Source organism: Myodes glareolus, chromosome 10 (assembly GCF_982192425.1).
Source record: "Myodes glareolus chromosome 10, mMyoGla1.1, whole genome shotgun sequence".
NCBI classification, from domain to species: Eukaryota; Metazoa; Chordata; class Mammalia; order Rodentia; family Cricetidae; genus Myodes; species Myodes glareolus.
In genome coordinates this window covers 14,406,528-14,545,838 of record NC_142035.1, presented here as the reverse complement: position 1 = coordinate 14,545,838, position 139,311 = coordinate 14,406,528, and the positions used below count along the sequence as shown (strand labels likewise).

At 46.1% G+C, this 139,311-nt stretch overlaps 10 protein-coding genes across 12 annotated transcripts; 4 read left to right on the top strand and 6 right to left on the bottom strand.

Moving 5' to 3' along the window:
• Positions 1–13,310: 13,310 nt before the first annotated feature.
• On the top strand, positions 13,311–18,072 carry Wfdc2 (WAP four-disulfide core domain 2). 2 transcript variants are annotated; one of them, XM_048441014.3, is made up of 5 exons: positions 13,314–13,469; positions 13,947–14,090; positions 14,730–14,834; positions 15,425–15,571; positions 17,897–18,072. In XM_048441014.3, exons 1-4 carry the CDS (start codon positions 13,391–13,393, stop codon positions 15,568–15,570), a joined length of 474 nt encoding a protein of 157 aa, XP_048296971.3. In that variant the 5' UTR covers positions 13,314–13,390; the 3' UTR covers position 15,571; positions 17,897–18,072. The 2 variants fall into 2 exon arrangements, with proteins under 2 accessions (XP_085553150.2, XP_048296971.3); XM_085697024.2 differs by lacking the exon at positions 13,947–14,090 and having other exon boundaries at positions 13,311–13,469.
• Positions 18,073–19,329: 1,257 nt separating this feature from the next.
• Positions 19,330–21,624, bottom strand: Spint3 (serine peptidase inhibitor, Kunitz type 3). The gene is made up of 2 exons (XM_048440852.3): positions 21,404–21,624; positions 19,330–19,614 (listed from the first exon to the last, which is right to left on the bottom strand). Exons 1-2 carry the CDS (start codon positions 21,477–21,479, stop codon positions 19,424–19,426), a joined length of 267 nt encoding a protein of 88 aa, XP_048296809.1. The 5' UTR covers positions 21,480–21,624; the 3' UTR covers positions 19,330–19,423.
• Positions 21,575–32,380, bottom strand: LOC125405075 (WAP four-disulfide core domain protein 6A). Its single transcript, XM_087911405.1, has 4 exons — positions 32,214–32,380; positions 31,038–31,169; positions 28,725–28,892; positions 21,575–21,708 (listed from the first exon to the last, which is right to left on the bottom strand). The coding sequence occupies exons 1-4, from the start codon at positions 32,332–32,334 to the stop codon at positions 21,575–21,577; spliced, it is 555 nt and encodes a 184-aa protein (XP_087767531.1). The 5' UTR covers positions 32,335–32,380.
• Positions 32,381–35,353: 2,973 nt separating this feature from the next.
• LOC125404850 (eppin-like) lies at positions 35,354–42,195 on the bottom strand. Its single transcript, XM_048441015.3, has 4 exons — positions 41,832–42,195; positions 40,058–40,189; positions 36,307–36,474; positions 35,354–35,661 (listed from the first exon to the last, which is right to left on the bottom strand). Exons 1-4 carry the CDS (start codon positions 41,920–41,922, stop codon positions 35,648–35,650), a joined length of 405 nt encoding a protein of 134 aa, XP_048296972.1. The 5' UTR covers positions 41,923–42,195; the 3' UTR covers positions 35,354–35,647.
• A 9,687-nt stretch (positions 42,196–51,882) lies between these two features.
• Positions 51,883–59,887, bottom strand: Wfdc8 (WAP four-disulfide core domain 8). The gene is made up of 6 exons (XM_087911404.1): positions 59,883–59,887; positions 59,687–59,796; positions 57,742–57,882; positions 55,788–55,955; positions 53,334–53,474; positions 51,883–52,022 (listed from the first exon to the last, which is right to left on the bottom strand). The coding sequence occupies exons 1-6, from the start codon at positions 59,885–59,887 to the stop codon at positions 51,883–51,885; spliced, it is 705 nt and encodes a 234-aa protein (XP_087767530.1).
• A 6,466-nt stretch (positions 59,888–66,353) lies between these two features.
• On the top strand, positions 66,354–70,289 carry LOC125404741 (WAP four-disulfide core domain protein 6A-like). The gene is made up of 3 exons (XM_087911403.1): positions 66,354–66,464; positions 67,488–67,616; positions 70,123–70,289. Exons 1-3 carry the CDS (start codon positions 66,374–66,376, stop codon positions 70,287–70,289), a joined length of 387 nt encoding a protein of 128 aa, XP_087767529.1. The 5' UTR covers positions 66,354–66,373.
• A 16,361-nt stretch (positions 70,290–86,650) lies between these two features.
• Wfdc9 (WAP four-disulfide core domain 9) lies at positions 86,651–88,639 on the bottom strand. 2 transcript variants are annotated; one of them, XM_085696259.1, is made up of 4 exons: positions 88,552–88,639; positions 88,464–88,466; positions 87,432–87,561; positions 86,651–86,763 (listed from the first exon to the last, which is right to left on the bottom strand). In XM_085696259.1, the coding sequence occupies exons 1-4, from the start codon at positions 88,637–88,639 to the stop codon at positions 86,733–86,735; spliced, it is 252 nt and encodes an 83-aa protein (XP_085552385.1). In that variant the 3' UTR covers positions 86,651–86,732. The 2 variants fall into 2 exon arrangements, with proteins under 2 accessions (XP_085552385.1, XP_048296811.1); XM_048440854.2 differs by lacking the exon at positions 88,464–88,466 and having other exon boundaries at positions 87,432–87,573.
• A 963-nt stretch (positions 88,640–89,602) lies between these two features.
• LOC125405077 (protein WFDC11) lies at positions 89,603–101,739 on the bottom strand. The gene is made up of 3 exons (XM_087911402.1): positions 101,606–101,739; positions 100,362–100,504; positions 89,603–89,623 (listed from the first exon to the last, which is right to left on the bottom strand). The coding sequence occupies exons 1-3, from the start codon at positions 101,691–101,693 to the stop codon at positions 89,603–89,605; spliced, it is 252 nt and encodes an 83-aa protein (XP_087767528.1). The 5' UTR covers positions 101,694–101,739.
• A 13,929-nt stretch (positions 101,740–115,668) lies between these two features.
• Positions 115,669–119,554, top strand: Wfdc13 (WAP four-disulfide core domain 13). Its single transcript, XM_085696257.2, has 4 exons — positions 115,669–115,852; positions 117,219–117,369; positions 118,607–118,675; positions 119,352–119,554. Exons 1-3 carry the CDS (start codon positions 115,765–115,767, stop codon positions 118,638–118,640), a joined length of 273 nt encoding a protein of 90 aa, XP_085552383.2. The 5' UTR covers positions 115,669–115,764; the 3' UTR covers positions 118,641–118,675; positions 119,352–119,554.
• Positions 119,555–129,650: 10,096 nt separating this feature from the next.
• On the top strand, positions 129,651–132,327 carry LOC146892749 (kunitz-type protease inhibitor 4-like). Its single transcript, XM_085696197.2, has 3 exons — positions 129,651–129,765; positions 131,268–131,448; positions 132,237–132,327. The coding sequence occupies exons 1-3, from the start codon at positions 129,651–129,653 to the stop codon at positions 132,325–132,327; spliced, it is 387 nt and encodes a 128-aa protein (XP_085552323.1).
• The last annotated feature ends 6,984 nt before the right edge of the window (positions 132,328–139,311 follow it).

The window sequence follows — 139,311 nt, the reverse complement described above, 5'->3', positions numbered from 1 at the left end:
ATGTGTATGAGTATGTGCATGAGGATGTGACCCACAAGATGAAGTTACAGTCCATTCTGACTTCTAAAGACAGGGTTTCTCTGCGTAAGTGCTCTGGTTGTCCTGAAACTCTCTCTGTAGACCAGGTTTTATTCTGGCCTTAAAATCTGAGATCTGTACATCACACCTAACATTGTGTGTGTGTGTGCGTGTGAGTGATTTATTGTGGAACTTCTATCACAGTTACTGGGATTCATGGGATTCCAATTTCTGTTTTCAAATCTACAGACGATGTTCATGAAGATGTGAGGCTAATTGCTGCTGCATAGAACAGTAAAAGACTGACTGGATTTCAAGGCAGCTATGTAGTCTGACAGCAGCTCAAGAAGGGGGTTCAGGGAGAGTTTGTAACCCTTGGTGAAGAGAGAGAAGTGTTGCAGTACCACTCTGTTGAAGGAGTGGTGGGCTGCATTCCCACAGCCCCGCTCACGGCTAGCTTTATCCAAAATAATTACACAGAAACTGTATTCTTTTAAACGCTGCCTAGCCCATTCATTTCAGCCTCTTATTGGCTAATTCTCACATCTTGCTTTAACCCATATTTAGTAATCTGTGTAGCACCACGAGGTGGTGACTTACTGGGAAAGATCCTAACCTGCATCTGTCTTGGAGAGGAGAGTCAAGGCAACTGCCTCACTGCCTTCTTCCTCCCAGCATTCCGTTCTGTTTACTCCACCTACCTAATTTTCTGTCCTATCAAAGGCCAAGGCAGTTTCTTTATTAACCAATGAAAGTAACACACAGACAGATGACTCTCCTCCATCAGAGAAGAGAGAGAGAGAGAGAGAGAGAGAGAAGAAAGCAAGCAAGCCTAGTCAGGCGGAGCTGGAGCCCCCACATGCAGTGCCAGTGGAAGCCCCCCACATACAGCCCTGGCCTGTGTTGGTGACTAAAAAGCCTCAGGCAAATTTTTTTTTTTTTTTTGTGTGTGTGTGTGTGAATTTTTACCCTAAATGTTGGGTGCCAAATAATAAAAACCCAGAGAAATAAATTGGGGTTCAATCCAAAAACCCAAAAAGCAGAGCAGCCAAGCCACTAGAGAAGTCTTACCTCTGTCAAGGCTGGGCAACTGTAAACTAAGCAGACTAAGCCACTGTAGAGTCTTATGGATGCCGGAGCTAAGGTTTTTATCCTGTTACCTTCAGGAGCTGGGCCCTGGAAGATAGATGTAACCTTTCTGCTCCTCTGAATTTCTTCTTGTCCTCACTCCACAGAGCAGACAAGAAGAGTCACCTGGAGGAGTTTGTCTAAAGGTTAAGAGAGAGAATCTGTAAAATGTGGCAGCCGGAGCAGGAACTGGACGCAGGAGAGTTGCTTTTAGAATGAGTTATTCCATCCAGTCATTCTACAAATATTGCTCAACTGGTTATGACCAGAATGTACCTGACACAGGTCTTCAGGAGATGACGGAGAACCGTAAACATTCCTGATGACCTACAGCCAAGATCGTGCAAGGGAGAGTTGACTCACAGGTGAATCCATAAATGTGCACTGTGGTCACTGGTGTTGACTGCCACAGAGGAGGGAAAAGCTGAGGGGGGGGAGTGGGTGCTGTTTCCCATGCAGCCCTCAGCCAAGGCCTCCAGAGCAGTGGTTCTTGTTAAGTTGAGAGCGTAGACCCCAGCCCCTCACTTCCATCCTGTCCCCCAGGCCTGAGAGTTGTATTGGTCTGGACTCCAAATCCCAGCATGCCAGGTCCTCCAGGGGTCAGGACCACTCCCACAGGGTATTTAAGTGAGCTCCCAAAGGAGAAACACGTTGTCTCCCCCCCTCCCATTGCATTAGTGGCCTTGAGAGCGCAGGAATCCCATTAAACCTGGATATTTTTTTTTAATCCGGCTGTTGTGATTTAGTTTGATTGGGATTTTTGCGTTGGCAGAGAGCTCGTGTTTGGAAAAATCCCTAACAGTTCTCAGCCCAGGGTTTGTGACCCCTTTGGGGTCAAATGACCCTTTCACAGGGGTCACGTGTCAGACATCCTGCACAGCAGGTATTTACAATACGATTCATAACAGCAGCAAAATGACAGTTATGAAGTAGCAACAAAAATAATTTTGTGGTTGTGGGTCACAACATGAGGAACCGTGTTAAAGGGTCACAGCGTTAGGGAGGTTGAGAACCCCTGCTCTAGAGGAAACGATGTTAGGCTGAGCCCAGAACACAGGGAAGACGAAAGCTTGTTTTCTGGTAAGACAGAGTTCCAGGCAGAGGCCCTGGGGGAATGCCAAAGAGGGGCATGCAGACCCGAAGAGCTGGAGATAGTAGCAAAGGAGAGAAGGCAGGAAACCAAACTTTAGAAGGAAACAGAAACCCAGCTAGGTGGAGTTTGGGAGCTCCTGTTAGGATTTAGGACTTTATTCTACAGGTGATAGCAGCCACTGGGAGATTCATGAGGCGAAGTGCTGTAACTGGTGACTACCCCCAGCTGTGGAGACCAGACTCTGAGGATGGAGGTCACCTTTCACTCTCCCCTGTCACCAAGTCCTATCCCTGCTCTTTGCTTTTTCTTTTCCTTTCCTCTTCTTTGTGATCTTTCCTTTTCATTTCTTTGAGACAGGGTCTCATGCGACTTCACCTTGCCCCGGTTAACCTCTCTATGCAGCTGAGGATGATCTTGAATTTCTGATCCTCCTGTCCCTACCTCCCTTTCCTTTCCTTTCCTTTCCTTTCCTTTCCTTTCCTTTCCTTTCCTTTCCTTTCCTTTCCTTTCCTTTCCTTTCCTTTCCTTTCCTTTCCTTTCCTTCCTCTCCTCTCCTCTCTTTCCCTCCCTCCCTTCCTTTCTTCCTTCCTTTCTTTTTCCCTAGGACCTAGAATATAACTGTCAACAAGACAAACTCTTGGCTCCATAGACCTTATATTGCACAGTGGGATACAGCCAAATAAACAAGCATGCAGAGTGCTCCTGTCTCCTCATTCAGTAAGAGCAGCTATGGGGGAGAACCAGAAGAACATAGACTGAAAAGCAGGGGAAGCTGTCATTTTAAACTGAATCATCAAAAAGTGTTTTACTAAGGATGTTGAACAAGTACTGACAGTTTCTGAGGTGGAGGAGGGGCCAAAGCTTTGGGCAGAAGGAAACCAAGAAGTCCAGAAGCACTGAGGCAGGAGTGAGCTGGCAGGGTTTGCTAGACAGTACTGGGAGGAGAAACAGCAGCAGCTGAGGCCAGAGGCTTGTGGGATGGCCACCGTAGGCTTTGGCTTTTACTGGTGGGAGCTGCTGGGGTGTGTGAGCCCAGGTGTGCTTCTAAAAGGATTCCTCTGACTGTGTGCATGTGTGTGGAGAAAGGCGGCACAGATGGAGAGGGGGCCGCTAGTTACTTTCTGGTTGCTGTGATAAAGTATGCCAACAAGAGCCACTTAAGGAAGAAAGAATTGTTTGGGCTCGCAGTTCCAGAGGGATAGAGTCGTGCGTGTGTGTGTGTGTGTGTGTGTGTGTGTGTGTGTGTGTGCGCGCGTGTGAGTGAATATGGGTGCGTGCAGTGGAGATGCAGGAGATGGGACAGGCCTGACAACAGACAGGAAAAGCTTGGCAGCACAAAGCTACCTGATCATGGGGTACAGGGACAGAAAGTGGACAAAGCTACAAACCCTCGAAACTCAATCCCAAATGGCGTACTTCCTCCATCAAGGTTCTGACTCAGATACATGAGTCCACATTTCTCATCCAAACCATCACAGTGGAGCAGGCCTGTGCACGCAATGTAACAGTACCAGACAGGGAGGTAGAAATAGTAAGAGATGAATTCTGGACACTTTTATTTATCTGAAGCCAGAGGAAGTGGCCTGTGATGGGTTAACAGACAGAGAGGAACATTTCATGAGACCCATGTTCCGTGAATCTCAGAAACTCACATCTTCTGTTCTACATGAGAAGCGGTTGCTCAGTTCTCTATCATTCCTATCTTGAGATCTGCAGAAGAATCTGAACTGGTCTGGTAACTACTGAGAGTGGCCATCGGGCCTTTGACCTGAATACCCAGGGAAACAGAGTTGTCGTTTACTGAGAAAACAGGCAGGTTAAAGTGGTAGGAACCAAGAACGTGGCTCAGAGGATTGGGGAGATGGTGCAGCGGTTACAGCACCTGCCCTGCTAGACTAAGGATGAGAGTTTGGGTTCCCCAGAACACACATAACTGTCAGGTGGACAGAAGGATCTACCTGTAATTCCAGCCTACAAAGGCAGAGATAAGGGATCCCCAGTCAAGCTGGCTAGGATGGCTAGCTGTACTTGTGAACTCCAGATCTAATTAAGAGACCCTGCCCCACTGAATAAAGTAGAAGAGAGACTGAGGATGATTTACACACACACACACACACACGTGTGCACACACATGTACATCCCACACACCTAACACACAAGCAAAAATGAATGCACACACATCACATATACATATCACATGCATACATAAAAATAAAAAAGACAAAAATAATGTGATTTTGGATAACGTTTATTTGGGGCTGACAGTGGGCATACAATGGCGTGGAGTTAAGGAGGGCACAGGGGCAGGTTATCAGCTAAGCTTTGGGTAAAAACAGCCTGCATGGCAGAGGACATAAGAGGAACGATAACAAGAGGGGCACGGAGGGAGTTTAGAAGGAAGACTGAGTAGGGAGAATCAATAGAGCTGCAGGGATTGTGGCCGCCTCGCCTGGAGGTGATTACATGGCATGTCACTGCTCAGCTTCCCAAAACTGTGAGAAAATGCCCGAGAGAATTAAAGGAAGAAAGGTGTTGTGGCTCATGGTTTCAGAGGTGGCTTCATTATTTCTGGGCCTGTGGTGAGGCAGAAGATCCTGGTGAAAAGGTGAGGTAGTTCAAAGTTGCTCACCCCAGGCAGCCGGGAGGTAAAGAGAGGGGTACAGGGCATTCAGGAACAAGATATGCCCTTCTAAAGCACGCTCCCTGGAACCTGCTTCCTCCAGCAATGCCCCACTTCCTAAAAGGCCATTCAGCTAGGAAACCACCCCGATGATGTCATGATCCTGTCACTTCTCAATTAATGCCACTTTTGGGGGACAAACTTTCAACACACGAGACTTTGAGCAACAGACAACAGTTGGTGGAGAGAGAGACAGAGAAGAGTTTCGCAGACTCAGAAGAGGGGTGAAGATACAAAGTGATATAGACTACACACTACACCACATGCCTGGCACACTGTTGGTGCTTCACGGGTATAGTTACAAGCTACTCTTCAGAGGTCCCTCCAGAAGACGGAGAGAAGGCTCAGCGGTCAAGAGCACTGACTGTTCTTCCAAAAGACCTGGGTTTGATTCCCAAGATCCACATGGTGGCTCACAACCATCCATAACTCCAATCACAGAGGATCTGAACACTCTCCTGGCCTCCTTGGGCATCTGGCACATACGTGGTAGGCAGACATATAAGCAGATAAAACACTAATACACATAAAAATAAAACAAGTAAACAAACAAAAATGGTGCCTCTAGGAAGGGTGTTATAGTTTTACTATTTGTGAGATAACAGACCCAGGGAAGGTGAGAGGGTTTCTGGACATTGTTGTGGAATATTATTTTAACTGGACAAAGATGCATTACATTTGTTTATACTGTGGGATATTTTAATATTTTGATAACCGTCCGTGTAAAGGCGTATCACATTGTTTATGTTGCATTTATTTAATTATGTAAAGATGTGTTGCATTTGTTTCACCTTGTCTGCCTAAGGCACCTGATTGGTCTAATAAAAAGCTGAATGGCCAATAGCTAGGCAGAGAAAGGGTAGGTGGGGCTGGCAAGCAGAGATAATAAATAGGAGGAGGAATCTCGGCTCCAGGAGGAAGAACGAGAGGAGGAGAGAATTAGGGAGATGCCCAGGGCCAGAAGCCAGGCAGATGCCAGCCAGACTCAAGAAGCAGGTAAAGTAAAATATACATAAAGAAGAAAAAAGGATAAAAGGCCCCAAGGTGAAAGGTAGATAAAGAGAAACAGATTACTTTAAAAGAGCTAGCCAGAAATGAGCCTAAACTAGGCCAAATATTCAAAAACTAATAATACGTCTCCTCGTCATGATTTGGGAGCTGGTTGCATGACCTAAAGAAAAAGCCTGCTACAGGAAGACACCATCAACAAACAGCAACAGCGGGTCTCCTGTCCTGCAGCAGCGGTGAGAGCCCCTGAGTCAATGAGAATCTTCAAGGCAAGGAGAGGGACAGAGTCCTGCTGCCACTTATTGGGTTTGTACTTGGTACCAAACTCCAAAAGTCTGGGGAGTTTTGTCCCCACGTGAGAGTCGAGCAAGGTAGAGCTCAGAGGGTGACTAACTTTTTTCATGGTGGCACAGCCAGGGATGGCAGAACTGGCATCTGTGATGGTTAAGACTGGGTGTCAGCTGGGAAGTTTCATCACCCAGGAAACAAACCTCTTGGTGAGTCTGTGAGATTGGTGAAATTAGGAAGACTGATGATAAATGTGGATGGAGCCATTTCATGGAGAGGTCCTGGACTGAACTCAAAGGAGAAAGTGGGCTGAGCTACAGCATCCGTCTCATGTGCTTCCCGGCAGAGGAGGCCAAGTGCCAGGCTGAGTGCCCAGAGGCTTCTTGCTCCCGCCACCGTGCCTTCCCCTCCGTGAAGGCAGTAGCCATCGACTTTGAGCCCAAATCAACTCTCTTTTCCTTGAATTACTATGGTTGGGCATTTTGTTAAAGCAACAAGTAGAGTAACTAATGCAGGATTCAAACTCAAGACCACGATTCAGACCCCGTCCTGTGAAAAAGAGGTTTCAGAGTCGCTTTTGGTTTGCTTTGGTTGTTTCTTGATTTTGTTGTTGCTGTTGCTGTTTTCTCTCTGTTTGGTTTTTCGAGACAGGGTTTCTCTGTGTAACTCTGACTGTCCTGGAACTCGCTCTATAGACCAGGCAGGCCTTGAACTCAGAGATCCTCCTGCCTCAGCCTCCCAAGTGTTGGCTAAAGCCATGCCTTTTAAAGCCCAGGAGATGCAGACAGAGAAGACAAGCAACTTCAAGTAGAGATGCTGTGCTTTGTGTGGACAAACTGTATTTTTGTAGAAAGGATTTATTTTGAGCTTTAGTGTATTTATGCTCTGAGGGCTCTATCTGTGAGCCTAAGAGGGAGGGAGACCGAGAAAAAGCCAGTAGCTGTAGAAACAAATGAGGCACTCAGTGTGGACCCTGGTACAGAGTGCCAGACGTCATTAGCTGCCAGCAACGGACAGCAAGTCCAGCCATCGTGGGCAGCGGAGGTGTGAAATGAAAGAGGATGCGCCTGAGAGCGGCCACGGGGTGCTCTCTGTGCCAGTTCCAAGGTCCTGTGCAAACAGGACTGCCTGCATGTGCTCTTTCCAACAGCCACAAGGACTGAGACTGTTGACCTCCTCCCTTTGCTTGCTGCCATCCAGGCTTCATGATCACCGCTAGGCCAGAGGCTCCTTGAGATCTGCATCAAGATATGGCCGGGCTCTTCTTTTCCGCATACCCTGACTAAGCATGTCCACTCTTTTCTCTGTCTTCCATGGGCGACATGGTCCTTATCATCCTGCAGTCTCCAAATTTCCCTACAAAGGAACCTCTGAGTCTTTGTTCTTCTTCCCCAGTCAAGCCCCCTCCTTTCCTTTGAACAGTGACTCAGAGATCTCTAGATCCGCATTCTCTGAATTGTAATTCCTCAAGCCACAGAAAAATCTTATTTTTTGCAGAGTCTGAGTTTGGGTGATGACTGGGAAACTTAGGAAAGTGCATAAAGATGCAGTGAAACCATTCTCCATTCCGAATAAAATCAGGAATGGGTTCTATGAACTAAAATAACACTAGCTGCCGTGACTGAGTCCTCAGAACTGAAGGGAAGAGTAAAAAGCACCCACCTTGGAAAGGAAAGGAAACCAGGAAGACTTGAGACTTTCCCAGGACACCTGTGGGGGAGCTCCATCTTCTGCTGTCCTTTGCTCAGACAGGAGTCTTCTGGGAGGATCTGATTGGCTACTCTCTGTCTCGGGTAGAGCAGGCACTTTGCTTGACAATTCTGCCTGCTATAGGAAGAGTATCCCCAAACCCAAATCAGTCTGCTTTATCAGAAAGAAGATAGACACCCAAACAAAATAGCCAATATGCCCAGTAAAAGAGGTTTCCATAAAATGAAAGAAAATTTATCAGAGTCCGAAAGTTCAGGAGGAAAGCCCCGATGTGCAGTCAAGGCAGCCTGTTTGCTCTGGGAGCTCCTTAAATCTTCACGTAAACTTGTTTGCAGTCTTTTTAGAGTGGGCATGTCTGCAGGTGGCTACCAGCCCCTCCCATTGTAAATCCTTCCTTCTTTCCTCTCTGCTCTATTTATATATCTCTTACAAATATATTTCACACTCATGGAGCCATGCCCCAAATTTTTAATGCATCATCTATTTTTTCTTTTAACATTTTATTTATTTGTGTATGAGTGGGACTTAGTGACAGGGCTGTGTACGGGCCTGTGTCACGGCCGGGTCAGGGGACTACTTTACGTGGTTGGTTCTCGCTCTGTCCTGTGGACTCTGGAACCCGATCTCAAGTTGTCCGGCTTACAAGGCAAGTGCTTTTACCCTCTGAGCCTTCTCAGAAGCCCGGTTAACTGACTAATTTTTCTTCTTTTTCTACTTCTTCCTCCTTTTCTCTCTACTTCTCCTCCCCCCTACTCCCCCCTCCATCACCTCTTCCTTCTCCTTTCTTTCACTGTGTAGCCCTGGCTCGCCTGGAATTCACTATGCAGAGCAGGTAGACTTCAAACTCAACAGAGATTTGCCTGCCTCTGTTTCCTAAACTCTGGGATTAAAAGCATGTCCCACAATGACATGCATTTTTTTTTAAATTTAGAAATATGTGTGGAATGGGGTGAGTGGGTATAATATTGAAATAACTGAAACCACTGGAGCAATGGATGGCCTGGGTTCCCCTCAGCAAGTCACTCTGCCTACTGAACCACAGTTTTCTCATCTGCAAAATGGGAGCGAGGCTTCTCAACCCACAATCTTACTAAGTAGATACAAGCTGCTTTCCAATGAGCTCTAGGGCACGCCTACCCCACAGGCCACAGATTTGAATGTGCTTAGGTCGTTGCTAGGAGGGGAGCAATGGGCAGTGGGGCACACAGGACAGCAAGGTGGTAGCTCTCTCATAAAAAGAAAGCGTGCCAGCTTAGCCAGCTTAGCCCTATGTCGTGGTGCCCTCCGTGTGGCACCTGGAACTCTGTTACGAGTGTATACTCTCAGGTTACACCCAGACCCATTCTGGGGTTGCTCTCCCAGAGCCCAGGTTGGCTTTAAACTTAAAAGTCTGATCCTTAGGCAGGCAAGAGCCACCATGCTCAGTCTGAGCAGCACTGAGGATTGAACCCAGAGCTTTCTATGTGTTAGGCAAACACTCTACTAACTGAGCTACAGCCCTAGTTCTCTAGCAGCTACATTGCAACGAGCCCTTCAGTGACTGTGGTGCAAACCCGGTTTTGAAGAGCTGCATTCTAGCTGATGATTGCTTTGTGAGTTGAAGGGCTCGCTGCCAGATCCTGCACTGTTTCTAAGAGAATTGAAAGGGTTATTTCTTTTATGTGAAATTCTCCACTTTTAAACATTGGTAACAGATTCAGAGTTTAGAAATGTACCGTGTGGGCTAATAATAGACGTGCGCCAGCTGGATCTGCCACCCCCCTGCTTTTCCTCTTCTCTTTAAACCTTTTACCAGTCCCACAAGATGCTACAGCGATGGCCATTTTGTGGGAGACATCGCAGCCCCTCAAGGTGAAGCTCTGCTCTGAGTCTCAGCCCAGAAGTTATTCACGCCGCACCTCACTTGTACTGGCGTTTGGTCCGAAAGCCGCTGCTCTTTTCCTCCGTATATAGAAGAGAAACTACAGGACAGCTTAGCTCAGAGTCGAGCACCAAAACAAAACTGAACATCTGACATCACCGACCTTGGGAACTTCCCCCCATTTTCTACCAGCCCCCGACTCCCCAAACCTCGCACTAATCCATATTCCAGAAGAGAGTGCCAGTCAACAAGGGAGCCCATGGCAGCCTTGGAGGGCTTGAGGCCTGACAACGCTCTAAGAATGCTAGGTAAGTTCTGGAAGACAGTTGCGTGCAGCAGCGCCCAAGGATAAATATCCAGTGGCCATCTGGTCTCCAGGCTAAACCAGCTGCTCCCCAAAGTGTCCTCTGTGTGCTGTGTGCGCTGGGTTTCAGGAGCCTGTCCAGGGCTGTGACCCCACCTAGCTCTCACCTTTCTTGCTGTTGACTTTCTCTGAGCTCAGAGTAAATAGCCCCGGCCCCTCCCAACAACGGCATGTCTCCAGTCCCTAGCCTGCAAAGCTAGAGGAGACGTTTTCAGCCACTTTTACCAATATCCTTCCCCAACTCAGCAACTGGATGCCTCCGAACCCTACCCAGCTGACCTCCCAGTTTTCATTGTTGCAAATACCTCTCCCCCTGGGCCTTAGAGAATCTTGGATAGCTGGAGCTAGAAGCATGCTTGCAGGTACTTCTTGTGCAACTTGGTCATTGTTTTGGCATTTGCTGCTCTGAATTCTGGAGTTTGATATACACAGCTGGTCTTAAGTATCTCTACGTCTCCCACAAATACCCAAACCCACACAAGTCCTCTGCATAAAGCAGTGACTCCCCACATCCTGATATTTTTCCTAGCAATATTTGTTTTAATTTTTATTAAAATGTAAAGAAATAACATATATTTTTATCATATTCTTTTCCTCCCCCAACTTTTTGTAGACCCATCCTCCCTCCCTACCCAACTTCATAGTCTGTCTTTCCCCTAAAATGAAAATCAAATGAAAAATCCAGTAATAAAAAAAATGCCAAGACAAAACAAAAAGTGCAAAAAAAAAATGAAGTCCATTTTATGTTGGACGGTTCTCCTGACAGGGGCCTGCTGGGAGTGCGGCTGATGAGCCCCGTGACAACTCAGTCAGAGAGAACTGACCTTTCCCAGCAGATATCAACTTCAAATAACTTCTTGGTTTGGGGAGGGACTTGATGCTCACTTCCCTTCTCAGTACAGGGATTTTGTCTGGTTTGAACCTGTGTAGGTCTTGTTTGTGCCGTCACGGAGTATGAGTTCATACGTGTAACATACGATACACATGTCTGCTATGTCTGGATGACACTGTTCCCTTGGCATCATATGCCATCTCTGGCTCTTACCACCTCTTAGTGGGGCTGTAGTGAGTACCAGTGTTCTCAGAGAGTTGTTATACTTCCTGAGGATGGCAAAAGAAAGATGCCAGAGAGCTGACCAAGAAAGTAACAAATACTGGGGCAAAGCTAGCAAGGAACCTAAGTTTAAACCTGCATGTGCTCAGAAACCTAGCTCAGTATGGCAGAATTCTGTCAGAAAGGTCCCGACCAGAAGCTTATCACTTCGCTGTGGTCTCTGAGAGGATGAGATTTGGGGTTCTCTGGGCAAGAAGCTCAGAGCTTCTTAGTAAAGGACTTACCGAACCGCTTCAAGACACCGAATCCCAGTAACTTACACCAGAAACCCCAAAGTGTGGAGAAGACCCAGCCTCTGGCAAAGATGTGTGGACAGGTTCGATGGGCTATCCTTTTAGAAAGATTAAAGTATTAAATAAAAACCCAGTGTGGTGTTTGCCTAGAACACATGCATATTCTGGTGTACTAACAGCCACCGCCACGTAAGTTACCGTACACCGTATTGTTTGGGGAATAACGAAAAGAAGCAATGATTAACACACACTCAGTTCAGGAACAGTTTTGGCACCAAGTATTTTCCTTCAGAGGTTGGTTGAAGCCAAGGATATGGGACCCAGGATCATAAAGGGTAGCATGTACTCAGCAGGCTCCTTCCTAACAGTGGGCATTTATCATCTGTGGGATATTCGTGGCTGTGTGTGTAGTAGTCATATGCCCGGCCCTGGGGTTCCTATGTCAATGTATGGACTCCATGTTTGTTCCAGGGTTGGACCATGGCATTCTTGTTCTCATTGAATGTGACTTTAATCATAATTCCTTTTCTCTCCCTGTTTGTAGCCCTGAGGACTGAACCTAGGGGCCTCACACATTCTAGGCAAGGGCTGTATCCACTGAGGTACAACCCTAGTCCCCAATCATCATTTTCACAGATGACAAGATGGCTCTTCAGAAGAGGGAAATGCTTCATCCAAGGTCCTTCCAATGGGAAGTGGTAGCGGTGGGCATCAAACCTAGTCTCTGCCACCCCTAGAACAGTGCTGGGCAGCCTGATTTTGATGATGGTAACTGAATACGGTCGCTCACACCTGGGTGGGTGCAGAGCTAAATCCAGCTGAGACATAAAAGATAGGAAAACCATTTGTTTCCTGCAGAGGCCAGGAGAAGAAGGGAGTAAACTCCAAAGTGATACTCTTGGCAACAAAGGAAGGTCAGGCGGGGGGGGGGGGGGGGGGGGGGGGGGGGGGTATTTTGGAGACACATATAGATCCACATGGAGAGGGTCTTAGGGAATCTCCACTCCTGCACATGCCCAGTTGGCACAGCTAAGATTTGCCTGCCTTAAAGGTACCTGCCATCTGCATCGTCATCGTCATCACTCCAGCAAATGCTTATGATGGAATGGAGGAAACATAGCCCGGAGGGAAAAAATGTGTATTCAAAATCTTCCCTGAACGTCTTTGCTTGGGAACTTAGGTTGGGGTCAAATCTCTGAATGCCCAGCCTGTGTGTCATAGGCAGTTGACCGTGGTAACTCTCTAGTCATAAGAAAAAGATGCCATAAGACTGAGATCCCCATTCTGCCCTAACGGAGTGTGGTAGGAAGAAGCAGAAATGTGTCTAAAAGGACTGGATATTGTCCGGGTGTTTCTCCTTCGTGGGCCTGCTCCCTGCCGGTCAGATGGGCTGCTTTGTTAACTACTCCCATTGACTGGCCTTCTACTAATCCCCGAACAGGGCTCTGCATTCTGATCCATTTGACCCCAAGTCTCAGCACTTAATCCCCAACATCAGTTGCCTCCCTGCAGCCTTTCCTTTTCTTCCTTATTCCTGGACTCCAGTCGTTCCAGAGAGCACCCCAGACTCTTTAAAAATGAGCCCAGGAGCCCTGGGCCTGGGCCCTCTGCTCCTGCTGCCCTGCCTTGCCCTCAGGCTTCGGAAAGGTAGGAAGAGAGGGAGGAGTGGACAAGTGTCCGGCTACAACTGGCTCGGAAGCTGTCTCGGTTCCTGGTTCCCACCAGAGCCAAGAGTGACACCTGATCCCGGGGGATTGTGAAATGGCTTGAGGTGGCAGGGCGCCCGCGCTGCCCGCTGTGCTTCCTACCCGCCTCCTGCACCCCTCGCTCGGCCCCGCCCCCGGCGCGAGCGGTTAAATCCCCCCCATCCAGGCTGCAGCTCACACCTGCACCATGCCTTCCTGTCGCCTGTGTTTGCCGGCTGCAGGCCTTCTTCTGGGGCTGCTACTGTCCACCCCCCTCTCAGGCGCTGGTAAGTGCAACCAGGAGTGCGGTGCCCAGAAGTAGAGGCTCTGGGGGGCGAAAGTGGGGAGGTCAATGAAATTTTGGGAACCCTGGGGCCTACAGTTAGTGATTCTTGAAGCGTAGGGTTCAGTGTACTGGCGGTGGGGAGACCCCTGAACGCTGAAAGTTAAAGGGGCGGAGGCTCCCCCTTAGCTGTAGGCGGAGACCCAGTGGAGCGGGAAGCTCCCGGGATGACCGAAGCTGGCTCAAGTCCTCAGGGGACTGGGGCTCTGAAGCCAAGCAACAAGGAGCCCCCAAGTATCAGAGACCCCCACCCCCACCCCGGCCCGGGAATGGGCCCCTCTGGGGTATTATGAGTACCTCTGGGTCCAGAGAATCAGAAGTCGGTGGGGTTGAAATGTGAGGATCTTGGAGCAGGGGGATGACTATCCCGGTGGACTGGGCTCGGTTCTCCCTGACAATTCTCTGCTCTCCCCATCCCCAGATGCGGGAGCAGAGAAACCGGGCGTGTGCCCCCAGCTCCAAGAGAGCACTGAGTGTGTGGAGGAGTGCTCCTCGGACAACCAGTGCTTCGACAGCCTCAAGTGCTGCCAGGCCGGCTGCAGCTTTATCTGTTCCCTGCCTAATGGTAACCCCTCAGCAATCTGGCAGAGACAAGGCGGGGCAGTCAAGTGCTGCGAGAGGCAGGGAGCGCACGGTTCTGGGAGGAAGGGCACCCGGGACCCAGGGACCCTCACCCCCTGGAAGGTCGAAGCGGTGGAAACCCGATCCTCCTGTGCCCTCCCTTGTCCGGCCTGGGGTGGATGCGGGCGGGAGAGGGGGAGGGGGACAAGGGCGTCACTGAGGTGCGGCCCAGGGGAGAGGTTCCCCCATTCCTGGTTGGGCTCGATTCTCTGGTGCATGACGGGCTTCCGGGCACGCACAGCGAGACTTTGTTCCGGGACCCGGGCGCAGTGGCTTCCTTGGCTGGAGACTGTGGGCAATCCCTGGGTGGCATCAGGTCTGGGACCCGAGCCCTGGGGACCTCTTGCCTCTGGAGTCCCTCCCTCAGGACCTTCCACTGTCTAGCCTGACTAGACGCCTCAGATTTCTCCCCGAGGGCGGGAAAGAACTTTGCCACACCCTACGTCTGTGGAAGTGAGCAGCCCAAAGAAATATTCTTGCACAAAGTCACACCGCCATCCTGTGGCTGGCAGAGGTTCCATTTCTTTCTTTGACACTTTCTGGCTTTCCCTCCTTTATCTTTAAAAACCGTCTCCACCCTTAGGACTGGCTGAGGAAGAGCTCTGGGATACTTCTTCATCAGTCAACCATACTTTTCTATCAGAGGAAGGTCAAGTCACCACGGCACCAGATGTAGCCATGGAAGAAGGTGTAGTATGGAATCTAAGCTTCTCATTTCCAAGAGAGAAAAGCTGAGGCTAGGAGGTGGGGGTGGGAGCAAGAGGGGAACACAAAGGTTTGTAGTTGCTGGCCTTGATCGTGGCCACCACTCCACCCCCTATTTTGCATTTACTATGTTCCCCAGGGATGCAGCAGAGTGTTTATACTTAGGAGTCCTAAGGCAAAGAAAGCAGCAAGGTGGAAAGTGGAGGGAATTACTTATTGTTATCAAGAAGTTTGATTTTTCAGGGTGGTGTGTGGGGGCGATAATTGTTTCTGTAAGAACCCCACAGTGTAGTGACAGGGATTCCATGTGACATCTAAAGACGGGGGCTAGGGAGATTTGGGTCCTCGGCCACAAGGGTAGAAAATGGCAGAGCTGTGTGACTCAGGTTGAGGTTCTGTGATTTCAAAACCATCTGAGAGCAGAAATAGGGGTCCAGGACCTCTGAGAGCAACTCAGGTTCCCACGAGCAACTCAGGTAGGCAGATCCAGGTGATCCAACTTCAGGGCAGTGTTCAACCGAACTTTGCTGATTGTCTACCTGGATTACCCCCCTTACTCCTCTGCCTACCCAGAAAAGCAGGGCTCCTGCCCCAGCGTGGACTTCCCCAAGCTCGGCATCTGTGAGGACCAGTGCCAAGTGGATAGCCAGTGTCCTGGCAACATGAAATGCTGCCGCAATGGTTGTGGGAAGATGACTTGTGCCACACCCAAATTCTGAGGTAGGTGGGAACAGGAGAGTTGGTTCAGAGATGCCCAGGTATGGGGTCCTTCCTTACAACGAGACCTCGCAAAACACAGTGATAATGAACCTGTCCATATGTTCACCTTCATTCTCTCAGCTAATATTTATCTATAGCGCGTGGATGATGTGTGAACAAATGAATCAGACACAGAGGCTGGGGAATGGGTTTTCCTGTCTAGTGTGCATGGAAAGAGATAAACAAGCTGATTTTGTAGTAGGTCACAGGGAGGTCCATGGCAGGGGACAAAGAGAACAGGAGGGAAATGTTCTTGGGGGAGGAGAGACAAGGGGCGTTACTGTAACTTTTACACGAGACAGTGGGTGAAGATCTCACCAAGGAGGTGTAAAAGGAGAGAAGGGACAGGAGAGTGTCCAGGCAGAGGTAGCAGCAATGTGAAGGCAAGAACATCACTGGGGCATTTAAGGAAGAACCCGGGAGGTTGGGTAGAAATAAGAAGGCAGGCCAAAAGGTCTGGGACAGACGATCTGAGGGCCTTAGAGGCCATTGTCTTGACCCAGAGTTGTGTCTTCAGAAAGAGACTTGCCCTGATGTTTTGAAAGGGCCCTCCTGTAATATGCCATGATGTGGCTAGAACGCTGAGGGCAGGAAAAGATTCACAGACTCGCTGGTGAATGGACATGGCAGTTGAGCCTGACCAGGAGGGAGGCAGGGGACAGAGGTGGCCAGTTCACCACTTCACGAAGAAGAATGGTGGGTTTTGCTGATGAGTGACGAACTTTTCTTTTGTTTAGCAGGAACTTGGGTAAGTCAGGAACTGAAAAGGGGTAGCTGTGTCCTAGGGGAGAGGACGATGTGGGGGGCAGGACAGGGAAGAGTGGATGGCCAGTGGGGGTGAGAAGGTGTTTCTCTGCATGGTGAGTGGGACACAGAGGAGGTGATCTCTGTTTACTCCAAAGGCTTCTCTTTGTGGACAAAGGCAGCTGAGGTCGTTAACTTCCGGTGCATTTATCAGTTGCGTCTGAGATGGGTTAAACATTCACTCTGAGCAAGCCATGACTAAATTCAGTACCTTTAGTGCTTCGGGCCCTGAAAGGAAGAGTTTGGGGAGTCACTTCCCTTTGTATGTGACTAAAAACAAAATACTATTCAGTTGGGGCTAAGAGGTGACTCAGCAGAGAACACTTGGTTTCTGGTGATAACCAGCTATAACCCCACTTTTAGGGGCTCTGGTGCCCTCTTCTGGCATTCAAGGGCATTGCACACACACAAGGTACACATAGATACATGCAGAAAACACACAAAACACTAATAAAAAACACAAAACACTAATATAGCATTATGTCACACTTTAAGTGTTAAAAGGGGAGAAACTGAGACAGAGACTTGGTTGGCCTGTTTGAGGTTCTGGGACAGAAAGAAGACCACTCCCTCCAGCTTGCAGTGCAGTGATTGAGACGGAAGAATTGATGACACAGCCTGTGCCATTAATCAGTGACCACTGCTGTGGGAAACATAAGGAAATGCCACCAAGGCTTGAGGGAGGGAGGATGGAGCAGGAGCAGGGGCTGACCTTGAGGTGGCACAAAAAGATTAGGCCATGATTCATGGTTTGGCAAGATGCAGGGTAGGATGCTATTCTAGGCAGAGGAAGCATGATGAACAAGAACTTGGATAAGCCATTGGATGCAACCACAGATCACTGGGGGGTATCTATTAGTATACACAGAAATAACCAAAGCCAGAGATGGGGAATGTGCCCAATGTCTCATGCTTGTCATTTCAAAGTATGCTTTTCAGAGGTTAGGAGGGAGCTGTGGTCTTCCTAGGACCCTGAACTGTGCTATGAGGCCAATGTTCTCCTTGAATGTCGACTGCATGGTGGGCATTGCAAGCAGGAAGACCAGATTTCTGTTCTGACCCTTAACCTAGCTTCTCCTGCTCCTCGACCACAATTATTTTCCTTACAGAATGGGGATAAATGTCACCTATTCAGCCAGTTCAGCTCAAGTTGATCTAAGGAATGAAGGCACAGTGAAACGTTTTAGTGGCCAAAGGAAGATTCAAAAGAGATAAATGTTTCTGGGTCTCCAGAGAGGCCATAGTGGTTAATTGGGATCATGGCTTACTCAGGGAGGTCCTGAAACAGGTTTGATTTGATGTATAAGAGACGGGTCTACAACCTGCTGGTAGATGCAGGCAGAGCTCCCAAGAAGGCGGTGCATCGCTGTGTGTGCAGTGTGGTAGAGGAAGGAGAAAGCTAGGTCGGGATTTAAACTGCTGACACTCGTGTTTAGTGGGACAGATGTTATTGTTGATGATGTCATGGCTTTCTTCCTTCAGCTTCAGTCACCACCAGCCTGAGGAATGGGATGAGGATGCTTCTGTCGGGCCGTGCATCTGGTGTCACTCCCAGGACCTCCCTTCTCTCTGGTCTTTGTGTTTCTTCCTGGACCGGCAAAAGCATCTCCCTTTTCTAACCAATAAAGAGCTCCCTTTCAGCAATGGAGACGCCACAACACCCGTTCTCTTCACTCTGCCTGTTTCCCCCGACTTGGTTTAGGTGGGTGGGAGCGTGTGGGACAACTGGGTCATCCAGGCTCAAAATCCAGGGAAAGATTAGTTCTGAAGTCATGAACAATGATTCAGGTATGTCTCTGGGGTGCTAGATTCAGGTATTCCTCTGGTGAATCCTTGCACCAATCCTGTGAGGTTCCTTATTCTCCAAGGATCATGGAGCCAACACAGCCTCTTAGGGATGGAGGAACACCTCTGAAATCAGTCAGATTCCCCCTGGGTGTGTTGCGCAGCTCTCTGCCAGACAGTGCCGGGAGACATGCCCATGGAGGCTTCCTGGCTGCTCAGAGTTCGGGACAGTCCGGGGTCTGCTGAGCAGGCCGTCAGTAAATGCGTGTGGCACAAGTCTGAGGGCCTGGATTCAGATCCTAGCACCCGTTTGTAAAAGGCCAGATGCAGCAGTATGCCTTTCACCCTACCACTGGGGTGGGGATGAGGTTGGAGACAGGTCAATTCCCAGATCTTTCTGGACAACCAGTCTAGCCAAATGCTAAGCATCAAGTTCAGAAGGAGACAGCTTGCAGGAATTGGCTCTCTCCTTCCACCATGTGGGTTCCAGGGATCGTATTCAGTTGGTCAGGCTTGGTGGCAAGCACCCTTACCCACTGAGCCATCTCTCTGCCCTCCTCCTACCCGCGTGGTTTAAAAAGAAGCCCTTGCCTAGCTTTGTGTCTCATCTCACCTTGAAATGAGAGAGCGGACAGGCTCGTCTTCCTCCTCTTCTTTCAGAGGAGGAAAGGAAAGGAAAACCAGAGGACCTGACACCAGGGACTGCCTGTTCTCTTCCCACGTGACAGAAAGACATCACTTGGCTTTAGCAGTAGATAAAAACTCACTCTTTTTTAAAATTAAAATTAATTAATTTAAAATTAAAATTAATTAATTTAAAATTAAATTTAAAATTAAAATTAAATTTAAAATTAAAAGTAGCCTTAAAATCTTCAGGGTTTTTTTCCCCCTCTCCATTTGCTATTTCTTCCTGTTTTTGCTATTTCTCCTGTGTGGAGATCGGTACAAACATCTCTTACATCATGGGTCATTTCCTTTTAGCTCCAACTGAGTCCTTATCCTCAGATGGGTGGAACAGCGATCCATACTAAGTTTTGAGTGGCACTTCTAAATTTTCCCAATGGACTTGTATTTTATAAGGAAAGATTTTTGTGCAGTTTCTGAGACAGAATTAACTTTAGGGAAATGTATTTAGAGGAATGCATTTTTTTTATTCACATACGAAAAGCCTTAGGGGACCCCTAGGGAGGTTGGCTTCATGGAGCGCTGTCCAGGCTTGACACATCAGGGACGTCTGCAGGCTAACCGGCACTGATTTCTGCTCAGAAAGTTGTTTTCGTTGCCTCCACAGCCTCCGTAGCTAAACCGCTCGCACTTGCCGGATTTGATGTTATAGTGCCATCGCAGTTTGGAGGCTCGGCACTCACCCTTTTCCATAGGAAGTTTGCATATCGCTGGTAAGGGCTTTCTGTGTACTTGAAGAAGAAGAGTGGTTAAGGGGGCCAAATCCATCACCACCCCTTTGCTACTCTCCCCTCTGCTGGCGGTTTCCAGGGCCACAAGGTGCAAGGCCGAGGCCCTCCATGGCAGCCACCTCTTCCCACCCGAACTTCTCCATCTCAACAGAAGCCTAGGTTTGCAGTTCTGCAAGCCGTGAAACTCCCTTGCCTGGGATTTCGACGTAAGCCCTGCCACCCACGCACCCACGACTGCGTGAGGCTGTAGAGACGTCACATCTCCAAGTCTCCAGTTGGTTGTCTGTGAGGCCAAGGAGCTGAGCCCTGGATCTCCTTCGCCCCCTCAGAATTGATTTGCTGCAGTCAGACCCTGCAGGTCTCTGCCTTCTATCTCACAGTCTGTTCCAGAATGGACGGACTGCAGGGGAAGGGTGGGCCTTGGGTCTGAGAGCCGGGTTTCAAGTCTGACACAGTCATTTGCTAGCTGGTAACCCTGAATGAAGGACCTGTCTCTTCTACACTGAGTTTCTTGACCATAAGCTGGAGTGTAATGTTCACATTTTGGGGCTCATTGAGAGGTTAAAGAGAAGTAATGAGGGCTGGGGGTGGGAGTGACACACACGTCTAATCCCAGCATTCAGGAGAGGCAGAGGCAGGGGAATCTCTATGGGTTGGAGGCCAGCCTGGTCTACATAGAGAGCTCCAGGCCAGACAGAGCTGTATAATGAGACCCATCTCAACAAAATACAAAAATAGGGAACAAAACCAAACAAAAACAGCCAATAAGAAGCACTGATAAGTCCAAAAACTAAAAAATAAACAAAAAACAAAAAACCAATCACTGGATAATGGTGAACTGTCCCTAAGCATCTTCTTCTTCCTAAGCGACAAGACCTAGCAACACAAACCTCACATACTCTGTAGCCCTAGTTCCCAGTGCAGGGATGCCTCTGAGGTCTCAGCAAACACCCAACAAAACCACAATAACCATGAGCTCCTCGTGCTAGAAGCTTCTTTGTATTTTTTACTATGTGAGATGTGTTTTGCAATTACTGTTTTATATGTGCATTCACATGTGTGTGTGTGGGTGGGTATATGTGTGTATGGGTGCATCTGTGTGTGTGTGTGTGTGTTTGTGTGAATGAGACACAACCATTGTTCTTATCTTCTAGAGGAAAAAAAAAAAACCCTGACATTCTAAGAGACCAGACAACACCTTTGAAGCTTAGATTTTTGTAGGTAGTAGGCCCAGCAACTGACCCCTGATGCGACTGACTTGGGGGGACCCAGAGTTTCTATATGCTAATAAGTGTTCCCCCACTGAGCTATATTCCAGCTCTGAATATTTGCAAAGGGAATCCTCCTGTTCACAAGAAGGTCTGAATACATCACATTCATGACCCTCCCTATCCACCTGCAGACTTTAAGGTGCAGCAGAGACAGTGGCCCAGGAAGGGGCCTGACCCTGTCAGGAAGACACATCAAAGCTGAGCATATACCTCCCCTTCTTGCTCTTACTTTGACCATCACAAGCCCAAACTTTCCTCTTCCAATGGCTCCTTCACTGTCTCTTGTGCTATGACATATGCTGTGTGCCTCCTCCCCCTACCCCTAGAATTTAAAGGCAGTGTCTTTGACTGGTGGCTGTAACTTCAGCTGCTAGGATGGTGCCTGGCACACAGCAAATACCTGACTACGCCTGCCAGACCTGAACTGGCTCCTGTCCTGCTGGTCGAGAAACAGACTCTGTCCTGCAGGGTCCCTACTTGGTTCCTGGTCTACGTTGAGGCCCCCATTTCATACCAACCTTTACTTGGTTCTGAGCAAAGCTCTTGGCAGAAGGCGAGGATCAGGAAAACCAAGAAGGAGACCTGGAGCCGCATGGTGTTTGCCGGCAGTGGCGCAGTCTGGAGCTGTCTTATTCAGGGAGAGAAAGGCCTAGGAGGAGGAGCTGACTCTGTGTCCTGCTCACCAACCCCTAACTGCTGCTGCATGCCAGGGCTGGCTGCTGCAGGAACAGAGAGTCCCAGCAAAGCACAGCCTCTCTCTCCTCCAGGACATATCTGATCTGAACTCCGAAGTCGATGTGCCACCATGTCGGTCCTGAAGCTCCTTCAACAGGAATGGGACAGCAGTTATTACCAGCGGTGTGCCTTTGCATTTCCAGCCACCTCACAAAACACACTGCACACACTGCTTGTCCGTGAAGTTTACACAGGGCCTGACTTGGGGGTCCTGACATCCAAGCTGGGTGTCAGCTTACCTTTCCTGTAACTCCGGCTCCAAGAAAATCCAATGCGTGTGGCCTCAATGGGCACCTGTACACGGGTGAACGACTCCCTCCACATACACATATGTTATTAAAAGGAAATAAATCCTTGGAAAGGACAAGCCTGAGTTTCTCTGACGTCCTGTCCAACATATGTTCTCTTCTTTTCAAATGTACTCCTGCTGTAATGCCACCAGTCACCCTGTGACACAGCTGATTGGGGTGGGGGTGGTGAAAGTCAAGCCTATGGGACCTCTCATCTTGGACTTTCAGTTTCCAATTGTCTGTCTGTCTGTCTATCTATTTATTATGTATACAGTGTTCTGCCTGTGTGTCTGCTTACAGGCCAGAAGAGGGCAGCAAATCTCATTATGGATGGTTGCTGGAAATCGAACTCAGGACCTCTGGAAGAGCAGCCAGTGCTCTTGGCCACCGAGCCACCTCTCCAGTCCGCCTCTCCACCCCCAGTTTCCAATTTTTTTTTTTTTGATTAAGCAAACCCCTTTTTAAAATAAGCCATCCAGTCTCAGGCAATTTGTTATAGCAACAGAAAACACACAGAAGCACTCCATTTCGCAAGAAGATTCAACTGCTAAGTTTCAGAGCCAGAACTGTGTCACCGACCTGTTCAGCCCCAGCGATTTGTGCCACTTGGTCGTTAAAGAGACATTTCTCAAGTCTCTCACGTTGTGTTGATCCTACTGCCAGGTGCTGCCTCCATCACAACAGGGTGCCCCAGCGAGTTATGGGAACAACACACGCGTGGTCAGAAGTCAGAACCTGTCATCTTGGTGGAGAAGGAGCAGATTCAGTGGATTTAAGAAGAATCACAAAAGTTCAGTATAAAAACAAGCTGTAGTTTATGTTTGCCATCCCAGTACTTAGAGTCAGGGCAGGAGGATTACAAGTTCAAGGTCACCCTTTACTAAATAGTGAGTTCAAGATCAGCCTGGGTCATATGAAACCCTGTCTAAAAAAATAGAAAAAGAATGAAAGTTTGTTTTTTAAAATCAATATAGTCTTTTGTTTAAAAAGGGTTGTTTTATTTAATTTATTTGTTTTCTTTTTGTTTGTTTATTTTTGTTTTGATTTCTTTGGGTTTTTTGTTTTGTTTTGTTTTGCTTTTTTCCTGACAGGGTTTCTCTGTGTAATCCTGGCTGTCCTGGAACTCACTCTGTAGATCAGGCTAGACTTGAGCTCAAAGATCTGCCTGCCCCTGCCTCCAAAGTGTTGGGGTCAAAGGTGTGAACCATCTCCTGGCTTATTTTTAGTTATGTGTGTATGCATGTGTTGAGGGGTATGTTCCTGTGAGTATGGGTGCCTGTGGAGGCTAGAGGCATTGGTCCCCCTGAGCTGGAGTTCCAGGTGGTTGTGAGCCTCTAACATGGGGGCTGGGAATTAAACTCAGGTCCTGGGTACGGGCTCTTAACTGTTGAGCCCCTCTTCAGCTCCTAAATTTGTGTATCCTTTCAGCAAAAATGCCTTTTAAGGTCTTTACTCATTTTTCCTTTCCTTTCCTTCCCTTCTTTATTTTTCTGTTCCTTGTTCCTTTTGTTTTGTGGTATGGAGGACTGAGCTCGGGGGCTTAGAAACTCTACCACCTAAGTTATTTTCTCAGCCCCATCTTTTGCCAACGTTCTTACTATATTAGTTGTGTGTTATTGACTTCTAGGAGTTCTTAATATACTATAATAGTTATTGCTGATAGGTGTTACTGTCTTGATTTATTTGTTTTGGGGTAGGGTCTCACTATGTGAACCAGGCTAGCCCAGAACTCAGAGCTCTGCGTACTTCTGTCTTCTGAGCACTGTAATCAAAAGCCTGTGTCGCTCTGCCTGACTATTGTCTTTATTATTGCTTTTTATTTAGTTAGTTTTTGAGGCAGGGTCTTTTTGTGTGGCCTTGACTGGCCTGGAACTTGCTCTGTATACCAGGCTGGTCTCCAACACACAGAGCTCTGTCTGCTTCTGCCTCACTAATCCTGAGATTAAAAGTCTGTGCCACCATACGTGGTTGTTCTATTTACTTTCTCTCAATGATTTTTAAGCCCATGAGGATCATTTTTTTTAATTAAATCATTTATTCTACATGTATGGGTCTCTTGCCTGCACATAGGTCTGTGCATCACATTCATGCCTGGTACCCGATGAGAACAGAAGAGGGAATGGATGCCCTGTAAGTAACTGGAGCTACAGAAAATTATGAGCTGCTAATATGGGTAATGAGAATTGAACCCAGGTCATCTGCAAGAGCAGCAAGTGCTCTTAACCACTGAGCCATCTCTCCAGCTCTTGTCTTTATTATTGGAGGGTAATTACTCCGATTTCAGCATTATTATTTAATAGCCTTTTTCTCCTTAATCACTTTGACTATATATTCTAATAATTTCTGGTATCTTTTTGTTTGTGATGAAAACTGAACTACTATTTCTTTCAGATATTTCCTTGTTTATCACAGCAAGGCATCTAAGTGTGAGTTTGTTTATACACAGTGGTTCATGATGCTTCATGGATCTTCCAATGAGTTTGTCATCAAAATTACTTCCTCCATCTATACATTTTTATCTGCACATTAGCCCACCTTTTTAACTGACTAGTTAATTGCAACAGTGTCTCTCTAGATAGTCCTGGCTGCTGTGGAACTCGCTCTGTAGACCAAGATGACTTCTAACTCACAGAGATCCACCTGTCTCTGCCTCCTGAGTGCTGGGATTAAAGGCGTGTGCCACTGCCACCCAGCCTAGATTCAGGGTTGCATTTATTTTGAGTAGGAGGTTCAAAGAAATAGGCAAGTCCCCTTAGATTTGAATCAAGTAGATCCAAGGTGGTCACACTTCTGACATGCCATGGTCTTTAGCACTGAATTAAAAATAACACTGATTATGTGTTCATTTCACCTAATACGGTGAAGTGTCTATCTAATCGACATAGACAATAAAGAAGAAGCCAGTGGCAAAAGGAAGGAAAACTGGGCACATTGTAAATACGGTGAATTGCTAGACAGCATTTAACAGGAAAGGCAGATACAAAGACTGGATCTTCAGAGCAAAATTAATAGGAAGAATCAGGCATGGGCTAACATATGAATGTGATGAATTAAGAGGGATGTGCTCTGCATTTGGTAAAACAAAGAACGTGATATTAGCGTAGGGTGTGACAGTCTGTCTCCAGCTTAAGCTACATAGTGAGACTCATAAAAGAGTCAAACCATAGCAGTGTCTGAGATGGGAGAGTCTGAGTGATCACCTGCATTGCTTGCTCATTTCCTCCTGGCCGCAAGGGAGGCTGGGAGAATAAAGATGCTGATTTCATACCTACTGTCTCTCAACAACAAACCCATGTTCTCTGCGTATCGGGAATGGGATTCTGCAGGCTACGTGCCCCTTCACTGACTTCTGGCATCCTTCAAATCTGTTCTTTTTCTTTTTATTTCCCCTTAGATACCATCTCGAGGTGGCCATGCCTTTCCGCCCCCAAACCATTAGAACCCTTAAAGGTCTGAATCCAGCCACAGCACATTCTAGAAGATAGAGGCCAGGTACACACATCTCACCCTCTGTTCTTTCACAAGTATCAGCTCCAGTTTTCCTTGGGTTCCTTCCATGAACTCAGAGATTCTTCCAATCAAATGATCCCTATGCTTACAAATCTAGAAGCAATAATGCCTCAGTTTCCCTCCCTTCCTCCTACTCTACAACAATCAGTGCAACTATAAACCCCATGTTTCAAGTGCCCACTTTTGTTCCTGGGTTGTTCATTTTCTATGTCTGTATTGTTGGTGTTCCACACACACTTTGCTCCTGCCTGCAGGCCATGGTACAAGCGTGAAGGTCAGAGAATGACCTTGAGAACTGGTCCTTGCCTTCCACCTTATTTGAGACAGGGATTCTGGACATTCACTGCTGTGGACAGAAGTTCAGCTGGCCCACATGCTTCCAGGAATTCTCCCGCTTTTGCCTCCCTTCTCCCTCTCGGAGCGCTGGGCATTTCAGACAAGTGCCTTTGTGCCTGGCGCTATTCCATATGTGTGGATCCTGGGGATTCTAAGAGAGCTATCGCTGTCTCCCAGCCCTGCTGTTTCTCTGTTCTTTACTGGATCTTGATTAATAAAGATTAAGAGTCTGGATTTTTCAGCCCTAACAGAAAAGGTGGTTTTAACTCCAAGGAAGATTCTTCAACTCCAGGAAAGAGAGTTAGATGCCAAATATTAAAATCAAAGTAACAAGTAGTCCCTAAAGGAACCTTTATTTTTTGTTTTATTTTGTTTCCCAAGACAGACCTTCTCTGTGTGACAGCTCTGGCACCATCATGCCAGCCCTAGCCACTCTTTCGGGCTAAGTTTTAGCTTATTTTGTTATGACGTGCTACTGTGTGATCTTGGAGAGCACATTTTTATTAGAACTTTCCATTTGTACACATGTAGACACAAAAGGAGTGCTTTGGTTAGTCTGGATGACCCTGTTTCCAAATTACCCAAGCTCCCTTATACATTTCTGCTTCTGGAGGCAGATCCAAGGGGAACATTAGGAGAGAAAGATGAGGGGTCCTTCATCCTGAAAACAACCAACCGTTGCTTCCCTGGGGGTGTCTACAGCAATGAGGAAGTAACACAGAGACATAGGGCCGTTCAGCACCACTGAGGTCCTTCGGTGCAGGAGTTCTCTGAGCACAGCCCCGAAAACTGCATGTTCATTCCTGAGCAGAACTAGGAACAGATCTTATCACCACAGGGCACACACTAGCCATTTCTAAGGTTCTCATTGGTGCAGGGGCAGGAACAGTTCGTTCTAGTCACTCACGTATGGCAAACCCAAGCGGGACTGAAGGATGTAAGATTGAGTCGCAGGCGCTTAGCGAATCTGGCGGGATTCCTTCAATGCCATGTTTTCCCAGAAGTGGAAAGCACTGTCTGATATCATCAGTCATTGCCCTTCCTGTTATGGAAGGAAATGCCCTGGGAAGGGACTCCCTCCGCCCTGCTCTGCCCCAGTTAGGGTGTACACTAGGATGCACTAGGGTGTTGCTATGGGCAACAATTTAAATTTGGGCCTTATTCTTTTTTCTGTGGTAATGCTTTTGTTGTGTGGAATGGATAGATGGTTGGTGCAAATGGATTTTTCTTTTTGATCCACTAGATCACAAAAATGACACAGAGACATATTAATTATGAAAGCTCAGTCTTAGCTTAGGCTTGTCCCATCAGCTCTTATAACTGAAGCTAACCCATGTCTTTTAATCTACAGTTTCCCACACATTCGTTTCCTCATCTCCATTATGCCCATCTTGGTTATTCCATGTCTGAATGGTGACTCCGCCTTTTTTTCCCAGAGTTCTCTTTGTCCAGAAGTCCCACCTATACTTTCTGCCTCGCTATTGGGTGTTTAGCTTTTTATTAAACCAATTCCAATGACACACCTTCATACAGTATAAAGGAATATTCCACAACAGGTTGGAAGTAGTCTGGGCATTTTGACTATATGAAATCTTTTTATTTATGAACTTAGATATTTTTCATATATATATATATATATATATATATATATATATGTTTTGTTTTTTAATTCTCCTCATAAATACTTCATGGCTTTTGGTGCATATATCTTTTAATTACCCTTTTGATGATTTGAAGAACTTTGGTTTTTTGCTTGTTTGTTTTGCTGTTACTGATGAAAACATGATTATTCTCTAAATTTCCCTCTTGTGGAACTTTATTGGTATACAGAATCACCACATATATTGCATATTCATTCTTTACTCTGAAACTTTAATAAATTTGTCTAACTGTGTGTGTGTGTGTGTGTGTGAAAGAGAGAGAGAGAGAGAGATCCTTAAGTTTTGTCTCTATATAGTAACATGCAAATGTGCATGCAGAGGGCTACAAACAGATGTGAGCATCAGATGTTAACAACTGCAGAAAAAAAGGCTGTGAGCATCTGCACACAAAAGACTGTGAACAGACATGAACATCTGCATACATAGGGGTGTGAACAGACGTGAACATCTTTATACAGAGAGCTATGAACAGATATGAACATCTGCATACAGAGGGCTGTGAACAGATGTGAACACCTGCAGACAACAGAGGAGTTATTCAGATTCTGAGACATCAGAACTCACAGGATCCTTTATTAGGAGGAACTAGAATCTTCATAGGAATAAATGAGAGTCCTGAAAGTTGAGGTCATAGGGTCTTACACTGAGAAGGGGTCAAAGGTTAAAGGACATTACTTTAGAAGAGGTACTGGGATGAGGGAAAGAGAATAAACAAATTCAGGGGTTCTGTTGTGGGAGCAGCCAGAGTCTTAGTGGCTAAAGCTTGGCCGCTGTCAGCCAATCTGAGCAACTGTTGGGCTCACAGAACCAAGTTTCAGATTAGGAGCCAAGACCTGGAGCTTCCTGCAGCTCAACCTTATGATATCCAGGAAGACATACCTGTAAGACACAAGGGTAAGGATGGAGATGCTTGGCTTCAGTCACCGTAGGAACCAGATCTTTCAGCAAATGGATGATTTTCACATTCTTGGACAAGCAGGGAAACCAGAAGTGATGGGTGTGCTGGGCTCAGATCGCACTTTCTAATTGATAGCACTTTATACCTGTTAACTCAGTGTGGTGACCATGGCAGCTCACATGTTTTTTCTCTGAGTTAGGTCGGGTGCTCCCTGCTCCTGTGTCCTTTCTTTTCCCACTGCTCCCCCAAGACTTGAAGGCTTCCCTTTGCCCACTGTCTCCCTCCCCTCCTCTCTTTCCCAGGTCCTTCCATTTGCACCTCCAGGACTGCCCAGGCCTTGGAAAGGACTGATGCTCAGATTGCTGTTTAACTTTAGTAAAAATGCAGACTGGGGACCGTTAGCACTTACGTTTCTTGCTGCAGACAACTCTGCAGATATGTTCACTTTGGAAGTTGTTAGGATTCCCTTGGCAGCCACCATAGATGAATTCGGTACAGACCTCAGTTTCTTTATTATACCACCAGCGTGGAAAGTAAGCCAAGCAGGGGCCAGAATCCTGTGGCAGACTGCACACGTCTGTGGGGAAATCATGGGAGACAGATATTTGGATGCCTGTCTCCTCAGGAACAACCCCACCGCCTTCCTCTGTCCACTGCTCTCTTTGTCTAGCTCAGAGCTATGCTTCCGGTTCCGTGGGAATCTGACCAGTCACTTCAGCCTCTTTGGTCTTCTTTTTCTCAGCTGCAGGGTGACAACACAAAGAATCGCCTTGCTTGTCGGGACACGACCGTCCCAGGAGCAGACATGGCCATTGTCTCTCCTCAGCGTCTGAACGATGACTGCTTGAAGACGTGGTCTCATAAACGGCAAGGATGGCCGTCTCTTTCCTCTCTGCCAGGAATGGCCACCATCTAAGTTAAAACATCTCCAGTCCTCTGGACGTCAGAGGAGCTGATGCACTGGCTCAGGACAGTTATCTTCCAACCCCAAAGTCTGTGTCCTCCCTCTCCACAGCTTCTCTCTTTTGCTACTCCTAACGCTCATCCTTTCGAATCATCCTTGAAAGTCAGCCTACTCCCCAGTCTCCGCGCCTTCACACCTGCTCAATGCCCGAGCTGCTCTGGCTAGCACGGCACACTCTATTCATTCTTCAGAACCCTTCCAGTAGCCTGGTAAGGTGGCATTTGCCTGACATCCTAGCACTTGGGAAGCTGAGGCAAGAGGATTGCAGTGATTTCAAGGCTGCCCTGAACTATACAGAAGACCATGTCTACAATATCTAAACACTACCAGCATCAATGCCTTTCTGATGTCTCCTGGGTCCATGCTTTATCTCTTGATTTTAATGCATCTATTTTATGTCTGTGGTGAAGATTTATTGTGGATTTATCCATATTTTCTGACTGCTGGAGAACTGAGTTCTTCGTGAGCAAATACTGTACCTTAGCCTGGTACAGCTGTTCTGAGCAGATCTTTGGCAAGAAATGGATGTTTCAGGAATGTTCTCAGAAATAAATAAACAAATGAAGGAAGGAAGGAAGGAAGGAAGGAAGAAAAGAAAGAAGGAAGAGAAGAAAGATCCCAAACTTAAGCACTTAATGAACAACTGATTTCACCACTGAAAAATACCATTACAATCACGCAAGTTTAGCTATTAAAGTGTTGGCCATGGGTCTTGGCCTTTGACACATGTTGACATTTCCTCTGGTGTGCAGCCCTCGTTCTGTTCTCATTGTGTAGGTAGAGGGTATGAGACTTGGAGAGGTGAAGTCAGTCCCTGATGGCACACACCAGAGAGGGAGTTAAGTGTAGATGAATCACCAGATATGGTGGTGTGTGCTTAGAACCCCAGACACCCAAAGGCTGAGGCAGGAAGATGTCAAGGTTGAGGTCAGCCTTAATTGCAGGATTCAGCAACCAGAACCTGAGTAGACCACAGTCGGGGGTTAGGATCACAGGGAGGATCACATCTGGATGTCCGAGTGCTCTCTGAACCCACCTCCCAGTATTTCCACGCCTGATCACATGCCTCCTAGCACAGGGTTTTCCCGTGAGCACTTGCTGGTGTCTGGAAGGCTACTCCTCCCTTGTTTGCCTGCACACTACCCGTCCTTCAGATTCCAAGTCCTTGTGGCTTCCCCAGGAAATGCTTTGGTGGCCTCATTGAGGAGCCCATCCTGGGTGTCACGAGCACCCGTAAATATTTGCTGGTTGATAAAATGGATGAGTAGTTTTGAGGGTCTTGTGTGGAACTCAAGGACGTGAGCAGAGAGAAAAAGAGTATAGGAGGCTAAGGCGATGAGGGGAGGCATCCTGGGTTTTATGTCAGCCCGAGGTGTGGACAAAGAAGCCCGGAACTCCCGACACCTGTCTCATGCTCATCCTACACTCAGATGCACCGTTGCTGCTTGATGAGACGTGGAGACTTGGAGAGCTACTTGGCATCTCAGAACAGCACCTGAGTGTAGCCAAGGGGTCACATGACCCAGTACCCAGCTGTATCTTAAGAAGAAATGAGGTTCAGAAAGGAAAAAGAACCTCCCTCAGATCCTTTACTCAAATAGATGCCAACTTTTTCAGGACAGGTCCCTGTGGCCCGTACCTACAAGATCTGCATGAGGCAGAAGATGCCATGGGGGTCTCGGTGAACACCAGCCCTCATGAAGGGGTGGGGAAACCTGAAAGCAGGGGACTAGGGGCAGCTCATGGTCGGAGAGGTACCTTGTCTGAGGTCTAAGCATTTCTTGCCACAGCTGAACATGCAGCATCTCTTCTTGTTGGGACAGTGTCTGTGCCTTGTGCATTCGTTTCTTTCTTCAGTTTCGCACTTTATTCTGACTCTGGGGCATGTTTCTGTAGGAGGAAAAGATGTGGTCCCTTGAGGAGTTGAAGGAGATATTGTTCTTCCTTCCTGGGTCTAGGGTACCACTGCAGAGCTGAGGAAGCCTGTTGGCTCCTCACCTGTCACTAGGAGAGGCAACCCTCAGGGGCTCAGGATTTTCACAGCACTGGCCCCATCGCCCCCTGCAGCGACTCAGCACCTAATCCCCAGAACCTTCTCCAGCCCTCTCTCCACCCCTACTAGATTCCTCAGAGAGGGACCTGCTCCATTGGCTCCTGTAGCTCAGTGTCTGCCTAGATTGTCATCCTGAAGGCTAATGGAACAAAGTTTGAAAAGCCTTGGTCAAGATGTCTGGGCTAAAAGAACAGTGATTACTACCGATAAAGACTTCCTGAACCCTTGGCCTTTGTCCTTCCTCCTCAGTACACAATTCTGAGTAAGCCCTGTCAGTGTCCCAGAGAGCGAGCAGAGGCATCCAGAGCATGGGAGGCTCTGTGGACTTGCGCAGGGTCACACACCTCTCGAGGAGTGGACCTGGAATTTGCTCCTGTCACACGTCCTCCTGATCACTCACTTTACCCACGACCTTCAAGTGCTCAGTGTGTTTTAGCTGGTAAGGATGAAATCTCCCTGCTTCACCATCTGAAGGGACCCTGGAGGCTGTTCTTCAGCACACAGGTAAGGTCCTGTGGATACAGGAAAGCTTTGGGGAGCTGCAGTGGGCAGGCGAGGAAGCTGCTGGGGTGGTGCTAGGGAGAGGCTCATCCTAAGTGGAAATTCTTTTGTCTATTTAATTCCCAATATCCTTTTAATGCACACCAGTCCTGGCACCTCTATGAAGAATGCCTTATAAAGGTGGGGAGTCAGCTGTCATAGACAGAGGCCCCTGTGTCACCCAGGGCACCTCTCCAGGATGATGGGGAAACAGTGACCCCAAACATCTCACTCCCACCAGGGTCTGGGACTGGGAAAACCCTCTCATCTGCAGTGTGTTTTGTTCTTTGACCCCATCAAACTACTTCTCTCCATATTAAGAACTGTACCCCAGTACTTACTCGTAAAGAACCCCTCCGCCAGCTCAGGTTCCTGGATGCCCCACAAGAAGATGAAGGGAACCAGGAATGGCAGAAGTTCCCAGAGTCTCATCTTAAGAAGCAGTTGTCTGGCTAGAGGCATTAATCTGGGTGGAACTGGTCAGTGGCTCCGGCTTCTGCTCTGAGGCTCTGTGCCCCAACTGTCAAGGAAGCAACTCTGGACACGAGCCAGTCATGTTCCCTCCCGGAGGCCATCCGTGGCCTAGCTGTACCCACAGTCACACTGTGGAGGAAAGGCCTCTGACTCTCTGGTCTGGGCCTCTGCAAACTGAGGTCTCTGGCTCTCTGGCCTACTAGGGAAAGGGGTGCACTTGCTTGGAGTCTTCTAGAATCTCTTAGCAAGGTTATGTGATTCCAGAACCTTCCTTTTCCAGGGGCAAATTGGCATTTGGGAATACCCTAGTCCTTTTTCTCTGTGATTCCTCTCTTCTTCAGGAACTAGCTCTTGTAGACCAGGCTGGGCTGGAACTCACAGAGATCCACCTACCTCTGCCTCCTGAATGCTGGGATTAAAGGCGTGCACCAGAGCCCAGCAATGCTTTCTTTCTCCTGCCTCCTTCCCCCTCATCCTCCCTTCTTTCTCCATTTACTCCTCTCTCCACCCATCTCTCTTTTGAGACAGGATCCCATCTATCCCTGGCTGGTCTCAAACCTGCTATGAAGTAGACGACTTCTGCCCCTTCTGTATCCACCCCCCCCCCAGTGCCGGGATTACAGACCTGCATCACCTCCCCAGTGCCGGGATTACAGACCTGCATCACCTCCCCAGTGCCGGGATTACAGACCTGCATCACCTCCCCAGTGCCGGGATTACAGACCTGCATCACCTCCCCAGTGCCGGGATTACAGACCTGCATCACCTCCCCAGTGCCGGGATTACAGACCTGCATCACCTCCCCAGTGCCGGGATTACAGACCTGCATCACCTCCCCCGGTTTATGTGGGACTGAGGCTGGGGGCTTCAGGCATGCTAGGCCAGCATTAAATCAGTCGAGCTACATCCTGCCTTGGCTACATCTTGTCTCCCTCTCTGGCCTAATTATCTGTGTTTTTGCCCTGTGTGTCCTTTTTCTCATTTTCAATGACTCTGCCCGAGTCTCTGTCCCCTTACCCTTCAACTCTCTTTGGTTTTTCTCTCTCTTGTTTTTGACCCACTTGTCTTCTTCTGCCACCATCCAAGAGTAAAGACTGTTAGGTGGGCACAAACCTAAGGTTCCTGGTGAGCATCTGGATAGGTGAGGGCGTCTTGAAGGCAGGAAAGTAGTGGCTCTGAGGGCCTGTGCCCCAAGAGCAGGTTAGCAGAGGCCATGGGAAGCAGTGGCTCAGAGTCAACTGCAGGGGGGACCAAGAGGCTCTCTGATAGTTCTGGAATATTCCCTCCACTCAGGTCTTGGAGCATTAGTGAGGGAGTGGACGCAGTGTGGACACATGTGAGCAGTGCAATGGGAGACTGAGGCAGGGATGCTGGCTGCAGCCAGCTCCACTTGACTCACCTAGGACTCCACCTGCAGCTGTAAGAGCTGTTTCCATGGCGTGCATCTCAAACACCTGTGGCCGAATTCCTCCAGGAAGGAATCAGCCTTTTGCAAATATGGAATTTATCTTCTCTCGTTAGTACGTTCACACGTCTGTGGGCCATATCTACTGGCTCCAAAGTGTTTTTATCACTCTAGCTGTAAACCTCATCCCACGAGCAATCACTCTCTAGCCTCCGATCCCTCCAGCCCCTCAGACTGTTTCCTGCTGTGTTTTTCTTTGCCCATGGTGGGGTTTCAGTCCAGGGCCTCACACCAACAAATGCCCTACCTCTGAGCTACATTCCTAATCGAGCCGTCTTTTTCCTTTTTTTTAATTTTTTTTATTTTTAAGAATTCACGCAAGCTTCTACTATCTTGCCTAGGCAAGATAACCTGTAATCCTCCTGCCTCTGCTTCCTGAGTATCTGTGAATACAGGCCTGAACCACCATGCCCAACTCCTATTCTAGATATTTCGTGTAAATGGAATTACACAGTTCTCTCTCTCTCTCTCTCTCTCTCTCTCTCTCTCTCTCTCTCTGTGTGTGTGTGTGTGTGTGTTCCTATGGACAATCTCTGATGTAGGATTTCCTCTTCTACCTTGTTTAAGGCAAGGTATCCTTGTTGCCCAGGCCCTGCCCCCACTCTGCATATTCTCCAGGACAGCTGATCCACAAGCTTCTGCGATTCCTCCATCTTCTGTGCCCATCTCAATGAAGAAGCACTGTAATTACAGGTATGTGCTACCCTGCCTGATTTTATATGGGTTCTGGGGATTTGAACTCAGGAACTCACGCCTGTGTGGCACGCTCTAAGCCACGTCCCCAGCCACCAGTGTATGCTCACCCACAGCAGAACACTGTGTTAGTTCCCCATTCTTGTGGTTGAATTGCATCCTGTCGTATGCCAAAGTTTCACTCTACTTTCTGACCCACAATTTTTTTTTTTTTGGATCCCTTGGAGCCTACTCAACTTGAATGTGGAACATTCTGGAATGTGGGTGCGGGGTTGAATGCCTCAGTCATCCAGGGACAATGGGGGACCACTGGACCAGTATCAGCACCCCTGTTACTGGAGACAGACGAGGAAAATTTGGAGGTATGTTTTATTGGTTCACATGACTCTCTAAAATATACCTAGTGGGAGTGTGTTACCATTCCCAGCAGCAACCAATTTAAAATACAGCAATTTAAAAAAAAATTAGATGGAAAAAAGTGTGCACTGGAACACGTTTGCTGTTGCAGGTTATTGGCTGGGAACCAAGTATGTTGAGGTGCGGCAGCAACAGTTCCTGCTGCCGTGTACACCCCCTCTCCCTGTGAATCACCTGCCACAGTCTCCATCTAGTGTTTCTTGGGGGAATTTCCCAAAGATGCCCCTTAACCCCTTCCTTTGTCCTAGAGTCACTACCCACTGACCTTAGACAGAGGAGAAAACAAAACAAAACAAAACAAGATCCCTTGGCTTCCCAGTTTTTAAGGATGTGGTGTCCACAAGCCCTTGAGTGATGTCACCAGAAGCTTTCCCATTTCCTCATTCTCCCCACACTGAAGATGTGTGAATTACCCAGTCTCAGAGGCACAGGGTGAAGCCAAATACTTTACTGAATAAAGTTGAGGGCTACACGGACATAAACAGGGAGTTTACGTGCCGGTAGAGCTGAGCAGTCGAGGCGCTGTTAGGGGATCCTAAGGGAAGGTATTATAATTAGGGACTGGAGATGGTGGGAGGGGAGGCATCCTGGGGTTCAATGTTGGGAAGACCTAACGCCTTGGAGCGCCTGGAGCAGTCACCAGAAACCATTCTGGAGGAGCCAGCAGGTATACAGAGCTTGGAGCAGAAGCCAAATCCTGATGTTTTTTTGCAGCATGTCCCCTATTCAGGGGGAAGAGCCTGTTGAGAACACAGATACAAGATAGAACTGAGAATCTTGGGCTCAGTTTACCTCTGGAGTCTGAGTCATGTCTCTACATCTTTCCAGGGGAGGGGATTCAAAGTGGGATTTGTCGATGGCAGTTGGGTGTAAGCAAAGTGCAAACATCTAGGGGTAAAAATATAACGAAACTTATTACTTTGTATGCGAACTCCAAAGCATATTAAAACCAGTCATTTTGTTCTTTCAAGGAAAAACGGACAGAATTGGATTGCTGGCAAAATGGGGTGAAGAAGTTGCTGGCCTGGGATGGTTCCCTGGCCAGCGTTCCCGGGTGGGGCTGGACACTGATCATTTTGCAGTTGGTCTTTGGAACCCTTCTACATCCCCTTCCACCCCCTAAATCCCTTTTTGTTTGCTAACTCCCCCATACCTTCCCATCTCCAGTTTCCAGAGGGCCGCAGTACCGTCCTGTCCTCCCCCAACCCTCCCCAGCTCCTGATTAGATCAACCCTCCCCAGATCCTGATCAGATCAACCCTCCCCAGATCCTGATCAGATCTAATTCTGCCAGGTCTGTGAAGGACCTAGCTGCTTTGGGACAGGCCAACCCACACCTCCCAGATGGCCCTGGCGGGGATGTTAGGTGGCGCCTCCAAGACTCACTTTTTTTTTGGCAGATGTTCTGGCACAGACTTTGAGATTGGAAGTTGTTGTTGTTTCCCTGGCAGCCGCCGTAGATGAAGAGTTGGCACGTGCTGTTTTCTTTATTATAAAACCAACGAGGGAAATAAGCCAAGCAGTAGCCCGAGTCCTTGGGAAGGCTGCAGATATCTGCAGAGAGAGCCCAGGGTTGAGAACTCAAGAGTATGCGACCCAAAACAGAACAATGCCATTCCTTTCCCTGAGAGCCACTGTGAAGCCGCTGTCTTCTCACACTCTAGGGGTTCAGCACCACACATACACTGCACCTGCTTGCTGGGAGACACGATGGTGAGTATCTACATCCCCAGAGGTCGGATCTTTGCTGGTGCTTATGGTTTGAACATGAAATGTCTCCCCACAAACTTACATTTTGAACACTTGTCATTTTGGGGGATGATAATTTGTGGGTGCATGCTGTGGGACCTGTTAGGAGGTGGAACCTGGCTGGAGGAAGTGGGTCACTAAGGGAGGGCTTTTCAAGGTTATAGCCAAAGCCCAGTTCCTAAGCCGGTTCCTAAGCCTAGCCCCCCTTCTCCACCACATGCTTCCGACACCACAAACTCCACTATGCTGTTTCCAAGGTGACATAAGAGGCCTTTTAAAGTCATGAACCAAAAGAAACCTTTTGTACATTAGTTGTTTCTGTTGGGTGTTTTGTCACAGCATGGTGAAAGAATTGCCTCACAGGTGACACCCTCCGTGCCCTAGTTTTGGGGATACTGAGAATAAACTGGAGACCTCATGCATGCTAGGCAAGTGCTGTATTATTGAACTGTGTCTTCGGCCTGTCGACACAATCAATTGAGGTGGTTGCATATTGGAACATGGAAGGAGTGAGTTTGGACAGAGATGCACACACAGGGAGGATACCGTGTGGACTTGAAAGTGGAGATCAGAATGATATACCTACAAGTCATGGGATGCCAAAAATTGCCACCAAGCCACCAGATATTAATAGAGATGTGTAATTAAGTTCTCACTCATGAGCCAGGGAGATATAGGCACTTAGTATGTAAGCCAGAGGACCTGAGTTCCATCCCACAGCCCATGAAAAAGTGGACGGAGAGAAAAGATGCCACGAAATGCTCTTCTGATCACCAGGGAGGAGGAGCGAATGGATTTGAAAACAAACTGATCATGTCAGGCCGTGTGTTAAGACCTCGGCTTCACGACAAGATTCTTCTGTCACGCACAAGGTCCTTCGTCTTCTGGCTCCTGTGCCTGGTTCTGGCCTCTTCTGTCGAGGGATCCTGTCGAGCCCCATGCTAAGGCGATTTTCAAGTCAGCACACCTTGCTCCATTGCGCCGCCATACAGCTGTACAACCGTCCGCACCATTGCTGCTAGCAGAATGCTTATTCTTTCTTCGGAAGTCTTTATCAAAAATCAGTTCCTCTGCGATGACTCTTAACTCCACGCCGTATCCCACCGCATGACAGCTGCCTGAGTCAAGCCCGCATTTCCCTATCTTGGTTTTGAAGCTTGTGTGTTCAGTTGTCATTCTTAAAAATGTCTCCAGTCTTGTTCCTGGGATTCCGAATTTCCAGTGCTCAGGGATTATGTCTGCTTTCCTTTGGGGGTTCTGATGCCCAGCAGGCGGGCTGGCATGGTACAGAGCTTTATGGAGCGTTAGAGGAGAAGGTGTACCCTGACCAGAACTGAGTAAATCATTCCTGCATACCTACCATTTGCTGGATGCTTTCAGAGACAGAAAAGACACGTGATCACTCCTGTTGAGTTCTCAAGCCAGGAAGATGAACCGTTTAAACTAATGGGCCTCAGGTGGCTCTCCCCTGTGTCTGGCATTGCTCTGAGAACTCTAAGGGAGCTAAAGAGTCGTTGGCATGAACCCTTTCATCATGTAAAGAAATGGAGGCACACAGAAAAAAAAATTATTTATTTGTTCAAGATTTTTAAAAAGACGCTAAAAACTGGATCTGAGATCCAATTTAGGAAGTCTGGAGTCAGACCCTGACATGTCACCTTGTCTGCCCACTCTACTATGCTGACGCATCCCACACTCCTCGGTACTTTCCAAATGCCACCCGCTCTTTCCTTCACTGCGCTGTCTCTGGTTGAATCCATCACTTCCCCTTTCTAGGAAGCCCTCCAGTCACCCTCCCACGCTCTGGAGGGTCACACATATTGGTCACGCCATTGCTTGCTTTTTCTTCGTCTTCCAGCTCTGGTTCTCAGGAATAAGATGATCTTTGAGCCTGTGGTTCTTGGGATTAAGATGAGAGTCTTTCTTCGAGCCCATCAGACTGGGACCATATGATCCGAACACACAAAAGGCCTTTCCAAGTGACTAGGGTCATGCTCACTCTGCCTCCCTGGGATCCCCCACCGAGGTCTTTGCAAGCCACTCCCTGGTGAGCCTCATCAGCCTCACTTTTACTGCTACTCTTTATTCTGCACTCAACTCTGAGTTTGTTTACCCCGAGGCTTTTTGTAGTAGCCCTGACAACACTGAACAAGTTGGGTGCTATTACAGACACTGTGGTCTGAGAACGATTATGTGTGTCCCCCTCAAGTCTTGGTCGACAGGGTTATGGTACCTTCAAGAGGTCTCTTGGAAGACTCCCAGATTAACTGGAACATGTCCTCCAAAATGATTGTAGAACCCTAAGCCCCTCTTGGTTTCCGTTGACTGTGTGCCCTTTCCCGCCCATTATCTCCTATGAGGTCTATGCTACTCCCTGCCGTGATGTGTGGTCCCAGCCTCAAAAACTGACTTAAATAAACCCCTTTTCTTCATAATTAACCTGTCTCGTACATTTTATTAACACAAAATGAACTGAAAAAGTGGGCATCTGAAACACTCTGTAACTATTTCTAAAGAAATGAAGACTCGACTTACAGTCCTCTCTCGGGGTTGCACGCGTCTCCCCGTTTCTCTCTCTCTCTCTCTCTCTCTCTCTCTCTCTCTCTCTCTCTCTCTCTCCCCCTTTCCCCCTTCCCCTTCATAGCCCCCTGAATAAATATTTCAATCTCACTCTAAAAAAAAAAAGTAAGAAAGAAATGAAGACTCTCTTTCGGATAGCCTTTTGGGAGTCCAGAGAGGTGGTAGAGCCAGAGTTGAAATTGCAGCTCTGGTCTGGAATGTCAAGGCATGTTTCCTAGTATGTAGTCCAATTTATATGGACAGAGAGGCAACTGATTAGCAGTCAAAAGTTAGGAAGATAAATCGCTTTGCTTGTCACTGATAATGTGAGCATATGTTAGGATGACAATGGCCAGGTGGGGACTCAGAAAATTATGGCAGTGAAAAATCATCCAGAAACAGTTTAGTCAGGCGGTGGTGGCGCACACCTTTAATCCCAGCACTCGGGAGGCAGAGGCAGGAGGATCTCTGAGAGTTCAAGACAAGCCTGTTCTACAAGAGCTAGTTCCAGGATAGGCTCCAAAGCTATAGAGAAACCCTGTCTTGAAAAACAAAAAACAAAACAAAACAAAAAAAAGAAAGAAAAAGAAATAGTTTGATTCAATCCCACTCATGCACCCATCATTTATTTGGGGAAAACCGAGGCTCTCACATTACCTGCTGGGATAAGAACATCACTGCCACACACCACATCAGGAACTGTAACAAATCTAAATCGCAAGACCCTAAATCCATCAACCTTACCTAAATACAACCCCTCAGTGAGCCGTGGCAATGGCAGCCCAGGTGGGCAGGAGAGGAGCCGTGGGTAGAAGGCTTGTGGTGTTACCTTGTTGGGGGTCTACACATTTCTTTCCGCAGTTGAAGACACAGCACTTCTCTTTCCTCTGGCAATCCCTGTCCCTGGAGCACAGGTCCCTTTCTTTGAGTTCGCAGCGCTCTCTGAATCGGGGACATCTCCCTAAGGAGGAGGCAGTCTTTGAGTCTTGGGGCTTTCAGTTTGCGGGGTTCAGGGAAGCATATGTTCAAGTTTGTTCACCCTGGAGGAATCCTTTCCCTCACTCGTGTTTCCCACACTACACCCCGAACCTCTTCAAACACCCCCACTCTCTCCCTTCTTCCCTCCGTCCTTGGTCTACCCCAAGCCGCGGGAGCAGACATTTTCAACCACTGGTGGTATTTAGACTGGATAATCACCTGTTGGCTGTGGAAACTGCCTTGTGCTTTGTAGGACCTTTAGCAACAACCTTGACTTCTAGGCACTAGACATCCGAAGCACCTCCTCCATATCCTAACAACTGGAACTGTCTCAAGACTCGGGGAAGGCCTCTCTGGGAGCGAAACCCCCTCGCCTAGAGCGCTACCTTAGGCTGTTCTAACTAGTCAGTCTTGCCGTAGCCTTGTTTGTAAGTTCCTCTGGAGGGCGACGTTGTACAGCGATTCCTCCGCAGCCACGGCTGGGTTTTGGAATTCTAACTCTACGGGGATGAATGTGTGGGGGAGAATAAACATGATCATAAATACACTGCATAAAATTTGCAATGGATTAACAAAAATATTACCTTAGAAAAATATTTGGTAAGTTGAATGCTGGTAGCCGTGTAATCCTGGGCAAATTATTTAAATCCTATGTCTTCTAGTTTCCTCATCTTTAAAGAGGGGAATTGGACAAAGAGCTACATGCAACTAAGGGATGCTGAGAGCAGGAGAAAAAGTCTTTCCCAGGGAAGAGCCCCCTAATTGCTTATCCAATACCAGTATTCAGCCCTGAAATCACATATAAACAAGAAACACTAAACAGACCCAGCATTGTGTATTTATTTATTTAGGCACATACACAGAAACACACACACTCAAACACACACACACCATAAACACCACACACACAGTGATATACATATAACAACAGAGATTAAAGAAAAAGAGACCATTATTTCGAAAGGCTGTGTGTAGGGGGAGGGTACATGAGAGGAATTGGAGGGAGGAGAAGGAAGAGGGAAAATGATACTGTATTTTAATGTTTAAAAACTATCTTTTTTAAATTAAAAGGATAAAATAGGGATGTTGCTAGGACTTACCCTCACGGAGCTGTGACGAGGATTAGTGAGACAGCAAATACAACAACTACTACATAACGACGGCAGAGCAGCTACCAGGCAAGACACTGCACTCTCCGCCCCGTGTCTTTGTCACAAAGCTTAGGGCCAAAATTCTCTTAAAATGAAGAAATCAAGTTTCAGAGAGCCTACATGAAATTTAAATATTTTTCTCAAGACCTCCTAGCTACCAGCATTCAACCCACCAATTCGGACCCTAGAGTTCCCGACAAAGGAACTTGAGAGCTGAGGGCTCTTTCCATAAATGCTGGATCCATGATTCTTCTCCCCAAAGAAGACACCTCTTCAAAGGCCCTTTAGGGAGTGTTTTCTCAGACCCTTGTCCCTGGAGTAACACAAAGGACACCACACGGAAGAGACCTTGTAAGTGTCTCCTTCCTCTCCCATGTCACGTCCAGGGAGAAGATACAGAAAGGCAATCGGAACCTGAGGAACTGATCCTGGTCTTCCCTTTCTCCCAGACAACAGCAGAAAACCAGTACTTACTGGGAAACAGCAAGTCAGTCAGGCCAGGTCCCTGGATATTTGCAAATAGGCCAAACAGCACGAGAATGCTCAGAAATCCAGAAAACTTCATTCTGGTGAGGGACTGGCCTGGCTGTTGGTTCTAGACCATGGAATTGTCTGGCTTCCTTAGCCCAGCTGACTCTCTCTCGAGTCTACCTCAGCTGTCAAGCTGGAGCAAAGCCAGTCACCTACTATCTTGCTGGGAACACCAAGTTCTTGAGATCATAAGTAGAGCTAATGACATTCACAGCCCACATCTATGGAGAAAGTCCACATCTTACTATGCCCTTGCTGCTTGGACTATATAGGGCTAGCCTTCTGACCAACCAGAGTAGTGAGAAAAGTGTGCTCTACACTGCCTATGCTACATTAAGAGGAAATGCCACCCTTAGGTCTTCATCTTGATAACTCAAAGTTGTGTGGAATGCCCTCTTTCCCATTCGTTTGATCCTTTCTAAGACATCTGTCCAATGAACACACCCTTCCATTTGTCTCTGACAGTCTCTATTGTCTTGGTATCTCTTCATGTTAGTATATAACATTTACTCCTGTGGGAAACCCATGGTCTCTGTGTTCCCTGCTCCTTCTCCGAAGGCCAGAGAGTAGGGAATTGTGGGGGAAATCAGGCTGATATCAGAGTCTTTTGATAGTGTTTGCCACAGTGTTGTTGAATGTTACAGACCATAGGGAGCCTCCACCACGTGACACAGAGTCTGTTGTCTGAGGAGACACTGAAATGAAAGACACCGATCTGAGAGACAGCAGCTGAATCAAGGTCAACAATACTGCAGAGCTGCTGAATTCTAAGTGTGCTGTCAGGAGAAGAAGGGTGCAAACCTGAGCTGCCCCCTCGTAAGGCATGCATGCATAGTACCAGCTCCCCCCCATAAGGCATGCATGCCTAGTACCAGCCGCCCCCCATAAGGCATGTATCCATAGTACCACCTGCCCCCTCATAAGGCATGCATAGTACCAGCCACCCCCCTCATAAGGCATGCATCCATGGTACCAGCCACCCCCCTCGTAAGGCATGCATGCATAGTACCAGCTGCCCCCTCATAAAGTATGCATCCATGGTACCAGCTGCCCCCCTTATAAGGCATGCATCCCTAGTACCAGCCGCCCGCCTCATAAGGCATGCATCCATGGTACAAGCTGCTCAACCCAGGCTGGAAGGGAGAGAGACACTGCGAAGGGCAGTGTTAACAATAGGGATTCTACTTTCTTTGGCTGGGTTGTCGACATATTGTGAAGATCACTGTCCTCAACTTGTTTCACATGATAGACAGCAGCCAGCCAGAGTACACAGTTTCATCATCAAATAATAATGTGATCATAAAATTTGGGATAACAGGTAGAACCCCCATGGTAATTTCATCTCAGCAACTTTATAATGCCACCTAAGAATGATCCTGCAAAAATGCTGAACAATAGATTTATTTTTGGTGCTGGGTGTCAAATCCAGGTCTGCACAGACTAGGAAACACTCCCCCATTGACCTAGTTCTCCAGTCTGGGAAACAGAATTTCCACTAAACAACCAAGATGTCTTAAGTCAGCCTGACCTTCTTATACTTCTGTATTCTCTCAAACTCAGCCAGAAAGAGTGAACTCCTTTTTTCTAGTTCCTAGGCAGGAAGGCCCTGAGGTATTTAATTTTGTAGACAGGAATGATGTAGCCCAGAGAAGGGAAGATCCTGGCAGATGTCATCCAATGTGAGACTGTGAGTGACAGAATTCCAGGGCACAAGTGTGTCTCCACCGGAGACCACTAGGGAATCTTCTCATGGTGATGTGGCTCTAATACTTCGTAGACTTGAAGGTAACAGCTAGAATACTAATCAATAGGGGATAAAAGTGATGTATGCCATAGAGGCAGGCTGAAAAACCACAGCCAACAAACTTCCCAGTGTCCCCAGGACCCCCAGCTAAGTCTGCTTTCTTCCTTCAACTCTCAGAAAAAAGTTAAACATGTCCTGGTTGTTCTACCACATTCTGTCTGATCTGTCTGAGTTGTATATTAACACACATAAGTGTCCTTTTCCAAGTAGATGATTTGAAATTTATGTCTCTGCGACCTAGGTTTGGATTCCTTCTAACTTAATTAATGGAACACGTTGGTTAGGACACACCTAGGTCCTTGCCTTTCGTTCCTTCTTCTACTCTCATTGAAGGCCATGGCCTTCATATACCTCTGTTCTAGGACACATCTTCTGCTCAGAAAGAGTGATCCAGGGAGGACCAAGACACACTGACCCATATCCAACAACTCATGCTGCTTCATCAGACCAGGACTTGGCATGGATGACTCCCTCCCTGCTTTGTTCCTAGTGCATCAAACTGAATTGTTAACGTGCACATCTGTTCTCCCAAATAGGCTCTGAGATCCAGTAGACAGGTCAATGTCTAGCCACTGGTCCTTAAAAAACATGAGGAGGTTCGGAATAAACTCTCAGTACATTTCTCTGTTTGACCAAGATAGGCAGGGCAACCGGTAGGCATGTAGGCAGACACACGGGTAGGTGGTGTCAGGCAGAGTGATAGACTGGAGGATTTGGATGAGTAGAAAAAGAGGAAAGGAACGTGGGGGTACCTGGATGCATGAGTGCACGGATTGCGGATGGTTGGATGGATGAACAGCTGGGCGAAGTAGGTTGAACAGAATATAAGGTTGGTCAGCTTTTTGTTGCTGTGGCAAAATATTTAGCATACTCAACTAAGAGGAGGGAAACCTGCGATTGTGAAATAACTCAGGATATAAAAGTCCCTGCTGCTAGACCCAATGACCTGAAGTTGAACCCCAGGAATCCACATGGTAGAAAAAAAAAAAGCTGACTCCTAAATATTGTCATCTGGACTACTTATGTATCTGTGCACACACACACACAAGCACATGCTCATGTACACACACATGCATACACGCACATACACACAGAATAAGGTCTTTGTATTTTTTTTAAAAAAAACACATTCTAAATAAGATATTTGTAATTAAAAGAAGGGAAATTTTGTTGTGACTGTTTCAGTCCATAGTTGATTGGACTCATTGGTCTGGGCCTGTCTGGAAGCAGACCATCATGGTGGGAAACACGTGGTGGAGCTAAGAAATCTGCCCACTTCCTTTTCATGGCAGCTGGGAAGCAGAAAGAAAAGGACAACAGCATCAGTATGTCCCTAAAGGACATAAGACTTAAGTCCAATACACTTATTCCTCCAACTAGATTCCCATCTCCTAAGGCTTCCAAATAGTGTCAAGTGAGCAAGGCTTCATTCAGCGTGCTCGCTTTGGGGGGACATTTAAGATCCAACACATAGTAGTTAGCAGTGGGATGGGCGGGGCTATGGATGGAGGGTGTCTGAATAGAAGGTTGACTAGTGGGGTGATGAGAGGATTGAGTAAGGCTGGATGCAGAAGTGATGACTAACTAAGTTGGCGGATGAGAGCAGAGAGGGGAAGCGAACCTGGGTAGAGGTGGGAGATTGGCCACGTGAGTAAGAGGATTGAGTGTTTAGTGGGCAGATGAGCTAGAAGCATGACTGTATGCGTCAGAACAGGAGCCAAAGTTGAAGATGAGCTGCGCTGTGAGCTACACAGTGAGGTGCTAGGAGAGTCCGAGCACCCGAAAGATGCAGGGCCTCACGTTCCTGCCTCCTGCTGCCAACCCTGTGGCTATGAAGACAGTCAGGTAGGGGTGGTTGTTTCATTACTCTTTACACTTTGCGGGGCCTGTCACCCAGTTCCCAAATAAATACACATGGAGGCTTATTGTTACTTAGGAAAGCCAGGCCTTAGCTTGGGTTAATGCTAGCCAGCTTTCTTAAACTTAAATTCTCCCATCTACCTTTTGTCTTTGGGCTGGTGTAGGAGGATCTTCTTTCTATGTGTTGCTTTCATTGGTCAAATAAAGAAACTTCCTTGGCTTTTTGATAGGGCAGAATTTAGATAGGTGGAGTAGACTGAACAGAATGCTGGGAGAAAGAAGCAGAGTCAGGCAGACGCCATGGCTCTCCTCTCTGAGATGGATGCTGGTTAGACTCATGCCAGTAAGCCATAGTCAAGTGGTGATACAGATTATTAGAAATGGGTTGAATCAAGATGTGAGAGTCAGCCAATAAGGGGCTGGAGACAATGAGCCAGGCAGTGTTTAAATGAATACAGTTTCCATGTATGTAGTATGAGGGCTGGCTTGTTGGGGTTTCTGTCCCACCCAGTACCCCAACAAGCCAGCAAGTCCCAAGGAAAAATCACGCACAAGACTTCATAAGGTTATAAACTGATTGGCCCATTAGGTCAGGCTACTTATTAGTTCTTATAACTTATCTTAACCCATTATTCTGATCTATGTTAGCCACATGGGCTCAGTACCTTTCTCGGTGTGACAGCTTACATGTTGCCTCTTCGGTGGTCAGTACAGGAATGCAGAGGAACCTCCCTGCTTCCCAGAATTCTCCTGTTCTCATTGCTCCACCCCTACTTCCTGTCTGGCTTTCCCGCCTATACTGCCTGCCTGGCCAATCAGCATTTTATTAAAATATGATTGACAGGATACAGACAATTCTCCCACTCCATTTCCCTCTTTTTTTTTTAAATATAGGAAAATACCCATAGTCCCTTTGTTGGGAATGTGGGCGTAGTATTTCAGACTACTTCCTGCTGGTTGGGGGCGCTGATAATCTTATGGGGACCTAAAGAAAATTTAGAGTTATAATCAAGTCCTGACTGAAGTATCCTGGGAGTCTTGATCATTTCAGGCTGCAGTCTTGAATCAGTTCTGGATGTAGAACTCTGTCATCTGGGCCATCTGTTCCTGTCAATTTCTCAGGTGGCCTCCCTTGGTCAAACTGGATTTTTCTTAACTCTGAATAAATCCAGAGCCTCTCATTTTCTGTGGAAACAAAAGCAGAATCTCTTCTCCAAAGTAACATACCTTTTGACTTCAATTTTGAAGCCAAGGTATTTTCAAAATACCTATCTTGGGTTAGTTCAGCAGCATTTATAAACAATAGTCTTTTAGCAGCTGTTGCTCCTTCCTCAGCATTCAAACAATTCAAAGAGAGCATAATAGCATACAGTATGAAGATTCTCTGTGCATTTTCCATCTTTATGTGGCTTTATTTTAACCTCTATTTCTTTTATTTTTACTTTTACTTTTTGAGACAGGATCTTTGTATATCTTTGTCCTGGAATAACACTGTAGACCAGGCTGTCTTTGAACTCACAGAGATCCTCCTGTCTCTGCCTCCCCAGTGCTGGGATTAAAGGTGTATGCTACCACACCTTGAACTCACAGAGATCTGTCTCTGCCTCCCAGGCATTGGGATTAAAGGCGTGTACTACCACACCTTGAGGTCACAGAGGTCAATCTCTACCTCTGTCCCTTGAAGTCACAGAGGTCAATATGCCTCTGCCTCCCAGGCATTGGGATTTAAGGTGTGTACCACCACACCCAACTATTCTCTTTCTTCCTTTTTTTTTACATTAAGAACTTTAACTTTTAGCCTGCATATATTTTTAACACACTGTAAAATATTTAGAGGTTTTCTTCCTCTTTGAATCTCTCTTTACTGTATATCTCTCTTTTTCTGACCACATGAGCCTTTAATTTACTAAGCAATATGGAGAGCAGTGGCTTTGACGGCTAAATCCTCGTGGCTGAGGTACCAGCCAGAGCTATGTTTACTGCCACAACTCTATGGCGTTTCAAGGTCCTTGCTAGCAAGCAAGCTGCAGCATTCTGCTCACAGATCACACTCAGTCAGACTGCCTGCCTGAAAGAGTCAGAGATTGCCCTGGCAGGACAGCCCAGAAAGCCGGCATTTTAAAACAGCGCAGCGTTTTTCCTGCTACGACTGAAAACCGAAAAGCATGCGTTCAGCTTTTCATCAATACCATTTAAGTGTTTCGGGGCAGGACCTCTTAAAGGAGCTACAAAGTTTTGCAGCTAAAGCTGAGTTAGGAAGCCTCTCTTAGATGAGAGCATTTGCTTGCCTCTAGCAAGCAGAACAGACCCGAGAAATTGCTGCCACCAAGAAACCATGCAATGCTGTTATTTTGTTCTAGAATTACTTCCCAAGCTGTCTCAAGCTTTATGTGGATACAGTTGTCCACACGTTGGCGCCATATGTAGTATGAGGGCTGGCTTGTTGGGGTTTCTGTCCCACCCAGTACCCCAACAAGCCAGCAAGTCCCAAGGAAAAATCACGCACAAGACTTCATAAGGTTATAAACTGATTGGCCCATTAGGTCAGGCTACTTATTAGTTCTTATAACTTATCTTAACCCATTATTCTGATCTATGTTAGCCACATGGGCTCAGTACCTTTCTCGGTGTGACAGCTTACATGTTGCCTCTTCGGTGGTCAGTACAGGAATGCAGAGGAACCTCCCTGCTTCCCAGAATTCTCCTGTTCTCATTGCTCCACCCCTACTTCCTGTCTGGCTTTCCCGCCTATACTGCCTGCCTGGCCAATCAGCATTTTATTAAAATATGATTGACAGGATACAGACAATTCTCCCACTCCACATGTAATTATTTCGGGTAAAGCTAGCCAGGCGGCCAGGAGCCGGGCAGGACGAAAAGCATCCTGCTCCCCTTTTACAACAGTGGGCTTTTTCCTCTTCTTACTTCTGTGTCTCTTACTTTCACTCCTACTCCATGGCCAGCTGGATGACTGGCAGCTGCCCCCAGCATTCTCCTCTCCTTTTCTCTTGCTTCTCTTCCTCCTCCCAGATTTCTCCTATTTATTCTCCCTGCCTGCCAGCCCTGCCTATCCTTTCTTCTGTTTTACTTTTGGCCGTTCAGATCTTTATTAGAACAGCCAGATGTTTTAGGTAGGCAAAGAAACACAGCTACACAGAGTTAAATAAATGTGACATAAAAGAATGCAACACATCTTTGCATCATTAAAGAAATATTCCCCAGCATAAAAAAAAACAATGCATCTTAAAACAATATTCTATAGCAGCAAGTCATCTGTGTAACTGATAGGCACTGCCATGTATGTCTAACTCAAGTCCAGACCCTGGGGACCCATGAGTTGGAGAAGTACCAGGGTCACTGGGGCAGGCACACTATGCATGGCAGAGACAAAGTCAGTGATTCCAGGGATACAGTCAGAGGAGCAGCAAGTGGAGTGTCACCAAGTGTGTGGGTGACTGTCTGCGCTTTGTTCCAAAGGTGACTCAAAAGATGAAAGGGTCTCTCTTGTCCATTAGGGTAATAATTCTTCCTGGTTGCTGTCCAGGCCGAGACTGGAAATCTGAATAAAAAAAAAAAAAGAATTCAGTCTTTTAAGCAAATTTTCTCTCTCTCCTTCTCTCTCTCTCTCTCTCTCTCTCTCTCTCTCTCTCTCTCTCTCTCTCCCTTCTCCTCCCCATTCTTGCTCTGTTTTTGCTTATTTTATGTTTTGAGACAAGACCTCACTATATATCTCCAGTTGGCCTGGATCTTGTCATGTAGACCAGGCTATCCCGGAACTCACAGAGATACGCCTGCCTCTGGCTCATGAGTGCTTGCTTGGATTAAAGGCATGCATCACCACACCCTGTTGAAGTAACATTTCTTATGTTAGTTTTGTTAGTGTTGGGACAAATGCCTGACAGAAACCCCAGAGTGGAGAGGCTTGTGCTGGTTCCCTGTTCAGAGTCTTTCATTCCATCAGAGCGTGGCAGAAGGGGTCAGTCTATGGCGGCCAGCGAGGGTAACAGAGACTGTTCACTGGGCAGGCCAGGAAGCAGAGATCAAGGCTAGAACCAAAAGCTGGGCTATTCCTGCCCACAGAAACCACTTCCACTGTGTCTCAAAACAGCGCCACCCAGTGCAGAACAAGTATTCAAGACAGGCCCTTGGCGGGTACTGGCTAATTTACGTCAAGTTGACATTTCTAGAGTCACTTGGGAAGAGAGTCTCACTGAGAAAATGCCTCCCTAAGGACGGCAAGCCTATAGGGCATTTTCTTAACTAGTGGTTGATGGGGAAGGGTCCAGCCTGCTGTGGGTGATGCCACACCCGGGCAGGTTTTCCTAGAGTATCTAAGAAAGCAGGCTGAGCAAGCCGTGGAAAGCAAGCCAGTAAGCAACACTCCTCCATGGCCACTGCTTCAGCTCCTGCCTCCAGGTTCCTTCACTGAGTTCCTGCCCTGACTTCTCTTTGATAATGGACTGCGATGTGGAACTGTAATAGAAGACCTTTCCTCCCTGACGGCTTTTGGTCTTGCTATTTTATCCTGGCCAAGGAAACAGACTAAGACAGGAGGTCATTTTCAGTTCAAACAATGATATCTGCAAATGAAGAGACAAGGGATAGCAGGTTTACGGCAGGGTTTACTCACCTCTGGATCCCGCTTCTTTATGTTTGACTTTCAGAAAGTGAGAAGGAAAGAAGAGACCATAGAAGAGCGTTTTAGACCCAAATTTCATGTGCTAAGTATTTGTTATGTCTTCCTTGGACCAAACCAGGACCGGCTAGCTGCCAGATTCTACATACTACATGGGTACCTATTTTCCATGGGCTTATTTTACATACAAGGGCGTGGATTAGATTTTAAGACATGGCATTGAAGAGATTGAAAGATAATTAGATAGATATATAGATAGATAGATAGATAGATAGATAGATAGATAGATAGATAGATAGACAGATAACTTTGTATAGGAACTTCAAAAAAAGAGAAAACTTTGAAACACTCCTATTTTTGGTTACATTTATGTATGTATGTATGTGTGATTGATTGACTGATTGATTGATTGATTGATTTTACTTTGCATGTGTGTCCCGTTGTGTGTGGGGGGTGGGGTGGTCAGAGGAGCTGGTTTCTCTTCCATCACATGGATCTCAGGGATCAGTCTCAGGTCTTCTTGGCAGCAGGCACCCTTACCCACTGAACTTTCTTTCCCCAGCCTGGTCTCTGTTTTGTTTTGCTTTGAAACAAGGTCTCCCTGGATTCCCAGTCTTCCTAGGTAGCCTGGAACTTGCAAGGCAGACCAGGCTGACTCAGCCTTGTATCAATACTCCTGCCTCAGACTTCTGAGCGTCAGGATGTGTGTGCCATAAAGCCCACCTGGAAGGTTCCTGTATGAGTCTTTTTTTAAAATATATTTATTTATTTAATTATTATGTATACAATATTCTGTCTGTGTGTATGCCTGCAGGCCAGAAGAGGGCACCAGACCTCATTACAGATGGTTGTGAGCCACCATGTGGTTGCTGGGAATTGAACTCAGGACCTTTGGAAGAGTAGGCAATGCTCTTGACCACTGAGCCATCTCTCCAGCCCTCCTGTATGAATCTTTTACTGCTCACTAGGATGTGGTCGTGTATTTCATGTATACGTGCCAGTGTGCACCTATGTGTACAGGGACATGTGTATACAGGTACGTGAGTGTGTAGGTACATCTATGTGTGCTGGTGCTTGTGTACATGCATGCACACATGTGTGGAGGCCAGGTGTTGTTCCCCAGGTATCATCTGTCTTGGTTTTGACACAGGGTCTCTCGTTGATCTGAAGCTCAGTGATTAGGCTAGCCAGTGATTCCCATAGATCCTTCTCTCTGTCTTCCCAGCTCTGGGATTATAAGCACATTCTTCCACACCCAAAAACTTTACATAGGTTCTGGGGATCAAGCTTAGGTCCTGATGCTTGCAGGGCAAGTTTGGTTCCCACCACCCACAGCAGGCAGCTTGCAATCATGTGAGACTCCAGTCACAGGGAATCTGACACCTCTGCTACATGCATGCACACACACACACACACACACATGCACACATAAAAACCCACTCTCACACATATTCACACATAAATAAAAGTAAAACTTAAATTAAATATATATTTAATTTATAACTATATAAATACATATACATTTATAATTTAATTTATAATTTGTAATTAAAAATATCTTTAAATCACAGCAAGCCTATCAGTATTGTCATAACTGACAACACCATTTGTAGTTGAACAAGATAGAAGCGGCAGCTTCATATTATGCTACTCATAATTCATATTCTGGCAATGGCACGTTTCCCACTTACTGTTCAGTGTTTGGCTTCCAGGCACTTGAGTCCACAGCGTGAGCAGCACTTCTTGTCCAGGGGACAGTCGCTGTCCCTCAAGCACTTGGGCTTGTCGATCTTCGAGCACATCATGGGCTTACTTGGGCAGAAACCTGTTTTGACTTCGTGAAGTAAAACAAGACACTTAACTTGAAATACTTGGAAATAGTCTGACGTAAGTTTGGAAAGCCAGGTAATGTTTTATTCTTTGTGTGTGTGTATGTGTGTGTGTCTGTGTGTATACATAGGTGTGCTTGTCTATGCAGGCGTGGGTGGAGGCCAGAGGTTGACATTATAATGTCTTTCTACAATCAACAAATTCTCTTTTTTCTTTAAATGGAGTCTCTCACTGAACCTGAACCTCCTCACGCAGTTCTATTGGCTGACCACTGAGCTTCTGGGATACCCTGTCTCCGCCTTTCAGCGCTGGGGTCACGACTTTGATGAGGGTTTGGGGGCTCCACAGTCAGGTTCTCATGCTTGAACAGGTCCCCTCAGTCCAGGTTTTATCCTCTTTCCTCTCTAGTTAACAAGAGGCAGTGTCAACCCTGAATAATGACCTGAAGAACAAGGAAGGCCTTGTGCAATTGTGTAAATGGATAGGACCTCCCCTCCTCACACAATAAATAGACTTGAGTTACACAGTCCCAGAGTGACAGTGGGGGAAGGAGTCTCAGAAGAACCCAGAACCCCCTTATCTTATCAACAAAGGGGATTGAAGACTACAGTGCTCCAAGCCTTGCAGAAAGGCAGGAAAGGTGAAGTCAGCCCAAGACACCGGCTCCTGCCATTCTGCTGTGCTATGACTTAACCACTCCTCAGGCTTAGAAGCCAGGGGCAGCATCTGCTTCGGAGGCATTTACATGCTTCCCTCCCACAGAATGCGGGTTTATAGGGGGAATGTACCCAATGGAGGGGTGTGTGTGTGTGTGTGTGTGTGTGTGTGTGTGTGTGCGCGTGCATGCGAGCGTGCACCCACATGCTCACACTTATCGCTGGACCATCAACTCACAGTCACTAAAGGATGAGGACTCAGAATAAATTTTTTTTGAGGGGGGAGGAAAAACAGAATAATTACACTCATGAGAGGTTTTGAAGAACGGTACAAGATCCAAAGGTCAAGAGATCAACATGAGAGCCCTGATGGGCTTTTTTTTTTCTAAGTCCCCTGAGATTTCTCAAGGATTAGGGCAAGAGGCATCTGAAATCCAAGGTACTTCTCCACCTCCCAGGCAGATGCTGGTGTAGTCCTCAGGAGGCCAAGGCAGGAGGATGGTTAAGTTTGAGCCTGGCTTGATTCTTTAGTGAGATCCAGGCCACCCCAGACTAGGTCGAGTTCGTTCTCTGAGGAACTTCCCTCCCCGTTCCACGGGGTACCATGGCATCCATGCATATGCCCAGTAGACCCTGGGAGGACGGCCGCCAGCCCTTACCTAGCCAGGCCCTGGCACAAACGAAGCCACACTTGGACTCACAGCACTTCTCCTTTTCCAGGCAGTCCATGTCGTTCTTGCAGGGGGGCGGGCACTCCATCCTCATTTGGAAAGGGAAGAGTGGGCACTGTCCCTTCTTCACTGCAAGGAGAGGCGAGGTGAGCTTGGCAGCACCCCAGCTCCCCACTGACCTTCAGCAAGCTCCTCCTCCTCCTTGGGGGGTCATACTTCCTATACCTTGCTTCAGCTTGCCCTGATCATCTTTAGTAGGCTGAGGAGGAACAAAAACATAGGGTGTCCCGTGCAATAGAGTGGGCTTAGTGTCTGAAGCCCCTGCCACAAAGCCCCAGTCCTGGGAAAGAGAGGAAGGGATGTAATATTGTCATAAAGCTGCCATCTTTAGATTTGCAATGCACACCATCACTTTGCCTCTGGCAGATGGAGTTCTTGCTGCAGTGGCTGTAAGGACATCCTCTCTCCTCCTTGTCGAGCTGTCAAGGGCTCCAGACATTGTGAGAAAGATTCCCTTTGGATTATAATGGTGAGACAAAACCCCATGCATCCCTCCCTGGGTAGCATAAAAGGACTCCATTCCTTCCTTTTTTTTTTCCTTCCTTCTTTCCTTTCTTTCTTTTTCTCAGGTCAGATTCAGACGTGAAATTTAAAAAAAAATTCTTCTTGCATCTGTTTTAGTTTTAGTGTTTTGAGACAAGGTCACATGTAGTGCAAGCTGGTCTTGAACTCACTGTGTAGTCAAGGCCAGTCTTGAACTCTTGTGTGTGTGTGTGTGTGCGCGCACACATGCTTTGGTGTTTTGCCTGCATGTACATGTCTGTGTGAGGATGTCAGATCTTGGAGTTACAGACAATTGTGAGCTGCCATGTGGATGCTGGGAACTGAACCTGGGTTTTCTGGAAGAGCAGTCAGTGTTCTTAACCACGGAACCAGCTCTCTAGTCTCCAGGCTCGAACTCTTAATCCTTCTTCCTCTACATCATAAATGCTAGGACTACAAGACACCATACCTGGCTCTGGCTCATGTATTTGACTCTCAAAGGTATTTTCTTCGAGTCCATGACTCCATGGTTCTTTATATCAGTGGTTCTCAACCTTCCTGATGCTGTGACCCTTTTATATAGTTTCTTATGTTGTGGTGGGTGACCCCCAACCATAAACTTATTTGGCTACTGCTTCGTAACTGTAATTTTGCTACTATTATGATATGTAATGTAATTACAGGATCTACAACTCCAAGGGGGTCATGACCTAGGGGTTGAAAACCTCTGCTGCTCTAGAGCCTTCTGGAAAGGGGAGCATATTCTCCTAGCTTCTTGGAGTCAGGTCATAAATTTGGTTTTGCTCTTCCAGGATTAAGAAGGCAAAGAAACTTGCAGCAGACAGAGGGGAGTAAGATTTTAATCCACATTATTTAATACATAAGCCCCACAGCACACTGGCTCCCAACGTTATTGGTCCTGACCATTGCACTGAGGAGCAAATCTGCAGAATTTACCTCTACCTCACTCTCCCAGGTCTACCAAGTCTACAGCTACTCCCTGGGGTTTTCTGATTCCTCAGGATGATGCTCAGCAGGTTGGTGTGATAAGACATCTTTCTCCAAAGAGTTAGACTTGAACTTCCACAGGCCAATGTTTATAAGCATGTTTTGTGTGTTGTCTCATTTTGGGGGGTAGGGGGAGACTTCAAGAATAGAGAAGTCATGGGTAGTCGGAGTGAAAACTTGAGAGCTGAAAAAGTAGTTTAAGCCCTGAGTAGGGGCCAAGGAGAGTTAGAGTGTTCGAGAGAGTGGTATGAAAACCACATTTGGGAAGAGAAAACCCGATGCAGGTGCCTGATTGCCCAAAAGAGGGGAAGGGGCTGGACTCCTGAGGTTACTCAATGCTACTTGGAAGCTAGAGAGCTTTGGAAGTGAGTCCAAGGAGCCTAGGTGTTTACCTGTAGACAATGGAAGACTAGGTGGGTGGGAGGCATTAAAATGGAGACCATTTGGAAAGTCACCTCTTCTGAATGGGAAGTGGCTTGGAACAGGAAGGACCATGCCTTCCCCTTGTCATTCTCTGAGCCCAAGACTTCCAAGTGTAAACTTGCCAAAGTGATTGGGGAGAAGGGGCAGCACACAGGAACACTTCAAGACCTGGCCTGGCTTCCGTAGGCCTCCTATCTACTTACTTTCCCTCATTTCCAGCCTCACAATTCTTACATCGTCTGTTTCTGCTCACGATAACTCCATCATGTAAATACTATTGACGTCTTCATTGTATATCTCAGCCAAAACTCACGAAGGCAAGCAGCTGGCTGAAGGCCTCTTCCAGCAAACGAAAGAGCCAGAGTTTGGATCTAAGGTAGGTTAGCTTCACAGCCTAAGGTTCTATAGCTAGACTGGTATAATGTTAGTTAAGCAAGGACCTCAGACTACTAGGGACATGGGTCTTACCAATTAACATGCAGGCGTTCTTGCAGTCCGTCTTGCTGAGGAAGTTGTTGGAATTCCCATGACATCCGCTGTATGTAAAGGGTCTGCAATAATGCTTCTCAGAGTCAAAATACCATCGAGTCAGGTTGTTATGGCAGTCCCCTGCGTCTGAGGGTAACATGCAGGGTTCTGAGGCGAGAAAGCAAAACAAGAATGTAAAGCGTGGGCATGGAAAGAGGAGGTCAGGATCCAGCCACAAGCCCTCATCATAATCCCTAATATTACTGCTCTTCATAGAAAGAGTCGGTGAAAAGAAGACATAGGTGGATGAAGGAGGTGGGCTCGGCGAGTTATGGCCTTTGCCGCCAACCCTGATGACCTGAGCTGATCTCCAGGGAGGAGCCGACTCCCCCAGGTTGTCTGTTGATTTCCACAAACGTGACATGGCAGCCTCCCCCAGAATAAAAACAAGCAAATGTAGCAGTAACAGTTTTTCTTTTAATCCTACTCTCAACTTAATTTTGTGTATATGTGTGTTCTGCTTTCTGGTATGTTTAGGTACCGTGTGTGCAGTAGCCCCTGAGGCCAGAAGAGGGAGACAGATCTCCTGGAATTGAACATTGCTTTCTCGGCAAGAGCAGCAAGAGTTTTCAACGAAATTTCCTTTTTATAAGACATAGGCATGATTCCTAACATCCACATGGGGCTCACAACTGTTCATCACTCCAGTTCCAGGGGATCTGATAACCTCTTCTGACCTCGGCAGGCACCAGGAAAACATGGTATATATACATACATGCAGGCAAGACAACCACACCCATGAAATATAAGCAAATCTTTCTAAAAAAGACGTGTTCTTGTCCTGGATCTTCTGAGCATTGCCAATTTCTCATAGAGTGCATTACAAAACCACACTGGAGCAGATCCACCTTCCTGAATGCCTTGAGCTCTGAGAGGGTGAGTTGTCCTCGTTCTAAATGCCCCCTTTAGAGATAAGAACCACTATTTAGAGATAAGAGCCATAGATGCTCAGTCACAGAATGAACCCGTTTTTGGACAATATCTAATGTAAGGCGAACCCTCACTTCTCTAGCCCTCCCTAAACTACCCAATCCAAGCCCAAATCCTCTGATAGACTCAAACAGATCTTTACGGAGATAGATGCCTCATAACTCAGTGATGAATGTGCTTCGTAACGGTCATGAGCAATAAACCCAACTTGTTCAACAAGTGTATTCATGGTAGTCTTAGGCCAAAAGAAGCAAAAGTTGATCTCATATGGCTTTGAGTTAAAAGAGAGCGTGGGTTATTAAACACTTCCACCCAGCAGGTACACAGGTCTCCTCTCTTCATGTCCCCTGTGTAATTTCAATTTTGAGCTATGGAGAGGCAATACTAAATATATACACATCTATTTTTCACTTTTGAGACAAGCCTCTCTGTATAGATCAGGCTGTTGTGGAATTCAAAGAGATCCACCTGCCTTTGCCTCCCAAGTGCAAATTAAAGGCATGTGCCACCACACCTGGCTCCTATCTTAATCTATCAATGAGATATTTGTAAAATTATGGAAGGAATGAATGAATCTCTAGTAAGTGTTTGGTCTCTGTGTGTTGGGGTTTCTAGGAAGTTCTTTTAAAGGTCAAATGGTCCAAAATGATCCCAGTATCTGGATTGATGAATGCTTCATTTCTCAAAAAAAATTAGCATGAAGTTTGACTTTTTACTAACAATAGCTTTAACTCGTGGTGGACATAGAAGAGGCACTAGTTACGGGTGAATGACTGAATGTCATAGAAAAGAAGCCTAGCATCAGTATTAACGACTTGGTATCCACTACACCTGGACTCCTGACTTGTACTTGAATGCAGAGAGTTAAATTACAGAATGAGAAAGGCTTAATCACTGGCGTACAGTCCTGCCATCTGAAAGGATTGTTTGGCTAGTTTTCTGCCTCCCGCCTGGATGCCAGTACCTTCATAAGGATCTATGCATACATTCCCACAGGAGAAAGGACAACACTTGAAATGTGCGTCACAGTTGAAGTCTGTTGTGCACGGGTTTGGAACCCTATTTCCGCATTCCAACTGCTTCCTGGGGCACTTGCCCACTTTCTCTGCAAGAAAGAAAGACCCAGCTTCACATCCTTGAGCACTCTGGCTCGTTTCCTCCCTGGCAAAGGTGAGCTGCGAAGATCTCAGCCCTTTGTCATCTACCCCGACTCTCAGTTCTTCCCTTGCTTGTACTCAGGGGCCACAGATTTCTCTCTCCACCCTTGGTTCCTTCCAGTGGAGCTGAACCAGGAGTTTGTGCTCAGGTAACTGAAGAAAAGCCATCTTGGAGTCCAAGACATGTAACTAGATGGAGACAAAGTCATCTGTCTTAAACGAACGAGTTATTGCCTTGTGACCTGATGACTCTAACGCTTGCGTTCCCTGCCTCCAGCGCCACAGTCTGCGGGGGGGGGGGGGTGCTCAGAGTAGAGGACACACACTGGAAAAAGGAGCCAGGGGTGCTGACTTCAGTCCCTGGCATCTTGTGTGAACTCAGGACCAGTCTGAGTTCAGTTGCAGGATTCTCTGAGTTAGTTAGAAATGGTGTGTGGAGCTACCACCATCAGACAGCTCTGGCCTGGCTAGCTTGGCTCCAACATTAACTAGACAAATAATATTTGAAAACACTTCTTATTGTCTGAGTCATAAGTTTCCCATCTATCAGATGAGAATGGTGATCCTTACCTTAGAATTTGTTTGTAAGTACTGAGTGGATGATGCCCATGACACACTCTGTGGCACTGGGTCAAATCCGGGCAGTTATGAGGTTGCTTCCTCCCTTTTAAGGGCAGGGCATGACTTCCTGACTTCGTGGTTTGTGGTGGCCAGAATTCTTAAGTTGTGACCCCAATGACCCTGTACTGTTGTGATTGGATCAAGCACTAACCTGGGCATGCTATGAGGAACTTTGTAGATGTAATTCAAGTCCTAAACTGGCTACCCTTAAGACACAGAGGTAATCTAACTGTGCCACACCCAACATACAGGATCTCTTAAAAGCAGAATTTTCTGTCTGGCAGAGACAGTAGAGATATTCAAACCGCAGGAAGGTTCCAACATGCAGCTTTGACCATGGCACAAGGCTAAGTGCCAGGAAGAGAGCGTGGCCTTTAGAAACTGGCATCACTATAGAAACAAGCACCCCAGACCTAAAACTGTAAGAAACTGATCGCACTACAAGTGATTCGTGAAGCAGACCCAGAGTCCTAGCTGAGAACAACAGCCCTGATTGGCTCTGTGCTCTCAGCCTGGTGAGACTCTGAAAACCCCGACGCCGCGTTTCAGATTTGTGGCCTTCAGATAGAGGTTCCGTGGCAGGAAAAGCTACTCAAGTGGTTCTCAAGGGCCTTTCACTTCCACACGTGTACCACAGAACCAGTGTCTGCCTGGCTTAAAGAGCACCCTGCACTCTGTTCCCTGGCTTGACCTTCAACACATCAACAACTCAGTTGGGAAACACCAATACTCCCCCAAACCCCAGATTCTGATCCATCTAGGATCTGGGCCAATTCTATTTCTTAAATCTCTTCCCACCTCCACCCCATCCCCTCTCTCTTTGCTGCTCCTTCCTCAGAGTAACATCTGGCCTCCTGCCATGGTTCGCCTCCACAATCAAGATGACATCCTCTCTGGTCCTCTCCTTTCAGACTCATGCCTAATTAAGTTTTAAAAACTTGAACACACACACACACAAAAAAAAACTTGAAGACACATATTAAGGAAATAATTTGGGGTAAACCGATGCAGGAAACCATAGAGCGATAAACAGAGATAGCTCTCTGAATCCAACCATTGTCAACCAACGCCAGCCTTCGCCTCATTCCAGCCCTCAGTCCCCGAGAGCACTTCCCAGGAAGAAGGACACACGTTTGATTTTGGCAGAGTACGATGCGGAAGTCTGCTCCAAGGAGAGGAAGAGAAGCAACACAAGAGCTCCACTCCTCCAGAAGCTGGTGGAGCCATGGAGGGCAAGACACCTGTGTGAGTAAAGAACAGGGGCCTGAGTTAGGCACATCTGGAGGGAAGCGCAGGCCAGGCAGAGAGGGTTCCCAGCCCCACTTACTTCATGGATGAGAAAACAGAGCCAGAAACGAGAAGGGATCTGTTGGGGTGTAGCGAGTGAGGTGGGCCCGGGACAGTCACCTCAGGATCTTCTGTGGCACCCCATACTCGGCCACAGGGCTGCAGCTGGGCCCTTTTGGTCACTTTCCCACAGCCTCACTCCTGGGTAAGAGGTCACACTTGAGTCATCACAGAGCTTTCTTTGGAATAGTTGCCAGGTGGCTTCCCATGCTCATGTCAGGGCCTTTGCTTTGTTCCGCTGATGACAGGAAGAAGTAGCATGAGGTTGTCTGGAGACCTGGGCAGGTAGTACAGCCTCTTGGTGCCTCTGAATGGCACAGGGACATGTACATAAACACGCATACAGATCCACACGCACAGATAAAACACACAGCCACACAGGAAAGACACACAGACACATGTCCCAAATGACCTTGGATTAACAAAGAGATTCTTCTCGCTCTTTCTCGCTCCATACAACTCTGGGATCTTATGATTCATGTAGACAATTTGACAAGCAGACAGTCCCCCTTTGAAGCTCCAGTTTCATCATGCTTCTTCATGTCTCATATGTATCTTTAAAATGTGTGTGTGTGTGTGTGTGTGTGTGTGTGTGTGTGTGTCAGGCACATGTGTGTCGGGGGGTGTCAAGCATATGTGCAGTTAGAGGACAATTTGGGGAGACTGTTCTCTCCTCCCACTGTGAGTTCTAGGGGCAGAACTTGGGTAAGTACCTTTACCCAATAAGCCAGCACCTCCTACAGGTGCTTTTTTTTCTCCAAGATGAAAAGACCCAGTGATGTGTGGCTTGCTCCAGGCAAACACATTCCAGAAACAGTGAGGAGGGGGAAGGGAAAAGGGAATGTTTTGATGCCTGAGGAGCTATACCCATGCCTTAGAGTGTCTTTCCTGGGCCTCCTGAAGCAACAATATGGCAATCTCCAAAAGCTGCTGCTTCCTTCTCTGCCTTTAAAAGAATTCTGATGGCCCCCAGCCCTACAAGTTTTATAATAGCACCCAGACTCTTCAGGAATGGGAATGTGGACTCCAAATCAGTAATTGTGATTTGGACCTTGTCCTTGGTCAGTTATACCTATAGCATAACTTAGATTTTCAGTTTTCAGTTGCTGAAAGACATTTGCTTATAAATGTTGCTAGATTAAATCAATCTATATATTTTAAAAATAGCCTGACTTCAAAATTTAAGTCAAATGATATGTGATATGCTACTTTGGGAGAGAGGTTCTGCTTTTATTTCCACAGGAAATGAGAGGTTATGGATTCATTTTGGGTTAAGAAAAATAAGGTTTGATCGAGGAAGTCCCCCTGAAAAATCTCTGATGGGAGTGGATGTCCCAGATGATGATTCAATATCTCAGAGCACCTCTGTTGTAGTTTCCTCTGAGTTCTACATCCAGAACAGTCTCACACAATACTCTAGTCAGGACTTGACCATAATCCTAAATTTTCTTTGGGTCTCCACAAGATTACCAGCACCCCCAATCAGTAGGAAGTAGCCTAGAAAACTATACCCACATTCCCCTCAAATGGATTATGGATGTTTGTCTTTGTTTAGTATGTTGGTTGCAAGTGATTATGAATAATGGTCAGGAAAAAAGGTAAAAAAGGAAATTAGATTCAGGGTTCTTGTTTTGAAAAGAAAAAAAGGGGGAAGCGCTGTGGGATAATGTTCTTGTATACTGTAAAGATTTGTCACTCATATTGGTTTAATAAAATACTGATTGTCCAGTTGCCAGGTAGGGTGTACAGGCGGGTGACCAGACTAGGAGAATTCTGGGAAGAGGAAAGGGTGAGTCTGCAGGCACCAGCCAGAAGCAGCAGAAGCAAGATGAAAATGCTGCACTGAGAAAAGGTTCTAAGCCATGTGGCTAAACGTAGATAAGAATTATGAGTTAAGTTGTAAGAGCTAGTTAATAATAAGCCTGAGCTAACAGGCCAAACTTGAAAATTAATATAAGCTTCTGTGTGTTTCTTTGGGACTGAACGGCTGCAGGACTGGGCAGGACAGAAATGTCCATCTACAGTTTCCTCATCCAGAAAACGTAAAAATGCAATTACCATGGCAGCCTTGTTGTTGTGAGAATGCAGATGAAACAGTGCAAAAATTTGATGCATCAATATAGAATCAGGATAGAATGGTAGAAAACTTGTGTTTGGAGTTGGACCTGAGTTTTCCCAGGCTCACCCTGTTACCAGCTGTGTGGTCTCAGCTCAGTCATGAATCTCCATTTTTCATTAAAACAGAATCAACAACATCTACCCATGACAGGAAAACTGGTCAGACATGGTGACCCGTGTGCCCTGACACACTGTCAGCAAATGTCATAAGTCCTGCCTCTCCTGTTAGCTCAAGTTCCCCAATCAGAGACTGCAGGACTCCATAGAAGACTGAAGACATATGCTTAAGCAATTCGTTTGGTTTAAAATTTGACCCATTTATTTCTACCAATCCAGTCTTGAGAATTAGTTGATCAGATTAGCCTGTAGCTAGTCATTATAAAGGAGAGTTCCCAGTTTAGGCATGATGGGAAAGCAGATCTATCTATAGTCTTTTCAAACCCATGTCTATCCCATGGAACATAGTTATAATACTATGAAATATATGTTACCATAAATATAAGGAATATGGATATATTAGAATTATGTTTTGTTTACTTAAGTAGTGATTCTCTGTGTGTTTTTTGTCAGGGTGGGAAAATTTGGCAATTTTACCACAGAATGAATCTGTTTTAATTGGAAGGGATTCATTTGCCAATATGCCGTCAGGGTGGGCAGGAAAGATAACTCAGTAGAGAGAGCACTGGGTGCTCCTCCAGAGGACCTGGCTTTGATTCCCTCCAGTCACGAAGCTGCTCGTAACCATCTATATCTCCAGTCCCAGGAGATTTGGACTCCTCTTCTGGCCTCTTCTGGTACCACCCATGCATGTAGTACACAGACATTCTTTCATGTAGGCAAAACACCCTTATACATAAAAAAGTAAAAATAAGTTTAAGGTAAATGCTCTGAGACCTGGCTTTGTCGAGGACAAGGAGACATGATTGAAGAGTTGCCCAGTTCCCTCTTGCAGAACTCGGGCAAACCAGAGCCGCAGACATAACTGGGATGGGTGTGGCTTAGGCAGCAGAGTACTTGACTAGCGTCATGAAGCCCTGGGTGGAATCCCCAGCCCCACATAAACCCGATGTGATGTCATTCCAACACTCTGGAGGTGAAGGCAGGAGGATCAGAAATCCAAGGCTACATAAAGAGATAGTCCAACCTGGGCTACATAAGACCCTGTCCCCCTCCCCCCAAATGAGGGGGAAACAACAATAATAATGAGAGATGAGAAGACCTCTTGGTCCTGGCCCTGTTATTAACTTACTGTTTCATATGGCCTGATTTTATTTCAATCCACTAATTAGAAAAATGGCTTTGAGAAGATTGTTTCTGTTGATGCCAGGGTCACATAGCCTACAGGCACAGAATGATCTGCCAGACAGCACACGTGCACATAAGGATTTAATGACATTTTGTACGGATTCTGTATTTCTTCCTGAAGTTAATGGACCTGCAATCTGTGGGGGATCTTCTTATAATTTTATTATTATTACAATTACAATTGGATGGGAGTGCCTGCCACAGCATGTAGGGGCATCAGAGGACAACTTTGCTTTTTCTCTTTCGCCTATATATGGGTTTGGGGGGATTAAGATCAGGTTGTGGGACTTGTGTGACAAAAGCCTTCTCCCTTTGAGCCATCTCACTGATACCTCTTCTTTCATGAATTAATTCTTAAAAACCATGTCTCAAGCCAGGTGTTGTGATGGTCACACTCAGGAGAGAGAGGCAGGCAGATCTTTGAGTTGGAGGCCAGTTTGGTCTACATAGTAAGTTCCAGGACAGTCAAGGCTACACAGTGAAACCCTGTCTCGAAAAACAAAACCAAACAAAGAAACAGAACAAAGCAATAACCAAAAAAACAAAAAAACAAAAAACAAAAAACAAAAACAAAAAAAAAAAACCATGTCTCTACTTCTCATTTGCCAGTTAGTTATGAGAAATTCCAGGTTCCAAACAAAAGGACAATTCAAAGTTCTTCCCCTGAGGATGTGGTTCGTGGAAACAAAGCAAAGACAAAATGGGTAAGAATCGCCCAGAACTGTCTCAAGGGGTAAAGGCTTGCCTGAGTAAATAGTTCAATCTCCAGAACCCACATTGGGGGTGGGAGTCAGGAATGTGGTACATATTGTAACCCCAGACCTTGAAAGGAAGAGACCAGGGATCCCGGGGCAGTCTGGCCAGTTAGTGTAGCCTACTTGGTGAGCTCCACATCAGAGAAAAACCCACTCAAAAATAAATAAATAAATAAATAAATAAATAAATAAATAAATAAATGTGGGTGTCATCTGAGGAACAACACCCAAGGTTGTCCTCTGACTTCCAACCTGTGCACACGCATGAACACACACACACACACACACACACACACACACACACACACACACACACGGTGTAGGGACTAGAGAAGAGAGAGAGTATAAAGGCTGAGGGTTTCAGGGTTTGTCTCACTCAGGGACGGCCTGCAGTAGGCCACTGTGATTTTAGCTGTCCAGCCTAGAATTAGGATTCCAAGTAAAAGAATGTGTCTGGAGTGCCACCAATACACTTACCTTTTAAGTCCTTCATACAGTTTCCATATATTATTGTCTTTTAACTTCTGGTGTTTGGGATAGTATTGTCCTCGTGCACGGTTTGAATTAGATGTAGTTCACCTTTCTCTTCCCCCTTTCTCTTCCTTAGTGTTCTCACTTCTCAGCATTTGCTTTCATCTTTAATGGTGACCTCACTCTTTTGGAGCATCTCACACATTACCCTTTTCTTTTTAAACTGGGCAAATGATGATTATGCATTTTATGGAGTAGAATGATATGTGAGGAGTGTACATTGTGGGACAATTCAAGATAGCACATCATTGGCTCAGGTATCATTGTTTGTAGTCAGAACATCAGATCTATTCCATTGGCAACTTGGAAACCTACAGCACGTATGAGTAACGGTGATCCCCATGAGGCACAAAGATCTTAAAACTGACTATACTTTCTTTGCCTGGTTTCTGTGGAAGACACACCTGGGGAAATGGAGTCCAAAGGTAGCAGGTAGAGCACTCACCATGGGGACCTAAGGTGAAGACTCCGGAACCCATGGGAAGTAGGAAGAATGCAAGCAACTGTAAGGCCAGTTCCAGTAAGACCAGTAAAAAGCAAATACCCTAGAGGCTGATGCAGAATACTTGGTACAGCAACAAACTGTGAGGAGACTACCTCAAGCACGATGGAAGAGGAAAACCAACTCTGGAGACTGCCTTCTGACCCATCCCCGGCTACACACACCTTACTGCATTACTCCATATAGAAGGCATATCCAGGGCAGGAGTTGGGCATCATGGCTCAGGGCTGTAATAACAGATATTCAGAAAACAGGAGGATTACAAATTCAAGGCCAGCTAGGTCAAGGTAGGGAGCTGGAGGGAAAGGAGACAGAGACTCAGGCAGAGTCATTGAAAAAGAGAAAAAGGACACACAGGGCAAAACCCACAGATAATTAGGCCAGAGAGGCAGACAAGATGCAGTCAAGGCAGGATGCAGCTTGATTGGTCTGGTGCTGTTGTAGCATGCCTGAAGCCCCCAGCCCCAGTCCCACGTAAACCGGGGGAGGTGATGCAGGTCTGTAATCCCGGCACTGGGGAGGTGATGCAGGTCTGTAATCCCGGCACTGGGGAGGTGATGCAGGTCTGTAATCCCGGCACTGGGGAGGTGATGCAGGTCTGTAATCCCGGCACTGGGGAGGTGGATACAGAAGGGGCAGAAGTCGTCTACTTCATAGCAAGTTTGAGACCAGCCAGGGATAGACGGGATCCTGTCTCAAAAGAGAGATGGGTGGAGAGAGGAGTAAATGGAGAAAGAAGGGAGGATGAGGGGGAAGGAGGCAGGAGAAAGAAAGCATTGCTGGGCTGTGGTGCACGCCTTTAATCCCAGCATTCAGGAGGCAGAGGTAGGCGGATCTCTGTGAGTTCGAGGCCAGCCTGGTCTACAAGAGCTAGTTCCTGAAGAAGAGAGGAATCACAGAGAAAAAGGACTAGGGTATTCCCAAACGCCAATTTGTCCCTGGAAAAGGAAGGTTCTGGAATCACATAACCTTGCTAAGAGATTCTAGGAGACCCCAAGCAAGTGCACCCCTTTCCCTAGTAGGCCAGAGAGTCAGAGATCTCAGTTTGCAGAGGCCCAGACCAGAGAGTCAGAGGCCTTTCCTCCACAGTGTGACTGTGGGGACAGCTAGGCCACGGATGGCCTCCGGGAGGGAGCATGACTGGCTCGTGTCCAGAGTTGCTTCCTTGACAGCTGGGGCACAGAGCCTCAGAGCAGAAGCCGGAGCCACTGACCAGTTCCACCCAGATTAATGCCTCTAGCCAGACAACTGCTTCTTAAGATGAGACTCTGGGAACTTCTGCCATTCCTGGTTCCCTTCATCTTCTTGTGGGGCATCCAGGAACCTGAGCTGGCAGAGGGGTTCTTTATGAGTAAGTACTGTTCTTAATATGGAGAGAAGTAGTTTGATGGGGTCAAAGAACAAAACACACTGCAGATGAGAGGGTTTTCCCAGTCCCAGACCCTGGTGGGAGTGAGATGTTTGGGGTCACTGTTTCCCCATCATCCTGGAGAGGTGCCCTGGCTGTGACAGCTGATTCCCCACCTTTATAAGGAATTCTTCATAGAGGTGCCAGGACCAGTGTACATTAAATGGACTTTGGAGATCAAATAGTCAAAGGGATCTCTATTTAAGGATGAGCCTCTCCCTAGCACCACCCCAGCAGCTTCCTCGCCTGCCCACTGCAGCTCCCCAAAGCTTTCCTGTATCCACAGGATCTTACCTGTGTGCTGAAGAACAGCCTCCAGGGTCCCTTCAGAAGGTGAAGCAGGGAGATTTCATCCTTATCAGCTAAAACACACTGAGCACTTGAAGGTTGTGGGTAAAGTGAGTGATCAGGAGGACGTGTGACAGGAGCAAATTCCAGGTCCACTCCTCAAGAACTGTGTGACCCTGCGCAAGTCCACAGAGCCTCCCATGCTCTGGATGCCTCTGCTCGCTCCTTGGGACACTTTAGCAATATTAATCACTGGAAGTCCTTTATCAGTAGTAATCACTGTTCTTTTAGTCCAGGCATCTTGACCAAGGCTTTTCAAACTTTGTTCCATTAGCCTTCAGGATGACAATCTAGGCAAACACTAAGCTACAGGGGCCAACGAAGGCCAAAGCCAAATGATCAGAATAGTCCCAAAGGAGCAAGTCCCTCTCTGGGGAATCTTGTAAGGGTGGAGAGAGAACTAGAGAAGGTTCTGGGGGATTAGTTGCTGAGTCACTGCAGGGGGCGATGGGGCCAGTGCTGTGAAAACCCTGAGTCCCTGAGGGTTGCCTCTCCTAGCGGCAGGTGAGGAGCCAACAGGCTTCCTCAGCTCTGCAATGACACTCTGGAACTAGGAAGGCGGAATAATATCTCCTTCAACTCCTCAAGGGACCACATTTTCTTCTTTTCCTATAGAAGCGTGCCCAAATTACAGAGCAACGTGTAACTATGAAGAAACAAAAGAGTGTTCAAGGCACAGACACTGTTCAAATAAGCAAAAGTGCTGCCTGTTTGGCTGTGGAAAAAAATGCATCGACCCCAACATAGGTAACTGTTCGGTTCGCTGAATTGCTTGTACCCTCCTATTTTGGTACTGCCATGCCTTCTGGGTCTCACTCCTGCCTTCCTATGCTGGTACTGCCATGCTTTCTGGGTCCCACTCCTGCCTTCCTATGCTGGTACTGCCATGTCTTCTGGGTAACCCCTCCTGCCTTCCAATGCTGGTACTGCCATGTCTGCTCCTGGACCACTGAGGGTTAGCGTTTGACCACAATTCTCACGGCGTCTGATTGGCGCAGATTTTGACAGTAATGGACAGAGAGAGACTGTCCTTGTCCATTTTTCTTCCATATCAGTATATGAAGGAAACAATATCACTTTTCTTTTTAAAGAGAGATTATTTTTATGTGAGTGAATGTTTTAGCTCAATGTATGTATGTATGCACATCAAATGCATACAGTGCCTCTGGAGGAAAGAAGAGGGCATCATAGCCCCTGGAACTGATGGTATAAATAGTTGTGAGCTGCCATGTGGGTAATGGGAACTGAACCCAGGTCTTCTGAAGGGGTAGTAAGTGATCTTAGTGAGCCATTTATCTAGACCTGGCCTTTTCATTTTGAACCTCAGTTAATCCTTTTATATGAGGCATATTGTTACTGAGTCATGTGACCCCTTAACTACACTCAGGTGCTGTTCTGAGATGCCAAGTAGCTACCAAAGTCTCATCAAACAGCAAAAACACGTCTGGCTGTTCATAAGTTGAGACAGGTGTCGGGTATTTGCCGGCTTGTTTGTCCAGCCCTCGGACTGACATAAAATCCAGGATGCCTCCCCTCATCGCCTTAGCCTCCTATACTCTTTTCTCTGCTCACGTCCTTGAGCTCCACGCAAGACCCTCAAAACTACTCACCCATTTTATCAATCAGCAAATATTTACGGGTGCTCGTGACACCCAGAATGGGCTCCTCAATGAGGCCACCAAAGCATTTCCTGGGGAAGCCATATAGGACTTGGAATCTGAAGGACAGGTAATGTGCAGGGAAACAAGGGAGGAGTAGCCTTCCAGACACCAGCAAGTGCTCACGGGAAAACCCTGTGCTAGGAGGCATGTGATCAGGCGTGGAAATACTGGGAGGTGGGTTCAGAGAGCACTCGGACATCCAGATGTGATCCTCCCTGTGATCCTAACCCCCGACTGTGGTCTACTCAGGTTCTGGTTGCTGAATCAGGCAATTAAGGCTGACCTCAACCTTGACATCTTCCTGCCTCAGTCTTTGGGTGTCTGGGGTTCTAAGCACACACCACCATATCTGGTGATTCATCTACACTTAACTCCCTCTCTGGTGTGTGCCATCAGGGACTGACTTCACCTCTCCAAGTCTCATACCCTCTACCTGCACAATGAGAACAGAACGAGGGCTGCACACCAGAGGAAATGTCAACATGTGTCAAAGGCCAAGGCCCATGGCCAACACTTTAATAGCTAAACTTGCGTGATTGTAATGGTATATTTCAGTGGTGAAATCAGTTGTTCATTAAATGCTTAAGTTTGGGATCTTTTCTTCCTTCCTTCCTTCCTTCCTTCCTTCCTTCCTTCCTTCCTTCCTTTGTTTATTTATTTCTGAGAACATTCCTGAAACATCCATTTCTTGCCAAAGATCTGCTTAGAACGGCTGTACCGGGCTAAGGTACAGTATTTGTTCACGAAGAACTCAGTTCTCCAGCAGTCAGAAAATATGGAAAAATCCACAATAAATCTTCATCGCAGACATAAAACAGATGCATTAAAATCAAGAGATAAAGCATGGACCCAGGAGACATCAGAAAGGCATTGATGCTGGGAGTGTTTAGATATTGCAGACACGGTCTTCTATATAGCTCAGGGCAACCTTGAAATCACTGCAATCCTCCTGCAGGAGGATTCCTTCCCAAGTGCTGGGATGTCAGGCAAATGCCACCATATCTGGCTACTGGAAGGGTTCTGAAGAATGAATAGAGTGTGCCGTGCTAGCCAGAGCAGCTCGGGCATTGAGCAGGTGTGAAGGCGCGGAGACTGGGGAGTAGGCTGACTTTCAAGGATGATTCGAAAGGATGAGCGTTAGGAGCAGCAAAAGAGAGAAGCTGTGGAGAGGGAGGACTTTGGGGTTGGAAGATAACTGTCCTGAGCCAGTGCATCAGCTCCTCTGACGTCCAGAGGACTGGAGATGTTTTAACTTAGATGGTGGCCATTCCTGGCAGAGAGGAAAGAGACGGCCATCCTTGCCGTTTATGAGACCAAGTCATCAAGCAGTCATTGTTCAGATGCTGAGGAGAGACAATGGCCATGTCTGCTCCTGGGACGGTCGTGTCCCAACAAGCAAAGTGGTTCTTTGTGTTGTCACCCTGCAGCTGAGAAAAAGAAGACCAAAGAGGCTGAAGTGACTGGTCAAATTCCCACAGAACCGGAAGCATAGCTCTGAGCTAGACAAAGAGAGCAGTGGACAGAGGAAGGCGGTGGGGTTGTTCCTGAGGAGACAGGCATCCAAATATCTGTCTCCCATGATTTCCCCACAGACGTGTGCAGTCTGCCCCAGGATTCTGGTCCCTGCTTGGCTTATTTTCCACGCTGGTGGTATAATAAAAAAACTGGGCTCTGTACCCAATTCATCTATGGTGGTTGCCAAGGGAACCTTAACAACTTCCAAAGTGAAAGTATCTGTACATCCATCTGTAAAAAATGACGTAAGTGCTAAAGGACCCCAACCTGCAATTTGAGCATCAGTCCTTTCCAAGGCCTGGGCAGTCCTGGAAGTGCAAATGGAAGGACCTGGAAAAGAGGGGATAAGAGGGAGGCAGTGGGCTAAGGGAAGCCTGCAAGTCTTGGGGGAGCAGTGGGAAAAGAAAGGACACAGGAGCAGGGAGCACCCGACCCAACTCAGAGGAGGAGCATGTGAGCTGCCATGGTCACCATCCTGAATTAACAAGTATAAAGTGGTATAAATTAGAAGGCAAATTACTCTGAGCTCAGCACACCCATCACTTCTGGTTTCCCTGCTAGCCCGAGGATGTGAAAATCATCCCATTCCCTTCCATTTGCTGAAAGATCTGGTTCCTATGGTGACTGAAGCCAAGCATCTCCATCCTTACCCTTGTGTCTTACAGATCTGTCTTCCTGGATATGATAAGGATGAACTGCAGGAAGCTCCAGGTCTTGGCAATTTGAGACTTCCTTCTGTGAGTCCAAGGATACTCTAGATTGGCTGACAGCGGCCAAGCCTTAGCCACTAAGACTCTGGCTGCTCCCACAACAGAACCGCAGAATTTGCTTATTCTCTTTCCCTCACCCCAGCGTCTCTTCAAACGTAATGTTCTTCAATCTTTCGACCCCTTCTCAGTGTAAGACCCTGTGACCTCAACTTTCAGGGCTCTCATTTATTCCTATGAAGACTCTAGTTCCTCCTAATAAAGGATCCTGTGAGTTCTAATGTCTCAGAATCTGAATAACTCCTCTGTTGTCTACAGGTGTTCACATCTATTCACAGCCCTTTGCATGCAGATGTTCACTTCTGTTCACAGCCTTCTATGTGCAGATGTTCATGTCTGTTCAGAGGACTCAATATGCTATCCCCATCTTGGTCCCCTGTATAAATTCTCAGATAACAATAGTGTTGTAAGGGGGCTGCTTGTTTGTCCTGGCCTCTCAGAACTGAAATAATCACACAGAAATCATATTATTTAAATCACTGCTTGGCCCATTAGCTCTAGCTTCTTATTGGTTAACTCTTACATATTAATTTAACCCATTTCTATTAATCTGTGTATCACCACATGGCTGTGGCTTACTGGCTAAAGTTCTGGCATCAGTCTCTTGCAGGGCTACATGGCTTCTCTCTGACTCTACTCTTCTTTCTCCCAGCATTCAATTCTGTCTTCCCTGCTTACCTAAGTTATGCCCTGCTATAGGTCCAAAGCAGTTTCTTTATTCATTAATGGTAATCACAGCATACAGAGGGAAATCCCACATCACGACAGATTATAAATCTTCTACTAACAGCAAAAAGAGAAGTGTGAAAATCATGACAATTGTGGAACAGGGGAAATGTATCTATCCTGCAATGCTAAAGGACTGAGAAAGAGAAGAGACAGCACTCCTAAAACTGGGGGCTCGTTTAAAAAATGCTTAGAAATATAGGAGAAAATATCTCAAGTAAGAATAGAGTTCACCATCTACTTTTTAAAGATTTAGTTTGTGTGTGTGTGTGTGTGTGTGTGTGTGTGTGTGTGTGCAGGTGCCTGCAAATGCCAGAAGTAGAGACCCCCTGGGGCTGGAGTCACAGTGATGTTGAGCCATCGGAAGTGGGTGCTGGCTATGACACTTGAGTCCTCCACAAGAGCAGCACATGCGTTCAACCCTGAGCCATCTCTGCGGTCCCTTCACTCTGCTCTTACCTGTGAAGAACTTCCAACCAAGCTTCCATTAGAACTGACTTTTGGAGTGTTTATGAGATGGTTGCTTGGGGGTGAAAGTCCTTGTCAGGGATAAAGGTGTTTGCTGTGACTGGCAGACGGTGTGTGTTCAATCCCTGTAATACCCACAAAGTGGGATGGGAAAATCAACGCCACAGCGTCATTTTCTGATGTCTACTTTTATTTACACTCTGTTACACACACTGTGTCTCTCTCTCACACACACAGTTACATACACATCATACACATAAACAGTAATAAAAATAGTGGCAGTTAATTTCATTAAAAAACATTTTTTTTCTGCCTGCAGGCACACCTCGCTGGTAAAGTCTAGCATTTTTGAGGGACTGGCTTCTGTCCCCAGCAACACACACACACACATACACGGTGTGTAAAATGGGGAAAATTGTTTCGTTTTTAAATATTTTTTTACATTGCTTCACTTAGTGGGGGCGTGTGCCATGGCCGATGTGTGGCAACACTCAGGAGTCAGCTCTTGCTGGCCCAGAAACTGAACCGGATGTTTCTGGGTTGGCAACCAGCACTTTTTACCTGCTGAGCTATCTGGCAGACTCTGAGAGTCTTGTTTTCTATTTCAAACGTGTTTTCTCACATTCCTAGAAACTTTCAGGCACGTGTTTTTCTGGCTCAATACGTTGAAAAGGTTGCCTCCTTCCACATCCCTCCAGAGTCAGGGATGTGAGCTCCAGAATCAAACCTCTAGCCTCGTGCCTCAATGTCAAAGGAGCTCGCACAGTATGCAATGGGATTAGTCCTTGCAGCTATTATTACGTCAGGAGCAACTTACTACACTAAACATATATCACTAATCCCCAACTAAATATGTTCCTAACTTAACTTCCTTCTGTGTGGATGCTCAAAATGCTGGCGTCTGTTCTAATGCACCTGACCCAGGAGAAGTGTGACGGCAGAGTGGAGGGGGACAGGTTGACTGACAGCAGTTAGAACCTCTTAGATAGCACCGTCATTTAACCACGAAAGCACAACAGCCAGGGTCCTTTCCAGAATCATTCAGTCTTCTCAAGGGAGGGCGCTGAGGCTGTGATGGACCAGCCTGCCTCCGTAGGTTTATGATTAAACTTCTGTTTCTCAAGGATTAGGCTATGCCCCACCTGTAACTTTAACTACAAATGGTTCTGTACTTCCTGTTCCAGGAAACAGTAACCATGTCTTTGTTGCATACAGTTGTTTATAACCATCTTGCAATCCCACCTCTCTTTCAAAAGGTTGCTATGACCACCCTGCAATCATGTCTTTGTTCAGGAGGCCATTATGACTAACTTGTTATGCTTATGTTCTGCCCCTATGACCCAACTTATTTTTCCCACCAAACCCCCATTTGGAAACCCCTTATCCATGAGCGATAAACATCTTATCTCCCCCATGTTCAACGCTGATCTCTTGAACCCCACCTTAGGGGGGAGGCAGCCCGTAAACATAAATTTAAAAAGCTTGCTTTAATTAACTGCCTGCTTTAATTCATTTAGCCATGATGATTTGGGACAGTGGTATTTCTCCTCAGATCTTTGGGGTTGACAGCTGGAGTCCTCTTCATGGTAAATCTGCATTTGAAGTTGCTTTCTGGGGTTGTAATAAAGATACAATTGCACAGTGTCTGCTAGAACCCCCAAATCAAATATTATGGGTGAGACAGGAGGAAGCAAAGAGGAACTGAAGAGGAACAGAGGAGGAAGTCAGGTGAAGGAAGAAATGGTACAAGACAGCATGGCAGTCTTGAAGCAGGGAATCAGTGTTGTCCCATGTGCCTCTTACCCATGAGTGGGGTCTAGGCCCCTTCACTGACGCTAGGTATGCTCTGCTCTGACCAATAAAACAAAACAAAAATGGTGTGTCATGTGACTTCCCAGGAAGATGGAGTTCTACTTCCTCTGAGTCCTGGGGGTGCCGGTGGGGGACTGGTGAGGAGCACCTGGGAGCAGGTGTCATGGGAGCACTCTAGTCATGGGAGACAGCTGCATTAGAGAGGCTCACAGGGGTGGGGGTAGGGCGCCTCTGATTGGCAGAGCTGGATAAGCTCCAAATGATGGACCATCAAGTAAGCGGCTCAGTGCCGTGGCTTCTCAGATCAGGTGAAAATCCCACGAAGAAAGTGCCACACGGACTCCACCAAATCACTAGAAAACTTAAAAGATACAAGCCGCTACTTCACACAAGACGGGAGGGACCCAGAAGCTGTCCTCCAGCTTCCAATAAAGATGTGTGAGTCTGCAACCCCTACATGCAAACTTACGAACAAACTTTCAAAGATTTAAAAAAAAAATATTCTTGTCTAATTGAAATGTTGTACATCTTAAAGACCTTATACATGTGTGCAATGTATTGCACATGTATATCGTCGGTAGGTTCTTATCGTCTCGCTATGGTGCGTGAGCAAGGGTGATGGGAATAACCTGTGCTTAGTCCTCGTTCTCTCATATTTGAGCTGATCCATTCCATGTTCTCTCCACGCTCCCTTCCTTCACCCCCCCAAACAGATCTTCCATCTCTACCCAAATTCTCTGATTTTTGTCCATGAGGTACAAATTCTAATTAGTTCTGCCCTTATGTGCCCCTGTATGGGGTCATCCACTGGGGCATGGGCAAACGACCAAAAGCCACTTACCACACTTAGAAAAGTGGCTCTTCCTCCCTTGGGAGCCATCAACTGTCATGAGCTTCTCAGCTGCGGGTGAGACATCAGGAGTCAGTCCCTGCTTCATGTTGGAATGTTTGAGTAGCTTGATCTTGTGCCGGTCTTGTGTGGGTAACCACGGGTACAGTGTGGGTAACCACGGGTACAGTGTGTTTGAGTGTGTAACAGTCATACAACCTCCCGAAGTTTGCCTTTTACAGCACACCCACAATCTACCCTGCCCCCCTCTACCACACTGCTCCCTGAGCCTTGGGTGTGGGGCTGGAGGTAAGGCAGGGGCTTGATAAAGACATTCTATCCATGGCTGAGCCCTGATTGCCACTTATTCTCGGCATTGTCAACAGTTGCGGGTTTCTGAATTTGATCACCACCCACTGCAAAAAGAAGCTTCTTCTAGTCAAGCTGAGAGCAGCACAAATCAATGGGTATAAACATGCATAGCTAGGGGACTGGAGAGATGTCTTCACAGTGAAGATCACTTGCTGCTCTTGAAGAGGACCTGTGCTCGGATCCCAGCAGCCACATAGCAGCTCAAGACCGTCTGCAACTCCAGTTCAAGGGCTCTGATGCCCTCTTCTGACCTGTGTGGGCACCAGGTACACACGTGGTGCACATACACACAACCATCCAAAACATTCACACACATAAGGTAAACATTACAAACTATTTTTTAATGTACTTTTAGAATATAGTTTGGCAGCTTGGTCAAGGAAGTTGGTTTATAATTTTCTTTTTTGTTGTTGTGTCTCCACTTGACTTTGGAGTTAGAGTAATACTGGATTTTAAAAAGAACCAGGTGGCAATCCTTCCTCACTAATGAATTGCTGTTTTATCTTCAGCTCGTTGGTTGTGCCTTAATCTACTACTATTTCAGCCAGCAATCGCAACTCTGCAGCTTTTCTGGCAGTGGCCTGGCCACTTAGGCCACAGCCTGGTAGGATTCTGTTCCTGCAGGCACTGGCTCTACCACTGCTTCTAAAGGTAGCTTTAACTAAATTAAATCTCTATCGTTCTATTTATAAGTAAGACTTGAGAGTCAAAAGCTGGAGTGAAAACCTGCTAGTTCAGAGAGGTTGAGTAACATCTAGCTAACCTTCTCTCCTTGCTGGCATCTCCAAAAGAACATATCCTTCTCCTCTGCCAAACAATAAATGTCGCTGCTCCAAATCTCTCCTTACTCTTTCTGCTCTCTCTCTCTCTCTCTCTCTCTCTCTCTCTCTCTCTTCCACAGGTTCCTGAAATCAAAGGACAAAGTATAATCAGTTCTCTTGTAGAATGAACAGTTGTAATGAACAATGAGTTATTACTTTCTTTTCAACTTCAACAATGCTATATATGTATCACATATAAGTGTGTGAGTATGTGTGTACATGGGAAAATACTCAACTTTATCCTGATTGAGATGGCTCTACCCTGGGACATTCTACCTACAGATGCCCAGGTCATTTAATTAGGGTTCCATGGCCTCATCAGGTCATCCTTGGAAAATGGTGCCTTCTTTGGTCTGCTTAGATCTGGTCTTCATGATACCCTGCTCTGGGAAAATCCTCAGTATTGTGCTTGGACATTACTCCCCATGGCAGGCCAGTCTGGCAGCTACATGGTCTCAGTCTTCTTGGGCTCTGACGCTGCACACCTGCCTGTACATCCTTTGGGTCATGTTGGGGTTCCACCGCATTTCCTGGGTCTTGCTCTCCCACATACCCCTCCTTCAGCTACCACATCCCTCCTCAGTTGTGAAGAACTTCCTAACCCTGACCAGACCTCAGCTTCTTCACTAGGCTGTTCTTCTACATGAGTATCTTCCTCACAGGACTAAGGAGCTCATCCTGTACCAGGCTGTCCCCCTGGCCCCCATCTCAGGTGCATGCTTTTCTCATTGTCCTCAGGACAACTTTCCCTTGGCACTGTTTCCTGCTCCTGCACTGAGCACTCTCTGGTTCTGCTCCGAGTGCCAGCCACCCTCCTACACAGATGCCCTCCGGCCTGTCCCAGGTCTGACTCCCACATTGGGCCCCCAGTGCCCTTCTCCTGGGGGCAAACATCTACCTTGATCTGCCCTATCTAATGGCGTTAGGGTTGACGAGTTCTGTATCTGAGGAGAATAAAAAGGCAGAAAGCCTTTTTTAGAACATGTGTAAAAAATGATGCTAAAATATTTGCTAAAGATTAATGTTCAACCTAACAAATGTATGAAGTGTTCACCCACTAGGCTATCACTGAGTCAAAAGAAAGAGCACCTTCCACACCCGAAACACATTGTTTCTTTCCAGGTCTCACATCCTCCCAAAGACTCTTAAATTAATATAATAACCTCCTTTGCTCTTTTCTTCATATTTTCAAAACTATGCTTCCCCATACACATATGTTGGTTTTTTGACAGATAGGGTTTCAGATAGTGTAACTCTGACTGTCCTGGAACTCACTCTGTAGACCAGGCTGGCCTTGAACTCACAAATATCTGCCCTCTTCTGCCTCCCGAGGGTTGGGATTAAAGATGTATGCTACCACCATGTTCGGCCAAACATATCTTTTTAATTATTATTATCATCTCCTTCTGTTCTGTGTAAACAGAGTCATTTGGAAAACACAATTTTGTTTCTGGGTGTGTGTGTGTGTGCGTACGTATGTGTGCACGTGTATATGTGTGTGTGTGTCATTTTTATTCCTGTGCCATGTATTGTACAGTTACCCACAAATCTCTATTCTGCCATCTAGATTGTCTACAATTCTTTTCACATGTGCATATGTGTGTTGTGTGCTGGCATCCATGTGTGTGTGCATGCTTGTATGTGCAAGTGAACATGTGTGAGAGTGTGTGCTTGTGGAGGCCAGAGGTTGGCCCTAGTGTTTTTTCAGTCATTTTCCACCTTATATAATGAACAGGGTATCTCAATCAAACCCAGAGCTTACCAATTCATCCATCAGCTCTGCCTCCTAAGCACTGGGGTCACAAGCAGGAGACCATGCCCCACCCAGCATGTGTCTGAGTGCTGGGAGTCCAAACCCCAGTCTTTACTCTTGTTCAGCAAGTACTTCACCATGGAACCATCCCCCAGTCCTGGGTTGCTTACATTTCTCAATACACAAAATTCTGTGAGCAGGTGTGTGTGTGTGTGTGTGTGTGTGTGTGTGTGTTCCACAGGTGGGGCTTCTTGAAGGTTAAATACCCGAGTCCAGGGTAGGTAGGTTGCACAGTTTTTCTGTCTTCAGCTTCTGGATGCCAAGCTGTCTCCCACAGGGTCTTAAGAGTTTGCTGCCTGCTGTTGATAGTTGAAGGTTCTGTTGCTCCATTTCTAGGGCATCTGTCAGGACTTCTTCATGTTTGCCATCCTTGTAAGAGAATCGACATAGCCCGGAGTGGTGGTGCACGCCTCTAGTCCCCACACTTGGAAAGCAGAGGTAGGCAGATCTCTGTAAATTTAAGGCCTGCTAAGTCTACATGGCAAGTTTTTAGCCAGCCATTGTCTACATAGAGAATCCTTGTCTCAAAAAAGTATACAAACAATAATTATGAACACAATTTGAATTTTTAATATTTATGTAGCTAAGTCTCTTCTTTTATCTCTATTAGCCATGGAGATATTTTCTCATAAAATTTCCTATTTAAATTTTTTCTTTCCTTCTCTGAATTTGTCCAACTTTTCCTTGCCAACTTCTGGATCTAGCCTTTTGGCAGTTGTAAGCATTATAAAAATTTCCAGCCAGGTGATGGTGGCACACTCATTTAATCCCCGCACTCGGCAGACAGAGGCAGGCAGATCTCTGTGTGTTCAAGACCAACCTGGTCTACAGAGAGAGTTACAGTACAGCCAGGGCTGCACAATGAAACCTTTCCTTGAAAAAAAGTTCCCACTATCAAGAGGAATCTCCCAAGATTTTTATTGGCTTATTCGATTTACATATTTACATTATTTATATATAATATTTTATAGTTTTTTTCAATGTTCTATATTTTTGGCATTGGATACCAAATCCAGGAACATATATAACAGCCAAGCTCTATACCACAGAAACACATCTCCAGCCTTGAACAACGTGGTTTTTTAAAATCCCTCTACCTTCTGTATCCCAGATTCTCAAATCTCTTTTCGCTACGTTTCTTCATCACTTTTAGCTTGTAATTATTCCTTTAGAGAGATTTGTTTGTGGCCCACCTTTCAGGGGTAGCTGATGCAAAGGCCTTGTTTGTTCTAACTCTCGAATATTTCCCACAGGGTGTCCTAAGCCAACTGAAGAGATGTTTGGAACAAACATTTTAGAAGTATTCTGCTGTCTCCAGGTTCCCACTACTATTCTGCCGAGAACACTTTTGTCAATCAACTAAGTTTGTCTTCGGTTTTGTTCTGTTGACACATGGATACATTATATCTCTAGGCATTGTATTTGGTGTTTTTAATGTATTTTTATCATTTTGCTTTCTCTTTCACCTCTGATATGGTATTAGCGTTCTCTTTAACCTATGTTCATTTCATGCTAAAGATATTGATTTTCACTGTTTTATTAAAATGCTTTTATTACTTGCAAAAATTATAGATATGCATATTGTATGTATCATATTGCTTTTCTGAACCCACATCAAGGTGCAAAAACCCACAGAAAGGAGGAGAACACTCCTGGTGGCCAGGTTTGTGCAGCAAGACCTTTGCCAGTTTAAAGCAACCAGCTGACCTCTGTCACCATGGAACTGAGAACTTTAATGTTTAATATCAAAAAATTTCAAGTACTTTTATTTGTTGGTCATTTGAATGCCTTGTTCTGAGACCCGCTTGCCATCCAACCTTCCTGTGCATAAATAAGAAACATAAAAAAGAGCAGTGCTTACTCGCTGGAGAGATGACTCAGCGGTGGAGGGCACTGGCTGCTCTCCCAGAGGACCCGGGGTTCAGTTCCCAGCATCCACATGGTGGCTCATGGCTGTCTGTAGCTCCAGTTCCAGGGGATATAGCACCTTCATACAGACATGCATGCAGGCAAGGCACTAATGAACATAGAACAAAAATAAATTAATCAAAAAAAAAAGAACAGTGCTTTAATTTTTACCAATCAATTGTTTTAGGCATTTTACTGCACTGTTAGGAAGTAATCACACCATCACAAACTTAGTTAAATTTATGAGCATTGCTGGTTGAGACAGTTTTCAAAATGTCCATACACTGATCTTTTTGTTGTTGTTACTGCAAAAATATACATTAAAATTGTTTGCTGATCAGTCCTGCCATAAATGGCCAATCAGGTAACTTGAGAGCACTGGTTCTCAGTTTTCCTGACACTGCAACCCTTTAGTACAGTTCCTCATGTTGTGGTGACCCCCCCCCCACCAACCACAAAATCGTTTTTGTTGCTACTTCATAACTGTAATTTTGCTATTGTTGCAAATCATAATGTAAATATCTTTGTTTTCCAGTGGTCTTAGGCGAACCCTGTGTGAGCCCAAGGGGATTACAGCCCATGTGTTGAGAGCCAGTACTTTAGACAGACCGAGACCGTTCCAGTCAGTAAGGCTAACATCAGATGGCCTGGGGGTCCCACCCACACCTTTGAATACTAATCTCCTGTAGCGAATAAGGCTCTGGAGCCAGGCAGCCACAGGTTCCTGATGTTCCCTAGTGCCCGGGAGGGGAAGCGAGAGCACTGTCCGCTAGCCCTTCCTTCAGTGACTTCTCTCTAATGGCCCAGCACAAAACAACGCATGACTTTTGCCTAGAGCAATTGCTTCAAGCTAACTCAGTGCAACTCTAAGGGTCTGGCCCCGGTCAATGCCCTTTCTGCCTGGTACACCTTCCTGATCCAATTCCTCATTAATTCTCCAATCTTAACCTTGCCTTGTGACGATGGACGTCATTTGGGAAGCTCAAATACTGCACTGTAGAGGGTTTTGGAGTAGGGTCTTGCTGAGTGGACTCGTATAGGCTCAACTACCAGTTTGTGCCAATTTATTCTCCTTTAGTGTTTTTGTTTGATTGCTTTTTTTTTTTTTATTTGTTTGCTTGTTTGTTTGAGACAGGGTTTCTTTGTGTAACAGCCCGGGCTATCCTGGAACTAGATCTGTAGACCAGGCTAGCTTCAAACTCAGAGATCCGCCTACCTCTGCCTCACTATATTATTTCTTAAGTGACTTTTTTATTGCTGTTTTATGTATGTAAATGTTTTGCCTGGATGTGGTGCACCATGTGCAAGCAGTGCTTAGGAGACCAGAGGAGGGAGCTGGATCCCTTGAAATTGGAGTTAGAGATGGCTGTGAGCCTCCACGTGCCTGCTGGGGATTGAACCTGGGTCTTCCGCAAGAGCAGCCAGTGCTCTTAACTGCTGAGTCATCTCTCCAACCTCCCCTTTTCTATCTTTAACCAAGTGCTTGAGCTGAGCAGATTTATAGGGACAGCAAGAATAAGGGGTTGTCAAACGGGATGCGTGGTTCACAGCTTGGCACCCAGCTTGTCATTCCGAGCAGGAGAAACGGGGTGTTCAAGCCTTTGATTCCGAGCAGGAGAAACAGGGTATTCGAGCCTTTGATTTAGGTTTTCCTGCTCCTCACCCACCCCTTCCCCAACCCCCTACTTATGTTTATGACTTTCACTCCACTGTACACCATTTCTGTCTCATCCTTTGGGGTAAAACAAAGCATGCCTTCTTCCAGAAGGCTACCATAATGCCACACCCCGCAGAACACCCCGTAAGCCAAGGAACGAGGTCCCTTCTTACCACACCCCTTTCTGACTCCTGTTTGAATCATGACTTTATCCTTCCTAGGACTATATATCAACAGTGACACCTAGTGACTCCTCCACTCAGGTAAAGTGCGTTTGGACACAATCTTCAAATTGTATGCTCTTGACAACCCTCTGAATGTTGTTTATTCTTTCTGTAGCATTTACTCACATTTGAAGAGACCCCTGTAAACCCCTAAACAGTCAAATGAACCATACTGACAAATCGGGTATTTTTTAAGAGGAGAACTTATATAGGATGACCAATGCCATCTTTCAGTTCTAAATCATTGATGTTGCCATCTTTAAGTAAGATTTTGCTTCCATGAACTAAGAAGCAGAAGTAGCTTGTGGGGGCCGACTAGAATCGAGAGCTTGAGATAACCTAAGGAAGGGGCACACCCAGATGTAGAGAATTCAGAATGCCAGTGTCCTCACTTGTCAAAAAGGCATCCCATGTGGAAGCAGTTTTCTCTGTTACATTATATCCATAAGCAGTGATAAATAGGTCGAGGGTTCTTGGTGAGCTCTAAAAGGTGGGAAGGTAGGGAAATCCAAACCAGGAGGCAGAAGCTGGGGACTGGGGAAGGGGTGGAGTCAGAGGAAGTAGTTAGGGAAGCAGACAGTCCTAGAACCATAGTCAAAAGGACGGTCTGTGTTCCTGGAACAGCTTATTGGGGAGGGGTGTAAGGCTGCTGCTGAAATAACTTCAGGATTCGGTAGGAAGAGGAAACATTGCTCTGGACACCCTCAACCCCATCCGCATCTGATTCACGAGGATGATCTAACAGGTGGTTGTGTTGTGGTCTTCTAAGACGTTCCACTAAGCTTGAGTTCTTGATGGTGACTTACGGTACAACCATGGGCATCACATTGCCGGTTTTACGACAGGACTTTGCACCTGCTAGAGGAGAGAGGGAGAGGCTGTTAGTAGTCAAATGTGTAGAGAAACAGACTTCCCTCAGCATAACAATCCCAAATCTGTTGCCCGTTCCTATGCTTTCCACCATGGCAGACTCTTAATGCTTGGGAACCATGAACCCAAACCTAAACTATGATTGTGTCTTCTCTGGCCCCCTCTAGTGTCTGCCTGCTATATACCCATCTTCTGAGACTGCCCCGTACTTTGGTTTATTTCATTTTAGATTATGGCTTCCACGGGGTATGTGTGGTTCTGGGGAGCTCCAGTAGAGCGTGTGAAACAAAACCCAGACCCTACAGCAGACCCTCTAAACACGCTGGAATGTTGGAAATATTTTTTAATTTTCTCTTTCCGTCTCCAGGAAGAAGCAGGTTGTTGGCAGTTTGCGGAGGCATGCGCACCGAGCTATGAGAGGATCCCGAGAAGAGGATGTTGGGAGTGCTCCTGGGAGCTCTGGTGTGCCGGTTTCGCATGCTTTCAGCTGCTTTCTGAACTTCTCAAACATGTAGTTAAGATGCGTATTTATCCTGAATTGGTGCTCTGGAGGGGATCCAGGCTCACTATTGGAACATCTTTCTGGTGTCACTCTCTGACTGGTCAGTTTTAACCTCTTCACAGGTCCACATGCCCTGAAAAACGACTGTCACCATTTGGTCTTTGCTTCCTGTCTTAATCTGCTTTGTCCCTGAGTTCCTCCATGACTGCTTCTGCATGGACACTTCACTGTTTTGGTTGCCTTTCAGTTTTTCCCCCCTTCTTTTCAAAGTCATGTTTTCAGGAGCACTCCAATTTATTTATTCTACACTTGGCGGCCGGTATGACGCAATCTGCAGAACTGCAGCTCATGTTGCACAAACATGTACACTTCTTTCTCTGTGTTGCGGATGCACTGGCGGCTGTGATGTCACCAAAGACATGCTGTTCAAATCATGTTCTTTGTTCTCTCCTAGTGCTGCAAATTTTCTAGCTTACACACACACACACACACACACACACACACACACACGAACAAAGGCAATTCTCTGAGCTTGAATTTTCTCAGGGGCAAAAAGCAGATAACTGTCAGGAGGCGCCCTATCAGCATCTTTATGGCCCTGGGGAGATGTGGCCAGAAAAGATGCCCAGGTGGCTTCTGGGAAGCTTCTAAACTCTAAAAGGTGAGAAAGGAAGTGTGTTAAACTGTATTTCTAAGTGTGGCCAGTTAAGCTAGAAGTTTGTAATCAATAAATGCAGAAAAATGGGAGGAAACGCGACAGCGCTGTGCTCCCTGAGTACTCCCTTTTGTTCCACGGAGGCTGTTTATGGTGGCCATGGCAACCGGGGCAAGCTGCGGAAGGAAAATGTGTGGTGTTTGATCTGCACTAGCATTTTCATCAGTGTAGCTAGCTAAAGGGTACTTTTCAGATCTGAAAATTACTTCTATTGTTGGGTCCACGGGGGATGACACAAAGATGGGGACAGACCACCAAAGTCTAATAAACCAGAAGCAATTTTTATTCCAGAAACCAGATTCCAGGAAAAATAAATAAATAAAATAAAAAAATCTCCATGGGGCACTAAAAGCTTACCAGCTAGCTGAGACCACAGTCAGGGATGGATTCTGTAAGGCTGTGGCAAAGGCCGGTTTCTGAACCCACCTTTTTTGACTAGGGGCACCAGGCATTAGGTCTGAACAAAGGCATTTTTACAATCTCGGGGTAAAAGTCAGATGCCTTACTTTACAAACTTCATTAACAGAGTTTTTCAGTTAAACTAATGTTTGTACTTAATTTATTATCTTCCTTGGTACTTCCAGGTCGTGTTGCTGAAGCCCTGTGCTCTCCCCTTAGATGCTGTCAGTTTCACACAGCAGGGAAAATGTGTAACCCAGAGGTCATATATCTATTGCCTAAAACTTAACTCAGCTCACATCTGTCTTTAATCAGGGATGGCCGGGGGTGTTAGGCTCCCAGTCTGCAGAGAGAGGTTTTGGCCTTGTGAACAGAGCTATGGGTTGTAAAGCGGAGTAACCCACTGTTAACAGTTAATCCTCAAGCTGCTGAGAAAGCTGCTGACAGTCTGTGCTCATTCTTCTAGGCTTACAACTTTATACTTCTTTATTTCTGTATTCTTGTTTCTGGAATCTTCATTTTTATAATTTTATTCTTGGACCCTTCATATCACCCTTCATAGTTAGGACAAGGGGGAATTTAAGGTTATATAGTACAAAATTCATGAGCTAATGAATTCCAAACCAAAGCCCAAGCAAATGGAGGTGCGTGTCCTTAATGCCATCCATATGAAGGGGATTTAATAGCTTTTTGTTAGGGTAGAACTGGGGCTAACTGAAGTTAGCACTTTCCCAAGTCAGCTATAGGAGAATTTAGGGCACCAGTCTCTTTATCATGAAGGACTAAGAATCAAACGAGCCCGGACGTGCCACCCCTATCTTAAAGGTCCAGAATGTGAACCATAGGAAGGACTCCTCTCCTCACAAAATGTCCTGCCAAGAAGAAGATAACTTCAGGGAGCTGGCTTCTACGTTCATCTCAGGGAATGAAGCGGAGATTAGACCGTGGGAACCAAGGCTATAGACTGTGTGACTAAATTCCCACCCGAGGACCCACAGAGTGGGAAAAGGTGACCAAAAATACCAGTACATGGGAAAAATTGTGCTCAGTAATCTATGCACTGCTAAATCTTGCCCCAAAAGAGAGTGCATATGGCTTCGCAAGAGATCTACTGTAAGAATCAGCCATTATACAAAAGGTGGTAGGCCCAGCGCCTTGCGACTGAGTTTATCTCCATCAGAACACATTTGTTCTGGTGGGCCAGCCTTCTGCTTTAATCAGCTGGAATCTCACTGAACAATTCTTGCAGACTGCAGCAACTGTGTACCAAATTACTCTTTTGCTAATATTGACCAACCAACATCTTTCTTCCTTTGCAGACCATAAAGGTAGGGAAAAGACCTGATTCTGAAGCAAAATACCCAGCCCCAAATGAGGACTTCCCTTCCCTTCCCTTCCCTTCCCTTCCCTTCCCTTCCCTTCCCTTCCCTTCCCTTCCCTTCCCTTCCCTTCCCTTCCCTTCCCTTCCCTGGTGCTTTTCACCCTTTGTTCCTTACTTTGTATCATGAAGAAACAGTCGCTGTCCCTCCAAAGGGCTCCAGGATCTCTCTCTTTTATTTCTTGTGCCCCTGAACCATTCATTGTCTTGCTTTGTCCCCCTGAGTTCTAAGGCACTAACCAGTACGCGACGAACCACATCAGTCTCTGCTGCACTATATTGCAAACTTCTCCTTGGGCTGTATGTAAAGTAGACAGAAGCAACAGTCTGACTCATGCATCTGAGGAGGACTGTCTTGAGCTGGGAGATGGCTCAATGGGTGAAGAGCTGGTGGTACCGGCCCGAGGACTAGAATTCAGATCCCAGCACCTGTGTAAATGCCTGGTGGGTATGGGAGCTGCCTGTAATGCCAGAGTTCAGGAGAAGCCATGGAGCAAGGTGTTGGTCCCTAGACTAACAGAGTCAGAGAGCTCTGGATTCAGTTAAGAGACTTTGCCTCAATGAACAAAGTAGAGAGTGGTTGAGGAAGACACGACATCAATGTAAAGCCTCCCTACAATACACATATGCATGCACAGAGCGCGCGCACACACACACACACACACACACACACACACACACACACACACACACCTTGTTCTCTGTTCCAGACAGAGGCATAAGGTTGAATGCATGGAAGGTGTCCTCTAATATTCTCATCCAGGTCAAATCACATCCAGACACAGTCCAGATAAGAAACACAGGCAGCAAAGCCCAGAACACATGGCTTGGGAGATGAGCATGGTTGCCCAGGTAAGACGGCAGGGCAGGAAGGAGACTAGGTGTGGGAGAAAGAGAAGCCCCTCCTGGGAGTTCTTGGTACCCATCTCAGATGACCCTCGGAAAAGTGCATTATGAATGTAAATTAACTTAATTTGCTTGTCATGTGAATTTGTTGTTGCTGCTGCTGATAACCTTGAACTTGCAATCTTTCCGCCTCACACTGCCGAGTGTGCACCATCATGCTTAGAAGTGCCATGGAATTTTTGTTAACCTCTTTGCTTTTTCGCTACAGTAATTAGTTAATACACAAACGACAGACTTGTGCCTGTGTCCATAATGGGATGGGAGCAACTGTTAAGACTGTTGGACTTTCTAAAAAGAGAGAACGCACATCTAAAAAAAAAAAAAAAAAAAGAGGAAGAACCACAGAACCTCAGGTTGATATGTCTATTTATTTGGAAAAAGCTCGAACTTTCTCTGAGCGAAGACATTAGGAGAGAGCAGAATGGCTTTCGGCTGGAGTGAGCGTCCCTACAGGGAAGCAGGCAGCATTCCTCCCAGTCGGTCACTCCCCAACCCACACCAGCGGTGGACCACATAGAGACTAGAGTTTCATCAGTGTTTTAAAAGGTTCTCTGAAAGAGAAAAATTAGATCGTTAGATATCAGTATCCCTAGGAATAAATTCATATCCAAACAAAAGCTTGGAGGCTCTGGAAAATGACAGAATTCTCTGTTACATCAGAAGTTGTCCTCCAAAATCAAGTTTCTGAGACACCAAGACAACTCAGCAGATAAGAGCACATGTCACCCAGCTTGACTACCCAAGTTCAATCCTGAGGACCTAGAAGGTAGACAGGAACCAGCTCTCACAAGCTGTCTTCCAACCTCTACACACGCATGGTGGCGTATGTGAGTGTATGTACACAAAATAAATAAACTTTAAAACAAATGAAAGCGATTTCCCCAAAATGGTTTGCTGACTGAGAAGATACAAGATCTTCTAGGGTCTGGCTGAGAAAAAGGAAGCAGTAGTGATCAGGTCTTTCAGACAAACGAGGGACACGTGAACTAGTAGGCAATGTCGTATGGGAAGCAAAGAAACTAAGAGAGAGTGGCAGGAAAAGCAAACCCCGACCCCAGTCAGAGTCTTGATTTCTTGGTGAAAGTAACCTGCATTTAGAGATAGGAGCTTTTTGCTCTATCTGATTGTTTCTGCGGCTTCTAAACAGTGGGTTGGATGGCACGCGAGGAGCAGAACTCAAGTGTGCCCGTGCCCTTGCCTTCTCACCCCAGCCACTCACTCATCGTCCAAGCAGATGTTTCCACAGTACGTCCAGCAGCACGTATGGTTCGGCCTCACACATCCATGCACCTTCGTGCACCTTTTCCCACAAAACCTTGTGGGAGGCTGTACCCAGCACTGGTCGATTTCTTTGATCTCACCTGGAATAGAGATGCTAGGGATTGCCAGGGTCTGCTTACTCACGATGGGCAGCAGACACCCTTTCAGATTTTCAGACCAAGCAAACCCTTCTGGAACTTGGATGCCCCATGCCAGGAAGAATCCAGGATAGAAGAGGTTGTCCTTCAAAATCCCCCCACTTCTAGTCAGACTCTCTCTAAGAGAGCATCCTTGTATGACAGGCATTCCTTCCTCCCAGCTGTTACCAGAACACTGTGGGATTCTGGGTCCTAAAGCTCAGACCAGGGGTGCCTTCCCAACATATACCACCTGACCAAGTTTATACTGACAAAACCCAACTTGCAGAATGGGAAAACTGAGCCAAAGACAGTAGGAACCTCACTTTCCACTCAGCCCAAGCGAGAGTCCAGTGGACCCAGCTCTGCCCCAGCTCTTTCTGCCAGAGAGCCCAGCAGGACGTGACTAATACCTCCACTGTGCTGGTCATCAGTGTCTCACCCAGCCAAAGCAGAGATTTTGAAATACGAGTGCAAAGAAAAACTTGGTTGTTAATACTTCCTTTACATGATTCAAACTGAACAGGTCTGATGAAAAATTGTGTTTCCTTGTGCTCTGTGTGATGTAGAAAGGTTTTGCTCTCTTTCCACAAACCTGGTAATGCTTTCGAGATGCAGATGGAGTTTAAAGGGACGCTAGATTGGAAGCATCCAGTGTAGTCTCCTGGGATGTCTCTGCTTAAGGATAGCTCTGATTTTTAAGGTTTCTGTAGTGTGTGTATGTGTGTGTGGTGTACGCATGTAGGTGAAGGCATGCGTGAGCCATGGCACACAAGGGGAGGCGAGAGGACAACTTTTGAGAGTTCTCTCCACCATAGGTTCCAGCAACTGAACTCGGGTTGTCAGTGCCTGACCTTCTGAAGAACGACTTTGAAATATGGGCCCGAAGTCAGCTACGACAGATATGCCAGGAGTGGACAGAGGTCATAGGATTACTGTTACCATATCTATCCTTGAGGTTTCCCAGAACGTGCAGAAACACCACAAACCCATAGATGGGCACAGTAAGGAGGAGAATCCGGAGCCTCATAGCAGACTTAGCGTCTACAGGAAGACAAATCTTCATCCACTGCTGCTAGAAGCAGAAAAGAAATGAAGGCAAACTGAGCAAGAAGGAGAAGGACACGCTGGGGGACGTGTTTGCTCTATGTCCTGCCCTTCCCATTCTGCTGGCCCCGACATGTACACCGACTCCCTCTCTAGCCGTCCATTTCCCTTGGGCTGCTTCCCATCCCGCACAACATGTGCCTTCTTTTGTGAAATCGCTTCTTTTCAGAATCCATTGCTTTCACTAAGGAAAATAATAAGTCCTTAGATTGTGTAATTCTTAGAGTACAAAATACAAGAGGAAACAGAGGAATATCAATAATTCTTCTACCTGATGACCACCAATACAGTTGTATACTTGTACATTATTCGTCACTCCCAATAACTCTCTGTGTAAGTTTTGTTGTGCAGTGTGACTTTATGATAGTCCTTGACTCCCATCTGCCAGAGTACCTTTTCCTTCAGAACTGTAACACTTTTGGGAAACCTTCCTCTGACCTGAACACTTGCAGTGGGGAAACCTTCTTCCCACCCCCTCACCCCACGCACCCCCACCCACCCCAACCCCCCCCCAGCAGAATTGTATCATTTGCAGTGAGGAAGCCTTTCCCCTCAGAGTGGTAACACTCACAGTCTCCCTCTCCAGCTTTGCCTCCTTCTTTTACTTACTCTTTTGTAATGTCATAAAAGTACACAATGTGGAAAAAAAAACAGCTAGACAGGAGTGCAGGTGACTGCTTCATCCACCTGAAGTTTACCTTTGACGTCTTGGATATATCGGTCTTGTCACCTCTTTTTCAGTTTGTTCACTGGAACAAAAGGCCACCACCACCCCTATCATGGGAATGGCTTTGACACTACTCAGGCAGCAGTTAGGCTAAGCCAACCACAAACAAAACTCAAGACCCTCACACTCCACCTTCCACAGGTGCTCGTGAGAATGTACTCACAGCTCTTCCGTCCAGACCTGGAACAGAGCACAGCAGAGGGGAACCCGGACGTTCAGGGGCCTAGAAGTTAGGGTGACTTTTGTGGTAGCGGAGTTTTAAGTTCAGCCCAGGAGTTACGTGTTGGCCACATCACAGACTCTTTCTCTGGCACCCTTCCACCAGAAAGCACCGCACCGCATCGACACAGATGGTGTCTGGGTGGGCGAGGGACATTGTGTGCCTGGTCTACAGCTCCAGTCTCAATCCAGAGTTCCTCAAGCACAGGGTGCAGTCTTTTCCTGAAGCATCTGAGTTCCCCCCACAGGAAGGGAGTCAAAGGCACCTGTCCGTGTTGGCTATGGTGGTGTTTTGAGGAATGATCTCACGCTGTAGCCCAGGCTTGCCCAGAACTCATGGCAATCCTCTTGCCCCTACCCCCAGAATGCGAGAATTACAGGGGTGTCATACCACATCCAGTTCTGTGACCCTGACCTTTATCATCGCATCCCACTCAGTATTGATTCCAAAGTTCAGGCTACCACAGATGCACTCCAGGGTTTACGTAGGTGAAGAAACTGTATTTTTATAAAAGCTAGTTGGCCATCTAGCAAATAAAGGCAGGGAACTGATCAAACCTAAAGTCGAGATCTTGTTACAGAGTTGTTGCTTGGTGGGTGGAGAGATTTGTTCACCAAATAGCAAAGAGAAACATGATAGGAACTGGAGAGATGGCACAGTGAATACGAGAGCTTGCTGGGCAACCATGGGACCCTAGTTCAGATGCCAGCATACACATTTTTAAAAGATCCTGAGAGTGCCTCACATGCCTGTAATTCCAGCACTGGGGCAGATGGGCAAAAGAGCCATTAGTTCTTGCTGGCCACCTAGCCAGGTTGAGAATGTCAATCTCCAGGTTCATTTAAAGCCCCTGTTTCAACGGGATAAGGTAGATAGTGACAGACCAGGGCACCCAAGGTTCTCCTCTGCCCCTCTACCTCCTCTCTCTCTCTCTCTCTCTCTCTCTGTCTCTCTCTGTCTCTCTCTCTCTCTCTCTCTCTCACACACACACACACACACACACAAAACAACAACAGCAACAACAACACACATGAAAAGGTCAAGCTCAAAGAGCAGGCTCCTCTCAAACATGGCCCAAAGGATTACTTTATGTAACAACAGATGTCTTTGTGTGAAGCTCTTTCTGTGTTCCCCTGGTGTTCTGAGCAGTGGGAAGTATGTGCTATGTCTCCACAGACTTGGTGACCTAGGAGGACAAGCCAGTACAAAGACAGAGGCCCGGGCTTGGAAACCCAAGTACAACAATGTGGGAACGCACTGAAGGGAAATTACAACTGTGTGAAGACTGTGGGAACACACTGAAGGGAAATCACAACAGTGTGAAGTGTATGGGAACATACTGAAGGGAAATCACAACAGTGTGAAGAGTGTGGGAACACAGTGAAGGGAGATCACAACAGTGTGAAGAGTGTGGGAACACAGTGAAGGGAAATCACAACAGTGTGAAGAGTGTGGGAACACAGTGAAGGGAAATCACAACAGTGTGAAGTGTGTGGGAACATAGTGAAGGGAAATTATAACAGTGTAAAGAGTGTGAGAACACACTTAAGGAAAATCATAACAGTGTGAAGAGTGTAGGAACACACTGAAGGAAAATTACAGTAATGTGAAGAGTGTGGGAACACACTGAAGGGAAATTACAGCAGTGTGAGGAGTGTAGGAACACACTGAAGGGAAATTACAACAATGTGAAGTGTGTGGGAACACAGGTGAAGGGAAATTATAACAGTGTAAAGAGTGTGGGAACACACTGAAGGAAAATCACAGCAGTGTGAAGAGTGTGGGAACACATTGAAGGGAAATCACAGCAGTGTGAAGAGTGTGGGAACACACTGAAGGGAAATTACAACTGTGTAGGAATGCACTGAAGGGAAATTACAGCAGCGTGAAAACACACCGAAGGGAAATTACAGCAGTGTGAAGAATGGGAAAACACACTGAAGGGAAATTACAGATGAGGAGGACAATGGTACCTGCTATGGTCTGTAGTTTGTTCCCTGAAGGTTCCTGTGCTGGAGAGGTGGTACCCAGAGCAGCAGTGGTAAGAGCGGTGTTACCTTTAAGAGGTGGGGCTTCATCAGAGATAGGTAGGTTCTCTGGTATGCAGAGAGAGAGAGAGAGAGAGAGAGAGAGAGAGAGAGAGAGAGAGAGAAGCACAAACATGGACATATTGGGGGCAGAGAATTCAGAAAGCAGTGGAAGGTAAGTGTTGAGAATGAATGGGATCAGCATACTCTATATATATAAAGTATGAACTTGTCAAAGGATAAAAAAAAGATGTTTAATTTTTTTTAAAAGCCAAGAACCCATGAAACAAAGTCAGAGCCTTCACAGTGCTGTGGTGGCCAAGCAATGATTTAATTAATATAGTTTTTGTGTGATTATTTTGGGTCTAAAGTAGCCAGGCAGCTGGGAACCAACAAGGTGCCCCCTTCTCCAACAGATTGGTACCCACGTGGCCAACTAAAATTCACTTAAAACCTGAGAGGGTTTGGAAAGGAATTCTAGACACTAAAAAACAAAGTTTAGCCACATTGTTTTTTTCCAACTGGGCTTTGCTTGAGGTGACATGCTGCGGCTCCTTTAAGAGAGGTCTTACTGATTCAGCAGTATCAGCTGCGTGGGTTTCAAAATGGCAGCTTCCCAGCCGTGGGCCATGCTGCTAACACACACTCTGACTCTTTAGAGAAATGGAATATTTGGATGGGATTTGTGAACAGACTTCTGTGGCTTGCTTGGTGGCAACGTGGACTGGCTGTGTGACTGGAAGTGGGGCAGTGCACATGACTCAGAGACGCAAGCAGCCACCTGGCTAGCTTAGTCAGTAGAGCATGAGACTCTTAATCCCAGGGTCGTGGGTTTGGACCCCACATTGGGCACCAGTTTGTTGGAGAAGGGGCCCACTTGTTTTTCCTGGCTGCTCAGATAGCTTAGACCTGAAATAATCACACAGGAACTATGTTAATTAAATCACTGCTTGGCCCATTAGCTCTAGCTTCTTGTTTGTTAACTCTTACATATTAATTTAACCCATCTCCATTAATCTGTGCGTCACCACAAGGTTGTGGCCTACCAGCAAAATTTCAGCAAGTCTATCTCTGGCGACAGCTCCATGACTTCTCACTGACTCCGCCCTTCTTTCTCCCAGCATTCCATTTGGTTTTCCCTGCCTACCTAAGTTCTGCCCTATCAACAGGCCAAGGCAGTTTCTTTATTCATTAACCAATAAAAGCAGCACATAGACAGAAGGACCTCCCACCCCAGCGTTGTAGATGGATCTAGGTGAGCAGAGTTACCACCTCGTCGGTCCTCCTCAGTCTCTGTGCAACCCTTCCAGTCTGGGGTATTTTGCAGAGCAGCATGAATTAGAACAAACACTTGACCATATGTGTGATTTAATTGGAAGCAGTGCAATTATGGAAGGGCATTTTGTGAAACTGTTACATGATTAAGTAAATGGCAGACAAGTTACAAAAATGACTGAGCCAAAATGTGACCCTGAAGTGCCTGGAGAACCGAAAGATAACACAGCAAAACAAGGGTCAGGGCTGGAGAGCCGGACCAGTGGTTATGAGCACTTGCTGCTTTTGCAGAGGACTCGGATTTGGTTCCGGCACCTGTATCAGGCGGTTCACAACTGCCTGCAGTTCTAATTCCAGGGGATCTTATGTCCTGGTTTCATGTGCAGTGCAAAGATATGACACAGACCAAATAAATTTTTAAAATGAGCCTATTTTCACTGGTGAGACTATAGTCTTCTTAATCATAATTTTCTCTTCTTTGTTCCATAAAATCTTTATAATAAAAAAAAAAACTAAAATAGATTAGGCAGTGGTGGCACATGCCTTTAATACCAGCACGGGTAGGGGCGTCCAGAAGCAGGCGGATCTCTGTGAGTCTGAGACCAGCCTGGTCTACAAAGCTAGTTCCAGGACAGCCAGAGCAACACAGCGAAACCCTGTCTCAAAAAACAAAAAAACAAAAACAAATTAAAATAAATTGTATATTTCCCTTCGTGTGTGTAGTGTATGCACGTGTGCACATATATATGTATGCTTGTGCGTGTGCATGTGGAAACTAGCGGTAGATTTCACAGTCTCTCCCCAAACTTAGCACTCAAAGTTTCTGCCCCAGGCAGCCCAGCAAGACCCAGCGAGCTGTCTGCTCTGCCAAGACTCCCAGTTCCGGTTTGTCGACATTGGCCTCCAGGCCAACTTTTACATGCAAACTCTTTACCCACTGAACCATCTCCTGGGCTCTAAATGATATATTTCACAATTATGGAAATTATCTTAGCAGAAAAAAAAAAAAGAACTGATACTGCGAAAGGAGGTATCTTCTGAGAAAAGTCTCATGGGACAGATCAGGAGACAAGAAAAGGGAAAGAGATAGGCTGTTGCTCTGCCCCGGCTTGGCCAGCATAGGAAGCAGTGAGCCCTCATCCCGCTGTGGGGAAGTCTGCCATCCAGCGGAGCTCTCAGCTCACCGACGGCTCTGCTCCAAGCCATGCTGTCCAGGGCTCCGCAACTTACCCTCGCCCTGCTGTTACTGTCATCACTAGCCCAGGGAGGGATCCGCCGAAAACGGACACAAAACGAAGGTAAGGTGGGTAACAGGCCAGGAGGGACGCTGAAGAGGCACCACTGCCTACCCTGCTCCTCCACAACACTGTCCGGGCTCCTGGTGATCACAGCTCTCCCCACTCTGGTTCCTAGAGCTAGACAAAGTGAAGAGGTGGAGAGTAAATCTGCATTTTCCCCCACTTCGTTCCAAAGATCCAGACGCCAAGGATCCCTACTGTGGCGAAAGGGGCCCCCAGGCTGAAAGTCCAAAGGACAAACAAGACAATTGTTTTTTTATTGATGCATATTTGGGAAGGGTAAACGTGCAGAGAGGCTCGTGGGGGGTTGAAGGGCATAAAAATGGGTCCAGATGCAGAAACAGACATCGAACATGAAAGAGGTAGGATGAAATTACCGTCTGAGGCAGGGGTGTCAGGAGAAGATTAACTGTGAAAGGGACGGGATACTGGAAAGATATAGCCAAGAAAGCAAAAAGAGGCCAGGGGTTGACTGGTCACCCTCATGAACCCTGCAAATTCTGTAGAGTAGAGGGGATCTGAGAAATGTCTCAGGTTTCTGTGGGCTGAGTAAGAAGATACATCCCACAGAGGTGATGTCATCAAAGCTCTGTCTGCCAGGAGAGACTGGTCCTGGATGCAGGTAAGAGGAAAACCAGGAGAGGAGAGCCGGAGGCTGACAGCTATGGAGGAGGTGCTGAGAGTAGCGTGGAGCATGGGATTTAGAAAACAACTCATCACCAGGACTTGGTGAGAGGCACCAAGACAGGCGCCTGGAAACCCCAGGCGTGTTGAGTGCGACCTTAACTTGTTGAAGGAACTTTAAGCCTGGGCGGGATTCTCTCTAGGCAACCATTCTACTCACCCTCCCATTCTTGTTCTTTTCAGTAGCACAAGATCTCCCTGCCATCGGGAAGTGTCAGAGGAGGCCAAAGCCGTATCTGTGTAAGCACCATTGTGAGTCTCACGAAGACTGCCAAGCTAATAACATATGCTGTTCCATGTGGTGTGGGAACGTCTGTGTGAACCTGTTGGACGACGGGGTGTGGGAAATGACCATCGCTCCCCCTAACGACATCTCTTGGATGGATCAGTCCTCCCCCAACTTTGAAGGAGATATGGCTTCACCCATACCCACCACACTGCCTGTCCCGGTTGACTCTGGTAAATAAATCAGAATAAATGATGTGGCATCTGTCCTCTTTACACTCACTGCTGGTAATCACTTAAACCCAGTGTCGTCCCTACGCGTGCCCTCCTCAGGTCCAATAGCTCTACTTCCTCTGTCTCTCTCTCTCTCTCTCTCTCTCTCTCTCTCTCTCTCTCGTTAGTAATTTGTCTCCAGTTTGTCCTTTGGACCTGTGCACCCACTCCAATTCCAAGAGGCTCTAGCACACAGCACACGGAATCAGACCTTCCACCAAAGCGGTCGTGTGCAGCATGTCCCAGTATTGAAGAGAACACGCCTTGCCTTGGAGTCAGAAAAACCCTTAAGCGCCACACAGGCAGAGATTAAAAACAAAACCAAGCAAAACTGGAGCAGAGAGTAGGAGGCTCCCTGAAGACGGTGTCCTCTCCTTAGCTCTGCCCACCCTTCCGAGATTAGCGTTCTACAATGGAGATAGTCATCCTGGGAAATCAGGTGATGTGACTGGGCCTGGGAAAGAGTGAGAGGGTCTCGTGTGGCTGGAGGAGGGTGTTTTCTCTGGGCACTTGTTGCTCAGTTCTCTCCATCTCCTGAACACAAACGTATTCTTTCACACCCGCACACCAGATCCTATCCCGTCTATCAATGGTGGGTATGGACGCACCAACAGTGGGGCCTAGCTTGGGATCTGAGACTTGAGTGACTTTATTAGCTAAATGCTCTCCACCAACCCCAAACCGCCCACTTTTTGACTCTTCTTTTGATCCAGAGGCATGTCAGAAAGAGGGACAGGAGGTTTGTGCTGGCACTGAAGAAATGACTTGGCACAAGGTAGCTAAGTGACTTGCCCTTAGGCTATTGGCAGTACACATTAATTACTAGGGGTGCAAACTCCTTCTTACTCTGTGCAATCAAGACTCTCCTGAAATGGTGCTTGTGCTAAATCCAAAATTCAGTCATTCCTGAATGCATTTGTTAGCTTGGCCTGGGGTTGACCTTGTCCTATGACAAGCCCAAAGAAAGTCATCCAGGCGGTCCAGGATCCTCAGGATATGGTGTCTCCCTTGTGTCCACTGTAGGTTTAAAGGCTCAGTGTTGGGGGTAGGGCACAGGTCAAAGACTCCCAAGCTAACTCCAAAATATTTCAATTATATTTTCTTTATTATAAGAAGCAAACTCATGGAACAGGAATGAGAAGTCCAACCTCAGGTGTGTTAATGCAGGAACCAGAAAGAGAGAGAGAGAGAGAGAGAGAGAGAGAGAGAGAGAGAAAGCCCCTGGGCAAGAGAGCGGTTTTCTCTGGGTACCCAAAAGGTCAAGCCCTAACCTGGTCCAACCTCTTAAAGGTCATTGGCTGACGGAAGTTCCCCATTACCTTCCCCTTTTATCTAAAGAAGACAGTTCCAAACCCAATACAAAACTATATACACTAGGAACAGATATCAAGTATAAAATTACAACCAACATAAACAATATTAAGCAAGGAACATATGATAAATGCTTTAATAAACATTCTCTCTTAAGGAGTCTAAGTCTTGCATTGGAAATGGCTTGGCTAAATCATAAGAGGATGGTAACTATGACTATTTAATCTTCAACCTCACTGAAGGCCTGAGAAGAGAGATAATATTACTTGACTAGGTGGGAAATTCAATCAAGCAGCTTCCAAAATGTGCAGTATATGACAGAGATAACTAGCTACCTGAGCAATCACCCAAAGTCTCATTTGCAATGTTGGGAGCAACCAAGTTTGGCTAAGGCCTAATCATTTTCAGAGGCAGGAAAATTTTTAGAACCATCTTACCCTGTCTTGGCAGGGTTTGGCAGTCCTTTTCCTTGTGTCTTTCTTATCCAGTCTGGACACCATGTACTTTGTCAGTGGTCGAGGCATGGGCAGTTCCTTGCCCAAAGGCCAGTTGTGCCAAAAAGAAAACAATCTCCAAGTGGAGGTGTCTTTGGTACTCAACATTCTCTCGAGAATAGATCAGTGCTATCAGAAGCACTTGTGTGACACATCAACAGAACCCTAAGTAATTTAAATGCTATGTTCTACAGTTCCTTAAAGCAGTTGAAGATTGCCTATCTGTGTAGAATACAATCTCTATGTATCTAAAGGACCTAATTAATCTGACTATATGTATAAAAAACATGAATAACTATTGACCTAATGTGGGGCGCTGCTCGCCTCCCCCAAATGGCTCCCCGACCGCGCCTTAAACATGGCGCTGGCTCTTAGCCTTTCTAACGGCCACCTTGGAGTAAACAACTCCTTATTTGGCATCGGATCACAGCTCCTCTGTGGAGTGACTCTGCATCATACTCTGACGAGTGTCTGCAGTTGCCAGGGAGCCTATGAGCTATGCCCACGTGGCTAACAATTATTGGAGAACAGAGGCTTATAAGCTGCTTATGCGGAGGGTTCGGGGAAGAAGACGCCATTACCCCTAAGCTGTAACTGAGATCCTGCAATAAAGCCGCTTGCTGGAAGATTCTTGGTGTCGCGTCAGTCCTTGCTGGTCGAGGTCGGGCGTGACAACCTATAATACTAATACCTGCATAACTTAAAGACTAAGACTTCATATCAGAATATTAAATAATCTTTAAATAACTGTGCAGTAAATGAGGACAATGACCTCAAAATGTAAACAATGTATCCGTATCTTGATCAGAGGTGGGAATATATATAATACAATATGATAAATATATTCTAAAAACTGCATCAATGCACAAAATGTCTTAAAGGTAGAAACATGTATGCATACAATCTAACAAAATAATTTTGCATAGGTGTACAAATATTATAAACAGAAATAACAAATAGAATTTGAACTTGTGTCAATATACAAGAAACTATACCAGTGTAAATTGTCCATAAATAGTGGCTCACAAGTATTTATTTTATTACTCACTATTATTATTAGTGTGAGGAAGTTCACACTAAGTTACCTATTATCCCATTCAATATTCCCTCTTTTTTTTTTCAAGGAGATCTCCAGGCCTACATAATTTTCACCCCAACCCTCTACCCTGTACAAGTAATAATCAGCCCCTAAATGGTGTCCTCAACCCTAAGGACAAACTGTGGGCACCAGGTGTTGGGCGTAAGGGCACAGGTCAAAGAATCCCAAGATAACTCCAAAAGATTCCAGTTATATTTTCTTTATTATAAGGGGCAAACTCACAAAACAGGAACGAGAAATTCAACTTCAGGTGTGTAACACGGGAACCAGAAAGAGAGAGAGAGCCCTGGGCGAGCCAGCGGGTTTTCTCTGACCAAAAGTTCACACCCTAACCTGGTCCAACTTCTTTTTTTTTTTTACTTTTTTTTTTTTCTGGTCCAACTTCTTAAAGGTCATTGACTGCTGGAGGTTTCCCATCAGCTCAGTCTGAAGTTGCTGGCCTTGGGGCAGAGTGTCTAGCATGCCATGCTGGGAGACTATAGGAAGTGTCTGTACAGGGCATTGGGAAGCCTAGGTCTACAGTGCTGGCCTAATAATTAGGCCTATGCAGGTCACCCTGGTCCTGGGAGCTGCCTGGGACCTGCCACCACTGGGAATGCTAGCACTGAGGGACATCTCCAGCTGTTGATGAAAGCTTCCTTGTAAACATCCCCACATTAGTTAGAGACCTATCATCGGCCAGGTACACATACATTTGTTTTCTTTGTTTAGTGCAACATAAAGAATGACTTCCATATACCTAAACAAATTATGAAAGACCCACTCTTTAAGAAACAAAGGGCTCACTTGCCAACTCCTCACATTAAAATGGTACCTGAGAAAGTTCACAGGAGTAGCTTGTATATTCTAAGCTACATAAGATGGCAAAATTTCTACAGTTAGGAATTGTAAGAAGTACAGCCAAGAGTAGGAGAGGAGCCTGGTGTGGTGGGGCACACCTTTAATCCCAGCGCTCGGGAGGCAGAGACAGGCAGATCTCTGTGAGTTCGAGGACAGCTTGGTATACAAAGAGTAGGAACAACTTTGAACAAAGAAGGGATTTGATGGGAATGGAGAGGAAGTAAGAGATGGCACGAAGCAGGCTTTGATCAAAGAACATGACATATGGCATGAAACTGTGAAAGAATAAATAGTCTTTAAAACAAGCTATTCAGGGCAAAATAGAAAGAATGATGTGAAGGAAAGAAACATGGAAGCCCAGTTGTTAGCAAACAGTTTATTTTTCAAGTATGTTTGCTTTTCTACCCACCAATAAACACAGTATTTCCAAAAGTAACCACTGAAGTCTCTAAATGGCTGTTAGATCTCATGAGACTGGGTCACGGAGAAGTTAGGGTCATTTCTTTCTTTCAAAAAATATCTGTAAAAGAAGAAGTTTAGGTTCTCACGTGCATGTCCTTCCTTCTTCTTTCTCCCTCCCTCCCTTCCTCCCTCCCTCCATCTCTCTCCCTCCCTTTTTCTCTCTCCCTCACTCTGTGTGTGTGTGTGTGTGTACTGTGTCTTTGTGTCTGCCTGCTTGTGTGTTTATCTGTGTGTCTGGATGTGCCTTTGTATATGTGTCTGTATACATGGTGAGTATGTATGTGTCTGTGGTTCTGTATGTGTGAATGTGTGTATGTACATGTCTCTGTGTGTGGGCTTGGTATAAGTGTTTATCTGTGTGTATGTATCCATATGTGCATGTCTACATAAGTCTGTGTGTGTGTGAATGTTTCTAGGTCTCTATCTGTATATAATTAATTGTCTGTCTTTATGTGTGTTATCTATACAAGTCTACGGGAGGGATATATGGATGTGTCTACATATGTCTGTGCATGTCTGGGTTTATCTAGGTATGTTTGTATATGTGGCTGTGTCTGTCTCTCTGTGTGTATGAGTGAGTGCCTGTCTGTGTGTGGTCCTTGTGTGGGCCTCAGATTTGGACAACTTTGGTCTTCTGTTGAGGAGTAACAGTCTGAGGCAGAGGGTGGTATCAGTGAGAACAATACCCTACACGCACATCTGCAACTCACCCCATTTTCTACACAGATGTTGCCGCAGTAGGTCCAGCAGCATGTGTGATTTCTGTATATACACTTGAAAGTTCTAGAACACTTCTTGGCACAGTTGTTAGCTTTTGGCTGTCCCCAGCATTCCTCGAGTAGCAGCTCTTTCTCTGAAATGGAAACGAAATGACAAGAGGTGAACAGAGCCCCAGAGGCAAGCATGGTAAGACAAGCCCTTTCTGAGGTCGGAGGTATCTCCCAGAGTGCCAGCCTCATATTCCTGTCAAGGTGTCTGTCTTCTGTGTTCCCCTAGTAATGTCATCGCCTTGGCCCTGACCTCATAGACTCTCCACTGAATTCATTACCTCAGCTCCCACAGATTACTAGATTCTGATTGCTCCCAGCATCCATGTACCCGTCTATAAAATATAGATTGATTTAACAAGAGATTTGAAAGTCTGAGATGTCTACTCGCTTCATTACATGTCTCGGGTAGACAGAGAGAATATGAACAAGCTTTCTGGTTTTGTTTTTGTTTTGAGATGGGCTTTCATGTAGCCTAGGCTATTACTGAACTCACGTAAAGCTGAACTCCAAACCCCTGCTTCCGCCTCCTAATTGCTGGGATCACAAGCGTGATCAGCCATGCCTGGCTTGAACCAGGTTTCTCTAGACCCCTTCCTTGCTGGCTGTTCCATAACACACACGTGGAGGTCAGATGACAGCTTTGTGGGGTCGCTTCCCTCCTTCTGTGTTTCTGTGGGTTCCCAGGTTCAAACTCGGGTCCTCAGGCTTTCCTGGCAAGCACTTTACCCGATGAACCACTTGCTGGCCTCTCTCCAAATTCTTCTCTCTCAATCCCTTTTCTCCATCCCCTCCACTGATTCTCTTCTCAATGGACCCGTAGCTTCGCTCAACTAAGGACCTTGGCGCCTTCTCACATTCTAAAAGAGGTATATACTTTAAGGTTTCTTTAACAAATATCCGTTTCATTCTCATGACAGGAATTGGAGAACTTCTGTAGGAATGGAGGAAGGGAGCTCAGTATTGGCTCTTGCGCCTCAGAGGCACTGGGACGTATCCTGTCTCCACTGCTCGTGGTCTATGTGTGAATGTTGCTGCCTGAGAGTGATCCCAGCTGGAGGATTGCTTAGGTTCTCCAACAGCTGATCTGGAAAGATTGAACCTGAATCAAAATGCCAGACACAACACCCACTCCCTGGTCCGGAAGTGAGCCCATCCCCTGCCTCACAAGTATCCTCACTACCTACGAGAGTACGGCTTCTTTCTCCCTCCTAGTGCGGTCAGCAGCAGCAGCATGCAAAGAAACACCACAGACGGGAGCAGGGGCGGCTTCATGGTGCTGACAGAAGTGTCTGGGGACGCTTTTTTTTTTCCTTCCCAGGAGCTGCTGGAGATCAAACATATAAGTTGGGAAATAAAGGTGTGAACCAAGGGGAAGCACCTAGGTTTTTAAATATCCAATCTCCTAGTTAGAAGCCCCGCCCTCCACCAGACAGCATCTGACCTCCAGCTTGGCCAAATGATAGCCATCTGGGGCCTCATCTTTTCCCTCTGCTGAAGAAATATTTTTCATATGTTCTTCCTTCCCTTGATTAAAAGAAAATTCAAACTATCACTTGAAACTTACAAAAGCTAAATATGAAATCTTACAAAATTTAAATATAAAAAATCACAAAAAGGGAAATAAAATCTATCTACTGGTTCCACTACACTGATGATATGCTATTCTCATTTATATGGACAAATGCATAGGAACTGTTTTGACAAAATTTTAATTATGTGACGTTCTTTCTATTCCTTCTTACTTTATTTCTAATTTTTAATTAGCCTACAAAGTAACAAATTTCATTCTTTAGAAAATACTCTCTAATTATTTTTATTTTTAAATGTCATATACGTGTGCCACATTTTCATCATTTACATTCCTCTTCCTTTCCCTCCTTCTGATCCATCCCATGTCCCTTCACCTCACTCTCCCCCAAATTCGTGGCTTCTTTTTCTTTAATTATTATTGTTACATACACATATATAAATAAATAATATATAAATACAACTGCTAGGTTCATTTTTGCTGTTGCTCACATGTGTATGTGTTTAGGGATGACCTCTTGAGGTTGGATGACTTACGGGGGGTGGGGTGGGTGAAAGACCCTGGGAGTTGGGAGACTCTCACTCAAGTCTCGGGATAACACGACCCCCCCCCCAAGTACTCACAAGAGACCGTCCTTGCTGCAATCCCACAAGGTTTATTGACAGGAATCAGCGTGCTGGGGCCGAGACTCATATCCCACGCAGGGGTAGAGTAGTTTAACCCTGAGTAGCTGGGAGAAGGGGTATTTAGGGGAAGAAACCACAACCCAAAGGGAGTAGAGAGGGCATCATTGGAAAATTCTGAAAATACCAGTGATAATCACAAGGGGGTAACTCCCTGTTTCTCAAGATTATTCTCAAGATTATAATCTAACTTTATGGTCAGCTAGTTCCTGGAACAGAGTCACTGAACCGGCTAACTTAGATTTTTGGCTCTACTCTTCCTGGTCCTTCAGGGGCTCATCCCCAGAGAAGGCTGGTCCTCCCACCCTTACCAGCCATTAATTGCCTATAGCTCTTCATCTGGGGGTGGGTCTTGTGAGAGTCCCCTTTCCCACACTGGCATGCCAGTTGGCGTAGTCACTGCGCCACTTTGTTTAGACTACCGCACTGTTGAGATTTCATGGGCGCAGCCCTCCTGTCATGTATAGAGGACACTGTCTGACAGCAGGCACCGCCCTGGGCCTCAGCTTCTACAGTTTGTTTAAATGGACCCCAGTGCTTCTCTCTCATCTCCCCCATCTCATTCGTGTCCATGTGACCGGAGAATTCTTCTTTGCATTTTTATGTCTCGTGTGTTCTATTATCTTCCCATTCCTCTTCCTTAGAGCCCTTTGTGGGGGTGGGCTAGGAGGAGACGAGGGAAGGGAAACTGAGGCCAAGATGTATAATAAATAAATCAATAAATTAATTTTTTGAAAAAGAACCTCCTTTCCCTGCTCAAGGCCGCTCTTCTATTTTTATGACCTACCCACATTTATTCCCACATAAATAAAAATTAGAATCTGGGCCAGAGAGGTGGGTCAGTAGTTAGAAGTACTTCCTTTTCTCCCAGAGGACCCAGGTTCCATTCCCAGCACCTACAATAGATAGTTCACAACTACCTATCTCTAGGGGATCCAACACCCTCTTCTGGCATCAGTGGGTGCCTGTACCCACACTCCATATGCACAAAGACACACACGCATACACATACACTTAAAAATAAACTCTTTAAAACAAATTAGATGTTGGCATTCGAATATGAGAAGGAACATATGGTGTTTGCCTTTCTGAGTCTGGTATATATAGCTCGGTATAATAATTTTCAGATCCACCCATTTCCTGAAATTCATATAGTTTCATCTTTGTGTGGTTGAATAAAATTCCACTGTGTGTATGCACCACCTTCTCAGCATCTGTTCATCTGTCGATCGGCATCTAGACTGAGTCTCATTTTCTTGCTGTGACGAGGCCACTGATGGACACGAATGTACAGGCATCTCTGGGATGGGTAAAAGTCCAGGTGACAGAGCTGAGTTATACAGCAGCTCTAATTTTAGTCTTTTGAGAATCGCCACGTCGGTTCCCATGGTGGCTGCCCAGGGTTACGCTCCCACCAGCAGTTTGGTTTCCATGGTGGCTGCCCAGGGTTACGCTCCCACCAGCAGTCCGGTTCCCATGGTGGCTGCCCAGGGTTACGCTCCCACCAGCAGTCCGGTTCCCATGGTGGCTGCCCAGGGTTACGCTCCCACCAGCAGTCCGGTTCCCATGGTGGCTGCCCAGGGTTACGCTCCCACCAGCAGTGAGTGAGGTTCCTCTTTCCCCACTCCTCCCTGGCGCTAGTCATTTGTATCTGAGTCTTAGTCATTCTGACTGGGGGAGTTGAACTCTCCAAGCAGTTTTAATTGGCTCTTCCCTATTATTATCTTAGTCATTCCCTATCATGACTAAGGATATCAAACACTTAAAAATACTTACTGACTCCCACTGTTAGGAATCCCACAAGAGGACCATGCTGCACAATTGTTACATATGTGTAGAGGGCCTAGGTCGGTCCCATGTAGGTTCTCCGGTTGTCAGTTCCGACTCTGTGAGTTCCCATGAGTTCGGGTTAGTTGATTATGTGGGTTTTCTTGTGATGTCCTTGACCCCTCTGGTTCCTACAATCCTTTCTCCCTCTCACTGTCTCTGACTCTTTTACGGCCTTTGGGGACCCTATTCCTCATACTGGGTCCCCTTATCCAGCATTAGTACAAGGGCAGGTGCTTAGTTTTGCTACAAGTTGCTACGCCACATTTTGTTGATATCCATGAGAGGCCTGCCCTTTTCTGAACAGAAGTGGATTGTGAAGGAGGGGAGGGGATGGGAGAGGAGGAGCGAGGGAAAACTGATGTAAAATAAACAAGTAGGAGAAAAAATTACTTATTGGCTGTGTATGTTTTTTCCTCTGAGAATTACCTGCTTGGTTCATCGGCCTATTCATTGACAGGCAAGGGATTTGGGGTGTTTAATTTTATAGATACTGATGTATTCTAGATATTAGCTCATTCTTTCACCCTATAAGCTATCTGTTCCCCTAGCTAACAGTTTTCTTTGGCTTTCAGAAATGTTGCAACTTTGTAAAAGACTGCTTCCAAATAAAAATATTGAGGGTGATGGAGATTATCCACCCAACTTCAACCTCCAGCCTCCATATATACCCATGTGCACATGCATACTGACAAACATCACATACAGACACCATGTTCAGGCTCATACACACTCATGCACAAAAGCGCAAGGAGACAAAACTTCATTTTAAAAGGAAAACTGCTGGCAGTCACGTGGGGAAGAGGTGCTGGGGTCCGCAAGGAGACACAGTAGATGACAACTATGAAGAAGGACGACCCACCAGGTGAGTCACTGTCTAAATGGCGGTAAACTCACAAACAGGGTGTATGGGCCAACTGACTACGGATGCGATTGATTCTGCCTGTAATTCTCCTGTGTGATACCATGATCTCTTCCCACAGCTGTTGGCAGTGTGCTCCTCGTCTACTGAGCACTGGTGATCCTGTAAACTGACAGAAGGATGACGTCGTCCTTTGCTGTATATGCCTGATGAATGAAACAGGCCCCTACAGTTTAGTCTTTGTTCCGCGTGCTGGTGAGAGATTTAGAAGCCTGTTTTCCGTCATTTGCTAGTTGGCAAGACAATTAAGGGCAAGTTAGCTAGACTGAGGGTCTCTGTGCACAGATAGCAAGCTAGACTTTTCACAGATTTACCCAAGAACAGAATTGCAGATGTCTGGTTTGTTACATCAAGGTCTTTCAGACACAGAGGGACCTGGATCACTTTCTCTAGCCAGGCCTGACTGATAACAGAGACCGTGAATATTCCGTATTAAGTTCCTTAGCAAGCAATGCTCGGCACACATTTCTAACCTCAGTTTATGGCACAAAATTCAGGGGTCAGTTAACTGTTTATGTTAAAGTCCTAAAATTTATATGGGTAACAGAAACACAATTAACCAAGTTCAGAGAGAAACAACCTTACGTGAGAAAAGTTTCACAGATAGCCAGGGTCACAGAAGCTGGTCTGGCCTCATAGCCTTGAATAACAAGGTTACAGGCTTCCCTCCTTGTACTCTGGGGCAACATACAGGATAAGAAAATGTATCTTTATGCTTGGGACTCTTTTCAATGCCAGCCCTTGTCAAAGAATGCTGAAACACCCAAGTGCTCTTTACTCCCCCCGCCCCCCGCCCTTGTGTTGCCATGGTAAATGGCTCTGCTCCTTATCATTTACATACAAGAAATGCATTATGATTCTAAGAAATAGCTTTGTAACTTCTTTACTGCCTAGAGTTTCTTGTTAAATGTGCATATAAGCTGTGTGAGTGCAAATTTTCTTTGCAATAAAGAACATGGCTGAAAACCATACCAGAGCTGCAGTTAGGAGCACTGCTACTCTTCCAGAGAACCCAGGTTGGGTTCCCAGTGTTCACATGGCAGCTCACAACCATTGGTGATTCCAGTTCCAGTGGACTTGGGTTCTTGTGGCTCCACAGGCACCGCATACACATGGTACACAGACACACATGCAGGCTGAATACTCACATACATAAAAATAATAACTCTCAAAAAAAATAAAACTTCAAGGTACATGCCAGGTAGTGGTGGCACACACCTCTAATCCCAGAACTCAGTAGACAGAGGCAGGCAGATCTCTGTGAGTTCGAGGCCAACCTAGTTTACAGAGTGAGTTCTAAGGCAGCCAGGGCTACATAGTGAGATCATGTCTCAAAATACAAAGAGCAAGGTACAGTTTTGTGTATGTATGGAAATGTCACAAAGAAAAAGTCAATTTGATTTATTGATCTCATTTCTAAATACTTCAGTGAGGGTCTTCTAACAAAAGATCAACTATATTACATGACATATTTACCAACCTGATTGAGTTTGATGTTGATAAAATAAACTAATATTTCATCTACCTTGAATATTCTGTTTCACTGGGACACCCAGAAATACTACTGTTTCTCAGCCTGTGAGTCGCAACCCCTTTACCATTCTGCATATCAGATTTTTACATTATGATTCATAACAGTAGCAAAATTACAGTTACAAAGTAGCAATGAAGATAATTTTATGATTGTGGGTCACCACAACATGAATAACTATGCTAAAGGGTCACAACATTGGGTAGAGAACCACCGGTTTAAGCAAACCCCAAATCACAGTCTCTACAGGCTCAGCCCAGGACCTTGCTCCCTACCTACCTCTGAAGATGTCTCAGCTACAAGCGCTGATAATCATTTGGCTGGCGGAGCTTTCTCTGCAGTTCCAGGGACAGTGGAACCTCTGCACACAGGGTGAGTAATGAGAGGAACAAACGTTGGCGATTTGGACTTTGATCATGCTTCGAATTGGGTCAGATCGATCTCAGATCTTAAGGTGGGTACGCGCAGGACCTTGTGCCTGGTTCCTGCTTTTATTTTTGCTACAGGTAGCCTAGATCAAGCTGACTCCTTCCACAGCACACTCAGAAGCCTGGACGACTGTGGGAGTGGGAGGAAGGTCTGTACATCACAGTAGCCCCGTGTGACGCCTTTGCAGAGTGCCACCCACCTTTCTCCTCGTTTCTCCATTGATAGCATCATCTTGACAGTGTCCTGTGGGCTCTATGCTAGGGGGAACATGACTCATCCAAGAGGGGTTAGAAATCAGGATCACCACATAAATGTCACACCTAGACTTGGCAGTTGGAGGGATGACTCAGGGATTGATAGCATTTATGGCTTGTAATGTTGTATTTATTGTTACTGTTTTTCTGAGGCTGTGATAAAACACCATGACCCAAAGCAGTTTATGGAAGAAATAGTTTGTTTTGACTTGTGGGTTCAGAGGGATAAGAGTCCATAGCAGGAAGGCATGGGCACAAGAGGCAGGCATTGTGGGAGGACCAAGAAGCTGAAAGGTCACATCCTCAGCCACAATCCTGAAGCAGAAAAAGATAACTGGAAGTAGGATGAGGCTATGAACTCTAAAAGTCCGCTGTCCTGAGTGGCAATATACTTTCTTCAGCTCAGCGAGGCCACAGCTCCCATAACATCCCCAAACAACACCAACAACTGGGGACCAAGGCTTCAAACACATGAGCCTGTGAAGTACGCTCTCATCCAAAGCACCACAGTGCTCTTGCAGAGGACCCAGGTTTGGTTCCCAGCACCCACAATGCAGCTCCGAACCACCTGCAGCTCGGGTGCAAGGGGATCTGATGTTTACCTGTGTTTATATGCACCACCTATGTGCAGTGCTCATGGAGGCCAGAGGAGGGCGTCTGATCCCCCCCGGAGGAGCTGGAGTTAAAGGCAATTGTGAGTCACCTGCTATGGGTGCTGGGAACTGAACTCAGGTCCTCTAGAAGAGCGGTGAATGTGTTCTGAGACACCTCTCTTAAGTCTATGAATATTTTCAATGTAATGCATGTTGTAAATATTTTCTATGACTCTAGATGTATTTTACCGTTTGGGTTTTTGTTGTTGTTTTGTTTTTTTGTAGACAAATCTTGCTGTGTAGTCCCGGGTGGCGCCAGGCTCACAATTCACCTGCCTCCACTTCCTGGATAGCAGATGTGTGCCACCAAACCCAGCTTTTATTGCATTTCTTTTCCATTTTATTTGTGTTTATTTTATGGGGGGGGTCTTGGCTGGATGCATGTCTGCGCACCACTTGCATGCCTGGTGCCTATGGAGACCAGAAGAAGGTACCTGATTCTGTGGGACTTGAGTTACATATGATTGTGAGCTACCATGTAGGTGCTGAGAATCAAACTAGGATTCTCTAGGAGAGCAACCAGGGCCCTTACCGGCTGAGCCACCTCTCCAGCCCTTCTCTGCACATCTCACTGGGATCTGGGCAGCATCTCTCTTTGCACTGGAGATAGTAGCCCCTTATCAGGCTTGGTATTGTCAAGCATTTCCTCCCACTCTGTGGGTTACTTCTTTACACTGTGGCTTCCTTTGCTGGACAAGGGCTTCTGAGTTTGTCAACCCAGAGCCACCCTGTGTGAGCTCACCTTCAGCAACTTCAGCATGAATCACCCACCTTCCCCCTTGGTGTTCTTCTGGGTCAAAAAAAAGACAATGAGACCAGCAGAGGAGGGCTGAGAAGAGTGGGCACGTTCAGCCAATGGAATGCACTGCAGTCCTTGACGGCAGCCAGCCCAACCCAGACCTTGCTACCTCCAGATGAGTGATGAACAGGAGGTGCCACACATGGAGAGAAATGAGAGACACTAGAGAAAACCCCCACTTTGAGTCCTGTTAGTTACACACACACACACACACATACACACACACACACACACACACACACACACCCCTCAGGTTTGCCACCTGACTTCCTGAATTCATTATCCTCATTATGAATATTTTTTATTTGAGACGGAGTATCACTCTATAGCCTTTGCTAGTAGACCAGGCTGGGCTCAGATTCACAAAGATCTGCGTGCCTCTACCGCACCCGTGTTGGGGTTAAAAGTGTGCACCACCACACCCAACGTTCACTGCCCTCGTTATAAACCGACTTCAACCTCAATTCCAAAAGATTGGGACGTGCTGGTAGGTGTGAACAAGTATGGGAAATCGGGCTTGGGCTTACAGCGGGTTCCAAGTGAGGAATGTTCTCAGACTGTGAGAACATGGGCAGTTCCCCCTGGGAGGACTGGCTGTGTGAGCAAAACCCGCAGGCTGGCAGTGCCCCTTGGGCCACAGTGAAAGAGAAGAAAGAGGAAAACCCAAGTCTGGAAAGAGCAGGATGCCTGTGAGGGATGCCCTGGGCTCCCGGTGGGTGCCCGCAGTGGGAGTCCAAGAGCCCAGTGCCTGCCATCGGTTCTGCTCCATTTGACAGGAGTGGAGAGTTCAGACTGTAGCGTGGGTGGTATTCCTGCTGGAGTCCTTTTGCCCGTGGCTTGAGATGAGTTTGGGTTCAGGAAGCACAGCTAACCTTCCTGCTCACAGGAGCTGCCTGCAAAGATTCTCATATGCTATGTGGTGGCAGTGGCGTAGACCAAGGCCGGGTTCTCTCTCCTGGGCCTGTCTTTTCTGACAGGAAGCGGGAAGCCTTTTCAAGCTTAAAGCTCAGATCACAGGACTGGGTACCCACAGGACTGGGTACATTGCAGGAGTTTCCTCTGTGCCGTACACCAAGCCTTAGCACTAGGTCCCAGGGCAGGGCGGTCATAGGTTGGGATGGCCCAGAGTTAGCACAGTACTATTTGCAGAACTGGGTGTTCAGAGAAATACCACTTTTTTTTTGAGGCAGGGTTTCTCTGTAGCTTTGGAGCCTGTCCTGGAAGAAGCTCTTGTAGACCAGGCTAGCCTCGAACTCACAGAGATCCACCTGCCTCTGCCTCCCGAGTGCTGGGATTAAAGCAGTGTACAGAATGATTATCCCACAGCAATCCCCCCTTCTAGTGCTGGGATTAGGATCACTGCCTGGCTCTGTTTCTCTTTTAGACTGGATCATTCTCAAGTAGCCCAGGGTGGCCTTGAGCTAACAAAGATCAGTCTACCTTTGCCTCCCAAGTGCAGGGATTAAAGGTGTATGCCACCACTGCCTGGCCTCTATGGCTAAGTGATGACTTAGTTCCGCACTCTGATCTTCAGGAAAGCTTTATTTGTTAAATCACAAACAAAATATCACCACAGTCGAAGGTGAGGATTAGGTGGTGAGGGAGCCCATAGAGGACTCTCAGAACCCCAGGTGAGCCAATAAAAGATTTCTAAGAGAAAGATCCTTTCTTTTTATTATTATTAATAAAGACCCTTTCAGGAGATACCTTAAGAGAGGATGGACTTTATCTTTCAATACAACATGGGAGGGACAGTAAGAGAGCTATAGAAGTAGAATTTTGTATTCTTTTGAAGCTGAATCTATATCCTTCGAAACTAGATTATCTGGAGTGTTCATTATACCCAAATGGGAACTACTGAGAAAATAACTTTAAAATATGCAAAAAAAAGAAATGAGGGGACCACAGTGATACAATGCAAAGTACCAAACACATGCAAAAGAAGTCATTGTTTAAGTTATCAAATAATGAAAGATAGGACACAACAGAAGCCCTTCTTATAGTAGCCACTTCACATAGAAAGATTAAATTGGTCAGCCCTTGGGAGACAGAGAAAGGCAGGTCCTGAGGTTAAGGCCAGCCTAGGATACACAGGGAAACCCTGTCTCAAAAAAAAAAGAAAGAAAGGAAGAAAGAAAGAAAGAAAGAAAGAAAGAAAGAAAGAAAGAAAGAAAGACAACTATCTCCTGTCTAAAAGAAACTACTTCGGGGGCTACAGAGATGGCTCAGTGGTTAAGAGCACTAACTGCTCTTGCAGAGGACCCAGGTTTGATTCCTTACACCCATATCAGCTGGTAACCTTCTGTGACTCCAGTTCCTGGGGATCCTATGCCCTCTTCTGACCGCCATGGGTATTGCAGGCAAACACTCCACGCAAATAAATAAATAAATAAATAAATAAATAAATCGAACAAAATAAGAGACAAAAGAAACTACTTTAGCTCTAAAGACTGAAATTCCAAAGAATGGAAACAGTAAAAAGAAATTGCACTCATAAGTGGATAGTAGCTGTACAATTAAGGATAACTATGCTACAATCCACAGCCCCAGAGAGACTAGGTAACAAAAAAGAGTTCAAGGAGGAGACGCCCAGACCTCCCTGGGAAGGAAAAATAAAAGAGATTTTGTGAGTGGATGGCGGGCAGGTAGGATGCGAACATGAGAGATCAAGGTCAGGGGTCAGAGAGGGAGAGTGCTGAAGGGGACTGTTGGAAAGGGGGGACATTTCGGTGCCAGGTAAAAACCTGGGGCAAGGGAATCTCCCAGGAATATGCAAGGATGACCCTAACTAAGACTCTTAGCAATGGCAGATACATAGCCTGAACCGGCCATCTCCTGTGACCAGGGAATACTTCAAGTGGAGGAATTAGGAAACCAACCCAACTGTATAACCTTCGACCTATAAGTTTGTCCTGCCTGTGGGATGTGCTGGGGTAGGGTGGCCTAGAGATTGAGGGAGTGGCCAACCAATGACTGGTCTAGCCTAATATCCATGCCAGGAGAGTGAGCCCATCCCTGACACTGCCTGGAGTACCAGGACCCACAGACTGGATCAGCGAGAAACCCAGGATAGAAACAAACACTACTGGGGTGGGAGGACTCAGTGTAATTATACCTAATTATATTCTGCTGTACCCACAGAGTGGCACCCAGCCCAATTATCATCAGAGAGGCTTCATCCAGCAACTGATGGAAACAGATGCAGACCCACAGCCAAACCTTAGGCAGAGCTCAGGGAATCCTGCAGAAGAGGGGGCAAAGGATTGTAGGAGCCAGAAGGGTTCCCAGAATCAACTAACTTGGACTCACAGGTCTCACTGAACCAAGAATCGGGGAACCTGCATGGAACTGACCTAGGCCATTTGGCATATATGTTACAGTTGTGTAGCTTGTTCCTCTTGTGGGACTCCTAACAGTGGGAACAGGGGCTGCTTCTGACTCTTCTACTGGCCTTTAGAACCCTACTCCTCATACTGGGTCTCCTTGCCCTTTGGTGACCATGGGAGACCTGTCCTTTCCTAAGCAGAAACAGAAGAGGAGTGGACTGGGGGGGGGATGGGGAAAAAGGAAGGGTGGGGGGAAGGAGTGGGAGGAAAGGAGGGAAGACAGAAGCTTCCTTTTAGAGAGAGAGATGGAAAGGAAGGGACTCAGGATGGAAGCTGAAGATCAGCTTGCCTCGGCAGATGGTGGGGGGAGTGGGCGTGGCTTGTCTCTTAAAGGGACAGGATAGATCATTACATTCCCATCTCTTTTTTATAATAGAAAGGCAGGAGGTTAGGCACAACAATTTAAAGGAATTGGGGTGGCAGATTTCCAAGACTGCTTCCTGCTTATTTGTGGGCATCATCTTAAGAGGGACCCTGAGAAAGCTGGGTGCTGGTCACATTCTGGGGTAGCTGGTCTCTTTGTTCCTGTCCAGTGTTTGTGCTATGGAAATGTCTGGTGTCTCTTATATCTGTTTAAGGTATTGGCAGAACCGAGGACAAAGTTAAGTTTAGGAAAAAAAATTTAGAACCAGGGAATTGAGAGGGGTGTATCTGACCTGTTTAAGGTGGATCCTTCAATTCAGCTCCCTGGAACTCACAAGAATTCTTTGGGTTTGTGAAAACAGACGTTTTCATTTTATTTAAACAATTACATTGGTGCCATCAGACTCAGTAGGCCCTCCTGCACCCCTGCCAGGGTCAAGATCCAGAACCGGGTATTTTTTCCACAACAACCACGTGTTCCATCTGCATGAGCGCTGACCTCTACACACACCAGCAGCTTCGGTGGTGAGCTGTCCCCTTCCAGCCCCAACCAAAGCCTTCACGGCTACAGCTGAGCCCTTTGTGCTTTCCATAGCTAAAAAACGTGACCAGACAACTGGGGTCAGTCCTCCCACGCTAGCACTGCACACGCTGTACAGTGTATTTGACTGGAGGCCCAAGGTCCCTCGGATTTTTCTTTCTCCTTTTTTCTCTTCTTTTTCTTTTTTTCTTTGGACCGCTAATCAGTGGTCCCCATGAGAGACTGCTCGGAGCAGACTCTAGCCCCTCTGGCTTCCGAGTCACCCGGACTGAAGTCCGTCAGACTTTAACACCCAGCCTGTAGACAGAGGGCGCTCTTCTACAAGCCCTGTGGTGTTCACTGCTGTTTCACACCCCACCTATAGAGGGGAGATGTCTCCCTATAAGCCTTGTATTGTCGTGGGTTTCCACATTTTCAGTTATGGTATAAAACGGCACTCCACCGGTGTCCCAATGGCTTCGTTGGCTCCACTTTTCCTCAAAATGTCCCGGCCACTGGTACTGCTGTCAACAAGATTGGTCGGATCCACGAAGTAGCTGTTTTGAATTTCAGTCTTTTGCTCCCCACCACGGCTTGTGGCATGGTGGCTCGGCAACAGGGTGGATCACACCTCTAGGCCTCTCTTCCAAACAACATGTGATCGCTGCCATTTTGACTGAGGCCAGGTGACCTTACCACCATCTTAACTGAGATCAGGAGACTCCACTGCCATCTTAAATGAGAGCCAGGTCAGGTGACCAAATTCTGCCATCTTTACTGAAGTATACCCTGCCTGGTCCCCTGGTTTACTTATGTTTTTGTCTCTAAATTCCTCTTGTTGACCCTGTTGCATGTGTGTTTTGCACAGTGGCATGCCTTTGGTAGGGCCCACCAAGAGCATCCACTTTGCCCAATTTCTGTTCACTGCGTCTGTGTATACAGGTAACTTAAATGCACCTGTGTTTACTGTTAAATGTTATAATTGTCTGTTCATTGCATCTCATTTCAGACTACAAAAACAATAAGTCTCATGTTTTAAACTAGTATAAACTTTTAAGTATCTTACAAAAATACTTTATATTTAATCCAACCCTGTTTTACCTGTTAAGTTGAGAGCCAGTACAGTTGAACTTGGACCCAGCTCTCCAGGCAGATTTTATACTGTAGCTGTACCTGATAAACAGCCCTCAACTGCTCAGAGATCTGGGAAATATGGCATTTAAATATTTAATTATTAAAAGACCTTTCATAACAAAAAGAGACAGGTTGGCTCCTAGCAGCAGCACTCTATTTCCTTCAAAGAAGACAGAAGACAAATGGGCACAAAACAACGTCCATCTGCACTTTGATTCAACTGCCAAGTGCTGACCACTGGGCAAAACTGCCTTTCATCTAAACTGAAGATCACCAGACAGTGAACAGAATCGCTGGAATCGACAACCTAGCTGCTCAGGTCAAGGTAGGCTTGTCTTCTTACAGTCCACACTAAGATTGAAGCAGAAACACAATGCTCTTAGTTTATGTAGAAAAACAATGGGATTAATTTGACGTAAATTGATGAAATGTTATATTTGTATTCGGAATGAAAGCCAATTCTCTAAGCCCTGAAAAGAGGTCTTTATGAGAAAGCTAAAACAGGCTATGCCAAACAGGGAAACTTAGGAAGTTTCCAGAGCAAATCAGACAACAAGCGAGAACACACACCATCATTTCTATCTAGTCATGCACTGCGGGGAAGGGGACCTGGTCAGCACTCAGAGAGCTAAGAAGGCCATTGAGTTTGAAGAGACCAGCCACAGGGAGAATATACTAAAAAAAAATTATAAGCAATGGAAAAATATGGTAGACTAATTAGTTAAAGATACAAACAAACAAACAAACAAAAAAACTATTTCTTCCCCATTAGCAACAAACAAAAGGAGATAGCTAAGTCATCCAGATATAATCCAGAAAGTCAGTTTAAGAACTCAAGCCTCAGTGGATAAATATAAAATATAACAAGGACATACAACACCTCCATGGGGAAAGATTTAAGAAAACAAACCAAAGACTAGGTTGGTAGATGTGTGCCTGGCATACACAATGCACTGGGTTCCATGCTTACCCACACACACAGTCTCACAGAGAGAGAGAGAGAGACAGAGACAGAGAAAGAGAGACAGAGAGACAGAGAAAGAGAGACAAACACAGAGACAGAGAGAGACAGAGAGAGAGAGAGAATTAAGTTCCATGTGAAGAGAATGAAGACAGCAAATCTGGGACCAGGACCTGCCCCTGTAGTGGGCAGGGCTAGGAGGTGTAGGAGATGGTTGGGTCCTACAGGCTCCACTTGACTGTAACAGACAAAAGGCCATCCCAGCAGCCTGTTTCCCTCTCTTCTCCTCACGGCAGGGTCTGGGCAAACCCAGCCATCCTCAGCCAGGACTTACCACCCGTCCTTCCAGCACCATGACACCTGTGTCACCTGTCCAGCTCCTGCTGGTGCTCAGCCTAGCACCCCAGCTGGTGTCTGGAAGTCCCAAGCAATACTTTCTGAGTAGGTGCTGGGCTTGGGTTCCAGGGGAGGGAAGGGGTTCGCTCCGGTGGAAAAGAGAATGTCTCAGGGAAGACATGTAGAAAAGTTTGCAGTGAACAGAATTGTGCCACGTTCAAGGGTCCAAACTTTATAGTCTGACAAGTCAGGCTAGAATCTCTGCTCTGCTTCCTTATTGCCTGACTCCAAACCCTCCATATAAATGGGTTTGGGCTTTTCAAATGTAACCTAATAATATAAATAATGATGTAGAGACAGGAGGAGGGAGAAATGAACTGGTACATTCTCCATGGAGCACTCTTATTAGACCACGAGACTTCCCACAAAATATTAGTTACAAGAAATGTCAGCCTCATCCTCCTGATTAATTTCACTGTCCCTGGCTCCAATGGGGATGTTTGGTCCCACTTTACAAGCTTCAAGACAGACAGGAAAATGAAGTAGGTAGAAATCAAGATCCAGTTTGCGTAATGTTGGTCTTGGAGGATATGTGGGGAGGAAGGAAAGAGGAACCTTGCATTTTATTTCATTTTTGTTACATAAAATCCAGAGGCACTGCACTATCACCAGTGACTAGTATCCACAGACGAGTATAGATGAGAGTCTGTCTCATTGGCCACTGCTGCCCAGTTTAACCTGACCAGGGCAATAATGATTGTGGGCCACTACATGGTAGGAAGAATGCTATTATCATGTGTGCATTCTTCTATATTTGGGGCTCAGGAAAATGATATGACTGATAACTCATTTTTGGGGGGAGTCTCAGTTCTGTGTGCAGGGCTTCTGGGAGGAAAAGGAGAAGCCCAATCTTGACATCCCATTCTGAAATTCCTACCCATCTCATCACGGAAAAGGCCACTTTGAGAACTCGACTGAATTGGGTCCCAGTTCTCTGATCCAGCACTTGCAGTTTGTTGGGTTCATGAATACACCAAACTTAACTTCTGTTTAGTCTTCCTCCATACAATCAGCCTATGTTTGGTTGACTCTAGGCTAAATCGTTAAGTAGAGGTTGAAAGACTTTCTCAAGTCCACACAATAAGTTCTTATGGATTAGGTGTCCAATACCACTTTTGTTCTGCTTTGTTTTGGCTTGCCACACATACATACACATTCATATCCTTGAAATGGACCCTACCCGGGTCTATAGGGACCGTGCATCTGATCTGCAGGGATCGTGAATGTACAATGAGTTCAGAGTTCCTCCAAATAGTCTTGAATCATATATCCATCCCTAATTCACTGAACAGAACTCAGAGGAAGACAGGAGCTAGAGGCAAAGCTGGCTTCCATCCCTGGAGAGCACACGGGAGAAACGGGGTGGCTGCCGCCTGTTCTTTCCACCACTCTTGCCTATTCTCCATTCCAGAGTACATCTTGGAACCTCCACCCTGCCGAGCCGAACCTGAAGACTGCAACACCTTTTGTACGCAGCAGGAGGAATGTCCAGAAAATCTCCAGTGCTGTTCTGCCTACTGTGGGATAGTCTGCTCCTCAAACAAAGCCCCACTGCCGAACACGTAAGGGTCTCCCTCCCAGCCCAAGCACCAGAGCTGCCGGCAGAGGCCAACAGCAGCGCCTCTGGTCCATGGCTGCGATGTCTCTTCCTCCTTTTTCCTTTAGTCTCATTATTGTCATTATTGCTGTATTGCCAACATTATCTCTGTCTTTTCCAAGGAGGAGTTCCACAAAACTTCTAATTAAGAGAGATTCCTCAAATTCCACAAGCCTTCTCCCCTGCCCCTGCCTCTCTGAACATACTCGCAATTGCCTCTACCTCTCTTCTGAACGAACCCCTTTCCCAGACTCTGCCTTCATCCCAGTACCTGTCTGGAATGATGTATCTGGGCATACACATGGCACCAAATCCCCAAAACAAATGTGTTCAGTTTTTGTTTCCCCTCCTTTCAGCAGACACTGTCCCTTGTTCCTCCATGTTCTCAGGCTCGGGAGGTCAGCGCCAGGAGGGCTATGGTTGACGGACTAGGCATGCGCATCAGCCTGAGTCTTCCAAAGGGAAGGGTTCTGGGGTGGAGAAAAGACTCCAGGGTGCTGATGAGACACCGTGGCCCCTCTCATACAGGCACGCCCGATGCCTTCGCTAAGAGAGCTCCTCTTTTCTTCTTCCTTTCTTTTTTTCTTCATGAGCAGATGAAGGTCCTACTTATCTCACAGGAAGAATCAGTGACCCACAGCGAGAGATTTAACCACTCAATGTCTTCAGAGAGGGTCCAAATGCCTCGCCCTTTGCTGTGTTCCCCACCCTGAGCAAACACCCAGCTGCATCTACTTATGTGCAGAGTGGTAGTGTAGATCTGGAATCAAATACCTGGGAGCCTGTCCTGGATCTACCATGTCTTAACCGGGTGATCTCAAATTAATTAGCCCCCCCCCCCGAATAAACTTTCCTCTCGTTAAGACAAGGATGATGACAATGGCACTAAAATCAAAACCACAAGTTATCTGGAAGCCGTCACTCGCCTCATAATTAATGCTCCATCCATTTGACTGGTCCCCTGACCAGTTCTCGCTGCAGAGACTAACCCGTGCAATTAAATGCCACACCTTTCAACGTTTAACGTTAGGCTACAAAGGCACAAAAAAGATGAACTGGGGTCGTTTAGTTCCCCCTCCTCCTCTGCTGCAGCAGAGCTCAGCTTCACGGTCTACTTTCAAGTGGGACTGATAGGAAGCAGGAATTACAGCGTTGAGAACAGACTGGCTGCCAATAGAGGTGCAAATATTTCTCTTCTACAGGTACAAGAGACTCAAGACTACTCCGGGCGCTTGACATTTGAGCCATGCTCGCCAGCGCACTGCATACGGGTAAGGTTCTCCTGGCTCCTTGTGGGAAACCTCCTCTTCCTCTCCCCGCATTCCCCCAAACCACCAGCATTCTCACTAGGCCAGAACAGCCTCCTTGGCGGTCAGATTGCTCCCCCATTCTTCACTTCACCAGGTCCATCTTTGAACTCGTTCCCTGGGGGCAGACGATGGTCTACAACAGAAAGAAGCAGAGCCGTGGCCTAAGGGGACTGCAGGACCCTCAGACCTAAGGCTTTGCCAAGGAACAGGCTGTTCCAGCCTTCCCTGGGCAAGCACCATGGGCAAGAGGTCAGACTTCACGCTCTGTGAGTCATTGGTTAACTCACCGTGCCTCTCTGGGACAATTAACCTGCTCATGCGAAAGAGAAAGAGGCTCCCTGTGCCTTAGGATGGTGTGAGGATGAGACAAGGTTGCACAGATGGAAGGACACGGTCACCGAGGAGACCCTGCAAAGATGAGAACACACATGATGCCACTCTGACCAGGTTCTAGGTATTTGCTCTTTGAAAAGGTAGAAAGGGGGTCACCTTTATCATTTGACTGAGATTACAAAAAGTAGTAAATAAAATTCTGGTAAACAAAGTTCCCTGTCCCTCTATCACCAAAATAAAAATGGTGTTTATCATTTGGTGCATTTTGTTAAGAGCATTCCTTTTTTTTTTTCTCATAATGTAGGAGCTGTGCTAAGGAAAATGCTCAGTAGTTAAGATTGCTTGCTGCTCTGTCGTGAGAACCCGGATTTGGATCCCAGTATCTCGCAAACATCTGTTAACTCCAGCTCTAAGGGATCCAACATCCTCTTCTGGCCTCCTCGGACACCTGCACACACATGGGTACATGCATGCATATGTGTGTGCAAGCACACAAACATATAACAATAAAATGGATTTTTAAGAATTAAATGTACAAGTGTATGATCTGTTGGTGGTAGGATGTTCCCAGAGTTTTCAAATAAGAACAGTGGCATCTCAGCTCCAAGTGCTCTCACTGATCACGTACAGAGAGAATGTTATGTGAACGCAGGTAAGGTTAGCACAGCAGAGCAAGTGCGATAGCGCCGCCTTGACCCTTTCACAGCCCCTGCCAAGCCCAGCACTTCCTACTACACCAGGAGCATCACCCTGGCCATCAGCCAGCAGAGCAGCCTTCTAGATAATCCCAGGCTGTGCAGCAGAAAGACGTGGGAATAGAGTAAGAATCTCTGTACACTCTTGGGAATCAGTCCAGCTCGGCTCTGCTGATGTAGTTATGTTGGGCAATTCCCAATCCCCAGAGACATGGAGATGAAGAGCAATTAACTCTAGGGTGGATTATGAAGATCAAATGAGATGATGCGTGCAAACCCCTCACGAGGATGCTGGCAGAGTTCAAGGATGTTATTACTTGTGTCTAGTCAATCCGTTACTCAGAATTCTTGTTTTATAAAGAAATCACGGGAGGCCGGTGGGCATGAGTCTGCAAATTCAGTCTTGCCAAGACTGATGAACAAGCATGACAACCTGAGTTTTATCCCCCAGATCCTCCATGGTGGAAGAAAAGAACTAAGTCCCACAAGTTGTCATCTGACCTCCATGTGTACACTGTGGCGTGCGCGCACGCGCACACACACACACACACACACTAAATATTCATGTAAAGGGTACATTCCAATATAAATGTTTAGTGGGTTGGTTGGTTAGTTTATTGTTAATTTCTCTAGTTTCTGTCTGAATTAACTCAAGTCGATGAACGCAAGCTAAGTGTTCTCTAATACTTGAGAGGGAGCAGGATGCAGTCATGATAGTCCTTGCACCTTTGAAAGATAAGGTGATGAAAGTCACAGTGAAGAGATTGGCTGACTGAACAGCGATCTCAGTGTCTGTCCTAAGCTTCCAAGGAACTCTGTGCCCCTGCAGAGCCCCTCCAAATGACACAAGTCTGAAAGTGTTCGGTCACCTAGGCCCACGGGTTCTTGTTTCTATCTGTTGCACACCCTCTAAGTGAACTTTGTCCCAACTCCAACCCTATACCTTTCTTTTAAGAACCTTTCTGATCCAGCTGTCTCCCTGGTAACCCCTAACCCAGAGCAAGAAGGACTGTTCAGGAAAACCTGAAGCCTTCTTTTACTACCAGAAGTCAATCAGACATGGTTCAAATTGCCCTGAGTGAGCCTGGAAGGTCTTTCACATTCAAAACACAGCAATCACTGTTAGATACTCAAGTTTAATCTATAACGCTCTTAGGCACTAAATATGGACATCTGTGCTGTTTATAATAAAAAAGTAGCCCCAAGTTCTGCCTAGTGTTTGGCTGTGGGTCTCCGCATCTGCTCCCATCAGTTGTGGGTGAAGCCTCTCTGATGATGATTGGGCTAGCCTCATCTATGAGCTGGCAGAGCATCATTAGGAATCATTTCATTGACTCTTTTGGCGGGCCATTTGTGTTTGGTTCTATTCCAGGTCTCTGGTTCTTGGCCATCCAGGCAGTGTCAAGCATGGGCTCACTCTCATGGTGTGGGCCTCAAGTTGGACCAGTCCTTGGCTGGCTATCCCAACAAGTTCTGTACTACCATTACTCCCAGAACGTCTTGCATGCAGGATAGATTGTAGGTCAGAGTTCTGTGGCCAGCTAGGTTGATGTCCTGTCCCACCACTAGAAGCCTTGCCTGGCTACAGAAGATGACCAGTTCAGGCTCCATATCCCCCATTACTAGGAGTCTTCGCGAAGCTCTGGAAACCCTGCAGAAGAAGGGGAGCAAGGACTGTAGGAGGAAGAGGAACTGTGGATACCACAAGAACATGGCCCACAGAATCAACTGAGCAGGGCTCATAGTGACTCACAGGGACCAAAGTGACAATCAGGGTGCCTGTATGGGTCTCAGCTTCGTCTTCTGCAGATGCGTTATGGTTGTGTAACTTGGTGTTCTTGTGGGACACCTAACAGTGGGAGTGGAGATGACTCTTTTGCCTGCTCTTGAGACCCCTTTCTTCCTACTGGATTGCCTTGCCCAGCCTTGATAAGAGGGCATGTGCTTAGTCTTATTGTAAATTTTTCTGCCAGGTTTGACTGATATCCCCCAGGAGGCCAGCTCTTTTCTGAAAGGAAACAAAGGAGGAGTGGATCTGGGGAAAAGGGGATTGGTGGGAGGGACTGGGAATAGTGGAGGGAGAGAATACTGCAGTCAGGAGGTCATATATGAGAAAATAATCAATTAATTAATAATAAAAATCAACCCAAAATAAATAAAATAAAAGAGCCAATGAGCTTCTCCATCACTGGGCATTTCAGGTGGTCAGTAACCACAAGAGGCTAGCAGCTGCTTTAGCATAGCTACCAAAAACAGACATCACATCATCCATCATGGAACATACTGCTTTAAGCCGTATGAGTTGGATGTCTCCTTTTTATTATTACTATTCATTGATTTGAGGGAGAGGGTATGTGTTTATTTGGTTGGTTTTGTGCTCACTATGTAGACCAGGCTAGTCTTGAACTCATAAAAATCCACCTGCCTCTGCCTCCTAACTGCTGCAATTAGAGGTATCTACCACTATGCCCAGCTCTGCTACCTATTTAATGATGGCTAATTATAGATCATGAGGCAAAGATTTCTATACTTTGGTATTGGAAAAGACTTCTATACTTTGGTATTTTTACATTTAGTGGATTAGTGCTTAGTTCTGATTTGTGCAGGACATAAAATTCCAATATTTTCTCTTAAACAGTTTGAAAGGATTTGGATGCATGTCTGCCTTCTGATGAGTGTGAAGACTGAAGATCCACAGTCATCAAAATCAGTAAAGATCATGCCTAGAAAGACAGACTGGTAAGGGTATTGGCTCACTGGGTAAGAGATCGTGCTATGCACGCAAGAGGATCTGGGTTCGAATCCTCAATGCCCATGTGAAAACTGAGCATGACTGTGTGTACTTAGAAGTCCAGTGTGGGACAGACAGATCCTGGGAGTTCATGGGCCAGCCAGCCTAGCCAAAAGATGAGCTTAAGCTTCCATGAGAGATTCTGTCTCAAAAAAATAAGGTAGAGAGGGGTAGCAGTATTTTCTGGGCTCCACATGGGTGTGTGATGATTCACAAACATGTGGCATAAGCCACTCACCACATACATATACACACATACACACAGAATGATATAATGGTTAAATCATAATATGGCTAAAAAATGTTTAGTGCCATTCATACATGCAAAATATTTCAAATAGCTTTACTATTCAAAACATTAGGAGAGGGATTGGATAAATTATATAGGACCATGGCATAACACAGATGGGTGCATTCTAGTTATAGAATCCATTTTTTATTTGCATGTTTCTGATTTTACTTTTTATTTTAATCATAATTTGAAAATACAGTTGTATGAGTCTTCTTGGGAAGAACACAGAGGAAAATTGCATAGTATCTGTGAGAAGTCCTTACCACTGGCCACAGGATTCCGGTGAGGCTGTAATAGTCTCCTTATTGTAGCCTACACGTTTAGAAATATCACTCACTCTTGTATGTACAGTGATGTTTATTCTGCTCTTTCTCGTCTCTTATTACTGTACATATAGATGTTTTTTTAAGATAATGTTTTAAATACATTTTTTTAACAGTTGGGACTTAACCCAGGGCCTCACAATTGCTGGGCAAGTGCTCTACCACTGAGCTACACAGCCCCCAACTCCAATTAGATACATTCGTATTGTGTGGGTATATGTAGGCCCTATACAACAAAGTCTAAGCAGTTATTTGCTTCTTGAAGGTCAGCAAGACAGTAGAAGCTCAGCTCATGCAAACTGGTTCTAGCTGAGCTTGGAAGCAAGCTGAGGATCCGGTCTAGTTTTATTCCCTCCGGGGGATCAAATCCAGGCTATTATACACATTAGATAAGTGTTCTACCACTGAGATACATCTCCAGTCTTCTTGTCCTCTTTTGATCTCTGTGTCCCTCATTCTTCATGGACCAGGGGTCTCTCAAGGCATAACTTCTTATGGCAAAATTCGGAAGTCAAAGGAGTATATACAATATTAGATTTCAAGCTTGGGAACATCCCTTGCGCAAACAAAGCAAGAAGCAAGAGCGAGTCAGAAATCTAAGGTATACAAACAAAGGACAAGCTGCCCAACTGAAGACCATCGGAAGAATGCAGATATGATGGTATAGATTTAATAAGTCTTTACAAAAGAAAGATGAACCTTAGTGTTAAAAAGAAAAATGTACCTAAAGTGGTTGCCAACTGCATTTCCAAACAGAAAAATTACTTCAATTTTAGAAAATTGTGTTACACGAGTAATGCTTATGACTATACTAGAAACGTGAACAGAGCAAAGAGGAAAAGACTGGAGCAGAAAGATAACGAAGACTATATTTCAAGTACCACATCTTCGAGTAATATAGAGGGGAGTTCAAGTGAGTGTTCTTTGCTGAGAGGTAGGTGGGCATGAATATACAAAAGGAAGTAGAGACCAGGACTTGGGCAATGGCTCAGTGGTAGAGGGAGGAAAAGGGGGGGAAAAGAGACCACATGGGAAAGCAGTGAATATAGTAAAAAACCAGACTGTACTATCAGCAGCCTCCATAACTGGAATTTGAGACTCTCCTGACTAGGACTTTTACTAATTTCCCTGTATTTGATCAACCCATTGTTAACTATAGTGAACCTTCCTCATTAACTCAACCAAAATAAAGTGACTCTGATGTGTAAGACTGCATCTCAGTTTTCCTGGCTCTTTCATTAGCACACATCCTATCCAGGACTTAGTCTCCGTCATTGTGTGAGTCTGCCATTAAAATAAATTACCAACTTTACACATAAATCATGCATTTATTAGAAATTGATTCTTTCCTCTTGAGAGCCCTGACCAATGCAGGTCATTTCCCAACTTCTCTGGGCATTGTGGTTATAGTGATTCAACCATGGCAGCTTCCTTACACCGTATAAGGGAAAATGAGAGGGCCCTTAGAAAGAAATGCACCGACCATGTGCAAAATAAGCAATGCAACAAAATGCATCATGCACCTGAAGTGTGGGGACCAGCCACAACAAAAATACCTCTCGCCAGGGCAGAAGTGTGGGAATGAAGAAGTGAATGAAAATAATAAAATACAGAAACATATAGGATAGTATCGGGAGGAAATTCCAGCGAGTACTGAAAATTCGCCCACATTTAATTTCCAGCTGCTTAAAATACCCCTGACCTCAAAAGGTAGGAGTAAGACAAAAGACTGCATTAATGTGATACAAGGAAAGGAACTTGCCAATTGAAGGTCACAGGATACGTTCATAGTTAAACATTCTGTTGCTAGAACAAAACTAATCACACTCACATACTAGACCAAACATTCTGTAGGCAAACCACTTCCTCGGTGGAGTCCCAAGTTATCTCCATAAAGGGAACTGGAACTTAGTTGGATTCTGAGACTCTTGTTTGAGGTAGGAACAATCTACTTCCTATTCCTGGACCACAAGGTCTAGCAATTAGCCACACCTGTTGACAACAACCTTGAGAGAGCTGAACTCTCTGGTCAACCTAGGTGGGACCTTTGTTTGAGGTAGAAGCACAAGAACCTTGAAGGAACTAGAGGTAAGGCTCACAGTTTCCGGCCTCCACACTGAAGGACAGACAGACTTTTTCTTGGCATACCCAAAAGGTTTTCCTGGCTCCCCAAACTACAATTCCCTGGGTCCTGAGTGTTATTATTCTGCTCTAGTCCCTTTAAGGGCTAACCACGCCCACTCCCAGCCACTTCTGACCTCCTTGTCGCCATCTTAACTCTTTCTCTTCTGCCCCGTCTCTTGGCGTGTGCACACGTGTCTTTGTCTCTCTCTATGTTTCTCTCCATGTTTCTCTGTTTCCCTCTTTTTTAAGTAATAAATGTCTCCCTCTTCTTTAAGTAATAAATATTTAGCTTATTCTTAACCTTACGTCTATTTACTATGTCCTGTGAGCCTTTTATCCACTGTATCCGCCCGCATGACTCGCCCACCGCATGGCGGAACCAGCCTAACACCCTGGAGATCTTACAGGGACCCACAGCCATCCTTGTCGGACTAGCGGCTGCTCTGCGAGCCTGCCAGGGAACACACCCGCCTTTTAAAGAACAATACTGAGAGCTCATGTTCTCCTCTTCATTCAAGCCATCATCATATGTAGTGGGCCCAAGACCCTAGAAAACACGAATTCAGCAATCATTGTGAGCGAGGTGATAATTGGGGATAAAATGCATCATCTTAAGATCCATAAAGCTGTAACATGAGCAAGAACACGGATTCAGCAATCACTGTGAGGAGTTGGGGATAAAATGCATCGTCTTAAGACCCATATAGCCGTAACATGAGCAATACAAATATAAAATCTTCAAGCAGAACTAAAAGGAAGATAAAACAAGAGACTCAGAAGTCTAACCAAGGTTCTTGGAGAATGATGCCAACAGTTGGCCCTAGATACTCTCTTCATTTGAAAATCAAATCAAGTCCCCCTTCCTGGGCCATCACAACTGGTTCTTAGCTTGTCGTCTTTATCTGTGCCTCTTGTAACTAGGGCACAGGTGTTTCTCAACCTCCAGACTTGAGCACACTATGAGGTTTGACAGTACCAAGACAGATGCCCTCGAGTGTCACCTTGGCCATAATACTGCTCTTACAACCTCAGGGGCCTTGGATGGGAACTTCAGGCAGCAGATGATGCTGTAAGCACCAAGTAGCACCTCCAGAGTTGTTTAGAGCCATGCCCAACTTCTTTCAATTCAGCCTAAAGGACTGAGGAATGAAGTCTGAGACCCCCAAAGGATGAGGTGTAAGCGAAAAGCAGGCAACCAGCAGATGAATGGATTTAGAAAACGCTTCCACTAATATTCAAAACAAGATTAGGGTATAAGGAGGTAGATATTTGTGTGTGTGCAGTGGGCATCTTCTTTTATCAGTCTTCACCTTACTTTTCTAAACACGGTCTCTCTGAGAACAAAAGGGCCAGCAAGTCCCCCAAATCCACCTGATCCCCTCCCTTCTATCTCCAACACTATGGTTACAGACATGCTGTGCCTGGCTTTCTCCTGGGTGCTCGGTTCTGAACTCAAGTCCTCATGCTTACACTGTCAGCATTTTACCCACTGAGTCATCCACACGGCCCCTTGAGATTCCCACTGTTATTGCTTCTATTCAGTATAACACTAGACATCTTGGCCAAGGCAATTAAGCAAGAGAAATAAATGAAGGGCATTCAAGTTGAAAAATAAGACAAATTTGCCTTCTTTGCAGATGACACGATCACATACATAGAGAACCTGAAGACTCCATAAAACTGTACCTGATAAACAAATCCAGCAAAGTTACACAATACCAGTTGAACACACACAAAAAAATTAGCAATATTCCAGTAGTAAACTGCCAGAAAAGATTAAGAAAGCAATAATTTTCACAATAGCAGCAAAAAATAAAATACCTGGAAATAAATTTAGCCAGAACTGAAAGGTCTCTACAGTGAAAACTAGAATAAACTGATGAAATGAACTGGAGAAGACACAAACAAATCTACAGACTACACGTTAACAAACCCAAATAAACATGCTTCACATTTTCCTACTTCCAAAATGACCTACAGATTCGGTGCGACCCTTATCAAAGCACCAGCGACATCCCTTACGGATATGAAAAACAATACAAAAACTGGTAGAATTCACAAAAGACCCCAAATAACTAAGGCAATCTTGAGAGAAAAAGAAAAAAAAGAAAAAAATCAAAGACTAACTATAAAATATTGCACAAAGCTGTAGTAAGCAATGCAACAGGAACTGGCATCAATGGAACATACAGAATAAAGAACCCAGATTTAAAGTCACCCACTTACAGCCAGCTGATGTTAATCATGCATTCATCCATTGTGTTGTGTGCGTGTACATGCACATGCACACATACATGAGCAGAGGTCAGAAGACCATGTGTGGGAGTCAGCTCTCGAGGATCAAACTCAAGTCATCAAGGCTTGAGAGCAAGCACTTTGCCTTTGAAGGAAGGAGTGGGGTGTGTATGTTCATTTAAGGAAGATCTTCTGCAATCTCTTTGCAATCACTTCGACCAGTTATATGTCTCTTTTTATTTGTGTGTCTGGGGAAGGGGGAAGGCACACCCATAGGCCATTGTTATGGTTTAAGTAAAAATGCTGCAGGTCCCCAAGTGGCTGCAGCAGGCCACAAAACCACGCTGTAGGTCCCCAAGATGTGGCAGGTAGTGGGTCCCAGGAGCAGCCAGTCCCAGGCAGGGACAGCGCAGTTCCCCAAGTGCCTCAGTAGGCCACAAAGGGCAGCAAGTCCCAAGCAGGGAGCAATGTGGTGGATGAGAGACCTCGACAGGGAAGCCAGTCCCACAAGGAGAGACAGATGGACAGGCCATAAGACCACACCGTGGGTCTTCGAAGGCAGCTGATCCTGGGCAGGGAGCCACGTGGAGGTTGGATATTTATTTAATGGGTTATGGAGGGGCAAGGGGAGAAGTGGAGAAGAGCAAAGAGAGAGAGGCAGAGAGAGAGACACACAGAGAGAAACAGAGAGGGAGAAGGGGAGAAGTGAGGAGAGAGGAGAGACAGAGGCTACCTCTTCAAGAGAGAGAGAAAGAGACATGGAAAGGGAAGGACTCCTCTGCAGGCAGGGGAGGGAGTGGGCGTGGCTCAGGTCAGACCATTAGAGCCATAAGAAAACATAGGTTCCCCATGAAGCTAGAGTTATAGGAGGTTTTGAACTGGGAACTGAACTTGGGTCCTCTGGAAGAGAAGCAAGTGCTCTCAACTACTGAATCATCTCTCCAGCCCTAGAAACTTTTCTTGAAAAAAATTATTAAAGATCAAAATGAACAGAAAATTGATCTATAGAGTCAATGCAACTCAAAGCAATATCTAGGGTAGGTTTTCTCGGGTTTATCAAGTTAATTTGGACTTTTATACGGAAAATGAAAATTCCTAATATAAAGTTCAAGAAATTAAGTACGGCTTTTGAATTGGGAATATATAATGTAATAAAACACATAAGTTCATATATATTAGCAAAGTTACATGACTATAACTGTTGGCAATGACTGAACAGAATGTGATGACTGAATAAAAGAGAAGTCCAGAACCATTAGAAAATTAAAGGAGGCCTTTATTTCATGGTTCACCAGAAGAAACCAATACCACGTGATCCCAGGTTATAAATGGGGGTCACTTTTTCCAAACAAGTCAGGCTCAAGGTGGCTTCATAAAGCAGTGTAGCATTGGGTTTCAAACAAACCCTTAGCTGGGTATAAAAGCAGGAACCTGTAATCCCAGTATTTGGGAGGCTCAGGTGGGCAGATCAGAAGCTCAAGGCCAGCCTGGGTTACACAACAAGTTCCTGGACAAATCAGGGTCAACACCCAGCTCTTGCCTCCAAAACTTAAACGATAGTCATAATAATAAAACAGTACTAGACATTATGGCAACTTCAAATCAAGGGTCCACTAGAAAATCGAAACGTGATCATGAACATAGCTTTATCTTAACCTGCTCAGCGTCTGTCGGTGGTGCTGACGCATACGCCTACCTCAGCCATTTTGTGTATTAATTTAACGACTTAGTTCATACGGGTTACTTAATGTAGACTTTGGCAAGAAGGAAACACCTCAACCATCATTTCTGTTACTCTCGCACTTCGTTCTTTCTAATGCACCAGGCCAGTTTTTTTCTCTGCTTTAGAAAACCAGAACATGGGAAGGAAGCAATTCTTTTGAAATTCCTTGCTCTGATGATCCATCCCTTCAGAGTTAGGCATGTGCTTATGCTCGGGTCCCTAAGCTCGTATTGACTCTACATGAATATGGAATTCACTATCAGGGGTCTAATCAGTTTGGGACCTTTAGCTTCATGGCTGGGTACTCAAGCGTTCAGCATTCAACTCAACACATCATAAAGCCCAATTCAGGATCCCTCCCACCAAACCAAAGTTGAAGTATAAGAGCATTCAACAGCTTCGACCTGCTGCTTCTCCACCATGAAGCCTGTTAAGATGGGGTTTCTCTTAGGAATCGTCATCTTCTGCTCAATCACTGCCCCAGTACTGAGTGGTGTTGCCAGGCTCACTCACAAAATCTGCAGACAATACAAAGGTATGGATAAGGTTAAAATAGAAGGTAAACTCCAAGGCCAATTATGAATGACGGGGGAAGAAATGAAAACAGTTCCACTGGGTGGGGGGTCAGAAGGTTCCTCTCTCATGGCAACACCTGCCAACCTTAAGTGCCTTAACTTGGGGCAGTATTTTCTTCGGGGGACTTTTGGGTGTCCAGAGAGGATAAAACAATATACAGTATAAGTCAGTCCTTTCCAGACAGAGAACTCCTTTGGAGGAGGTCAAAAAACTGCAAGTGTTTTGCGACAGGGGTTTTGTGGCATATTTCAAAGAGTTCATACCTTCCAAGAGCATGCCTTCCAATGAGAGAGGATTTTAGAGAGTAATACCATTGAGGTATAGCCTGCATTTGGGCTCTGGACATACAGAAGACATCTGAGCATGCTGTACCTATATGGAAGAGTTTACAGTGTAGCTATGACTCATAATGAGGCTTTCTCTTGAAGCCTGAGTGATACAGTTTCTGCTTTGATTCAGATTCCAAATTCTGGCCCTGTCACTCAGCATACTCTGGACAAGACTGTAAGCCCAATGATCATCTCCTCCCCGACCCCACTTTGCCTATATGTAAAACAAAAACTAGAAAATCAGAGAGTATTTATGACTATAAAATAAAATCGCACGTGTGGCGAGGCCGAGCCAAGTCGTGTTACCAGAAAATAAACTACAGACCGGCAGCTTGAGGGAGGAAGGTGGGCACTGAGCACTGGGCTATCAATATGGCCACCAGTGTGACTATTTCAATCATCCCTACCCACCACTTGGCCAATAAAAAATGAAACAACTGCTTCCTGGAAAGCAAGAGAAGGCATGAAGAACAGCAAGATATGGGGGTGAAAGACTATCATGCTTCTGGTTGTATAATGAGTAAGTAGACAGTGGGGTGTGTGTGTGGGGGGGGTGTTCTGAGTTGTGTGTCTTCAGCAGGCAGCTGAAAGGCTAGGCAATGAGAGCATGGAGGAACAGAATGCCAGGATAGCCTGCAAGGTGTGCAGTGCGAGGAACCTTGTCACTTTGCACAAGCTAAGTCATTCACCATCTGGTCCTTCCCCCAAACCACTGCCAAGGACCCACCATCTGGAGATGTAAACTGTATTGGACGAAGGTGTCTTTGTCGTGTAACTCTACTTAGAACAAAAAAAGGCAGAAACCTCTGAGGGTCCCTGAACAAGAATGTTTCCAAGCTAGAGGAAGGAATTTTTCTTCTAGTGTGTGGGTGTCTACACCTGCATGCGTGCAATTGTTCATGCATGCTTATGAACCATGGCATGCATGTGGAGGTCAGAGGACAACTGGAGGGAGCTGGTTCTCCCTTCCCACCACATGGGCTCAGAGAGAGAACTCCAGTTGTCGGCTCCTTAACCCCCTAAGGCACCTCACCATCCCAAGCAGGAACTTTCAAGGGCCTCTGAATAGAGACAACGCTTGCTCTTGAGCCCCAACCATCTTCCTCTAATTCCATGGCAACTTCTCTCGCAGAGGCTTGTAAAATGGACATGGATCCCGGCAGCTGCTATGAGGTCCATTTTAGATTCTTCTACAACAGAACGGCCAGAGAGTGCCAGAGTTTTGTCTTCACTGGCTGCAACGGTAACCTGAACAACTACAGGCTGAAAATAGAGTGTGACATTGAATGCAATGAAAAATACCGGACAGTACGGTAAGGATTCCGACTCGGCTTTGGTCTCTTGGGAGAATGGCAAGAACAGGCTTTGAGATTCAAGGGTAGAGAAAATTAGTTAAAGGCTTACCCCTTTGGGGACATGAAGAGGGAGAATTGTAGCAACAGAAGGTTCTGCAGGGGAGGCCGGGATCTCAGAAGAAATTGTTGATTTTGGACAGGTAGTGGAGACACATGCCTTTAATCCCAGCACTCGGGAGGCAGAGGCAGGCAGATCTCCGTGAGTTCGAGGCCAACCTGGTCTACAGAGAGAATTCCAGGACAGGCTCCAAAGCTACACCAAGAAACCTTGCCTCAGAAAACAACAAAAATTGCTGATTTTGCAATTAGAAAAAAAAAACACTCAAATGTTCAGGGAGAAAACTGTAGCTATTATTTGACACACCGCCGGGTATGCAGTAACAATTACCATATATAACACAATTTTACATTAAAATAGCTACACAAAGCCTCCACCACCACCGACGAGCCCACCAACGAAGGCCACAACTTTACCAAACTCTAAAAACCTGCATATTCCAAAAAGAAAACCCTCCCAACTGAGAAGACAGGAAAAGTACAGGAAGTCCCTGGAGTACAAACAGCACCACCAGTCCAGAGCGTGGTACCAGGCCAGGGCTCAAAGGAACGCTGCCACAAAGGTCAGTGTCTAGTTCAGGCTTCAACTCCAATGGGTCCACAGCTCCCTAAGAAACTGGGCTTTGCCTCCCCGAGTCCCAAAGGCAATGACTACTCTAAACCTTGATCAGAGAAGCTTCTCTTTGCAGGAAACGAAGAGCCTCACAGCTGCTCACGCCGCTAAGAGGTTACAATGCCGCTGAGTGCTCAGGCCTGGGTCATTTATACCGTCTCCTCTAAGGGGTGTAAGAGTTGAGTGATGAGGAGCAGAGCTGCAGAACCCTGTCTTCTAGGCAGGCACCGATTCTGCGACCATGAACCCGCTGCAGCTGCAGCTGCAGCTGCATACACTCCTCCTTCACAGACCTAAGTTTCACAACAGTCAGTCCTAAATGGGAGATGAGTTCAGGCTTTCTCTCCCGGGAAATTACGGGCTATTGGTGGATACCAGTGAAAAACAGCCATGACCTTCTGTTGTATACCCACTCGCAGTCCATCAGGCTCCATGCCCATGGTCACATGCAGCTAAAATCAGCGGGTCACAAAACAAAATGACACGAATTCAAGAAAGTGACCTGTAGGGGTGTGGCAAAGAGATGAGAACAAGTGGAATGAAAATAATCAGAATGCAAAGTGTGTGTGTGTGTGTGTGTGTGTGTGTGTGTGCGTGGGGGGATGAGCATGTGTGTGCGTGCATGTGTGTGAGAAATTGTTAAAGAATAAATTACTGAAAGATCTGAGAAAATAAAATTAAATGAAAATAGCTGTACAGTAGATTTATGTTATGATTTTTGCCTGCTAGGTGAGGGAAACAAGTCCACTATAAGAGACCAATTGAAGCCTGGCAGTGGTGCATACCTTTCATCCCAGCACTTGAGAGACAGAGGCAGGCAGAGCCAGGACTACACAGAGATACCCTGTCTCAAAACAAAACAAAACACACACGCACACACATCAAAAAACAAATAAACAATTACTCACTAAGTAGTAGCATAGCAAGTTGCTTTTATTTTTTAAAAACTTTGCTTTTATTTTTAATCAGATCTGACCACCGCGAGGCTCTTACCATGTTTGGGCCTTCTAAATCTCCAGAGTGTCATGCTGTTTTGTACAGGTGAAGCCCAAGCCCCCAGCTGACCGTTTCCAAGTTCTTAGAACTAGAAGTTCAGTGGCCTCTGCCCAGGCAGTACAGCGGCTGGCTTCCATAACAAAGAGACAGACAGACCTAGCGGGTGACTCAAAAGGACCAGCTCTACTTTTAATCCTCGCTAATGTGTCCCTACAGAGGCTAGAGCATGGGTAGTGGCTATCTTTAGGATAAAGGAAACAGATTCATGCAACAGAAGGTTCCCTGCTAGAGAAGTCATTCTCTAGGACTGTCCCAAGACAGAAATGACCGGCCCTGATCCAGGGAGACTCTTGTGGAACCTGCGACATGAATCTTCCTTTTCTACTTAAGCAGAACACCAGAGCCTGAGCCTGAGCCTGAGAGCTTTCGCAGCCATCCTCGCACTGGGCCACCTGAGACAAAGCTGGAAGAAGGTTCAGGCCATGCTGAGATCTTTGGGAAATGTCCACAATCCTGGACACTTTGATTTACTGCTTTCCTGCTCTGAATTTTGTCTTTCCTGCGAAATTACTGCCATCATTAAAAATGAAAGGCTCTTCCTGCGGTGTGCCCTTCTCCTCTGTGTCTTCACCCCATGGCCTTATCCAGAACACGTCAGTCTCTTACTCTTGAGCAATTTCTCGTCCATCCAGACAATGCTGCAGCCAGTCCAGTCCAGCTGACCAAATTGTACAGATTGGTGTCACCTCCCCTATGAAATCCAGCTGAACAGTGCCTCCACGGCAGCAAACCTGTTCGATTTCAGCCTTCAGATCAAATGCAGCATTGACCTTCACACTTATCTGGAGTATTTCTTCACTCAAGCAAACCTTTCTTCGTCAGACCTCCTTCGTTAACTGATCTCTTACGTTGTTCCCTGTTTATTTGTAATCATGTAGGTAGCCTTAGGAGCTTGGTGACTAAAACATAACTTCATTACTGTCAGCCTTCCCAGAAAAGCAAACCTTAACCTCATTCTGCTATCTTTGTCTTACCTACCAAAAGAATGACCATCCACAGACAGACTCTCAAGCCTGAAGACAGTGACCAGGTATGGCCTGGCTGTGATCTGCCCAGTTATAGTATCCTCAGATTGACCATTTCAACTCTGAAATTTCTTGGGTATCCCAGATGAATCTTCACTGAAGTTGAATTGTCCTCTCTATATTTACCCTGTCTTACTAATCCCTCACCTAGAATCCATGTGTCAATCACCAGTGTCAGAGACACTATAGATCACTGAAAACCTGTGACAGAAAATGCAGCCTAAAGAATCACAACTTTGAGACTTTTTAAGATTGATTTTTATTTACATCGTGTGTGTGTGTGTGTGTGTGTGTGTGTGTGTGTGTGTGTGTGTGTGTGTGTCTGTGTGTCTGTGTGTCTCCATGGGGGCCAGAAAAGGGCATCCAATCCCCTGGAACTAGAGTTACAGACAGCTGGAAGCTGACTGATTTGGGTGCTGGGAACAAAACTTAAGTCTTCTCCAAGAGCAGTAAGTACTCTTTTCCACTGGGCCATCTTTCCACCACCACCCTCAATTTTTAAGATTTATTTTTGGTTTTGCTTCTGTTCTTTTGATTTTTTTAAAAAATGTATTTATGTTGCTAGGCATGGTGCTACATCCCTTTAAACCCACTACCTGGGAGTCAGAGAGATAGACGGATCTTTGTAAGTTCAAGGCCAGTCTGGTCTTCAAAGGACTGAACAGTGAGACCTTGTATCAAAGCGGGGAGGTGTGTTCTTTTATGTGTATGAGTGTTTTGCCTGCATATATGTATGTGCTCTACATGTGTGCCTGGTGCTCACAGAGCTCAGAAAAGGGCATTGGATCCCCGGAAACTGAAGCTATGGATAACCATAAGCTGCCATGTGGATGCATTTGAAAGAACAGTCAGTGCTCCTAGCCACTGAGCCATCTCTTCAACCTCTTTAATTCTCTTAAAGAAAACAAAATAGAGCAAGTGACTTGAAAACAGAAGAAATAAACCATCAGAAAACCAGTTAAGACAAAGGCAGGAGGATAAATAAAGACATTTCGGGTCAAATCATAGTGCAACAATAAAAATATATGGACCGGAACTGCACACACAACATAGATGAACATTAGAACTGGATGCTGAGATAAAGTCATGTGTGCGGTGCACAAGCCAGAGCCATCAAACTTCTGTAAATTCAAGACAGAGTTGGAGAGATGGCCCAGAAGTTAAGAATGCCCTCTGCCCTTGCAGAGAACTGTAGTTTGGTTCCTAGCATCCAGGTTGCATCTCACAGTCCCTTGTAACTCCAGCTTCAGGAAGACAGGCACCCTCTTCTGGATTTCTCAGATACCTGCACTCATATGCACATAGACACAGATATACACAAAGCTGCTAAAACTCAAAAAAAAAAAACCTAATAAATACTTTCTCTTTTACAAAGCAATGGTGAAATCAAATGCATTCCATAAGAAAATAGAAGCCTGTTGTTGGGGTTTCTGTCCTGGCCCGTTCCCGCAGTCATTAAGTCCCAAAGAAATCACACAGAGGTTTACATTAATTATAAACTGATTGACTCATTAGCTCAGGCTTCTTGTTAACTCTTATAACTTATATAGCCCATTATTAGACATTATTCTTATCTGTGTTAGCCATGTGGCTCAATACCTTATTCAGTGAGGCAGTCACATCTTGCTTCTTCTGTGGCTGAGCTAGGACTGCAGAGGAATGGGCTTCCCTCTTCCCAGCATTCTCCTGTTCTCCTTGATCTGCCTCTACTTCCTATCTAGTTGGCCTGCATATACTTCCTGCCTGGCTACTGGCCAATCAGCATTTATTTAAAATATAATTGACAGAATACAGACCTTTCTCCCACACCAGAAATCAAGTGTGATGGCATACAACTGTAATCCTACCAGATCAGGTGAAGCAAGAGGATTCAAGGGTAGCCTGGGCTACCAAGGGAATTCTAGGCCACTCATGACTACATGAGAAATTTAAAAAATGGATTTAAAAAAAAGCAATGATAAAGCTGAGCTAGAACTGACAGTGGATATCTTTAATTCCAGCACTTAAGAGGCAAAGCAAGGCAGATCTCTGTGAGTTTGAGACCAGCCTGGTCTATATAAACAGTTCCAGGACAAACCGGGCTACTCAGAGAGACCCTTTCCCAAATTAGTTAAGTGACTAAAGCTGGGAGCAGCTGCGCACACCTGCAGTCCCAGCTACTCTGGGGCTGACACAGGAGAATACTTTGAGCACAGATTTTGTGAGGTTTTTATTTTTTTCTTTCAGATTTTATTTTTAATTGTTTTGTGACCATGTGGGTGCCCATAGAGGCCAGAAGAGGGCAGCAGACCTCCTGAAACTGGTTACAGATGGTTGCGAGCTACCTGACAAGGATGCCAGGAACCAAATTCTGAACCTCTGCTAGAGCGATTTACACTCTTATCCAATGAGCCAACTCTCCAGACTCAAGTCCAAGGCTTCAGAACTAGCGGGGACAACACTGGGATCAATAATGAGAAGAGAGAGAATAAGGGAGGGAGGGAGATCTGAAATTTAAATGTAAGATTCTTGTAAGAAAGGATTTTAAAATGAAGACTTTCTAGGTAAGACAGCAGGCTAAAGACTGCCTCCTAGAGAAAGAAGAGATATAGATGATGTTCCAGAGGGAGAAGACAAGAAAGAGGTTTGGAAACCCACAAAAATGAAAGGATACCTGAAATGTGCAGAGAAAGGCTAAATCTGATGGGTAAATCATACCCTGCTTGCTGTGTAAGCTTGAACTGAGTTCAGATTCCCAACACTCAATAAAAATCAGAGATGGTAGTGAGCACCTGTAAGCTCGGGGGGCAGAAGCTGACAAATCTCTGGCTCTCACTAGTCAGTCATTCTAATTGATAAGCCCTGGGTTTTGTGAGAGACCCTGTCTCCAAACAATACGGTAGAGAGCATTAAAAGAAGATACTCGGGGCTGGAGAGATGGCTCAGAGGTTAAGAGCATTGTCTGCTCTTCTAAAGGTCCTGAGTTCAATTCCCAGCAACCACATGGTGGCTCACAACCATCTGTAATGAGGTCTGGTGCCCTCTTCTGGCCTTCAGGCACACACAGAATATTGTATGCATAATAAATAAATAAATATTTTTTAAAAAGAAGATACTCAATGTTGACCTCCGGCCGTCACATACACATGTGTGCACATGCATTGCATACACCATACACACAGGTACCCACACCTGTTGCTAAAACACAAACCACACATCTCTTCTGACCCTTCCCTAAGGTCCCAATGACAAACCAAGGAATGATGCAACCTAAGTTCACCCTGGGGTAACAATGGCTTTATTGTGATTACTTATAGAGCATGGATGAGGGGTTACTTGCAGGAGTGTGGGTGACACACACGCCCCCAGAAAAAGGTAGCACACGCAAGTTTTTACTCAGGATGGACGTTGTCTTTCCCATATCCACATAGATGGAGTTCTCTCCCCTAGTCCTTCCTTACCTATTTATTCCTATAGACTCTAACCCCCTACACACACACACACACACACACACACACACACACACACACACACACCTGCCTTAGACCCCAGGGGCCATTCTAGGCAGTGGGTTGGAGAAGTGGCTTGATATGCAGGTGAAGGCTTCATGACCCTCCTTTTTGCCCCTTCCTTCTATAAGGGGAGGTAAACAGTCAGCAAGCTTGGTTAGGATGATTTTCTGTAAGCTGGCCTGGAGTGATATTTCATTTGTATTTGAATAAATAAAGCTTGCCTGAAGATCAGAGAGTAAAACAGCCACCCTGGTCAGCCTTACAGACCAGGCATTGGTGGCACACACCTTTAATCCCAGTAGCCACAATAGTCTGCCATAGAAACCGGGCAGTAGTGGTATATCCCTTTAATCCCAGCAGTAGAGAGGAATATAAAACAGGAGGAGACAGCTGTCAAACACAGTCTCATTCTGAGGATTCCTAGAGGCAGGATTGCCATTTTGGACTGAGGTAGAGGTAAGAGCTAACGACTGGCTGTTTTGCTTTTCTGAACTTCAAGTTGAACCCCATATTATCAGTTTCTGGGTTTTTATTAATCGTGCCACACAGACCCAGCCGAACTCTTAAAGACTGAGGCATTTTGTCTCTGAGGACAGTCCTATACAACAGAGAAAGAGAGTGGGTAGGGAGAAAAAGACAGGTGATATATTGGTAGGAAATAAGCCAAACGTAGCTTCAGCCACACAGACTTCTGATTAGGGATGTGGCCATGGGCAAAAGCCACTCCTCAAAGATCAGTCAGGCTATCGATGGGCAGTCCTACCTTTGCGAAAGTCCACAGACCTCACAAGCCACAAACTCAGCTGCAGATTTTGGTGAGAGAAATTTTCTCGAATGGATAAGTCAATGTCATTCATGGCTTGGGGAGCAGCACCTTCAGGGAGACCCTACTGCTAAAAACTGAGCAACTCCTAGAAGTCAAGGGAGAGCCGTGGGACAAGGAGTATCCATCTGGCCTGACACCACCCCTAGGTGAGGAAAGCCCCAGGCAAGAAGTTATAGCAAGCAGGGAAGCTGGACACAGAAAAGCCAAAATGTGTATGTGGCAAAATGATGACCCAGGATAGAAGAGCATAGGAAAAGAGATCGTTAGCCTTGTTGTTCTGAAGTATATCTCAGCAACTGAAAGTAACTGTGGAGTTTGACAGCTCAGAGCCTGAAGCCAGAGGTGGATCAAACTCAGAAGTCACCTGTCATTCACTGCTGAAGAACCCAAGAAATCTAAAGTTCCATAACCATACTTCACACCAAAAATAGGAAAAAGGAGGCCACTATACATTAGAAAAAATAATGAAATAATATACCAGAGAGGCTGGGAAGATGGATCAGAGGGGCTGGGAAGATGACTCAGGAGTTAAGAGCTCTTTTTGCCCTTGCAGACAACCTAAGTTTGGTTCTCAGCATCCACATTTGGTAGCTCACAGCCTCCTGTAACTCTGATGTTGCTGCCCTCAGCTGGCACCTCATTCACACGGGCATATGCACACACAATACATACATTCACATAATTAAGAAATAAAATGGTTATTTTTAAAAGCCAGTCATGGAATCACATGCCTTTAATCCCTTTAATTTGGAG

What these genes read in the sequence shown, in the direction of transcription:
- Wfdc8 (XM_087911404.1), bottom strand. An exon ending in GTACTCTGCCAAAATCAAAC is followed by an intron (nt 57,883 to 59,686) that starts GTGTGTCCTTCT and finishes TCTTTCTTGCAG; the next exon opens with AGAAAGTGGGCAAGTGCCCC. An exon ending in TTGTGCCAGGGCCTGGCTAG is followed by an intron (nt 52,023 to 53,333) that starts GTAAGGGCTGGC and finishes TACTTCACGAAG; the next exon opens with TCAAAACAGGTTTCTGCCCA.
- Spint3 (XM_048440852.3), bottom strand. Translation starts at nt 21,479, where the DNA reads ATGCGGCTCCAGGTCTCCTTCTTGGTTTTCCTGATCCTCGCCTTCTGC. An exon ending in TTGCTCAGAACCAAGTAAAG is followed by an intron (nt 19,615 to 21,403) that starts GTTGGTATGAAA and finishes TTCTTCTTCAAG; the next exon opens with TACACAGAAAGCCCTTACCA.
- LOC146892749 (XM_085696197.2), top strand. Translation starts at nt 129,651, where the DNA reads ATGAAGCCTGTTAAGATGGGGTTTCTCTTAGGAATCGTCATCTTCTGC. An exon ending in AATCTGCAGACAATACAAAG is followed by an intron (nt 129,766 to 131,267) that starts GTATGGATAAGG and finishes CTTCTCTCGCAG; the next exon opens with AGGCTTGTAAAATGGACATG. An exon ending in GAAAAATACCGGACAGTACG is followed by an intron (nt 131,449 to 132,236) that starts GTAAGGATTCCG and finishes TTCTCTTTGCAG; the next exon opens with GAAACGAAGAGCCTCACAGC.
- LOC125405075 (XM_087911405.1), bottom strand. Translation starts at nt 32,334, where the DNA reads ATGCCTCTAGCCAGACAACTGCTTCTTAAGATGAGACTCTGGGAACTT. An exon ending in ATGCTTAGACCTCAGACAAG is followed by an intron (nt 28,893 to 31,037) that starts GTACCTCTCCGA and finishes ATTTCCCCACAG; the next exon opens with ACGTGTGCAGTCTGCCACAG. An exon ending in AGTTGTCTGCAGCAAGAAAC is followed by an intron (nt 21,709 to 28,724) that starts GTAAGTGCTAAC and finishes TTCCTGTTGAAG; the next exon opens with GAGCTTCAGGACCGACATGG.
- Wfdc13 (XM_085696257.2), top strand. Translation starts at nt 115,765, where the DNA reads ATGACACCTGTGTCACCTGTCCAGCTCCTGCTGGTGCTCAGCCTAGCA. An exon ending in TCCCAAGCAATACTTTCTGA is followed by an intron (nt 115,853 to 117,218) that starts GTAGGTGCTGGG and finishes TCTCCATTCCAG; the next exon opens with AGTACATCTTGGAACCTCCA. An exon ending in AAAGCCCCACTGCCGAACAC is followed by an intron (nt 117,370 to 118,606) that starts GTAAGGGTCTCC and finishes TCTCTTCTACAG; the next exon opens with GTACAAGAGACTCAAGACTA.
- LOC125404741 (XM_087911403.1), top strand. Translation starts at nt 66,374, where the DNA reads ATGAGACTCTGGGAACTTCTGCCATTCCTGGTTCCCTTCATCTTCTTG. An exon ending in GGCAGAGGGGTTCTTTATGA is followed by an intron (nt 66,465 to 67,487) that starts GTAAGTACTGTT and finishes TTCCTATAGAAG; the next exon opens with CGTGCCCAAATTACAGAGCA. An exon ending in ATGCATCGACCCCAACATAG is followed by an intron (nt 67,617 to 70,122) that starts GTAACTGTTCGG and finishes ATTTCCCCACAG; the next exon opens with ACGTGTGCAGTCTGCCCCAG.
- Wfdc9 (XM_048440854.2), bottom strand. Translation starts at nt 88,639, where the DNA reads ATGAGGCTCCGGATTCTCCTCCTTACTGTGCCCATCTATGGGTTTGTG. An exon ending in AAACCTCAAGGATAGATATG is followed by an intron (nt 87,574 to 88,551) that starts GTAACAGTAATC and finishes TCTCTATTCCAG; the next exon opens with GTGAGATCAAAGAAATCGAC. An exon ending in AACATCTGCTTGGACGATGA is followed by an intron (nt 86,764 to 87,431) that starts GTGAGTGGCTGG and finishes TTTCTCTTTCAG; the next exon opens with AGAACCTTTTAAAACACTGA.
- LOC125405077 (XM_087911402.1), bottom strand. Translation starts at nt 101,693, where the DNA reads ATGAAGCCGCCCCTGCTCCCGTCTGTGGTGTTTCTTTGCATGCTGCTG. An exon ending in GAGAAAGAAGCCGTACTCTC is followed by an intron (nt 100,505 to 101,605) that starts GTAGGTAGTGAG and finishes TTTCCATTTCAG; the next exon opens with AGAAAGAGCTGCTACTCGAG. An exon ending in ACATCTGTGTAGAAAATGGG is followed by an intron (nt 89,624 to 100,361) that starts GTGAGTTGCAGA and finishes GCTCTGTTCCAG; the next exon opens with GTCTGGACGGAAGAGCTGTG.
- LOC125404850 (XM_048441015.3), bottom strand. Translation starts at nt 41,922, where the DNA reads ATGAAGTTTTCTGGATTTCTGAGCATTCTCGTGCTGTTTGGCCTATTT. An exon ending in GACTGACTTGCTGTTTCCCA is followed by an intron (nt 40,190 to 41,831) that starts GTAAGTACTGGT and finishes CCTCCTCCTTAG; the next exon opens with GGAGATGTCCCCGATTCAGA. An exon ending in ATGTGTAGACCCCCAACAAG is followed by an intron (nt 36,475 to 40,057) that starts GTAACACCACAA and finishes CTCTCTCTGCAG; the next exon opens with ATATCTGCAGCCTTCCCAAG.
- Wfdc2 (XM_048441014.3), top strand. Translation starts at nt 13,391, where the DNA reads ATGCCTTCCTGTCGCCTGTGTTTGCCGGCTGCAGGCCTTCTTCTGGGG. An exon ending in TATCTGTTCCCTGCCTAATG is followed by an intron (nt 14,091 to 14,729) that starts GTAACCCCTCAG and finishes CTCCACCCTTAG; the next exon opens with GACTGGCTGAGGAAGAGCTC. An exon ending in AGATGTAGCCATGGAAGAAG is followed by an intron (nt 14,835 to 15,424) that starts GTGTAGTATGGA and finishes CTGCCTACCCAG; the next exon opens with AAAAGCAGGGCTCCTGCCCC.